The following is a 127,362-nucleotide window of genomic DNA, read 5'->3' on the forward strand; positions in this document are numbered from 1 at the left end:
CTCAAGGCTGGGCTGAAGCCGCGAGAGGTGAAGCTGTCTGAGAAGGACCTTGGAGGGGTGCTCAGTGGTCAGTGCTTGGGGAGATGAGGGAGAGCCTTGCCCTCTAACCCTCGCAGGACACATGGCCCTGCTTCTGCTGTGGGGACCCACTGGGATGACTGACAGCTCAGTGTTGGTGGCATCTGTCAGGGCTGCCTTCCCGGGCTTTGATGGTAGGACTGGACAGGAGCCAAACTTGAGGGGAGCAGTTGCCTGAGAGGCCCCGGCCCCCTCTTGGCAGCCTCACAGGTGCGCCCTGTCCTGTTCCTTCAGGGAGCTGGACGACGTGTTCTGAACCACTGCCCCTCCCCGCCCTTCCCTGTCAGCACTTCCCACGGAGACCGCTTTCTAGCAGGCAGGCAGACCCTCGAGGCTCAATCCCCCTGTAGAGGGTCTTCCGCTGCTCTCTCCTCCCCCACGAGCGGGTCTGGGAAAGGCAAGCGAGGCAGCAGCCGGAGTCGAGCCTCCTGTGACTGGGGGAGAACCTGGGCCCCTCCGGGGACCTGGAGGCCTGGCGTCCAGCTTGGCCGCCTCTCTTGACTACAAGTAGCCAGGGGCTCTGTGACCTCCAAGGTCTCTCAGAGCGATGTCCAACCTGGGTCCCAAACTGCGTGGGTCCTGCCTCTGTGCCGGAGGTCAGGGCTCAGGTTACAACCCCACACACAGGCTCTACCACCACGAGGAGCTGGAAGCCATGCCTCGTTCTTGCTAGAACGGCTGTTATGTCTCCTCCCCAGAGATTATCTTCTAAACCAGAGAACTATTTGAAGGAGCAAAGACCTTGCCAGAGTTGTGAAGCAAAACAAAAAAGCAACGGCATCTTTAGAGAAACTACAAATAAACGAGCGGTCATCCTTCTGATCTGGGTACAGGTCACCTCCTCAGCCCCCAGCCCCGTCCCCTCAGCGGAAGGCCCTTTACCCTTTATCCAAACTCCATGTGGCTGGGGCCCCCCAGGACACCTCCCTTCCCCTCACGTCACTGATACTTGGATCTCCTTCCATCTTCCTGGCCCAGATGTGGGCTCCAGGAGGGCAGGGAGGGGGTCCGGCTGTCTCCCTCTGCAGGCCCCGAGGCCTTGCCATACAGCACGGCTGCTCTGGGGTGGGAGGGCTCCTTGGGATTCTTTGCCCTGGTGAGGGGCTGCAGGCTGAGCCCAGAGGGTCCTGCCCATCCCACCCCGGCCTGCGGGCCATCCTGCCAAGCCCAGCAGAGATTCAGGTGAGGGAGAAAATTATCAGGTAAGAGGAGTGTTCTCGGTGTGAAAGGAATGAGAAGCAGGAGCCAGATGGAGCACACAGTGAGGGGAATCGGTGACGTTGAAGCTTCTCCAGCCCAAAGCTGTGCAGAGGATTGGAGTAAAATCGCCTCCCCCACAGGACGAGGTTGGGGGTGTTCACCCTTGCTGGGGCCTGTGAGCACCTGCCTCCCAGGGCCTGAGCCCACCTTGAGACCTGCCTTCTCCCGGAGCTCTGGCTCCCTCTCCCACCTGGGCCAGTCTATTCTCAGGGGGTTTTCTTCTGGCTCACAGAGCCCAGCCCTGCCAGGAGCCAGGCCTCTCTCGGTTCTTCTCTGTCCTCTGAGGGAGCCCATTTTTGCCTCCTGGCTTCTTCTTTCCTCTCCCCAGCCTGGTTTCCTCAGGTGTGGGTTCAGGGTTCAACGGCATACCCCAGGCCTCTCCTGGCATGCAGATTGTCACAGGTGCCCGGGGCCCTGACGCTGGTTCTCAGCCCTGCCGCTTACTCCTGTGTGACCCAGGAGAAGGACTCCCCTCTCTGAGCCTCCGTTTCAATTCATAAAATACGTGGTTGGAGGACATGAGGACTGTATCTTCCAGCTACATAATTCTGTCACTCTAGAAGTTATCGGTCAACACCAGGCTGAGTTAAAAATCTATTTAAATTAAAAAAAAAAATCTACTTAAATTCGATTCTAATTTCACCATTTTAAGCCTGCCTGCCCCATCAGGCATCACCCACGGTGGGAAGGAAGAGGCATTTCATTCCATCTGCTTTTCTCACTCAGGACTGGCCTTGGCGGGCCTGTCCTCTCCCCTGGCCCTCTGAGCCCCTCCCAGGGCTGTGGAACTTCCTCCCACCCGGTCCTTAGTCCTCAGTCAGGGGCTCGTTTCCTCCCCAGGGGCCTGAGCACTTTCCCAAGGAGCCAGTGCCTTCCTTGCTGCCGGGCCGCTTACTCAGAGGCGGGGCCTGGATCCTCTTGGCAGGTACCGACTTGCTGTAGATGAGACTTAATTAACACAGGATCCGATTTCCTCCGGTCCCGGGTGAGAGGCACCGCCTCAGGCGCTCAAGGACACGGCAGCGCGGTCCATTGTTGTCTGGAGAAGTCCAGCTGCTGCCCCTGCACTGCTGGCAGGGTCTGTCCTCTTGCTCCTCCTTGCTCCGGTGGGGGGGGGGGGGGCGGCTCTTTTCGCTTCCCTCCCTGAGGGGTTCATTCAAGTACACGCCCACCCACCCTCACGACTGAAGTCCTTCTCCAGGGCCACATCTTCCAGCCCTCTCGCTCAGGACGTTCATGATGCTAAGTCCAGAGTTGGCCCTCAGTGCTCACCAGAACTGACCTGTCCACACATCTGATGCAGCCCATCCCCCGTCCCCGAAGTAGCGCTCTGTCCCTCTGGGCTGCCTCCTACTGCTCTGGCTGCTCCTTCTCAGCCTCTTTGGCTTGTTGGCTGTCCTGGGGCTCAGGGCTCTGGTCCCTCATTCTCTCTCCTCCCTAACACTTTGCAGGTCAATGACTTCCAGATTCATAGCTGCGTTCCAGAGACGGCTACATCCCTCTCAGAGGAAAACCGGGCCCTACAGCCTCCTCCAAGGCCTGCACCCCCTGCCCTGCTTACCTCCCTGACCCCACCATCTACCCCTCCCCTCTCTGTGGTTCTTTGACACACCAGACTAGCCCGCCTCTGGGCCTTTGCATCTGCTGTTCCCCCACCTGGAATGCTCTACTCCACAATATCCCCATGACCTTTTCCCTCGCCTTCTTCCATTCTTTGATCAAATGCTGCCTACTCCGTGAGGCCTTCCCTGATTATTCTATTGTAAATTGCCTTCTCTGCCTACTCAGTAATTCCTTTCCTCCCCCTGGAAGGTAAACTCGCTGGGATCAGGGATTTTTGTGTGTTTTAGTCACTGCATTCCTGGTGTCTAGAACATTGCCTGGCACATAGTAGTTGATCAACAAATATTGGTTGAACCAGTGACTGGATGCTTCAGTGTTTGTCCCTGTACATATGTCTTCATGTTCTGGGGGTTTTACTTCTGCGAGTAAATCCCGGAAGTGAGACTGTTATGTCAACTGCACATAGTGTAGAGTACTTTTAATTTTAATAAACAACCTCAGATTATTTCCCCACGGGGTTGTAGCAGGTCATGCCCATTTCCCTGCCTGTGCTGGATGTTATCTCACTCTTGATTCTTGCCAACGCGCTAATGAGGGGAGAGGCATCTCATTGTTTTAATTTTCATTTTCCTGACTAACTAGAGAAGGATGTGTTTCTTATTTATTGACCTCTTGAATTTTTCTTACCTCTGTTGAATGTCTTGTTCACAGCCTTTGCTCATTTTTTGGTTTTGGGAGTGGTGGTGGGGGGAACACCTTACCTTTTCTAATGAGCGTTTAAAGGGAATCTTCATTTCTTAAAAAAAAAAAAAAAATTCAGGGACGCCTGGGTGGCTCAGTCGGTTGCGCATCTGACTCTTGATTTCAGCTCAGGTCATGATCCCAGGGTCATGGGATCAAGCCCCACATCAGGCTCTATGCTGAGTGTGGAGGCTGCTTAAGATTTTCCCTCTCCCTCTGCCCCTCTCCCCTGCTCTCTCTCTCTCTCTGAAATGAAATGAAATGAAATAGAATAGAATAAACCAAATAATTCTGATACTTATGAAGGTTCTGGAGCTGTTGTCCTAGAGTGAGTATCCTGGTTTGCCACTGGGATCCCCTATGAGTTTTGGAATTAAAGATGTTTTAAAGTTTTTTTCTTGCTGATTCTCCATATTTTCTACAATGCATGTTGTTACTTCAAAAAAGATGAAAAACAATCATAGGAAAGTCGTGCTGTGATTCCAATGATGATTAGGATGTACTTTTTTATGACAGTTACATAAAAAGCCTCTCTGTGTATAGAAACTCTAACAATGGATCAGCCAAAATGAAAAGGTGGGGAGAGATTATGGGTAAACTTTCCTTACAATGGGCGCCAGGTGAGTGAGGCAGGGAAGAGGTGATGGTGAATCCCTAGTGGAAAAGGATGAGCTGTAGGAATGATGGCACTTGGCCTACAACACTCTAGGCTGTGCCTTGGCAGACATCACTAATCAATCACTTCAGTGGTTTCTCTGAAGTCCAGACTCAGCCTTAGAATCTTTCTCAACCCAGTAGGCCAAGGGGCCACCAGTCACAGATCAGAGCTGGGGGGCAAGATGAAACCCATTCACGCACTCTCGCCCAAGCAAGGGGCAGTGCAATCAGTCAGCCCCACAGAGGCCTCTCTTGCTGGGGCAGGGGCATGCTCCCCAGTGACCTCATGGCTGCCCCGGAGCTGCAGTCCAGTTGGTTGCTCCTGCCCAGAAGGGGCACCTAGGGTGTTTTCGACCTGCGCTGGCTCCCATCATGATAGCTAGCATCGCTTTCTGGAATCCCTTTTCCTCTGGACTCTAGGTCTTGCCGGTAACTGGGAACACTGTCGTCAGCCTGGATGCTTGCTCTGGATTTTGCCCAGACCCTGGCACATCCCCTCGGGCGCCACACCTTGGTTGTTCCCGCCATTGGCCTGACTCTCCAGCCTCTGACTTCTGTTCTCATGATTCTTGGCCTGCCCTTGACCCGCCACCCCCTGGACTCAGCTGTGATGTCATGCTCTGTGTCCAGTGGCACATCCCGACTCTCTAACCAGGCTCTTGGCCCTGCCTGCCTCTCCTTCCTGCCCTGCACTTGGCTGGCCTCAGAGCTGACAGATTCACCAAGACTCACTGCAGTTTGCCTAGAATTCCTCACTGACCCTCCTCCTCTACATCAGGTAGGTTGATTAGAAAGGATAGGAGAAAATATTTTTTTAACAGCTTTTTCTGTTTGGGGAGAAACAGTAAATGATACAGAAAAATGACATAGAAATGTATGGAAAAAGTCGGCAGTAATTTAACCACCTGGAGATAACCATTGCTATTAAGTTGGCAAACACCTTTCCCAGTCACCTCTCCGCCTCCACACCCGTTGAGATGTGTGTATATAAATCGTCTTAAATGGGATCATGCTGTTAGTCAACCTGCGTTTTTCACTCATCCATATGCCATGAACATCAGAAAGGATGCCATTGATGAAAAACATATTTTCCTGCTCCTAGAATGTAAATTAGATTCCACCAGATTCTTATTGTTCACCTAGCATATCTGCAGTTTTGCTTCTTTTGAGTCAGAAACTTAATTCATGTCCCATTTCTTTCCTATAGTAATAGATCACCAATTCTTAGCTGGGTGTATAGCCACTGCAATAAAGGCAATATATCCCAGCTCCCCCTGGACTATGTGTGGTCACATGACTGAGTTCTAGTCAATGGGGTATGAGCGGAAGAAGTGTACATACAACTTCCCAGATGTGTCCTGTGGTGGTTTTATATATGTCCACAAATTCTTTGATAGTCCTTCTTGCCTTAAGGTGAAGCCTAATCCTCTTCCCTTTAAGTGTATGCTGTACATAGGGACTTGCATCTAATGAACATCATGTGGCAGAAGTCACTGTGTGTGACCTGCAAGATTTAGGACCGAAGAGGCAGTTGGCTTCCCTCCTTGCTCTATCTTGTAATAACCACTCTTGGGAAGCCAACTGCAAGGTCATGAGGACAATCAAGAAGCCCTGGGGAGAGGCCCATGTGGTGAGGAACTGAGGCTTCCTGCCAATAGCCACACGAGCCATCTTGGAAGCAAGTTCTGAAGCTTTCGGTCTAGCCCTCAGATGACTGCCGTCTTGGTGGACATCTTGACTGCAGCCTCTGAATTCCTGACTCAGGGAAGCTGAGATGATAAATGTTGATTGTTTTAAGCAACTCAGTTTTGGGGTAATCTGTTATGCAGCAGTAAACACCCAATACACGCCCTTAAGAGGATGGGTGGGTCTTCCCTTCCTCTTTCCCCTCTCTCTGGATGGAAGGTGGATATGTGAAGTGCCATCTTGGATCTTGCAACTGAGGGCAACATCCTGGGAATGGAGGAGCAACAACATGGATGGGGTCTGGGCCCTCGGCGGCTTTGTAGAGCAGAGTCAGAATAACAACACACTTGTCTGAGAGGGAACTCAACAGCCACAGTAATAAAGCCAGAGCTTCCCAATGTTGGGCCTCCCTGGTGTGTGTAAATGGGGTCCAGGTGTGTGAAGCTACTGTTGCCTTCATCCCTGGGCCAGCGGCTTCTGCACACAAGCAACCCTGTTCTTTTACGCCACTGAGCTATATGATTGTTATCGTTTTCTCTGGGTGCCAGCATGTAAATCAAACTTGGGAAGCTTTGGATCTCTGTCACAACAACCAAATTTTATCCTCACAAAGGCATCTTGAAAAGTGAGACATCACTTAATATGTTTAACATGCATTCTCCTAACTAAGGCGCCTGGGTAGTCGTGCCCTGAAGGGATCTGTCACATCTTGGCAGGTGAGGCTGGTGGGTGTTGCAGGTGGTCAGGCTTTCCCCAGGTCCAAGAGGCCCCACCGTGTTGGCGGTCACTCACCCTGTCTGGGCTGAGGGCCAACTGTGCAAACAAAGGAACAACCTTTCCTTGCCAGCCTCAGAGAACTGGCTGCCTTTGAGTCCGGCTCCCTTCCCCTGACCCCGTCCATTCCCTAAGATCCCTTTTCTTTTTGGACTCTGCCCACCTCAGGGACAGAGGCAGCGACAGATCCGAGGCAGACGCAGTTCCTCTTCTCATAAACTGTTTAATGTCACTTATCCCTGATGATGGTTGTGGGTCACACATCCAGACAGAATCAAGCCTCATTTGGGCAGAATGCTTTTAAGAGGGATGGGACTGGGGCTTTCCTGATTTCACCTACTCAGGACAGCAGAATCGCAATTTTAATAGCTAGGTAAGTTTCACCTGACCCAGATAACCAGCTGAAGGTATCCTTTTCTGTGTTTAAACTAAGGACTATATGAAGTCAACGAAAGGATTTGTTTTAGCATGAATGACTTCACATTGTGATGTGAAAATGACATACATGTTACAATATCGCTTAGGCCAACACAAACTCAAATCTGTATGACCCTGAATATTCTATAGCGGCATTCTGGGGTCACCGCCTGGCAGTTTCTATTAACTAGTGGGAACTCGGAGCAGTGTGGCCAGGAAATGGCACCGATGTGGACCTAGCGGGCTCCCTTAGGCCCTTCACACTCGCTCTCTCTACTGCTGCTCTTGGGATCCGGTGTTTTCTTGTTTCAGGGCCCTTATTTTAAAATTAGTTTCAGGATCTCATAAGGCAATCGCGTATAATTGGCGAGCAATAAAGGGTTTTTTCCCCCTTCTTTTTTGGGGCGACTTTTTATTCTGGTAAAATATATATAACATAAAAATTTAACATTTCAATCATTTTTATTTTTATTTATTTATTTATTTATTTATTTATTTTTAAAAAGCCTTTTTTTTTTTAATGTTTATTTTTAAGAGAGAGAGTAAGAGTGTAAGCGGGGGAGGGACAGAGAGAAAGGGAGACACAGAATCCGAAGCAGGCTCCAGGCTCCAAGCTGTCAGCACAGAGCCCAGTGCGGGGCTCGAAATCACAAACCACAAGATCATGACCTGAGCCAAAGGTGGACGCCACCCAGGCGCCCCTCAATCATTTTTAATTGTACAACTCAGTAGTATTAAGTACCCTCACAGTGTTGTATAGCCGTCACCACAATCCATCTCCAGAGTTGAAACTCAGAACTCATATAAGTTCCCATTTACCTGCCCCCAGCCCCTGGTAACTGTATTCTACTTTCTGCCGTTATGAATGGCCTATTCTAGCTACCTCATATAAGTGGAATCATACAGTATTTGTCCTTTTGTGTTTGGCTGATTTCACTCAGCATAATGACTTCCATGTTGCAGCACGTGTCAAAAGTTCCATTCCTTCTTATGACTGAGGGTTAAGTTTTTAATCAACAGATTTTCACCAAGGTTGGATGTTTCCAACGCATCCTGCAAAATTCCTGCATTTATTAAGTCTGGAATTGGCTTCTGTCTTTCCTGCATCTTTGTTCTCTTTATTCTCTACATGGTGTCTGACATCTGGTAGTACCTGGGCAAGGTGTTTCATTCAGTTCTCTTGGATGAGAAGAGGCACTCCCAGGTTGGAGGTCTGTGCTGCGAACAGATGCCTGTGGAGCAGAGGCCACTGTCTTTGGTGACAGCTCAGGAACACTCGCTGTCCCATGCCACCCACACGTTCTGTAACATCACGCTTTGGTGTGTTCAATGTGGCTTCATATTTCTTATTTGATTTCATCCAAACCCTATGATGTAGGCTGGGTGGCAGTAACCCCTTTTCACTCTCAGAAGACTAAGGCCCAGGAAGGCGATGGTTCTTTCCCCAGGAGATCGGTGGCTTCGTTGAGACTAGATGAGTGTACTCAAGTCCAGGAATTCTTCCGTTACCACACGGAGCGTCTGGAAGGCAGCAAAGATTTCAGGGTCCCTTTTTCTCATGTGGTCCTTCCTCCTTCTGTCTTGAGGGGGTTGGATGGAGTGATAGGTGTGGAAAACATGGGGGGAAAGGAAGAATGAACACTGGTACTTTCCATTCATTCCTCAGCTGGTGGCAAACCCAGCTTTCTTTTGAGCTACCATTAGGGCTGAGTCTGGTGCCCTCAAGAGGCAAGGGTGGGAAGGTGGCAAACTGGAATGTGTCACCTCCCCGGGACTCTGGGCTAAAACCCTGGAGCTGGGAGCCTTCTTAATTGCATAGACTTCCTACAGGAAGTGCCAGTAACTACAGCCCATTTGAGAATAAATGATTCGTGCACATGATTCAAATATGATGAGATACAAAGGGAATGCTGTGAAAAATCTCTTCTCTCTCCTGTCACCAGCACACAATTCCTTCCTTAGAGGCATCAATGTTTTCTACTTTTGTATATCTTTCCTGAGAAATGTTACATACACATGCAAGTACATAGACACACACACACACACACACACACACACACCAATGTATGCATGGATGTGGATGTATATGCCTATGTACATACACATATTTTTGCTTGCTTCCTTTTTTCCCCAGAAATAGTGGCATATTGTGCATAGAGCTCTGTGCATTGCTCTCCCCCATTTAATATATAATAGTAAGAGCAATAAACATTTATTAAGTGCTTACCAAGTACTGAGTACTGTTCTAAGAACTTGATGTGTATTCATTGTCTTAGTTCATTTAATCCTCACGGCAACCCCATGAGGTAACATTATTTTTTCAACACTACTCATAATAAAAACCATGCAAATTAAAACAACACTGAGATACTGCTTTTCATCCATCGTGCTGCTAAAGATCAAAAAGCTTGCTAACACATCCTGTGGGAAAGGGTGTGGGGAAACCGACAGTCCATAGATTGTTGGCAAGCAATTTAGCAATATCTATCAAAATTACAAAGGTACATAACTTTGAGCCAGCAACTCCACTTCTAGAAATTTTCCCTGCAGATATACTTCACAGACACTGAATGACTTGGGCACAAATTGCTCATGCAACATTGTTTGTGGTAGCAAAAGTTTGAGAAAAACTTAAATGTACATCAGTAGAGGCTGGCTAAGTAATTATGGTATATCCACATCCATTCCTTGGAATATTAGGGTGTTATTTTTAAAACAAGTCAACTTTTGGGGCACCTGGGTGGCTCAGTCGGTTAAGCAGCCGACTTCGGCTCAGGTCATGATCTCAGGATTTGTGGGCTGAAGCCCCATGTCAGGTTCTGTGCTGACAGGTTGGAGCCTGGAGCCTTTTTCAGACTGTGTCTCCCTCTCTCTCTGCCCCTCCCCTGCTCATGCACTCTCTCTCTCAATAAATAAATAAGTAAATGAAATAAACATTAAATTTTTTAAAAAAACAAGCCAACTTCTTAAGCACAGTGGGATACTCTCCAAGATGGAGAATGTCTTGGTCCATTTGGATTGCTATAACAAGATACCATACACTGGGTACTTATAAACAACAGATATTTCTTTTTTGCAGTTCTAGAGGCTGGGAAGTCCAAGATCAAGATGCTGGCAGATTTGTTCCCTGGTGAGAGACTGTTTACTGGTTCATAGGTGGTTGTCTTTTCCCTGTGTTCTCACATGGCAGAAAGGGCAAGAGAGCTCTCTGGAGTCTCTTTCAGAAGGTCACTAATTCCATTCATGAGGGCTCCACCCTCAAGATCTAATCACCTCCCAAAGGCCCCATGTCTGAATACCATCACATCACCAATTAAGTTTCAAGATACAAAGTTTGAGGGGACACAAACATGCAGTCTAGAGCAGCGAGGTAGTGCAAGATAATGGTTAGGACTCCAGCCTCAGGTCAGGTCCTCTTGCTTGTTATTCTGGCTCTGCTCCTTATCAACTATGCAAACTTGGATGATTACATTACCTCTCTATACCTCTGGTTTCCTCATCTGAAAAGTGGGGCTTGTAGTAACACCTTGTAATACTCCCCACCAACCCAAAGACTGGTGAGAAATAAATGCTCATGATTATACACCATTAGGATTTTGTGGATATTTGTTACACAGCATATAGCTAACTGATACAAGCACACAGTAGGTGCTTAATAAATATTGCTTAATAGGAAACTGAGCAAACCCTTTCCTTATAATGGGGAACTTCACAAGTTACCTGAAGAGTGGCTCCAAACAGAGCCCAGAGAGGAAGCTCAAGGTTAATGTCCAAAGTATAACCACAGCACTGGGGTTTTATTTCTTGATCCCCAGGATTTCTTTTGAGTACTAGCTATTCTGGAAGCTGAAGCACAAACAGAATAAGGACGGGCTCTTGTCCTCACAGCTCGCGATCTCTGGAAGGAAACATTTGCAAACAAGCAACTACAAGGCAGAGTGGCGCTCACTATAAAAAGGTGTGCAGAAAGAGTGCAAAGGAGGGAGCAAACGTATCAGCCCATGGTGGACATGGGGTGACAGAGGTGGGCCAGAAGATGGGGATGGCGCCTGGTGAAAAGGACAGGGATTTAAAGCTATGAAAGTAAGCTGAATCCAAGGTGGGAAGGGCCTTGAAGGCTTGGGAAAGGATCTGAATGCCATTCTTGGGGTCTGAGGGAAGTTAATAGGATTTGGGGCAGAAGAGTGCCATGTTCAGGTTTGTGTTTGGAGGAGATAACTCTGGAGTTGATGTGGAAGATGCAAAACGCTCCTGCTGCAGAGCTCAGGATACGAGGCTGCTTAAATCATACCTCCTGCTGCAGGTCAGAATTGATCTAGGGACGACTTCTGGGGGCAGGACTGATCTGGGGGCCACACAACCCCAGGTGAGGAAAGAGGAGAAGTACAGTGGCTGATAATCAGAAAAAGTCATTTTCCCCAACTCCTCTGCTGGAAATTCTACCACTTAGGAAGGTGTTTGGCTACAAGTAGCTGGAAACCTGGTTATAGAGGTTTAAATGCACCAGGGAGTCTTTTTCTCATAACAAGGAATCAGGTGGTGGTGGTTGTAATATTGCTATCTTAACTCAGCAACTCTGAGATTCTCTTGGCTTTTTCCTTGTGGTCTTAGGTGGCTGGTACAACTCTAGATATCATGCCCACATTCAAAAGAGAACAGACACAGAGAAATGGAAAGAGGGAACATATCAGCTGAATCTATTTTTTTAGGAAAGCAGAAGCTTTACTTGAGGTAGATACACACACACACACACACACCCACACACACACACACACACTTGCACCTGTATCTTATGGTCCAATCCTGGTTGCAAGGGGACTGGGAATAGAGGAACAGGCTTGTCATGCTTGCTTTAATCTGGCCACAGATTGCGCGCTTGAGGCTGGGTGCATTTCTATCTCAAAAAAATTGAATTTGTTAGCAAAGGGGAAAGAAAAATGGATATTGGTAAACAAAGGCAGGGTCTGCTACAGGGACTCAGGCACGTCCTCCAGACATAGCCTGAAATGATGTGTTTTCTTTGTTTTGTTTGTCTCTGAATGGAGCTTCTGGCAGGTGAAATGGTAAGGAATCAGAAACCCTGCCTTCTGGACTTGACACCGTGAAGTCTTCTGTGTCCCTCTTCCCATTTCAGGCCCTCTCCTCAGTGGGTCCCCGTTTGTCCTTATCCCCTTAGAAGTCAATCCAGCCCTCGTGTCGGGGGAGTGACTAGTGCTAGGCAGAGTGCAGAGGTCTCCAGGGTCACTGGGAGCAGCACTGTTGAATTCCCTGAGGGCCCTTCTCGAGCTGAGCTTGTGCAGGCGCTGGGGACAGCTGCTGTTTCAGTAGCAGAGAGGGTTCATATAGAGCCACAAACCCTCCTGCTGGGTTTCCCTCAGAGCAAGCAGGTGGAGCACTTACCCTGGAGTGAAGGGGAACCTGGATTCTTCTGAAGTCCAGCTTGGTGGCTGTATGGGGAAGGAGTGGCTGAGTCATGCTCTGGTAACCTACAGGCTTAGAAGTGTAATGGCTTAGACCCAAAGTTTATTTCTTATTCCTTCTAAATATCCGCACGAATCCACTGGGGGCTCTATTCCATTTCTCCCCGCTCTGGGATGCAGGCTGATGGAGTGGTCACCATTTTGAACTTAACGGTTTTTGGGACAGAGGGAAAGAAAAGATCTGGAGGGTCTCACAGAAGCATTTAAATGCTCCTGTTTGGGAGAGATTCATATAATTTCTACTCACAGGTCACTGGCAAGCACCAATGTGGCCCCACCCAACCACAGAGGGGCCCAGAGGTGTGATCCTATTATACGCCTGGAAGAGAGATAGCATGAAATGTTTAGTGAGCAGAATTTGTGATGACCACAGTAATTTTGGGAAAGTTGTCTAATTTCTCCAGTTCTCCTCTACTTCATCTAAAACTAGTGTTTCTAAAGCCAAAACTGGGTATGGTCAAAATAGCTCTTATAATCCCTTTAGCCACTGGATATCTATAGGCAAAAAAAGAAAAAAAAAAAAAAGAACTTTGACTTAACCCCACCCCTTATACAAAAATTCACTCAAAAATGGATCATAAACTTCACTGGGCTTAAACACAAACTATAAAACTTGATAAGCATAGGATCTAGGCCTGGGCATGATCCACAAAAAGAAACATTGATAAGCTGGACCTCATTAAAATGAAAAACTTTTGCTCTGCAGAAGACCCCGCTGAGGGTGTTGAAGACAATTTACACAAAGCTACACATATGATAAAATTGCAAAGAGCCACACGCACAAATAAACACATGCATATCTGGTAAAATCTGAGTTCATTGTAAAGACGGTACCACTGTAGGCTTCCTGGGTTTAATACTATACTATGGTAAAGTATGACCTTCACATTGGGGGAGGCTGGGTGGAGGGCGCATGGCACCTCCCTGCACATGTCTTTGCACCTTCCTGAGAATCTGTAATAATATCAAAATAAGATTTAAAAAAAATCTCTTCAGCCATCCATAAAGAAATCTGCTTTAGGAGCCATATTACCATGAGCGTCCATGTATTTAAAAATTTTTTTTAAATGTTTTTATTTATTTTTGAGACAGAGAGAGACAGAGCATGAACGGGGGAGGGTCACAGAGAGAGGGAGACACAGAATCTGAAACAAGCTCCAGGCTCTGAGCTGTCAGCGCAGAGCCCGACGCGGGGCTCGAACTCACGGACTGTGAGATCATGACCTGAGCCAAAGTCAGACACTCAACCAACCGAGCCACCCAGGCGCCCCGAGTGTCCATGTATTTAAACACCAAAGCCACTCTTTCATCAGAAGACACTCCCAATATGATGGCCTCTGGGATGGGGACTTCACTACGTGGAAGGCACAACAGAACCACCTGAATCATTGCCACTACCATTTCTTTCTCACTGTCTCTTTGTTTTATGGGCCACAGCTTTTTATGTGAAACCCTTGGGGCCAGGAAGTTTTTAAGGTTTTTTCTGAGGGGGGTTAGAAAAGTAATACAGTGCTATGGTGTTTATTATGTAACTTCCTCCCCACAGTGGGGGGTTGGGGGGAATGGGGGGGGGTCAGGCAGCCTCCCGATGTAAATCAAGCACATTACATTAATATTCATGAATGCATTGTATGAATATTCCCAGAAAGTGGGATAAACACATACTAGAATTGTGAAGTGTCAGTTCAAGTCACCAAATGAGTCTTTTGAGGTCAGATTTAGTTCCAAACGTTACACAGGCTACATAGGCCAGAGGGGCACACATGTTTGGCGGGAACTTCTGGATTTGGGACTTAGCAGCAATTGTGGAGTGCAGGCTGAATGTGGCTGCAGAAACTTCTTCGTGTGTGGAGCCCTTTGTGACCTGGGTTGTGTCCACAGAGGGCACTGTGCTCAGGGTGTGAGTGACCCCTGGAAGGCCCATGACCAGTCCCCCAGGGTCAGGGGTGCGGGGCCCCTCCCGGGGCGCTGGGCGTGGGGGGAGGGAGCCCTCCCGTGTCTCTTCCTGGCCCTGAGATATACCCCTGTCCTTACAGACTGGCTGTGCAGGTCACAGCCCCTGGAGGAGGGCACACCTTGTCTGCAGCCCAGGCTGCTCACAATCTCAGACTCCAAGATGCTGGAGTGGAAGCTGGAGCTGGCAGGGGTCCGAGATGGAGATGAGGGGATGGACGCTCAGAGAGGGTGGGTGAATTGTATAGACTCACACAGCTAGCCAGGAAACTGAAACTGGGAGGTGGGGCAGAGGTGCCCGGGGCAAGTTTAAAAGCTGGGACTTGACAAGCCTCCCACCTTGTCTAGACCTCGGAAAAGACACCTGGACCAGCCAACCCTCCCCCCCCCGCCCCCCCGCCCCCCCCCCCCGCGACGGGGAGCGCCCCCACCCCAATGACGTTTCAGTGGTTTCCCCACTCACCCTTTTTCCTTCCAGGCTCCGGGGGAAGAAAGGGTGGCGCAGACACGCCCTGGCGTCCCCCGTTAGTGCACTCAGTCCCCAGGGGTGCTGGTGGGCGCTGCCAGCCCAGGCGGGGCGGCCTGGCCGTAGGCGTGGGCGCCCCCTGCCCCCAGGCGCCCCCCGCGGGCGCCCGGTCCCTGTGTGGGCTGCTTTGACTCCGCGCCGCCGGAGCCGGAGCCGAGCTTAGGCAAACCACGCCGCACTGGACGCCATTCAAGCTTTTACAGGCCCTCAAATTGGGGCTGGAGCCGGAGAGGAAATACTAAAATCCTGTGTACACAACTTCTGTCTGTGCGCGCCGGGCTCCAGGAGAATCAGGCGCGCGGGGGGACACATTTGTACTGTTTAAGAGCTCCGCTCCTTTCCGCGCTGTTTTTAAGGGGATCCCTGATGTGTCGCCCCAACCCAGGGCTCCTGGGTGTGGGCCCGGGGAGGGGGCTGCGGGGCTGGGGACCGGGGCAGGCCTGAATTTTTCTCCTACCCCCACCTCCGCGGCACACCCAGCTGGGCTCAGAATCCCCGAGATCCATAAGCCGCATTTGCTGCGTGGCCCAGGCCCCTGGCCCCTCTTGCCCGGCAGAATGATGCAGCTCAGAAGTCCTTAGAGCCTGGCCTTTGGAATCGGGCTGGTCTGGGTGGGAAGCCGGCTGACCGCTTTGCAGCTCCCAGGCTATTGGCAAGGGCCTCCTTTTCTGCATCTGTAGAATGGGTGCGATAATGGTAAGCTACCTCAGGTGTCCTGTGAAGATGAAGGAGGTGAGTGATGGAGATAGGGAAGCAGCCCAGAGTCTGGCACATCACGGGTGCTCACTACATGGGAGCCATTGTTACTATTTATGTGAAGTAGGAGTAATAGCACCATTATGATCCAGGCACATGCTAAGTCTACGTACAGTTTACATTTTGTGGGGGAGAAACTAGAACACCGAGGAACTGAATGACTTATCCAAGGTCACACCGCTAGTGATTGGCCGGGTGAGGATTTGAACCCAAGAAGTCTGTTTTGGAGTTTTAGGTGCTTTGCTGCCCCTCTGTCAGCTGTACGTGGTGCCCATGGTATCCTCAGCCTGGCACGAAGCTGCCCACACTTGGGCCCCACCCCACCCTTCCAGTTTCATCCCTGCCAAGTGCTCTCAACCCCCTCTCGTGCAGCTGGCCAGTCATCTCCCTGGTTCTAAACCAGTGCTCCCCTTCCTAGCTCTCAGCCTTGGCTCAACGCTCTGCTACCTGTGCCTTAGGTCTTCCCTGGCCACCCCCTCCAGACAGATTCACTCCCTCCAGCTGCCGCAACACTACCCTCCACCCCCAGCCCCTGCACCTTCAGGTCTCCTATCCCCTTGACCTTGGGCTATTTTGATCTGTGGATGTGTTTGCCTCCCTCATTCTGATCCCTCATCAAGATCCCTGCAGGTCTGGCCCAGTCTCTTGTGCAGAGCGGGGCCTCCCATTTGGGGAAACTGAATTTTTACCAATGGCAAATCTGGGCTGAATGGTGACATCCCACTGGTGTCCTGTGTGAGCGAAGCAGAAGAGGACCCAGGCCCACTTGCTTTAAGGAGGTGGGGGACAGGGTGGACATCAGCCCCATGTTCCTGACATCTGCTACCAGACCAAGGAACAGCCAGAACACTGAGAGTATGGTCTGAGCTTCCCTGCCAACCCCCGCCTCTACCTCCCTCTTAAGTGTCCTGTCATCAGGGCCTCTCAGGAGCCCTGCTCAATCTCAGGTAAGGACAGATGCCTCACGGGGGTCTGCACTCCTTCTGGCTGGGCTACCCCGAACAAGCAGCCCACAGAAAGCATCTGTTCTCCAGGCCTGTCCGGGCTTCGTGTGACGCCAGCCTCAGCTTGAGCTGAGCTGGCCTGCACCTGCACGGCGGGTCTTCCAGACTTCTGCCGGACAGCTAGTGCCCCCCTCCTGCTTCCCCCAAAACAGTCAAACACCCGGTGCCCACAATCAGGAGGCTCGACGACGTTGTGGAACTCACATGGCCTTTGGAATCTGGAGTCTGTTTTTTAGTCCTAGCACTGTAGTTCCATGAAGTCTTGGGCAAGTCCTTTAATCTCTCCCGAGCCTCAGTTTCCCCACGGGAGTGATAGCCTCTGTCTCATTTCCTTGATATTAAGTGGCATGAGAGGTGTGAGAGGGCCTGGCACACTGCGGGAATGGAAGTATTGGTTGTTTAAGTAGAAGTCACACCACTGGGGTGACCTGGGCCCTCCAGGTGGTCTGGGAACTGGGCCCGAGGGGATGACCCAGTGACCTGGCCCCAGCTGTGAGAAGGCAAGAACTAGTCATGGGGAGACCGGTGGTCCCTGCAGGACTCATAGCTGAGTCCTCTTTCCTCTCACGGAGAGGGGCGGGGTCGTTCTGCCCTGACTGCTTCTCAGCTGGGACCCTTAGGGGTGGTGTCCATTGATGAGTGGAACCTGCTGTAAGTCTGGAGTGCCACGGGTGCCGTGTGGGACACCCCAGAGGCCTGGCAAAGCTGCAGTGCTGCCCGGTGGGTGCACACTGGTTTGTGACCACACATGAGCCACCCCAAGGGTGTCTAGACAGGGCAGAGTGCTGAGGGGCTAAGGATCTGTGGGTGGGAGAACCAGGTTACACGTCACCTTCTGCCCACGGGTTGGTGACACCTGAGGGTCCGGGCATCTGGACTGTTCCACTGAAAGGGGGATGGATGCTGGACGCCGCGTGTTGCTCCATAAAGCCCTGAGAGCTGGTGGCCTCCTTGAGCAGCCCATTCAGCGGGCTGGGACACAGTCTGCATGGCGTGGCAGTGCCCTCTGCTGGCCATGCTGGGCACTGGCTTCTCCTTGGCCAGGGCGAGGGTGACCCTAAAACCCACACGGGCCGCCCCTCCATAGCCTTGGACTTAGGCAGGTGGACCAGACCCTGGCCTGGGAGAAACCCTGTTGGGAGGGGGGGGGGCGGGGAAGCTCATCCCCATTTTACAAATGAGCAAACTGAGGCTTGGAGAAGTGACGCTGCTCAGGAGTCCACAGCTATTAAATGGCCGAACCAGATCCATCTCATGGTGCTGTTTCTCCCACTCCAGGCAGAGTTATCTTGTGTGAATATAGCAGAACTCAGGCATGCTGGAAAGACCACTCTTCTTTATTTAATTAAATTCAAATTAGATCTCACTCTACCTTTGCCAGCCAGGACTGCAGAAAAATGCATGCTTCCTTACTTTGGGAAAGACAAGCAGGGCTCCTCCTCCCTAGGCCTGTGTAAGAACCCAGAGCATAACACGATGCTAGAAAACGGGAGGAGGGTGGGGAAATATGTCAGGGCCACTGTGGAAGCTTCACGTCAAAGCCTCAGGGAGGCTGTTTTGCTTCCTTGCCAAGCAAGGTTGGCGACCCTGGGGCTCGGGCCCATGCTCACTCCCTCCCCTGATGGCCTCGAAGCCAGGCCTGCCACCTGAGGTCCTGTCCCCTCCATGGGGGCGCACTGATATCCCTGGCCACTGAGTTCTCTCAAACCACCTGTTTCTCCTCTCCCCAACTCCCACCCAATCCCCTTAAATTGCTCAAGAGCCTGAAAATAAAAGCAGGAAAGGCAGGTTGTATAGGGGGAGGAAAATATACCAAGAACAAATAGCAAATGATTATCTCAGGAAAAGTGCCTGCTTCTCTAAAATCAGCCGGGGAGCAACGTATGCCTGTGGGAAAATGCTATGTCCTTGGCATGACTTTAATGCTGCAGCTGAAGCCAACAGGACATGACTCAGACGGTAAGTAGGTTGGTTGAAGCCAATCGAAGAAACCTGGGGGAAGGGGTTGGTCATGGGGAATGGAGCGTGCCAACTCCTCAACTAAACCAATAAAAGTTAAAAAAGAGGTTATGGAAAAGTGGGTAAGGGCACAAATGCCCAGGGAGCCTTGGTGGCAAAGCCAATGCTATCTGAAAGGAATAAAGTTGGGGTACCTGTTGTCATCCCAAGTGTACGGTGGGCCTGGCAGGTAGAACTGTGGCCCTCTGGACTCTGCTGAGCCCGAATCCAATCCTCAGTTTTGACTCTGACCGAGAAACATCCAGATCTTGGCCATCGGCTGCCAGCCTGGCGTCACCATTTCCCTGAGGGTGGCGCCCTTGACCTTCTGGAGATGTGGCATCTGCTTCTTCACGGGCCCTTTTCTAACCTGGGAAAGTTCAGGTTTAAACATGAAGATGAGGAAACAAGCGTTTAGAAGCAAAATGTCATGTTAAGTTTAGGAGTAACCTGTGCATAGTTGTTTCTTTAAAATATTGTAATAGGTGAGAGAATCTAGCATATTAAAGACTGACAGATTAGCCTGATGCTTCCAGTTTTACATGTGTGACAAATTTAGACTTGTTATTTTCAGTTGAAAGGGGAAAGAAAATTTGGCTTTATTTTTTGTGAATATGGATAGGATTTTATTTTTTATTTTTTTTTAAAGCTTTATTTATTTTGAGAGAGAGAGAGAGAGCGGGGAAGGGGCAGAGAGAGAGAAAGAGACAGAATCCCAAGCAGGCTCTGCTCTGTCAGCACAGAGCCCAACCCAGGGCTCGATCCCACAAACCGTGAGATCATGGCCTGAGCCGAAATCGAGAGTCAGACGCTTAACCTACGGAGCCACTCAAGAGCTCCTGAATAGGATTTTAAAGAAAACTGGTGTTTCACTATGTTAATACATTTTAATTTTTCTTTCTTTTATTTCATCATGTGAATACATTTTATTTCTTAAGCATATAAGAATTTGTTACTTGCTTGTTAGAGTCATTAGTTTGCTTTGTTAGGCAACTGAAGTGCTTACCAAGGAAATGTAATATATTAAATTTATAAATGCAGTTCAGAGTGCTTAGAGGAGTTTAATTAAGTTTGCAGATGATTTCTAAAGGGAGCTTAGGGTCTTCAAGTTAATAGATCATTAATCAAAGAAAATTGAAGGTCACTGTTCTTGCCATTTTTATAAACAAAATAACAAGATCTGTAATCTGAACATAACAGCTTAAGGATAACTAAGTTATTTCTATTTTAATGAAAGGAACATTAATTTAAAACCTAAGTAACTGTAAGTAGTCCTCTCTGGACTGCCGTCCAACATAAAAAAAAACAATTCACAGTGACAGCTATTAATACTAATAGCTAACATTTATGGAGTGCTTTACACTGATTATTTCATTTAATCTTCTGTCCCAGATGAGAGACACTGGGGGGGGGGGCAGGAATTTGCTCAAGGCCACTTTATCTAGGAAGTAGTACAAGATGGACATGAGTTGGCTCTCGGACTCCAGCGACCACTATTAGCCACAGTGTTGTTGGATGGTCTTTGAAGCCTGGGTTCCTAGGATTTGCACTGAGCTCCCTAGAAAATGGACTCATGCTCCCTAACTTGTACCAGGGTATGCTGTCTCATCAGCACCCCCACCTCCCCAGCCATGTCAATGCCCCATGAAATCGGGAAGGGACTTCTGAATGCCTGGATTTGAACCGCCACATGTTTATGTCCTACAAACACAGAAATTCTGATACCAGCCAAGGCCCTGCGACCAGTTACAGGTGTGAAGTATGGGAGCTTGCATATTTTCTTCCCCGTTATACACACTCATCATTTTCCCTTGCTGTCTTTCCTCTAATGATTTATATAGTGCTGGTGGTGTTTCCCATTACAATATAGTTTCTAGGTAACAAAGTTCAGGTGGCATCGGTGACTGAATTAGGAGAGGAATTAACACTGCTCAGAGATGAAGACCGTGACTAGAGGGTATTGGTGTCTACTATTTTGTGGACAGAGTGAACACGGACCCCATTTGTATGAGTAATGGTTGCATCCTTTATAGGTTTATCTTAAGGATTATGGATAATGTTTGTGAAGTGCCTGGCATAGTACTTGGTAGAGATTCTTTTTTTTTTTTTTCAACGTTTTTTAAATTTATTTTTGGGACAGAGAGAGACAGAGCATGAACGGGGGAGGGGCAGAGAGAGAGGGAGACACAGAATCGGAAACAGGCTCCAGGCTCCGAGCCATCAGCCCAGAGCCTGACGCGGGGCTCGAACTCACGGACCGCGAGATCGTGACCTGGCTGAAGTCGGACGCTTAACCGACTGCGCCACCCAGGAGCCCCATCGGTAGAGATTCTTATGGCTGGTAGTCGCAGTTTCAATATTATTCTGTCTGCCAGATCCTATAAACCACCAAAATGCCCTAGGAATTCTGACTGGTTGGCATTTTTTTTAGGTTCCTGGACCCAGTTCCAACACTGGGGGGGGGGGGGGGGGAGGGGGCACATGACACCAAGCAATTCTCAGGCGCCAAAAATGCAACTCAATTCTGACATGATCTACCCAGAGATTCCATCTGATTCCACGGGTTAAGGGCTCAGTCCTACAAGACTGCCCTCCACCCCACAGTTCAGATCCCAGTCACGAGTCCCCAGCTGTTACCAGTGCTTCTGACCAACCTACTACAGACTGGAGGTTCCAAAAACCTCCTCCCCCTGTCCTGTTAATTTGCTACAGTGGCTCACAGAACTCAGGGAAACACTTACATTTACCAGTTATGGAAAGATATGACAGAGGGTATGAATCAACAGCCAGAGGAAGAGATGCTTAGGGTGAGGTACAGGGAGTGGGTACAGACCCTCCATGCCCTTCCAGGACAGCCAACATCCCCAATATCCACGTGTTCACCAACCCAGAAGCTCTTCGAACCCTGTTTCTGGCATCTGAATGACCAAATATATATTTTCTGCAAATCATTATATAGCAGCATCCACCCGGCACACTGAAAATAAGGCACCCAGAGCCCTCTCTTGCTTATGTCCCAGGGTCTCTCTGAGTTTGTACACCTTCTTTCACAATGCCACGTGTGAACACCAAGGCTGTCGTCTGTCCCTCGTACTAGGGCCACAGACTCAGGATCCCCTCAGAAATTTCTTCCCTTCTCTGCCCCTGTTTCTATCCCAGCTTTGTTTTCCACACTCCAAAGGCAACCTTTTTGCTCTCCATAATACATGGATGAAGACATTTCACCTACATACATTGCCAAGGGCAGCCAGGAAGGGGCTGTCTCCATTTCCCCCTCCTATTTAACTCCTTCTGGCTCAAAGAAGCCAATCAGGGGGGGCCCTGTTTCAGCTCCAACATGTAAAGAGCTTGGAAGTTGTCGTTCCCATCCTCACATGAAAAAAAAACTGAAAAAACTGACAGATCGAGGAGGCAGAAAATCAGTACATATATAGTTGAACAGCACTATCAACTGGATCTTTGACATTTACAGAACACTGCATCCAACATGAGCAGAATACACTTTCTACTCCTGCTCACACAGAATATTCACCAAGTGTTTGTGTCCCCTCCCAGAAATTCATATGTTGAAGCCCTAATCCCCAGGGTGGCGAAATTTGGAGCTAGGGTCTCCAAGGGAGTAATTAAGGTTAATGAGATAATAATGGTGAGACTCTGGTCTGATACAATTAATGTCCTTATAAGAAGAGACGTCATGTGAGCACACAGCAAGAAGACAGACAGGTGCCCAACGGGCCAATGGAAGAGCCCACACCAGACACCGGCCCTGCTGGCACTTTGATCTTGGACTTCGAGTCTCCAGAAATGTGAGAAAATAAATTTCTGTTGTTTAAGCCACTCAGTCTATGGTATTTTGTTATAGCAGCACAAGCAGACTAAGACACCAAGGTGGATCATGTTCTGGGCAATAAAACACACCTTAACAAATAGTAAAAAATAGAAACTGATAATCCAGTGAAGAAATGGGCAGGAGACATGAATAGACACTTCTCCAAAGAAGACATCCAGATGGCCAGCAGGCACATGAAAAGATGCTCAACATCACTCATCATCAGGGAAATACAAATCAAAACCACAATGAGATACCACCTCACACCTGTCAGAATGGCTAACATAACAACTCAGGCAACAACAGATGCTGGCGAGGTTGTGGAGAAAGAGGAACCCTTTTGCACTGCTGGTGGGAATGCAAACTGGTGCAGCCACTCTGGAAAACAGTATGGAGGTTCCTCAAAAAATTAAAGATAGAACTACCCCATGACCCAGCAATTGCACTACTAGGTATTTATCCAAAGGATTCATAAATACTGATTTGAAGGGGCACATGCACCCCAATGTTCATAGCAGCATTATCAACAATAGCCAAAATATAGAAAGATCCCAAATTTCCATTGACTGATGAATGGATAAAGAAGATGTGGTATGTATGTATACATATATACATGTATATATATATATATATATATATATATACACACATATATATATACATATATATACACACACACACACACACATACACATGATGGAATACACATACACACACACACACATATACATACACACGATGGAATACTACTCAGCCATGAAAAAGAATGAAATCTTGCCATTTGCAACATCATGGATGGAGCTAGAGCATATTATGCTAAGTGAAATAAGTCAGGTAGAGAAAGACAGATATCATATAATTTCACTCATATGTGGAATTTGAGAAACACAACAGATGAACTTAGAGGGAGGGAAGAAAAATAAGATAAAAACAGAGAGGGAGGCAAACCATAAGAAACTCTTAAATACAGAAAGCAAACTGAGGGTTCCTGGAGGGAAGATGGGTGGGGGGGATGGGTTAAAGGGTGATGGGCATTAAGGAGGGCACTGTTTGGGATGAGCACTGGGTAGCATACGTAAGAGATGAATCACTGGGTTCTACTCCTGAAGCCAAGACTACACTGTATGTTAACTAACTTGAACTTAAATAGAAAATTAAACAAACAAACAAATAAATAAATAAATAAAACCCATACAAGGTATGGTTTTAGACTACAGTGAAATTGGAAAAAGCTCATATAAGTGAGGGCCCTGGAGCTTAACTTCCGCTGACTTAAGGCAAATTTCCTGCTGGTGACCCCACTTCAGGCAGGCCAGGTCAGCCTCCCTGTGTGTGGCTATCCTTTGCAAACCTCTCTCTCTCTCTCTCTCTCTCTCTCTCTCTCTCTCTCTCTCTCTCTCTCTTTCTCTCAGTGTGTGTGTGTGCTGGGACATGTGAAGGGCATTCTGTGGCTTTGGGGATCTGATGAGACAGCTGACCCAGGCTTCAGGGTCCAGCCAAGTCTGCTGCTAGATTCAGTGTCCTAGTAACAGAGAAAATTTCTGTAACCGGGAAAAAGTAGAAGTGGAAATTGGCTCATGGGATAATCCTGGGGAACATTAAAATCTTTCCTCTGGCCTCAGGGGCCCCAGGAAGACAGGTGCATGGAGTCCTTCCTTGGGTAGAGGACATGATACAACCTCCACTGACCTTTTGCAGGTGAGTGCCCATTCAGCCTCAGAGTGAGCAAGAGAAGGTTCCCAACGTCTTCCCTTAGCAGCTGTGCTGTGGCAGCTGTGGGATTAGCTATATGCCATCTTTGAGGTGCCAGAATTCTTTTTAGAAGTGGAGTCTGGAGAGTTTTTGTCAGTGAGACAAGCCAGTTTGGACAACCCTCTTCGTCTATGGAGAGCAGACTCCATGTGGAGGGTTTGGGGACTACAGTTAAATAAAGACAGAGATGTTGGAAGGATCCATGGCTGTGGAGTTAACACCTTTGACATTGAACCTGTTGAAGCAAGACAGTAAATTTATTACACTTATACAACCTTTTTTTTTGTTTTCAGAGTGAGATGCAATAAAGTCTTGCTTTCAGATTACTTAAGTAAAGATTCATAAAAATTAGTAAGATTGAATTGTAGCATTTTAAATCTGGCATTACTAATTCAAATAAATATAGAACATCGAATCCTTTTTGAAAAGTGGAGTCTGGTCCAGGCAGCAGAAAGGACAGCTGGACCCATCCTTGGGGTGAGGTGGGGTGCAAGGTTGGGCGATTGGCTATGGCTGGACACAAAGGGGACCGAGTATCTCTGATGCTTCACCTGCAGCCCCTGAATGGCCACAGAAGGGTGTTCTGGGTTCTGAGGAGGCTACTGAGCCATCAGTCAGTGTCTTCAGGAAGATGAAGAAAATTTGAACAATATTGTTCAATGGCTTTGCTGAGGTATAATTCATAGGCCATATTATTTGTCTATTTAAAGCGTACAATTCAGTGGTGCTTTGTGTATTCACAGAGTTGTGTATTCAATCCTTGTTACTATTAATTTTCATTATTCAAAAAATAGAACCCCTTAGCTATCGCTTCCCAATTCCCCCATCACCCCAACTCTAGGCAACCATTAATCTTTTTTTGTCTCTATAGATTTGCCTCTTCCACACATTTCATATAAACTGAGTCACAAAATACGTGGTCCTTTTAGACTGGCTTCTCTTACTTAGCATAATGTTTTCAAGGTCCATTCATGTTGTATCCTTACCAGATACCTCTTTCCTTTTTGTGGCTAAATAATATTCTGATGTATGAATATACCCCATGGCATTTATCTATTCATCAGTTGGTAGAATTTGGGTTGTTTCCATGTTTTGGCTAATGAATCGTGCTGCTATGAACATCCACATACAAGTTTTTGTGTGGACATATATTTTCACTTCTCTTGGGTATGCACTTGGAATGAAATTGCTGGGCATATGATAGCTCCCTGTTTAGCCATCTGATGAACTGCCAGACTGTTTTCCAAAGGGGCTGCAACATTCTATATTTTCACCACCAGTGCATGAGGGCTCCAATTTACCTGCATCCTTGCCAATGCTTCCTATTACCTTTATTATTATTATTATTATTATTATTATTATTATTACAGACATTCTAGTGGGTGTGAAGTGGTATCTCATTATGGGTTTTGTTTGTTTGCTTGCTTTTGTTTTGAGAGAGATAACACATGAGCGGGGGCGGGGAGGGGCAGAGGGAGAGAGAGAGAATATTAAGCAGGCTCCACACTCAGCGCATAGCCCGATGCAGGGCTTGATCCCACAACCCTGGGATCATGACATGAGCCAAAATCAAGAGTCAGACATTCAATTGACTGAGCCATACAGAAGTCCCTTGTTGTGGTTTTGATTTGCATTTCTCTGAAGGCTAATGATATTGAGCATCTCTTCATATGCTTTTTGGCCATTTGTATATCTTCTTTGGAAAAATGTCTATTCAGATCCTTTGCCCATTTTAAAAATTGGGGTATTTGTCTTTTTATTATTGAATAATAGTCATTTTTTTTACATATTCCAGATATAAGACTGTTATTAAATATATGATTTGTAAAAATTTTTCTCCCACCGTGTGGATTGTCTTCTCACTTACTTTATAGTGTTCTTTAAAACACAAACTTTTAATTATGATGACATCCAGCTTATCCATTTTTTCTTCTGTTGCTTGTGCTTTTGATGTCTTATCTAAGAAGCCAATGCCAAATCTAAGATCATGAAGATATACCCTTATGTTTTCTTCTTAAAGTTTTATTGTTTTAGCTCTTATATTTAGGCCATTGATCCATTTTGAGCAAGTTTTGTGTATAGTGTGAGTTAGGGCTCCAACTTCATTCCTTAGCATTTGGAAATCTAATCGTCTATCTTCTGCCCAGTTGTACTACTCAGGATTGAAAGTGAGGTCTTGTAGTCTCTAACTCTTATTGTTGACTTGTCAATTTCTCCCCTCAGTTCTGTCAGCTTACCAGGAAATCTCAGCATAGGGTGAGTGAGCTGTGGTGAGGATGACTGGGGCCCCCGAACTCTGGGCCTGTCATGCCTAGGGTACAGCCTCCCTCATATGGTTAGGGGCTGGGCAGAGGAAAGGAATCTCCAGCCTCTGGGCCACACTCACCTCTTCAATTTAGAGTTGAAGGGGGCAAGAAAGGCTGGTAGCCTGTCCCTACTGATGAGATACAATAGCTCTTAATCAATTGCTGAGAGGGGAAGACGCCTATCTTGGCCACACGACTGGAAATGGAGTTTCCGTCAACCTGAGATGGTTGGGGGTGGGGTGGGTGGAGAGGCGTGGTGGCTCAAATACCACATACTCTTGATGTTCCTGCCATGTTTTAGCAGATTTTCTTGAAAAAGATCTTTCTTCATTTACTATATGCTCTTAAGATAATTTCCAGACAACACTTAAACTTTTTTTTTAGTAGTTTCATTAGCTTTGCTTGTTTCACTGGAGAGGAGCCCCGTGCGGCAACTCATGCTTTCAGCCTGGAAAGTGGAACCAAACTGTTTTTAAACATATAAAGAGTTCCTATGAAATTATTAGGAAAAAAATGAACATCCCCCCCCCCACACACACACAAAATGTGCGAAGAGCTATAGGCAATTTACTTTAGAAAAAATACAAATGACCAATTAACAGAAAAATATTGAGCCTCCCTAGTAGTCAAAGATATTCAACTAAGAAAAAAATACATTATACAGTGTGTACCTCTGGATGGGAACATGGGTGATTTTAATTTCTTAATTTTTGTGTTTCTGTGAGTATGTATGTTAAAATGTATCCCCAATGGACATGCATTATTTGTATCATAAAAAAAAAAACACCCAAGTTGGGTTTATACTGATGGCAGAGGGAGGAGTCAAGGGCCGTGGGTAGGCAGAGACAAGCAGGTCAGGAGAGTGTCAAGGTGGTGTGGGCTCTGCAGGGTCTGTAGGAGCTCTACTGCCTCGCTCTTCCAAACCATCCATTTAACAAGTGACAAAGTTGGGTGTATGAGACACTGCAGAGGGACAATCCACCTGACCCGCCAGCAGTTGGACAGGACTGAGTCACGGCACCTGTGATCACAGCTATCAGAAAGTAAATTGGTCAATGGAAAAGCTTCAGCGTGGGGTGCAGCATTTTCAGCCTTTGGAGTGTGAGGTCCAGGCTAGCTGGTAGCCAGGGAGGAGGTAATACCATGAAGAAAGTGGACACACTGGGCTGGGGCTCTGGAGGCTTGATACGGAGGAGACCTGGGAATGGAATAAAAAGAGGCTGCATCAAAGCAGGTGGTTCGACCAAGGGAGTGGATGATCTCACAGGAAGAGATCACAGTGAGAAAGGGAGAGAGGATGGCGGGCAGAATCCTGGGAGGACGAAGGGGAGCCGGAGACGTGGTCAGAGACAGCGCTGAAGAGGGGAAGTGCTCTGCAACTGATGGGGGCATTCTAGCCAGCAGGCCTGAACACCTCAGAGCAATAGGCTCCACCCGTGGCCCAGCGCTGGGAGCTGCACGCACACCTCATCGACACTAGGCGGCGCTGTGGCCCACTCTAATGGCCACTCTTTTCTGGGTTGGCAGTTTTCTTTTCATTAAAGAGAAATTAATGTGCTGGGGCCCCGCCGATGCCCTGTTTAACAGATGAGAAGCCCAGAGAGGGGCTGTGACTTGCCCCAAGGTATATATGGGTGTCGTAACAGAGGTAGGTTTACCTCCCTGCCTCCTGGTTCCTGTCTCAGGCTCTCTCCAGTCACACCCCAGAGAAGGATCTAGAAAAGTGGCTGGCAGAATCCTGGGTCAGAAGGCAACCCCGAGGGTCATGGGGTCTCCCAAGAGGCCCAGACCTCCAGCACCCCCCACTTTTCAGTCTTGCCAACAGTGAAGTCACCTCCCTTGGTTTTCCCAACCTTTCTGTTTCCAGTCCTCTGTCCCCCACAGCCCTCCACCCTCTTTCCACCTGTAGCCACAATGACGTCTTTCAGTATGAGTTGGATCAGGTCACCCCAGTTAACGCATCTGGTGGCTCCAAAATGCTCTTTACCCAGACGTTCATCTTAGCCTGGCCTCTACAAGCTGCACCCTGAGCCTATACTTGCCTTTTGGGTTCGTTCTGAACAAGTTTCGTGCTAGGCACCTCCACACCTTGGCCAATCTGTTCCTCACTTCCCTGACATCCTCTCATCTGCTCCGTGGTGAACTTGCCCTTTGCTTTAATACGTGCCTCTGTCATATTTACTTCTTTCACATCTTTTCTTCTCTAGACTGAACTCCCGAGCTGTAGGACAGGGTCCATTTTGTTTGCAGCCTGTCCCATCAGGGTCCAGCTGTGGTTCTTAGAAGGCTACTGACACTAAGGGGGCCATGCTGGCAGAGTAGGCGAGGAGCTGGTGCCAGGTGCCACGGGGCAGTATCCCTGCCCCACGGGGCAAATACCCCTGCTGGGTACTCACATACAGCCCGGAGTGTGTGTCTGGCATCGTGGGCAGAGCGGCAACTGTTTCGGTGTTTGAACAAATGTTTTGCCAGAATGGTTAACCGGAGCTGCTGAATTTAAGCATCCTGCACAAAGGCCATTCGGAGGTAGTTTCACTTCCATGTTCCAAGACCTGGTATATTTTAGTACGTGTGAAAAGAAAGTAAAGCGATCATTGGATTCTATTTCAGTTGCGAGTTTTGGAAAATGTGGGGGTGTATCTGGAGCAGGTAGGTCTCAGCATGGCCTTTGTCCTGACCTGGTCAGAGCTCTCCCAGAGCTGGGGCCCATAGACCCTTGAGCCAGACAGTGACAGCAACATGGCAGGCCCCACAAAGCTGATGGCGGACATGTACCCCACCATGCCTCACCTGTGGATACACCAACTTTGGCTGCTTGTTCATAGGATGAACACGTCAAAATATTTCCCTCTCCTTTCTCTCTTGTAACAAATTTGCATCCGTGGGTGTTAACACAAGTTTTGTATTTCTCCAATGCATAGGCAGGATGGCTGCAGGGCTACTTAAATACAACTTTGTTACATAAAGGAGGTCAAGCATCTATTACATAAAGACTTCAAAAAGGCTAAAGAATGAAAAATGATCTAAATAAGCTTGTCTTCTAATGCACATTTCAATTTTAAATAATACTTAAAATCTTATTCTGGGAGTATTCGAAATTAGACAATAAAAACTGGACGGTCCTTTGTTTCTGCAGAGTTATGGCATCTGACAAATAGAAACAAGGCGGTCGTCTTTGCCCCCTGCCCCTGGTCAGAATCTCTTTGACGATCAGCTCAATTTTCACTGTCTTCCTGAAAAGGGAAGATTCTTTCTAGTTGGAGGAAATTTAAATACGTTTTTCAACTCAGGACATAAGTAGCGGGGAGGGATGGGCAGAGAGAAGGGAGAGAGGAAGAAAATCAAGGCTAGCTCTTTATGGAGAGCAGTCTGGGGAAGATTCTGGAGAGACTTTGATGTAGCTGCAGGCTGAGATGGAAGTGGTCAGAAGCCACCCTTTCTAAAAGTGACTCCAAACATCTTGGGATAAATACTTGAAGAAACACAAAACAGGTCTCTAGGAATAAGTATATAAAACAGTAAATGTGGTGATTATATTGTCCAAAGTAAAAATCAGGGCATGTGACCTGCTAACTAGATGGGAGAGTTGGAACTGAGACTTCCTACCAGACGAGGGGTGCCTGGTCACTATGCATGAACCCTAAAGAAAATGCTTGTCTGTGAAGCCAGAGGTTGGGCTAGATATTTCTTCTTCCCCTGTCAGTCTTCTGCGTGACTAGTGGTGGCCATGTGGGGAGAGTAGGTGAGGTTAGCAGTTAGATGGGGATCTGTCCCTTATGACCTCTCCTCCACTTACCCCCCCCCCCCCCCATACCAGGGTTTGCAGTGCACTCATGTTCTTAAAGTTAGGTCAAGTTTTCAGAGAAAAGTGACATAGGTGAACCACAGGCAAAAGATGGGGAGGGAAAGGCCACTGCTGTGACCAATTCCACTTAAACAAGACTCTTAGTTTAGACTAGAATCTAATTTTGCTTGTTTGGTGTGTGTGTGTGTGTGTGTGTGTGTGTGTGTGTGTGTTTTGAATCTCATTCTTCATACTGAACATCACACTGGAAGACAAGCCACTCCAGAACAAAGCCTCAGTCAGAAGGCCTTTGGTCCACCATTATTTTAGATAGGGCTGAATAACTCAAAATGATCAGATCTTTAGTAATTATGTCTTTTAAAAGTCATCTTAATAGAGTAAATGACATATAGCAAAAAAAAAGGGGGGGCAGACAAATATGTACCTGCACACATACATAGAGGTACGTTATTTTGTTTTCAAAATTCCATATAATAAACTCACTATGACTCCCTTGATTACAAAACATAGAACCTTTGACCCCGGAGCTTCCCTGTTACAGTCTGAAACAGCAACCTGTACAAACACACTTTGATACACTTCGGTAGGTCTTTTGTGTTCTGAGCACCCAATTTCAGTGTGTGCGTGTGTGTGTGTGTGTGTGTGGCAGGGCATTCCCCACACCTCTAACAAGCAATGCCTGGACACGGGCAGGGTGTGTGAGAATTTAACTCAATTCTGACACTATCCACCTGACGCTAAAGATAGCATCTGATTCCACAGGTTGAAGGTTCAGTCCTATCAGCACCCTCCCCACTTCTGACGCCAATCCCAAGCTCAGATTGTCACCTGGCCTTCTGACTCACTGGCTACAACTTGGAGGTTCCAGTGAACCTCTCCAACTCCGGATGCAAGTCACCAGACCCTGGTTGTTATCCGTACTTCTGATGGACCAGCCAATTAATCAGAGGTTCCCAAGGGCCTCTCCTGAGGTTGACTGATTTGCTTAGAGTGCCTCAGAGAACTCAGAGAAACATTTTACTTACTAGCAGACCAGTTTATTATAAAAGGATATAACTCAGGAAGAGCCAGACGGAATAGATGCATAGGGCAGGGGATGGGGATGGGGCTTGGAGCTTCCATGCCCTCTCTCTCTGGGTGCACCACTCTCCCCAATCTCCATGTGTTTGCCAGCTCAGAAGCTCTCTGAACCCCATCCTTTTGGGGTTTTGTGGAGGCTTCATTACACAGGCATGATCAATTAAACCATTGGCCATTGGTGAATGACTCAATCTTCAGCCCCTCTACCCTCCCCAGAGGTCAGCGGGTGGGACTGAAATCACTTGGTTGGTTCCTCTGGTGACCTCATCCTCAGGTGCTTTCCAAAAGTCAAGTCGTTAACATAACACAAAATATCTTCATTATTCTCAACACTTAGGAAATTCCAAGGGTCTGGGGAACTCTGTGCCAGAAACAGAGGTGAAAATCAAATATATACTTCTTATCGTAAGTCACAATAACATAGTAGGTCTTTGAAACTTGGCTTTCCACAATGTATGGATATGGATATAGCCACTAACCAGTCCTATTCAGCTTCTGGAACATTCAGATTCGTTTAAATCGCTAAGACAATTACATATAGAAAAAGTGATTGTGTCCATTTACTGTATTCTATAACAGGCAAGGCCTTGTTATAGGTGCTACAGATGGAATAAAGTACAAAATTCTGTCACTAGAGAGTTTATCACTTAATTACAGATGTCCTCTCGAATTCTCATTGCTTTAGGGCTGATGGTTCGTTTCTTTCCACCCCAAATGAGCCAGCCTGATAGGATATCTTGATATGTTATAGAGAACAGTCCATTCAAAACCACTTTTCCATCTGACTACTGTCCTTAATCACCCTCAGTGGGCCCTCACTGTGCCTGCTCTGTCCCCAGTCATCTGTACATTCATGTTACTGCCTGGTAATTTAGCGTGGTCTTTCATATCAAGGACCCAACCAACATTTTAAATGAACTCATTTCAAATATCAGTTTTTTTTGGAGTCAATTTTCTTCGATTAAGTCAAAAAACATTAAGTCAGGTAACAGGAGAGTGAAAATATATCGCTTTTAGAATACAAATTTCTGGTGATAATCTGTCATTAGCATTGCTGCTATGAGCTGAATAGTAAATATTCGGTTTCTTTAATGTTTGCATTTTTTAAATAATTTTTTACATTTTTATTTATTTATTTTTAGAGAGACAGAGCGTGAGGGGCAGAGAGAGAGAGAGAATATCCCAATCAGGCTCTATAGGGTCAGCACAGAACCTGACGTGGGGGCTCATACTCACGAACCGTGAGATCATGAGCTGAGCTGAAATCAAGAGTCAGATGCTTAACCGACTGAGCCACCCAGGTGCCCCAATGTTCACATTTTCTGAAAATTCACTTCAATACGTCTCCAGCTACACAAAGGCAGTAGCGGCTACACCTGCCACATCTTGGGTGGCAGCTGGACACCAGCTCAGAACCTGACACATCACTTCTTCCCGAAGAAGGCAATTTGTAAACTTGTCTCCCCTCCCATGTGTTTTATTGACACAGTTCGCTGGAGGAATCTGCTTTTAAAAAGTTCGAGCTAAATTTCATAGCATGTTATTTACTTGTGTTCTACCATAGCCCAAAGATGGATGTTTTCTTTCCCTGATAAATGGGTTGAAATTTAATACTGAGAATTGGTCAAATCTACTCATTTCAATAATGAAAGAAACTACCAAGACTGCAGTTTCCTTTGTTGGGGGTGGGGAGGAGCATTAATTTCTACTCGATAAAATGTGAGTGTGTATATTTAATGAATAGTTCCCCTTGCCAATTTACTTCAGTCTTATATTGAGTGTTGGATGTAGGTAAATACAGACAAATGCCATGTTTTGAGAATACAAGTCCATGCTGTCTAAAGTGACTTGGGAAGTGGACAAAGACAGAATGAAGGCTGAGGTTGGGCCAGGGTGTCTTGACCCTCAGGGAAAAGGGCAGAGACAGATGGGTGTTCGGGTGTGCTCTGTGTACTGAGATCTGCTTCCTTTTGTTCTTTGTGCTACAGTCTGAGAGCTGAGTGTGTGGTCATCTGGGCACGCCCTCGTGGAGGGTAAAGGTCTGGGGAGAGGGCACTGGTCCCATGGCAGCAAACACAGGGTCCTTTGTTCAAGAGAAGCATTTTGTTACCATGTGTGTGAATGGAAGGAAGGCCAGGTGTCATACAGTTCTTGCTGGCTATCCAAGCTTACTTAAAGCTCACTGCGTTCTGTTTTTTTTTTTTAATTTTTTAATGTTTATTTATATTTGACAGAGAGACAGAGACAGAGCTTGAGTCGGGTAGAGGGGGTGGACAGAGAGAGAGGAAGACACAGAATCCAAAGCAGGCTCCAAGCTCTGAGCTGTCAACACAGAGCCCGACCCGGGGCTCGAACCCACGAGCAGTGAGATCCTGTCCTGAGCCGAAGTCAGATGCCCAATGGACTGAGCCACCCAGGCACCCGCCCTCACTGCATTCCAAAGGGACTTGTGCTAATTCACAGGAACTAGTCCTTTCCTTCCTGAAGTGTCCCCAAGAAAAGGTACCCCACACTTGGATACTGTAAACCTGCCAAGGAGGAGAATAAGTCACCATTTCTTAATCTTCTTACAATGTTGGACTGTAGCAAGGCCAAGTCAACAATTCCTTTGTTATCAAGTCCCAAAGCGCTGGGGTTGGAATACACCTAAAACAAAGTGGTCCTTGGTTTTAGAAATCTTTAATAACCTGAGGATATTAGGGTGTGGCCACTTTTTTTTTTTTTTTTTTTTTTTTTTTTTTTTTACAACTAAGCCTCTGTCTGCCACACAAACCAGACTGACCATTGATGGCCAAGAAGTCATCACCGTTCAACGCAGTCAAGTAAAAAAAGCTGGTTTAACAACTTAACTAATGGGCCCAACAAAAAGTGACACACCCCAAATTTGTGAAAACAGACATTGCCAATGCCTTATTAATACATTCTTGGGAAATGAGAAAACCAGCGTGACACAAAAGGAGCAATGAAGGGAAAGGGACACCTAGAATACATGAAGTGGTCTAAAAGATCCCAATTGAGCTTTGCCTAAAAACATGAGACACGTCATTGGGAGATACTCATCCAGTCCCCAAGCATTTTCCTAAGGCCAGCTTAGGTTTCTGGAGACAATCTGCTCTTTGTAGGAGATGAAACACACACACACACACACACACACACACACACACACACACACACACACCATACAACTCACTGAAATTTTCTGTGGCCCAAAGTTCCAGTAAGATGTATGTTAAAATACAGAACATGTAGAAGTCATTATCAGTTGCCTCAAAAGCCAGGACTACAGCCACGTAAGAGGGATGTGGGTGCACATACATGGTGAAGCCCGTTATTAGAGATCCACCTTCCAACATCTTGAAGTGCCCAGAAGTGTAAAGAGCGAGTGTGCATGGGGTTGCGTAAGGGAGGAGTAACTCCAAAGCCAAGAAGCAACTTCTAGCAAATAACGAAATGCCAAAGTGCTAGAAGTTCTTGAAGACGGTCTCTGATCAACTCCAATTGGCCGATGGACTCCATAAAAGGTCTTTGAAAAAATTATGCCTTTTTATTCACTCAGGGCACTTACTCTCTGCCAGTAATTAAAATGCAGGAGGCACAGGTAAAGCAATGTAAGGATACAAAAAAGGACATCCAGGGGCGCCTGGGTGGCGCAGTCGGTTAAGCGTCCAACTTCAGCCAGGTCACGATCTCGCGGTCCATGAGTTCGAGCCCCACGTCAGGCTCTGGGCTGATGGCTCAGAGCCTGGAGCCTGTTTCCGATTCTGTGTCTCCCTCTCTCTCTGCCCCTCTCCCGTTCATGCTCTGTCTCTCTCTGTCCCAAAAATAAATAAACGTTGGGAAAAAAAAAAAAAAAAAGGACATCCAGGGGAGGGTTGGGGAGGGGGCCAGGCCTGACAGTGGTCGAACGCTGGCCAAGTGCTGGGCGTGGAACTACACACCTCCCAGCAGCCTTGCAGGGCAGTGGGACACGAATCCACAGGGGCCCGTGCGCAAGTGCTCACAACGCTGGGAAAGGTGTCTAAGGAGGTTCCAAACTCTGGCTTTTGTTAAATTGTTAAAAAAAAAAAAAAAACATTCAGGCTTCAAGTAGCCCCTGGAGGATGAGGGGCTGGAGATGGGTGGTATAGGCCTGGCCTTACCTGGGTCACACAGGACAGCCGTGGACCATCTTCCCGAGTCTCAATTTTCAAAGCTAAGTCATTTAGCTGGTGAAAATTTCAAAGCAGTTCCTCTTAAACAGTATTTGATAAAATAGAAAGCAAAACCCATAGAAAATTTTCAGTCTCCCACCCAGAGAGTTACTATTTTGCTATGCTGGCGGCTCCAAGCTTGACCCCAGGGCCCTGGAAATCCAAGGGTGCCTGTCTGTTAGGACTGGCCCCTCCCCCTGCACGCGGTCGCGGCAGATGCAAAGATACAGAGGGGCTGGGCGTCACAACTGCGGCCGGGCTGCGGAAGCAAGAGGAGAAATGAGAACCCAGATGTGGCAGGGAGGGAGCACACTAGATGCAGATCTTCTGATGACAAGGACAGGACCAATTAACAGACAGAAGCTGGAATGAGCCTGTTCTCTGGGAGGAAGCCACGGCCCCTCGCCACTCAACATCTCTCCAGCAGTCCCTGTGCTGTCTGGGATGCAGTCCCTCTGTCACTCACTGCCAGCATCCCACACTGAGGTCCCCACCTGGCAGCCACCAAGGACATTTCAGGCAGATTACAGACATTTTTTTTTTTTTTTGAGACTCAAATTAAGTAGACTGTGGGAGCTCCTCAAAAGCTTCTTTTTTAATTCTTTTTAAAAATTTTTAGCACACTATCTGGAACACACTGCCAGGTAGGCATGACAAAAAATTTTTTTAAGTTGATGTTTTCTTTGAGACAGAGAGTGGGAGTGTGAGCAGGGGAGGGGCAGAGAGGGGGGGAGAGAGAATCCCAAGTGGGGCTTGATCTCACGTACCTATGGGCATCAAGAGTCAGACACTTAACTGAGCCGTGCAGGCGTCCCCCCGAAAATTTTTTTAAATAGGCAATTTATTTTAGTGTTTCAGAAGACATGATTATTCTTGGAAAGGGTTTATTCTTCTATAACTCTGGATAACAAAGATTATACCCTAATTTTGATAAGCCACCTCAGGCAGACAGTGGAACACCTCAGGTTAACGCTGAAGTGCTTGGGAAGGGCAGTAAAAAAAAAAGCCTCAAGAAATTCAAGATTTGTCATCATTTCAGGGAAGGCGGTGGCTTCTGTAGCCTAAGGTGGCTTCAGAGAATGCAGGAGACCTAGAAAATGTCTTCTGTGTCCCTCCCCGACCACGGACGTTGTTTCCCCTGGTTGTTTCCTGCAAGTCTTCTGACAGAAGGCAGACCCGACAACAGAAAGGGACCGTGAACTTCTCCAACTGACCCAGGCCTCACGCAGCAGCATGGCCAAACCAGGACTAGTGGTTTAGCTACTGAGCACATCATCCTGGAAGTGCCCCCGACATCTGTCCTACCAAACAGTAACAAGGAACCAGAATCAGGCATTCAGGACTCTCATCAAAGGAGTGACCTCCATTCTCCTTCCACTTAATTACCCGGTATTCTGTGTGCAGTAGACATGGACAGAGTTTTTACAAATTAAATAACGTTCTTAAAATTCAATAAAACATCATTACATACAAGTCTCTTTGAAAAGTCTTTCCCATTCAATTCTCAAAATTAACTTACAAAAGTTTGTGCAAAAACACTGACCTCAAATAAATAGGTGGGGGGGGGGGGCAAAGTGGGAAGAGCTAAACTTTTTTTTTCTTAAATTAAAAGTTAAAAACACCAGCTGCACTTCAAAGTATTTGCAGGATGAAATGGATCAAGAAGGCTAGGAAAAACAGCCTTCAGAGTCAGAGCTGCATTTTCAAGTGAGGTTTCTCTGTGTTCAGAATTCACAATGGATGCCTCCGCTGAGGTCCTTCACCACGCCCTCTTTGACCAGCTTTAGGAGGAACCTGGTCTCTGTTGTCACATTATGCATGGTCTGAAAGTTCATGGCAGCCATGCAGAGATTGTCAAAGTAGTGCAAAGGTGTTTTGGGTTGATTGAGGTCATATCCGAAGCCTGCCAAACTGACTTCATCACACAGATGTGTGGCTAAGACAACAGCAATTACACCAATGGTGGGGACGTTCTGAAAAAAAAGGAAAAGACAAAACAAGGCTTAGGAGCACAATTCATTGATTTCCAAGGGCTATCCATGCTCTGCAGAGTAACACAGGCTGCTCTGGGGGCCGCAAGTTTAGACATGACATGGTTTTACAGATCCCAGAATCCTGAAGTCGGACTTCCTGCCCAAGTCAGGGATTTACACTCTAAAACATGGTCTGTGATGTGGACACTTTTCACACACCACCAAGAGGTAGCTTGGCAGTTACTGTACCAAGCTAAACAGTGTTCCTTCTAAGCCTTCTACCTACTGGTCCTACAGGTACTGACCGGAACTGCAAAAACAAGTTCATTTCTTTTCTTACACGATACGTATCTAGAAGGTCTAGGTATCTAGAAGGTCTGTCCGCTCTGGAATCAGTGGTCACAGGACCTTCCACAATCTTTCTTGGGACCTGTTTCTGGAGTTGGGCCCTTCCCTGCGGGCTCCTGTGGACAGTCTCTGCCAGAGAACACAGCAGCCTCAGTTCTTGCCAGTGAAGACTGAGTTCACTGCTTATCTGAAGCTGCCTCCCACCCAAGACCAACACTCCTGGCAAATAAAACACTTCCAGGTCATTTTTCACATGTATAGCTGCTAAGCCAGGTTCTGCCCACCCTCGATTTGGGCAATTTTTAGGCCCCAGTTAAGGGTCTCCACATTTGTTCCTCCCAAAACGTTATCCTATGGACTTTGGCCTAGTGTGCCAAATGTCTGAACCATTCTGGATTCCGACTGAATCGCCACTCTGCCACCCTCCTGTCCACCATCTTTCCACTTGCAAATCGGGAATCGTGCTTTCTGTATCTCTGTCCCAGTTTTGGGTGAAGACAGTACACAGGGCAGAGAGAAATACAGAAAGCCTTAAGCTGTCTAAGCACTAGCCGAAGGCCACTGCTGACCTGCAAATGACATTCTGTTGCATGGGTTTTCATGTAAATAAATATACCTACTTTGTTCATCCTACTTGCGTCTGTGGCTTCCAGAAACAACTCTCCTTTTCCGTAAACTGGAACAACAGCGAACCCTTCAGAGTTCATAGTTTAATCAGGATTAAGGAGCGTCTACTAAGCTCATCATTTGTCAAAAGCCACCTCTTGCTCCTTGGTGTGTTGCATCTACGTCACTCATTAAAAAGAAACTCAACAGTCACTGAATTCAAGAGAAATTAACCCAAAGGAAGACTTTCTGCTGTTTAGCCATAAGACCCTAAGGCAGTGTCCTGTCTTACCCTGTGGCCAGCGTGGCACCTAGCAGGTCGGGAAAACTCAATCAGGGTTTACAGAAGGAGTGTATGAAGTCAACTGCTCATAGGGGCAAGTATATGGAGAGAAACTCAGAAACTATCAAAAAACACTCAGAGGGGTAGAGCATTTGACTGCAAAAACCACTCAGAGCATGTTACCTACAGAACATATCCCCTAAGATCATACCTCTTAATCCAGCAGACTTCCCTGTCTGCTGGAAGGGCCTATGTATGAGGAAGTTCCTGACAATGCAAACAGTTTGTTGTCTATTTTCAAGGTTTTCCCTATGTATCTCTGTACACACATTATTATTTTTATTTTTTAAAGTTTTTATTTATTTATTTCGAGAGAGAGAGTGCATGCATGATCAAGCAGAGGGACAGAGAGAGAGAGGGAGAGAGAGAATCCCAAGCAAGCTCCATGCTGCCAGTGCAGAACCCCATGCAGGGCTCAATCCCACAAACCATGAGATCATGACCTGAGCCAAAATCAAGAGTCAGATGCTCAACTGACAGAGCCAGCCACGTAACCCTCTAATTTTCTTATAATAAAATTTTTTAGAGTAAAATTGCTGGGTCAAGACTATTCACATTTAAAGCTGATATCTACTGCCAAAATACCATCCAGAAAAAGTACCAACTTATAATTCTATCTGTATTCCTGCCAAACAAGGACATTATCAAGCTTTTAAATCTTTGCTAAGAAAATAGGAAAAAAATGTCATTGTGGCTCTAATGTACTTTTATTTGATTACTGGTGAAATTGAACATTTTATCATGTACTCCTTGGCAGTATAAATTTCTTCCTTTGTGAAATGTCTGTTCATATCTTTCCCTCATTTTTTAAATTGGCCCATCTTTTCTTTTTGCTGTAATAAGATCATTCTGTACTTTGAGAGTATTTACTATCATACATATGATAAAATTTCCCCCACTTATTCTATGTTCTAACTTTGTTTCTGATACCATTTGCTGTTCAGTAATTTCATATTTTATTGGAAGTAAATCTGCTCATTTTTGAAAGGTTACTTCTTCAATAAAAATCTACACAAACCACAAATGAGCATTTGCCTATGTCTAAAAAATATGATGGAATTTAATAAAGAAACAGGGCAGTTGAGAAGATAGAGAAATCGAAAGGTATTGAAAGATACTTGAATATATTTATAGTAAAACCTCTTCATAACTTAAGAATCTCGCCAAAGTCTATGTAAGTCTTTTTTTTTTTTTTTTTTTTAACTGCTTTGTTAAAATTGATGCTAACAGGAGCACCTGGGTGGCTCAGTCGGTTGAGCATCCGACTTCGGCTCAGGTCATGATCTCTCGGTCTGTGAGTTTGAGCCCTGAGTCAGGCTCTGTGCTGACAGCTCAGAGCCTGGAGCCTGCTTCGGATTCTGTGTCTCCCTCTCTCTCTGCCCCTCCCCCACTCATGTTCTGTCTCTGTCAAAAAATAAGTAAACGTTAAAAAAATTAAAAAAAAAATTGATGCTAACAGGCTAAAAGTTTTAAGTACACGTTATGGGGGAACCAATGTGCTCCCATGTGGGCAAGAGCAGCTAAAGCAACCTATTCTATAGTGAACCGGATCATGGACCCTGACAGCTGCTGCCAAGGGGCAGGGCCACTATCCTCTGCGAGGGAAAAAGGAACCATTTTCTGACCAGAAAGACTGGTCCTGGCCATGCTCCTGCAGTGGGCAGAAACTACGTGGTCCTCCCCAGGGATGGGAGGGCAGGAAAGCACCCGAGAGGGCAGACGCCTGAGAAAAATGGCAGCCTGCCAAGGGAAGAGCTTCAGCTGTGTTCATGGCTCAAGCCTGGGGCTGGAGCCAGAGTTGGGGTTAGCTGTTACCAATCACAGTAAAGAACTGGGTTTTTGTTTGAAGGAGCCTATTTAGGTATTTGTTTTTCCTATGAAACACAGAATTCTTCTTTTAGAGTTTACATAGGTGTTTTAAAGAACATTTTTAATTACAATTTGATTCATAGGGCAAACAGAAGAGTCTGCTCATCTGCCTATTGGTTGACCACATCTAAGAGCCTAGCTCAATGTTTGCAAACTGTGACCCTGACCAACCCCAGGTATCTCCTGGGCAGTATCTCAGGCTCTCAGTGTGAGCAGCGGCACTGGCCCCCATTTCTAAATTTCTTGCTTTCCTTCATATAGGGAGATTTTGCTCGGAAGTTTGTTTAAGGAAGGGGTGCCTGGGTGGCTCAGTCGGTTGAGTGTCTGACTCTTGATTTTTGGCTCAGGTCTTGGTCCCAGGGTCGTGGGATCAAGCCCTGATTCAGGCTCTGCACTGAATGTGGAGCCTGCTTGAGATTCTCTCTCTCTCTCCCTCTCTCTGCCCCTCTCCCCTACTTGCACTCTTTCTCACTCTCAAAAAAAAGACAAAACGATTTTTAAAGCTGTGATTTCCAGCTTTTAAAAAAGTGTTTCAAAGACACAGGCTTAGCTATTCGGATCATAAAGAAATAGGTGATAAAGCCATTGCCACCTCCCTGGTGGCAGCACAGGCTAAATGCGGGTAAAGAATCCCTACTGCAGTGAACAGCCAATATAGTGCAAAGGATCTCAAATTAGGCTGCAAAATAATATCACCCAGGGAGCTTTGAAAGTCCCAATGTACAGACCACCACACAGAATAATTAAGCAGAAAGTGTGGGATGAGACCCAAGCATCAACTGAAAAGCACTGCTCTGGGGGGCAAACTTTATTTACCATCACATGTAAAGTGAAGATACATGTCAATTTTCGCTTAAGCAGCGCACAGAGTTAAAAATGTAAAGAACTTTTCAGACCACCAAAGTGTCTTTCAGTGTCCTCCAGCAGTTAGTTATATGGAGTCACCGACTAGGAATACCTTAAATAATATCCCAGGGGCCTAAGTGTTAACGTGTTGACTGTACTGAAGACAGGAGTCACCAGGGGAAAGGCCAGGTAAACAATGAGGAGCCCTGAAGTCAAGATGCAGAATAGTAAACACACACGGAGCATCGATCTGCTCAGTGACTACATTTCTACACTGGATGACTCTTCTGGGTATACAGCTGAGCCCAAGTGAAAGTTGTACAGCTGTCTCCCTTCCAACACAGAGAAGAACAGTTAACTTTCAGTTGCAACAATACCTTATCTCGGCCCCAGAACCTTGACTGGGGCTCTGAGTACTGAAGGATGTCAAAGGCAGTCTCTTTGATAATAACTGGATTCAAAATCCTGAAATGTTTTGGCTGTAGTGGGATTTTTTCCGCCACCTGCTTCCAAAAGAAGAGTCGCACCCAAAATGGCTAAGGAAAGAAGGCAGGCAATCATTAGGGGTATTTAATAAGGTTATCCCACCAGCAGCAGGTGAGAACACACCCCTGCTAATCAGCCCAGAGTTATGGCGTGACCCCATGTGGGCTTGTCTGCTGCATTCGACAGCAAAGTCACCGAGATCTATGCGAATCCAAGAACCCAACTCAAAGTAGCCACCCCAAAGGACCTGATTTACGAATGTGGTGTTGGACAAGAGGACGAAGGGCAGCGTCGGCTCTGGTTTCCATGGGGAGGAAATTCCACAGGGAATGACCTGAGATGGTAAGCCTTTTTAGGATTGAAAGGCATCGTTTGTCCCTGGGAAGACCAGGTGAACAGATCCTATTTAAGGGTATTAAGTGTCCGAGTGACCCACTCTGACCAGGCCCTCACCCTGCGTCCTCTCCATGGCTTTGCTCTATCTGTCTAGTCCTGTGAAGTCTTCTGGTAACTGAAAGTTATTTCATAGGTGCTTCATCTTCCAACTAGGTCGACTTCTACACAACAGAAAGTCCAGATCATAACCTATGCAAAATCAGGCTTTGCAGATACAAATTCTCCATCACATGGAGCTTATGTGAAAAGTGTAATATATCCTATTAATTTTGCAGATGGCTAATTGTGTGTGTATATAGATAGTGGGCTCCTGGAATCTATTTCAGCATCATGGGTAGGACCATAAAGTAATGTGATCAATTATTACAACAAACAAAAGGGAATATGACCAAGTGAGGGCCATTTCCTCAACATCTGCCCCTTTAGAATTCTGTGAATTTCCTCCAACAAGGGGACCACCTATCAGAGCATTTTTAGAGAATCTCTTTGGGAATATTCCTCAAAGGTTTTGTATATATTCTTTTGAAAATCCTCCACAGTGGTTTATACTCATCCAAGTAAGTCTAATTTCTCGATTAGCCAAAAGGCATGTAAACTCAAGTCTGGTGAGTAAGGTAGGTGATCACTAGTAACAATTTTGGTTCAAAACTTGATTTTCCCATTTAAGTAATGATCACAGTTTCTACATGTGACTTAACCTTAAATTATGAAAGTAATTCTCAACAAGGAGTACTGATGCGTTTCTACAAAGGGAGTAGTTATTTTAGAGACACCACAAAAGTACAGTTGATCCTTGAATGATGTGGGGGTTAGGGCACCACCACCCTATCCCTGCATAGTTGCAATCCACATATAACTTTTTTTTTTTTTAAGTAGGCTCCATGCCCAGCGTGGAGCCCAATGGGGGCCTTGAACTCACAACCCTGAGATCAACACCTGAGCTGAGATCAAGAGTCGGACGCTTAACCGACTGAGCCACCCAGGTGCCCCCACAGATAACTTTGGACTCTCTGAAAGCTTCACTACTGAGAGCTTACTGTCGACCAGAAGCTTTACTGATAATATAAACAGTCGATTAACACATCTTTTGTATGTTATATGTATTATGTATTATATTACTACAGTAAAGTAAGCTAGAGAAAAGGAAATGTTATTAAGAAAATCTTAAGGAAGACAAAGTATATTTACAATACTATACTGCATTTACTGAAAACAATCTGTGCATAAGTGCACCCACGCAGTTCGAACCCACACTGTTCAGGGGTCAACTGTATGTATGCCACTGTGTTTGTTTAAAAAACAAAAGTCTGTAATTACACTTAGAGACCCCTCCACTTCTTATGAAAGAATACTAGATGGCTGAGTTTCTAGTGCTTACCAGGGTTTCATTTTTCACCATTGCTTGAAGCCAGTTGAAGTCAACACTCTTAAATAAAACAGCAACAAACAAGTCATGGGAATAATAGTCAAGGTCAGACAGTGGCGCACCCTCTGGGTAAGTCATCCTTATGGTAGTTTTATTACCAACATGCTCTGAATATCCCTCAACTGGTGCACTGTTTAACCTATTTAAATAAAAAGGAAAAGATAAATTGACAAAGCAAGCCATCAACCCTCTTATCATATCATACAAAGTCCCTGCACTGCATCCCCCGCATTTTTAGGACTGGGAGTGAGCTGTGGGTCTGGAGGAAGGCATCCCTCCCAGCAGCCTTGCGTCCCTAAGGGACACCCATACCTCAACTCTGAATGTCAAGCAATCCCATGTAGTCCTGCCATTTCAAGCTAACCCAACATATTATATTTTAGGCTTTCTCTGGGCACCAGTGATGCTGCCTTGAAGGCTTCCCACTGTGTTCAGATATGAGGGGTTCTTGCTAGGAATTCAAAAAGATAAGCAGAAAGGAAACCTAGAAACCAGGGCAAGGCAGACACAAACCACACTTAGACTGACAGGGTCAGGACCAAGGAGGGCAATAGGCCCAGGTGCATCCTTAAAGCAAGGATTTGGGACACTTACAACTGTCAGATCAACAAAGGCTCTTACCAGGCTCATTGTTTGGGGGCAAATTGTAAGAATTCTTTTGAAAGCAAACTGACCCAGTTAAAGAGTTTTGTAATCTCAAAAAATGTCTGTCTGGTTCTTCCCCTGTATTATCACACCTGTATCCCAACTTCCTTCTCTATTCCGCTGCCACTTCTTCTAGATCTGATACCTACCTCTGGATTATCATAAGATATTATTAGACACGATGACTAAATGCAAGGCATGCTCCTGAAGTGGTTATTTTGTCCCATTTCTTATTTTAAAATAAAGGACATTATCAGTGTGGCTGGTGAAATCTGGATAAGGATGTAGACAGGGTCCAAATTTTATCAATGTTAATTTCCTGATTCTCAACATTGTTCCGTGGTTCTGCAGTTCTATAATAGAATGAATGCCCTTGTTCTTGGGAAATGCACACTGACTTGTTTAGGGGTAAAGGGGCTTGATATTTGCAACTATCAAAGGGTTCGGAAGAGTAACGGGGGAGAGAGAGAGAGAGAGAGAGAGAGAGAGAGAGAGAGAGAGAGAGAGAGAGAATTATAAAGCAATGTGATAAAGCATTACAGGTTGGAGAATCTGGGGGGAAGGGTGAATGTGAGTTCTCTGTACTATTCCTGCAACTTTTCTGTTAAATTTGAAATTGTTTCAAACCAAAAAGTTAACCTCCAAAGGCTTCTTCACTGATATTCTCCCTCATCATCAGGCTAAGCAACCCTTTCTCTATCCCCAGCACTCAGTGGCCTCCCAATGCCCATACATGAAGTCCCTGTTCCCCAGTCTGGTGATGTGTGGGCCACCACTGGGCATCGGGCCACCTTCCAACCCCTTTCCCACTCTCCCAGCCTCTCCCTCCTCCTGCCAGGGTGGGGGGCTCCACACCTAAGATCTCCCCACCTACCTCCTCCCTGAAGAGCCAAATCCCACTGCTCTGCAAGGCCAGCCCAGGGCTACCCTTCACTCCCGCCACACCTCTACTCTGGCCCAGAGTGTGCACTGCCTGCAACTCCTGGCTTCTCTCTTCTTCTCTTCCTGTATCCCAGTTACGGACCAGTAGATGGGCATGGGGTCCCGTCTGCCTCCCCAGTGCTGCCTGTGCACGCATCTTTAAGCTGATCACGCAGGACCGGGGATTAGGTTCTGGAAGCCTCATACCCTGCATGTGGACTGTTCGTGTCTGGCCCGGACCCTGGGCCCTGCAGTGCCTCAAGGTGCTCATCTATGATGCCAACAGTGATGGCTCCACTGAGGAACAAGAACATCTAAAGCAGACAAGGTAGTGTCTGGCACACAGAAGCATCCAATGAAAGGCAGGGGCTATATCCTTCTTCACCCCAACATTTATAACCCTCGAGGCCCCACTCCTGCCCCTCCCCCCCCACCTCACACCATTCCTGCTCTCTGGCCGCTGGGGCCCATGGCACCTCTTCTGCCTTAAAACTACGTTCTTGGGGCTCCTGGGTGGCTCAGTTGGTTAAGTGTCCAACTTCAGCTCAGGTCATAATCTCACGGCTCATGAGTTCAAGTCCGTGTCCAGCTCTGTGCTGACAGCTCAGAGCCTGGAGCCTGTTTCGGATTCTGTGTCTTCCTCTCTCTATGCCCCTCCCCTGCTTGTGCTCAGTCTCTCAAAAATAAATAAAACATTAAGAAAAAACAAATCTAGATTCTTAACTATTTCTTCTATCTTGGCTCTTACAAAAGTCTGATTCATTCCCACAAACACTTTACACCCCCTGTCCTCTCCTCCAGAGCCCCTGTCTATCCTACAAATTCTCCAAACAGAGCTGCTAATAACATCCATTGAGCCTTTACCCCAAGCCCGACACTAAATGCTTTACCCTAAGTTCTAAGTGCTTTACACCTGTGAACTCATTTTGTCTTTATGTAAGCCTATAAGGTACATACTATTATTTCCTCCATCTATAGATGAGGAAACAGAGGCACAGGACAGTTAGGAAACTTGCCTGAGATCACAGCTACTGGGGACAAAGGCATTATGTGAACATATCACTTTTAGACTCAAAATATCTGAAATGGATCTTGTTATACTCCCTCACTAACCAGAGATTTTTTTTCTCCAACTACTCCGCTTCTGACAGCAGTTCTGCTAACACCTGAGACCCCAGACTAGAAATCCTGGCATCCCTTACCATTAACTGTCAAGCTGTCAGGAAGTCCCCCAATTTACTTTCTCAATATATCTCCCGGATTTGATTCTTCAGTCTCCATTTCCACTTTTTCTGCCTCACACCAGGCCCGCACACTGCGTGCACGGACTACAAACTCGACACCCAGTCCCCAGCCCTCGCCTGCCCTGCCTTTGGTCAAATCCACACGCTCCTGCTGAACAAATCTGATGAAGGCCCAGCATGCATCGTGCTCCTGGTTCTACACATCCTTCAGATGGGGAGAATTTATCAAAATGTATCAAGAGCCTTAAAAATATTCGAGTATCTTTAAGCCAACAATTCTGAGAATTCTTGGAAAGGAAATAATCAGAGATAAAGACATAAGTATGAGAATGTGCAAGGCATTTTCACAATAACAAAGAAACTGAAAAATTCTAAATGTCCACAATAGAACAGCTAAATAACTTCTGATACTCTCATTTAGAGGAACAGTAAGTACTTGGAAGAGTTAATTTTCTAAGAAATATTTAATGACCTCAGAAACTGTTCATAATATTAGATTAAAAAAGCAAAATACTTTATAAGGATATAAATGCACTCATTAGTACGTGTATAGAACAAAAGTGGAAAAAACACAGCAAATTAATAGTGGTTGGTTATTTGTGCTATGAGTGGTTATTTTCTTTCTTACATTTTCCTGTATTTTTTTTTTTTTTTTTAATCTTCAAGAATGAGCACATTTTACTTTTACGATCAGGAAAACAATTTTCAGCCGGCTAAACCAGAGAGAATCTAGGATGAGCGGAGTTCAGACTGTGTGCTCCCACGATCCCTCCAGCACTGCTCGTGGGGTGCACCTACACCGAGCCCTGCTCCCCGAAGCCAGGCATCTCACTAGCTCACCCCCCAACACCACGTCCACTTCCTGGCTCTGCCTCACCCAGGCTTCCTCCTGAATCTACGCAGTCTTCCAAACCTCACCTCCTCTGTAAAGGTTCTGCCATATTAGGGTCGATACGGCGCAGTTTGGGGGCATCCAATCATTTCAGGTTTGTGTTTCAACTCCTCAAGCAGTAAATCCCCTGCAGGCAGGGGCCTGCAGCACTTCCTGCACCCCTCACTGTCGCTGGCACTACACCAACAGCAGTGAACTGAACTTTAGAGGTGAACCCATGTACCTTATCACAACATCAAACTGGTTCAGGGCATGGCCCAGTGCTAGTCCGTGCAGTATCCCGCCGCTTCCGATAACCACACAACGCCTACAGCTCTTTGCTTTTAAGTGTTCAGGCATGTCGTGCTCAGGCAATATCTCCAAGAGGCTCTGGACTTGGCTGGAGAACCTCCGGAATCCAAAAGGAGGATCGTACTTGTACTCGGCTTCATTCACTTTGGGGGCCTCCTTCACGAAAGGCGGTAAGTCCATGCTGTACCTGTGCTCAAACAACTGCGCCATGGACTTCTTTGCAAACTTCGGTCGGCATTCCTTCTGCAAGACTTGCTGAGCATATTTCTGAGCTCTCTGGAATGAAATCACACCAGGCTGAGTTTAAAAAAAAAAACCTCTCAGGCATCAGAAATACCCTCTTACAGATGACACTGTGTCCTGGGATGTCTGATAAAGCTCCCCGTAGATTACTGTCTTTCAGCACAAAACATCTCCCTTTTAGAGTTAATTTGTGGTCAGAAACTTAAAGAAAAAAACCTGAGAGAATCACATAACAAGGAGATAAACTCAACAATATCTACTTCATTATACAAGGAAAGCATGTCCTCATACCCCCACCTCCTACCCCTAGCCTGCCCTTGTTCCTAAAATAAATGTGGGGTGAAATACATACTCTGAAGTATTTCATGTTTTATAAAAGCCCGACACAGGCTACAACATGGATGAACCTTGAGAACACTATACAAAGTGAAATAAGCCAGTCACAAAAGGATAAATACTGTTCGATTCCACTTCCATAAGATCTCTATAGTACTAAAATTCATAGAAACAGGAAGTAGAACGCTGGTTATTGGAGGCTGAGAGAGGGGCGGGTGGGAAGCTACTGTTTAATGGGCACAGAGTTTAGGTTTTGCAAGATGTAAAAGTTCTAGAAATCTGTTTCATAGCAGTGTGAATATACTTAACAGCACCATATTGCACATTTAAAAATGGCTGAGATGGTAAATTTTATGTGATTTTTACCACATTTTAAAAAAATCTCATATTTTAGGTTCCTGTCTAGTGAGATGAGAAACAGGCTTATTTACCTACCAGTTGGGGCAATGAGCTTCATACAGTCTGAAATGCAAGTTATTCTACATGTAAGCAGGGAATAATGTCACGTCAACATAGACGTAGCTGGCCTTGGTTTTGTATACAATTTTCCTTGCACATTAATGCTTTGCCTCAATAAGGAACGACTGTTGGGGCACCTGGGTGGCTCAGTTGGTTGAGCGTCTGACTTCGGCTCAGGTCATGATCTCGCGGTTTGTGAGTTAGAGCCTGGCGTCGGGCTCTGTGCTGACAGGTCAGAGCCTGGAGCCTGCTTCGGATTCTGTGTCCCCCTCTCTGTCTGCCCCTCCCCTACTCATGCTCTGTCTCTGTCTCAGAAATAAACATTAAATTTTTTTTTTTAAATAATGAACGACTGTTGAATGCCAAATACTCTAGCCCAGATGAATGCAGCAACCCACGGAAGGACATGGGACAAAGGGCCATTCGTCCCAGTCTTTCCTCTTGGCTCAGTCTGGCCAAATTCTGCCTCCAAACTGTTTGGCAGGAAGTTCTCCCTCATTGCTGTACTTTTTGTCCTTATCTCCACATTCAGCAGCCTTGGCTCTGCCTTACCCCTCCTCCCACCAAGCTATCTTCTCACTCACACGCACATACAAACACATATGTGCATGCATGTATGGTGTCCTAGATTTGCTGGGATATTTATTTTTAGGACTGAACATGTCTTTTGAACTGCGTCCATACTATTATGAGGATCATTATTGTTGTATATAATTTTATTTTATTTTTTAAACTTTTTAATGTTTATTTATTTTTGAGAGAGCGAGCGAGTGAGAGAGAGCATGAAAGGAGGAGGGGCAGAATCTGAAGCAGGCTCCAGGCTCTGAGCTGTCAGCACAGAGCCCAACGTGGGGCTCGAACTCAGAGAGTACAAGATCATGACCTGAGCCGAAGTCAGAGACCCAACTGACTGAGCCACCCAGGCGCCCCTGTTGTATATAATTTTAAATGTTTGCCTCAACTATGTTCTTCCTCAGAGGCTTGTTATTTTTATTGTCTAATTTTTGTATAATAATTTTTTGTAGAAAAACTTCTATCTTACTATAGCAAAAGCCCCCCCCCCTTTAAATTACAGCTTCAAAAAGTTATTAGCATCTGGGAAGAGTACACTGTCTACATCTTGAGATGCGGCCCTGTTTCTAAAAAGGTGAAGTGACATTCTCTGAGCACAGATGTTGCTGCATACATTATGCCAGCCACTGCCTCGGCCTGTCGCTAGATCTCTGACACCTCACACAATGGCCGTCAGTACCTTCACTGTGTGGGCTCAAGGAGGCATGGCCAGTAAGAGGGCTGGGCTGGTGTGCTAACCTGGTCCGATTACTTCCCCAATTCCTAAAACCACAGCCTCTGTCCGCAAAGAGCAGCACATAAACACCACCACTGAGAACAAGGGTTTAAAGACGAATTGGCATCTTCGTGAGGAATCGGCAGGAAAGCCAGGCAAGGACCAGTCGTGACCCCGAGTAGCACCGGAAGGAAGGCCTGCCAAGCCCACGTCACTCTGCACCCAGCAGGGACTTAACACCCCACCAGCGGGGGCAGGGCAAACAGACAAGCCACACAGACCACACACATCTGACTCTAGACCCCAGGCCTGAGGGTTGTGAACAGCAAGTTTTAGAGGACAAAAGGCCAAACTGACATGTCAAGCATCTGGTTTTGCAGATCTCCTAGGATAGAAATGGACCTCTGAGAAGTGCCCGAAAAAACCCCGAGCAGACTAGTGATGGGCTCATGACTGGAAAGAGAAGTAGGTGATCAAGCCAGAAACCTGGGCTCGGCTCTCCTGAGCTGCCAAATTTTCTCTTTAAAAGTTTCATTTGGAAGGAGTGAAACTTCGTTCCATTTCCGTTCTGGCAAAGAGCTCCACTTGAGGCTTCAGACTTAATTGTCTAGACCGGGGGCAGAGGACAAGGCCTAGTCATCACCTTGTGACGGGGACTGCGCCTGCCCTCACTCACGGCGGGTGCGATTACATCCGCCCCGGGCGCGCACATGCTCTGAACGCCACCGGCAATGTCTGCGGCGATAGCAGTTCCTCTGTTCCTTTCGTTTCACCTCATTTAGAGGTGTGGACAGGCCCCGAGAAAGCCCCTGGGACCATTTCTTCTAACCAGAAGCTGTTCCAGCCTCTCCCCCACCTCCTCCACAGCTCGAATGAGAAAAGCCCGGGGAGGAGAACCTCGCCTCCCAGAGCCGTGATGAAAGAAGGGGCTGTGACCCTCCCCTGCCCTGCTGCAGAAAGCTCCAGAGCTGGAAGCCAGAGCAGGCAAGGACAGACGGACGCAGAGGGGTCTGGCTGGCATTCACCCACTGGGAAGGACACTGGGAGGACCACTGGGAAGCAGAGAACTGGCGACTGTCGAAAAGATACAGAAACTCCCGCTTCTCTCAAATCAAGGCGTGGAAATGAGGGCTTCGGTGTTTTAACCGTCTTCCAGGCTGAGCTTGCCGGCTGCCCACAGCTAAGAATAAACAGACATCTGGTAGTTCCGACTGTCAGGGAGGTGGCGACTTGCCATGGAAAACCACAATGTGAAAATTCACTGAAGGGTATTTAAAAAATCAAAGTGATTTTCCTCGGCAGTCTCTGCTTTCATTTCTACTGCAGACTTTTTAGGATAATGGTCCTCCAAATAGAAGTAAATGGCATAATTCTTAGTAAAAGGCAATGTTCTCTTTTAGTCCTTTACGTCGAGGACAGGGCACGGCACTGAGGTTGGAGGAGGGTTTTGGGGCTAGAGCTCACCAAACCTGGGTAGGAGCCCAATGCAGCCACAGACCACGTGAGCTGAGGGCATGGGCTACCTTATGACGCTTTCAATGCCAGATGTGTACCAGGCTGGTGCTGGCCTCTTCCTCCCAGGGGCTGCTCTGACGCCCACAGCATTACGCACTCTGCCCGAAACATGTGACAACAGCCGCAGGAGAACCGTGAGCAAAGCTACTGCCGCATGTAACTCACATTGAAGTCAACCATCTGTAACTCCCACCCAGCTAAAAAAGTAGGGCAAAATCTGAATAACCGAGTCACAGAAAGAGTACCACAGTAAAAACTCAGACAGTCAGTGGCAGCCTGGGACTGGTGGCTGAGGGTGGGGACAGACTACAACAGGTGAGGTAACTTACCCGTTGGGTGATGGACGGAATGTTCTAAAATTGGACTGGAGTGATGGTGGTGCAACTGTGTAAGTGCACAGACACTACAAAACTGCATGCTTGAAAGGAGTAAATTTTATGGTGTGTGTATTTTGGCACAGTAAACCATTAAGAAAAACCAATCAGAAGATCTGGATGCTGGACCCGGTTCTAGATCTGTCAACCAGCAGTGTAACCTTGACTAAAGATCTAACCCTCGGTCAAGGCTTCAGTTTCCTCATCTCTGATATCCGAGGATGATCTGGGGCGAGGAGGCAGAGCTAAGAGGGGAAAAGAATCAGTCTAGAGGTGCAGACACCTGGACGAATACCTCGGCCCAGGTTATACTGCTTACCTTAGCTATGTGAGCGCAGGTCTGCAGAGTCAGAGAGAAGCATATTTGGCCATAATTAACTACACAGCACAAAATGCAGTCCTCAGGGTGATATGTGGTTTTTAGCTGAGAAGAGAGAGGGCCAAGTTCAAACTGCTGCTACCATGCAGCCCAAACCTGATTGTGACCTGACATGAATGTGCCCTTGTCTCTCAAACATTTTTAAGTGCGATTTCACATCTGAAATGCACTTTCAAAGTGTCCGGGTCCCCACAGAGAACACTGTGAGTCTTTTTAAAGAAACAGTATGTTAAGGGGCGTCCTTAAATAGAAAGGACAAAAGCCACGGGCACACTTCTGCAGCTGTGTTAACACAGGCCAGCCCAGCACAACTAGGCAATGCTCAGAGTCCAACAGGGTCAGCAGGGTCCCACTAACGTTGCTAGCTGCTGAATATCATCAACAGAGCTAACAGGGCCTCACGGCTTTGAGACCACCTTCTGCTAACATACATCTACAACAATTCAAATTTGCCCCAGTGCTCTTGGTGGTAAGGACCAATGTCCAGCAACAGTCTGGAGACAGGGTTCTCTTTGCAGAGAGCTCATACTGCACACCGCCTCACAGCCATTGAGAACACCAGGACCACACCGGCCAGCTTCCCTGGCCATTTCCTGCATCCCGGGGACTTGAGAAAGGATTTCTGGTTTTGCCTTAATGAAATGTGACCAGATATCAAATTGGGGACCTGCTCAGTGTAGCATTCATTCAAGGGCTTCCCCTCTTTGGTCCCGGCTCATTTTCAGTCTTCTCTCCTGCTATTCCCCACCCAAATCCTCACTGATCGCCAACTCTTGCTGTCTGTCTAATGTGGCAAGTTTTCAGAGGCACATGCAGAGGACAAGCTGTCAGGACCACTGTGAAAAGTGGGGCATTCTGACAGCGTCGACAATGTTAAAAAGCTATTAAAAAGTCTCAAGTAATGAAATAAAAAATATCTCTAATTCCACCATGGTTGTAGCAAGCTTTCACTTTCTACTTTATTAATTTCTGAATTGACCGAGATTTTCACAAACATGTTTGACTTATAAAACCATCAGCTGATTCCCCCCTCTTTCTCCACAAACTGCAAGGGACTTTCTACTTTATTCATCTCTGTATTATTTGAATTTTTGGTGTTATTTTTATCATTGGAAAAAATAATGATCTTTTAGAATCTTTTAGAACTGGTTCGATGTGGTGGTCACTGTGGACTGCTACTGGGTCTCCATTTCCTGTTCCTTCTTCTTAGGGAGCCGTAATTCTGTTCAGGCAGTTATCACCCCTTCTCTAGGCAGGCAGTGGGGCTTGGGAAGCTGACCTTGCCCATTAGATACTCCCATCCCCTTTGCCAGGGATTGGTCGGGAATCCTCATTGGAGCCAATCAGGGCAGGGCACTGGCAGCCCTGAGAGGCTGTTATTGGTCCTGCAGTGAACTTAGATTTTAAAACTTGGCCCCATCAGCCTAAATGGAGAACTCATATTCCATGGTTTAGAGGGAAGGGGATGGCAAGATGGTTTTTGTTTGTTTGTTTGTTTTCTGTCTACTGTCTACTGGTGGATATGAGGAGGTATCTCACCTATTCCTTAAAGGGACATTAAACTTAATGGACGTTACTGAAAAATACTCGAAGAGTTGCCTGTTACTTAACTGTGGATGTTCTATACAATCTGGAGTTTAGAGATGAGACACCACACCATGGTTCAGTAATATCTCCCCTCTCCCTGGACTTTAATATACCTAAGTATATATTCATTAATAGAAAATGTTAGCACACAATCCCCATTTCCCAAGGGCTTGCTTAAAGGACAAGTGGAAAGACAGTTAAAATACTACAGCGTAAATGTTAGGATTAAGGTATGAAGAGGCTTCTAGAAGACAGAGAGAAGGAAGATCAGAGAAGGCATCTGAGAAACCTAACTCCTGAGCTGAGATTTGATGTAAAAGATGAGTAGCAGAGGGGCAAAGGGAGGGAGGGGCTCCAGCCAGAGAAGTTAGAAAGATTGTAGCAAACACAGGGAAAAATCGTTTCAACAAATGGTGCCGGGGAAAACTGGATATCCGCATGCAAAAGAAAAAGGTTGGCCCCCAGCCTCACATCATATACAAAAACTAACTCAAAACAGATTAAAGACCTACATTTAAGAGCTAAAACTATAAAACTCTTAGAAGAAAACACAGGATTAGGCAGTGATTTCAGAGGTCTGGCATCAAAAGCACAAAGAACAAAAGAAAAAATAGATTAACTGGACGTAATCAAAATTAGAAACTTTTCGTGCTGAAAATGACACCGTGAAGAAAGTGGGAAGACAATCCACAAGACGGGAGAAAATACTTGTAAACCATGTATCTGATAAGGGACTGGTCTCCAGAATATATAGAAAACTCTTACAACTCAATAATAGAAAGACAAATAACCCAATGAAAAATTGGGCAAAGGATTTGAACAGATATTTCTCCTTAGAAGATATATAAATGGCCAATGAACATGCAAGGAGATGTTCGTCATTAGTTACCAGGGAAGTGCACAACAAAACCAAAATGAGGAAGAAAGCAAGCAGCTCAGCCAAGGAGTAGTGAAAACATTTAAGATTTAGGCCCCGGTTCAGGCAGTGCTGGAACATGGGGTGGCTGAAGGAGGCTGAAGGGATTGGCAGGAACCAAGCCACCAAGAGCCCTAAAGGCCAGACTAAGGAGTCTGGACATTCTAAAGGTAATGGGAACAAATCACAGTTTGCAACAGGGAAGCAATATATCAGATTCAATTTTCAGAAATACTACTCCAGCCACAGTGGGGCATGCCTGACTATAGAGAGGCAGGTAAAGAGGGGCACCTGGAAGGCCCTGGCTGTGCTTAAAGCGTTTTAGAGATTTGCCACAAAGGCACCCATTTATCCCAACTGTAGATGCCTCCGACCATCAAACGCTTCTCCTCTCAGCCTGGCCGCCATCCCCTGATCTGCACCCCTGCCATTAAGGCCACCTGGGCAGAGCAGACCCTTCCATAGGCCAGGCCTCTGGCTTGCTGACAGTAGCTGCCACATGCCCTCCACCAGTCCTTCTCTCCTTCGGGCCGCACAAATGTTCCCATTGCTTCAAAGGTTCCTCAGGGACATGGTCTCGAGTCTCTTCTCCGGTCATCCTCCGGAGTCACTAGGACTCCTTGGGGAACTTTACAGAGTAATAGCCGTAATGATCAGAGCACTTGTCTGAGCTCTGCAGGGACAAGCAGAGCATCCCTGGTCTATTAATGGAGCTAAGGACAAGCTGTACGCAGCCACGGCACAGGCCAACACAGATGGCGCTGGCCAGGCACGAAAACTGCCAAGTTAATTTTACCCCAGGTATACTAAAGCACATCTTTCCCACCCTGTACTTGTGAAATGGTGTGCTGGACCCTTGTATGCGAGAGCTCCCATCTCTCCTCAATTAAACGAGACTCGAGAGTGATTATCTTCGCGGTTGGTCAGACGGCTAACGGCATGATTGATGAAACGGACAGGAGAAAGAGAATGTGGATAAGCATGGCAAAGAAGCAAAGGGAAGGGCGCACAGATACCGGGGCGACCGCAAGGCCAGCCGGACGGGGAGGCGGAAAGCCTGAGCAGAGGCGCTAGACACATCCTGCTCCACCACGGCAGACGTGCTGATGCTGGAAAAATCAGCAGAGTCAGCGAACCTCTGGGGACAGATACAGCACAAAAAGGCAGGCTCTGTGAGACACAGTGGTTCTGCATCGGCCAAGCTGTGCCGTTTATTTTTTTATTTAATTATTTTAGAGTATTTCATAAAAATAATATTTTATAATGAAGTGTAACTATTAAGTATTAATTTTCATTTCCTTGTTTATACCCACCTGTCCCACATAGTGTGTGAGGCACTTCGAAGGACATACAGATTGAGGTAAAAACATGTGAACAAATACCCTGACCAGAAAAGGAGTTCTGCGTATATTATCTTATTCAACCTCGAGGACTACCCTATTATACAGATATTGTTGTCTACACTTCACAGCTGAGAAAACTGGGACTCAAAACAATTAAGTAACTTGCCCAAGGTCTCATTTTTGACTAAGTGGCATTTAGACTTGAATCTAGGTCAGAAATGTAAGCTCCCTCCTACTCTCTGCATCACCCTCCCTATAACTTCTGGCTCCTTTCTGGGGACATCCCCTACCCAGGTAGACAGCAGTCACGTGGAGCCAGGACCACACGGCCGAGTCCAAGCCCCAACTCCACCACTTACTAGGGAAGGTAACCTTAAACTGGTTACTTACTCTCCGCGCCCCTCCTCTCAGCTGTGAGACGGAGGTAATGACAGTTCCTACTATGAGGGTAAAATGCGTTTATATTGCTGAAGCACTTGGAGAATAGTTACACAGCATACACTAAACCAGACTAACTAAACTGGTTAACTAAACTACGTGTAAACTTGGGCAAGCAGCTTCACCTCCCAGCCATCATCTGTAAGAGGGAGAGAACACTGGGGTAGCTCCCAGACGTGATGGAAATTAACTAATATATGTAAAGCACCTACACATGTTGGTTATCATTACTGCCATGCTACCTTACTTAAAATCATCTCTTCTTTCGTCCAGGACGTGACATTACTGGATCATTTAACTACTCAACTAAGCAGTGAAATTAGCATTTAATAGGTCAATTGATTTAGAAAAATGAATATAAATTGAAGGGAACAATCTTGAAATACAGTGTGAAATCATTAAAATGAAAAATACAACACAGCAATGACAGGTGACACCCAAAGAACTTCCCCCTGTTCTAAGAACATGTACACTGGCAACATCACAGCAAAGTAACTCCACGACAGGTGCCCTGGGGTGTGTCAAATGCAACCCACCTCCTGCCACGACTTCAGTAAACGGAGGAACAATACTGTGGGGTAGGTGTGGGGGTAGGTGGGGGAGTAGGTGGGTGGGTTGGGTTTTTTTTTTTTTTTTTTGGTGGTGGTGGGGTGGGGGAGAGGGTCATCCCTGATTTTGGAGTGCTAAGATGAAGTATTTTCCCTCCATTTATAACTTTCATGACCACTTATTTATAACCCTTTAGAGATGACATTTCTGTTTAAGTACAAGCCTGGAACTTTTTTAATTTAAATCACACCAATGGAATATCTAACCTTTACACGGTCCGGGTCTACGTAATGCCTTCTTTTCATGTCACATTCTTCGGTAGTATAATTTAACTTGAGGATATAAAGGATCCACACGCCAAACACAAGCAATATACACCTGGAAAAAAATCAATTAGGCATCATGACATGGTTATGTGATAATCAAGAGAAATCATGAGAAGTAAGTGAAAACCTACCCCACATTGAGTCTGTCTGCCATGCAGCATGAAAGTAGTCTTTAAGGTGACCTTAGTGGTCAACTTAGGGCACCATTTCTTATTTTCCCAACAAGATAGTCATTTATGACTCTCTGTTATAAGTGAAAGTAGAGAAAACTTGTTTCTGCAAAGATGTCATAATAAAATATGAATCACGATGCAGACCACTGGTCTTAAAAAAACAAGTAACATCTTCTGAGCTATAGAATCTCAGCTTCAATTTTTTGCCATTTTAAAATACTGTCAGTCTTCCAAATGCTGTATGATTCCACTTATATAAAGTACATAGAGTAGTCAAAAATCACAGAGAATGAAAGAGTGGTGGCTGCCGGGTCAGGGGGAAGGGAGGAAGGGGGGGGCAGTTAGTGTTTAATGGGTAGAGAGTGTCAGTTTTACAAGATGCAAAGGGTTCTGCAGGTGGATGGTGTGATGGCTGCACAACAGTGTGAAGGTATTTACCATCACTGAACTGTATACTTAGAAATGGTTATGACAGTAAATTCTATGTTATGTGTATTTTACCACAATAAAAAATGGGCAGAAAATATTGGGAGCCCTTAAAAGAATAAGAAAGCAAAATGAACAATCTCATCATTATTGCTCCAAAGATTCTACCCCCAGAGATAAGCTGACTGAGGGGAGACAGAACCACCAGCTACCCTTAAGACCATCTACAAAAAACTGCTTTTAAAGATCTGATAAACTCACATTATTGTATAGTTTAAAATACACACATGCACATACGTACACACACAGGATTAGGATAAAAGATTTAAGGCTAGTCCTGGTTCTAGAGACCTCTTTTTTTTTTAAGTTTATTTTCTGAGAGAGAGAGAGAGAGAGAGAGAGAGAGAGAGAGAGAGAGGCTGAGAGAGAGAGGGAAGGGCTGAGGGGAGGAGGGGCTGAAACAGAGGAGGGGTGGGAGAGAAGGAGAGAGAGAGAATGAATCTCAAGCAGGCTCTGCACTAACAGTGGGGCTGGATCTCACAAACTGTGAGATCATGACCTGAGCTGAAATCAAGAGTCAGACGGTTAACTAAGCCACACAGGCACCCCCAAAACCTCATTTTTAATAAGCTCCCCAAGTGATACTGATAAACAGTAAAAAAAAAAAAGTTTAAACCAAAGTTTAAGAACCACTGTTTTACATAATTTATGTTACTGAAAAAAACAAAGTTAAAGAATAACCTTAAGGGGAAAATGATCTCTTGTCTAAAGAAAAGGGCAGTTTTAAAAATACAGCATCTAGCAAAGTATACTATATACACCAGATGCTAAATATTTCTTAATATTTGAGGAGGATAATGCAGGACAGTATTGCTAGAAAGTATGTTCAAGACTTCTTAATTCTTATTTCAACAGGATCCCCCAAGAAAACCTGGACAAGCATCCTAATTTCTCCCTGGAATCGAGGACAATGTTACATGAATAGGATGTTACCATCCGTGTAAAAATGGGGGGTGGGTCACACACACACACACACACACACACACACACACACAATATTTCTTATATATACAAGATAATATTGGTTATCTTTAAGTGGGGAGCAGGAATGAGAAGATATTTTACTGAGTACTTTTAATACCTTTTGAATTTTAAATCTTGTGAATGCAGTATTACCTACCTATTCCTCTCCCCAGCTCCCCAAAGAAGGAATTACATTCAGTGCATGTAGTAATCCCTTTTCTTGATTACCAAAAAAAAAAAAAAAAAAGGGAAGGGAAAAGAAGAGTGTTAAAAGCAGGCCCATGGGCACCTGGGTGGCTCCAGTTGGTTAAGCGTCCAACTTGGGCTCAGGTCATGATCTCACAGTTCGTGAGTTTGAGCCCCGCGTTGGACCCTGTGCTGACAGCTTGGAACCTGGAGCCTGCTTCGGATTCTGTGTCTCCCTCTTTCTCTGCCCCTCCCCTGCTTGCACACTCTCTCAATAAATAAACAAATATTAAAAACAAAAAAGCAGGCCCAATGCCTACAGCCCTGAGGACACTGCACGGTACTTCCCCATCGTGACTCTCTCGCCCACACTGTGAACAGCCATTGGCCCAGGTGTACCTCATTCGCAGCCACAGGCCGGGACCCAACACAGTGCCAGGCATGTCAGACCTCAGTAAATATCGGTTGGTGTCAAAAGTAGCTGGAAGATATTAATGTACATTTCCCTTTCCTACCTTCCTCCTTCTACACCTCCTAAATTAGTGGTATTTTCAAAAGGGTGATTTTCAACTTGGTTTGGCTGCTACGAAATGCAACTGCCAGGTCCCTCCTTTAACAATTATACCACATATTAGGATATAAGGGTGACCTGGCTGAAACACCAGTCATTTTTAGTATTCAATAACTTTAGTTATTGAATTAGTTTAGTAAAAAACACCAGTCTTTTTTAGTATTCAATATTTAAGGCTCTTCAGAAGCTTGTAAAGGACTTTAATTAGCCATATTTTTAGATGAACTTAAAATAGCTAAGAGGAAAAGCCCTGTTTGGTCACGTAATGGCAGGGAGAGCTGTGCACTTAAGAGCTGCTCTCTCGGGATGGTGCCTCCCTGGCTGGCACTGTCCTATCATTAAGTAAAGCCTGATGCATAAATCCAGACATCTGTGCACTGAATCCTTACTCAAATGTGCCTTTGTATGATCTTCTGACCAAGTACGAGAGCCATCCTTCAGGGCCTTTTGCATTTTTCTCCCAGCTCCCCACAGCTGACCTGGTCAGGGCAATCATAAGGTCCGAGGGCTCATACTTACTTGAGGATGTCTTTTAACAACAAGTTGGGTCTTCTCATCTTGTTTTGAGCTCGGGTGTACCATTGCAGAGAGGGTCTTGAGCAATCGCTTCTCAGTTTCACACAGTTATACTCACTGGGCATTGCTGTGAAGAGAGAAGCAGCCAGGAGGAGGGAAAAGAGGGAGAGTCAGGCAAACTGTGGTTACAAAGACCTTTAGGGGGTACATCTATAGCATGGAATACTACTCAGCAATAAAAAAGAATGAATTAATGATACACCCAACAACTTGAATGAATCTAGAGGTAACTATGCTGAGCTAATACTAAAAGTTCACATATTGTATGATTCCAGGTATACAACATTCTTGAAAGGTCACAATACAGAAATGAAGAACAGATTGGTAGTTGTCAGGAGTTATGGAAAGGGGTAGTGGGTGTGGTTGGATCCTTGTGTTGATGTAAATATTCTGTGTCTTGACTATACCCCTATCAATATCATAGCTGTGATATTATACTATGGTTTTGCAAGAGGCTACTGGTGGGGGAAACCGGGTAAGCGGTACATGGGATCTCTCTGTATTATTTTTTTTACAACTGCACACGAATCTACAATTATCCCCAAATAAAAAGTCTAATTAGTTTTTAAAGAGCCTTTACCTCTTAAAGGTGCATACAGAACTATTTACAGATGAAACAGGAAAAATGAGATCTGCTTCAAAAAAATCAGGAAGGGGATAGGCGGGGAGGTGGGGGATAGATAAGGCAACTCTAGCTTTAAACTGATTAAATATTGGGGCATGTGGATGGCTCAATCAGTTGAGAACCGACTCTTGATTTTGGCTCAAGTCACAATTCCAGGGTCATGAGATTGAGCCCTGCTTTGGGGTTAAGAAGGTGTGGAGCCTGCTTAAGATTCTCTCTCCCTCCCTCCCTATCTCTCGCTCTCGCTCTCCCTCTCCCTCTCTCTCCCTCTCCCGCTCACTTGTCACACTCTCTTTCTCCCTCAAACAAAAATTTTTTTAGTTAATTAATTAAACGGATTAAGTGTCAAAGCTGGGTACTAGACACATGGGGCTCATTAAACCTTTCTCAATACTCTAATGCTTTTGTACATCTGAAGTTTTCTATAATAAAAGTTCAAAGAGAAAGTGTTTTATATATATATGTATATATATATATATTAAGAGAAAATGTTATATTTAAAACAACAAAAGTGTTACACTAACAAAAAAGAGAAAATATGGCAATTTTAAAAGACATTTTTCTTAAAAAGTTACATGTTCTTGGGTATGCTTGCCTACTTATTCTTTTGAATTAATTTTATTCTCAAATTTTCAATTTCTAAATAATATTCCAAGGGGTACTATAGTAGAAATCAATACATTCTCCCCCCCCCCCCACCCCCATATCAGTTTCCCCCTTCCTGACAACTTGGTAGAATTCTGGATTTTTAGCTAGGGTGCATGGCCTCTCAACAGGAAGACTACATTTCCCAGCCTCCCTTGGAATTAGGTATGGCCTTGTGACTAAGTTCTAGCCAATGAGATATGAGCAAAAGTGACTTGTATAACTTCCAGGGTGTATTCCTTGGCATACACCTTTATCTCTTTTCCTGCTGACTGAAATACTGACACATGATGAGCCACTCTGGACCACACAGAGAGCACGTCACCAAGGGATGGTGAAGCAACAACAGAGAAGGGGCCTGGGTTCCTGGACAACCCCATGGGCATTCTACCTGGGACTGCCTGCCTCTGGGCTGTTATAAGGTGGAGAACTAAACTTCTGTCTTGCTTAAGATATTGTTAATTAAAAGTGAAGTCATATCTCAACTAATATAGGCACCTATTATATTACGCTATTATGATAAATTTATATATTAATTTAAGAAATAATATCTTTATTATAGTCATTTGGCCAAGAGACAGTTATATCTCATTATACACTTCATTTCCATTCAAGTTGTGTCATTTCCTCTGAACAAAATCTTTTATCAAACTGACATTCAAGTATTTAATCTTTCTGCTCCTAGAAACAATCTCTCCATCAGTTCTAATTTTAACTGTGTAGCACTACAGTGCAGGATTTTTGTAGACAAGTATCCTTCTGAAGAGTTTCAAAAAACAGTGCCAAGGACCTCACTAGTAAACCCTTCCTGAAGAACAACTGAGACCCTGGAATGTTTTTAAACACAACTTGAGGTTACTCAAATGCATGGCCAGCCAAGTGGTGGGAATCAGCAGGCTACCTGGAACCTATATGTATATAAAACAGACATTCTAAGATGTCTCTGTTTTTACAACCAGAATGACACATGATTTGCACCAAGGTGGACCTCCAGCAAACCCAGAGACCGCAGTGTCAGAGAGAAGAGGGTCTCCACCTCTGCCTGTCACTGGTGTGCTGGACAGCACTGCCCCGCAGGCTGTAAGCCTGTGAATTTCCTTCCTCAGACTGTGGCCAGCCGGCTTCCTGCTGAGCTGTGACTGCGGGATGTCCTGGTAGAAGACTGGAAGACAAGAGGAGGAAGCAACCTTTCTGGTCCCCTGACGCAGTGCAGGTTCTGACAGGGGTGGTGACAGTCACAGGCAAGGGAGGGCGACTACATGTGACTCCACAGCATCAGTGGGCATCCAGTGTCTGCAGTTTCTACTTGAGAGAAGTGATGGCATCTCCAGAAGCTTTGTGACAAGTACAAGCCTCAGCCCCGGGTGACAGAAGCTTCCTGATCTCTGGCTGACACTTCTCTCTCACTTTGCTATCTCCAGGCCTGCCGATGTCTTTGTGATCAATCCCCTGCATGAAAACCCTCCCTGCCAGAAGCATCAACATCGTTTCTGGTTTCCTGCTGGACAGTGACTAGTATATCAGATGATGCTCTCGTGCCACTTTCAGGAAAGTGGGATTGTTCAAGGAAAGGAGGGACTCTGGGGGTGACAGCAGGTCTAGTCCTGCTCATATGCTCAAAAAAAAAAAAAGCTGTTTTGTTTTTTTCTAATCATACTGGAGAGGACCTCATGAGAAGGAGTATGAGAACATAGTATCTACAGCCCGTCACCTGGGCTCAGCTCCTCCACCTACCAGTGGGGAAACTTTGGGCAAATCACTGTAACTCCTGCAGCTCCGTTTCCTCATCTGTAAAATGGGTGTAGCAATATTACCAACTTCATAGAATTCACATGGAGAAAGTGACTGCACATCATAAGCACCATGTACTTGCTGGCTGTTGCTACTATTATCCCACAGAAAGGGAACTTACAGGCACCCAGTCTCATTTGATATGGTTCATCTGTTGGGGCTTTAAGGCTCTTGTGCCTTTTGGTCACCCTCACTTCCAGCCACAGTTTTGGCTCCAGCCCTATCATGGAGTCGATTCCATTCCCCTTCCTGGTATCTCTGGAGAAACAACATCCTCTTGAAGCCCCTCACATACTCCTCCAAACCCTTTCTCAACCTGCAGAACCTCTCAATGCTCAGTGCTCACTGGTCACTGGCCCCTCGCTGTCACTGCTCCCTGCGATGGCCAAGCTGTTTCCAGCCTGTCTACCTCCCTTCAACCAGTCTACACACCATGCCTCGGATACCTTGGAAACACACTTCCTTTAAACTTCTTAAATCTTCCCTTGAACTCCCACATGCACATCTTATGGCTCCAGGGTCCTGGTCTCCATCCCCAGCACAATCTCCTCCCTGAATACCACCAGATTCCACCACCAGCCTTTAACCCATGTCCTCAAGTGAGTAACCCCTAGACCCAACTCCCTGTGCAGACCTGTCACCCAAGCTCAGACTATGTGTCCAACAACCTGCCTATGGTCTTCATCTCAGACAACAGTACAGAGCAGAACCTGGCATTGCCTCTATTCTTCACATTATTTTGAAGGTGCACCATCCACTCAGCCACCCAAGCTGCAAACCTTCCCCTTAGGCTTCTTTCATTCCCAGCCCCGATCGATCTCCAGGGCTTCTCGATCATAATCAACAATTGTGGGTAAGTTTATTTTTCATTTTGCATTCTGTGCATTACCGTTTTAATCTCTGCAAACTTAAAGACATTTTCATGGCGGGAGGAAGGGTCCTTCCCCTAGGATGAAAAGAAATTTGAAAACCACTCAAATGAAAAATATTTTTAGGAACCCTGAAGCATCTCTTAGTGTGTTGGGAACACTATATCATAAATGAAGCACTTAAAGGCAAAAAAAAAAAAAAGTAGTAGGAACTGTAAGTTTCTAAGTTACTATATTTTGTAGGGGGTTCTGCTGAGTTGGGAAAAAAATATATTTATGCAGAAGCAAAATGAAGAACATTGACACTCAGCAAGTCCTGGTGGCCTGAGCTCCCCCTGCCACTGTGTGGAAGCCGCATGCCTGCTCTACCTGAGCATCAGGGGTCTTCAAAAAACTGGTGAGTGAAATCAACAGATGAATGAAGGATGACCGCAGTATTCCTAGAGCTTCCGAGGGCTCGCACTCGCCAGCATCAGCTGGAGAAGCAGAGTGTCACGAACACTGCTCCACACGAAAGCCACCCCTGCCAACCTGTGCACGTGCACACACAGACTGAACTCACTTTGGTGATCGGAACCCTCCGCTCGAGTCAATTCATTTACGTAACATGAAGATTTCTTAGTCTAGAATAATGGAACTACTACAGATATGCCCTACTTACCAAAACTGCCTATGTTGATTCCTATGTGCATGCTTTATTTGGTCTTTGGAACACTTACTATCAGGAGACATGTTATTTATACATTTTTTTCCCTTTTAATATACATTTGTCTCTTGTCTCCCCCACCAGAGTACAGACTGCAAGGAAGCAGGGGTCTTCATTTTGCTCACCACTGAATTAACAGTGCCTAGAATGGTAAGAGGCACATAATAGGCACCTAATACGTACTTATTGAACAAATACTTGGTTTCTTATGAGAGTTTCAGAGGTGATGGTGGTTTCAGGCACTCGCCCAAGGACTTCTGTTGGCAGGCCATCACCAACGGATTGCCTGTCTTCTGTCCCTCCTGTTCTCCTTCCCCACCCCCTTCAGGGCAGCTCTTCCCCTACTGCCTCCTCCTAAGTGCTAGGGTCCAGGGCTCATAAGTCTGGCCCTTTTCCCGCCCAAACTGCTGGGATAATAGCCTCCATATCATGGCTTTGCTAAGCATCTTTATGCAGAAAAGTCTTGGCTTTCCAAATTATGTATTTCTACTCACACATAAAAACATAAAATATCCTTCTCAAATGCTTACATGCCTGGTGAAGAAATAATTCTTATGAAGGCCCTGATGGATAAAAGGCCAGGCTCAGGTTTTCGGTCTATTTGTAGAAATGGCACTAACATTTTCAGAATGAAAAATTAACCACTCACGACAAGATTAGAACAGACACCACAAAGCAGGACACGAGGAACTGCCAAATTACCAATATAGACAACTACTGGTACAAGAGTGGACAGGGCATTCATATTTATTGGGAGGTAAAGCCTACACACAATATCACTGAATCCTAAAAACACCCCCTTCATTGGACTGTGATACATTTAACTTGCCAAAGGTCATACATGGATAAGGGGCCAAGAATTCCAACCTACATCTATTCACCTCCAAGTCCATGCCTTTCCACCTGGGGTGCTTTAGGAAGGGAACGTACGCGAATATGTGAAGTGTTTTTCGTTTTAATAATGAAGGCATGCCAAGGCACAGACTGTTATAAACAAAAATGTGAACTTGAGGTGAGTAAGCCAACATGGCTGGAGTGTACTGCCTGGAAAGGAGAACAGGTACAGCTCAGATGTTAATATGGCAGCAGCTGAAAGAACATGCCTTTTAAGGTGGGAGGATTCTGGGAGCAGAGGACTTCACAGCTGCATGCTAGGTTGCCCACCAAGGGACAGCGAGGCAGGATACTGAGTGCTCGCTGCTGTCCAGATGAAAGGGGAGCCCGAGGCCTGCCCTGGTAAGGAGCAGGAAGAAGGGACAGGACAGAGATCTACTGAGAAATGATAAAAGGAAGGCAATCAGCCGCGATAAGTGAGCAAGCGTAAAGCTGCATCCTAGTTATGGAAAGACAGGGATGGGAGTCAATTTTTGCAGTTTTGTGATGATGTGGTGAATTTGAGATGATAAACAACTAGACAAAGATGACCTGGAGACAGGTGGAAATTTGGCTGGAGGCTCAACACAACATCCACCCCGGCAGCCAGCCCTGCCCACCGGGTCTGAGACAGTTAAACCCTCAGGCATCCACAGTATGGAATAAATTAACTCCTCTCCTTTAACAAGACTGGTATAAGGTATGTACCACCCAGGGAAAGTTGAGAAAATAGTCACTTAGATCATGTTTGGGTTTTGTGTTTGAGATGAAGGCTTCTACTTGATAAAGGAGAACAGAAGACGAGGCAGGAAGCCTGTCCTTGGGGAAAAGACAGCTTTGGGGTGCCCAGGAGAATGCACACCACGAGCAGGGGGCGCAGCAGAGGGGCTGGGCAGGGAGGGAAGAGGCACTCTATGGGCAGAAGGAATGGAATGAGCAAAGGGCAGAGGCCTGGTTAGTTTGGGGAACAGCAAATGACTGGCATGGGGTGGGGGTGGGGTGCAGGCAGGAGTTAAGGCAATATTGTGGTCCTATTGGACACCCAAGGGCTGGGGCCACAGATCAGCTGTGAATGCCCGCTGCCAACAGCACGCATCTGCCCCCACTCAGCAGATGCGTCCTACAGCCCCACCCAATTGATTGAGGAGGTACAAAAGACTAGCCCTCGTGCCTCCGGGAGAACGCCTGGAATCAGCTGGGACCACAGCTGTGCTCAGCTCCTTTCCCTGTCTCTCCCCCCACCCCAACCTCACCCCTTTCCCCTGGCAGCCCCGTCAATGAACCAGGGGCCCCTGAGTCCTGTTTCAGGCTCTGCTTCTATGGAACCCAACCTAAGGCACGCCATGAGGTCATATGGAAGACTGCAGAAGGTCATGGACAATCACAAGAAGCCCTTGAGGACTTTATTCAAGAAGCGTCATGAAATGTGGAGGAAAATCAATGGGGAAGCAGCAAGGATAGCAGGGGCAGGGGTGGAGAGCCTGAGACCAGAGGCTGGTGGGGAGCCAGCCCAGCATTCCCAGCCGCAGATCCTGGGTGCCTCAGCAAAGATGGCAGCAGCAGTGGGGAGAGGAAGGGCTTCGGCTGCAGCACCGACAAGGCTTGGGATAGACCAGATGTGCTTAGCAGGCAGGAGGGAAGACAGCTCAAGTGATGGGGAGGATGGTGGAGCTGTCTGTAGAGAAAGGTCACAAGGATGGAAGCTATGGGGGCACAAAGGTCAGTTTGGCCCTGCTGAGTCTCAGACGCCTGTGGGCCACCAGGCTGATATGTCTTGTTACAACTGAGAACCCAGGCTTGGGGCCCTGGAATATCAGTCAGAGGGTACCCTTGGCTGCATGTAACAGAAACCTGGGTATCATGGCTTTTAGCCAAGTCAGGTTTCCTTCTCTCACAGAACCAGAAATCTAGGCGCAAGCAGGCCAGGCTGATGCAATGCCACCCACCCACCCACCCCCCAAGCTTCTGTTCCTCCAGCATTCATACATGGCCAACCTCCATTCCACAGTCCAGGCAGGAAGGAGAAGAGGGACGAGATGCAAAGGAAGGGGAAGCACCTATATCAGGAGAGGGAAACCTTCCCCGGAAACTAGAAACCGACAGGCTTCCATTTACATCTGTTTGTCTCTCATTCATATCTCTTTGGCCAGAAGGGAACGGCATCACGTGGCTACCCCCGGCTGCGAAGTTAGCCAGGAACTTTTACAAGCTGGGCCACAGGCTTCCCCAAACAAAACTAGGGTTCTGTCAGTAAGGAAGGAAACAGGGGATCTGTAACCGTCAATAGTAGGATGTGCCACAACAGATAAGGTCCGGGGACATTTCGATAAAGGTAGCAGTTAAGACTGCTCTAAAGAGATAAGATCCCGGAGGGGAAGAACACAGTGCAGAGCCTTCTTAACCTTGGTAATCCCACCTTCAAGGGGTCAGGGAGGAAGGGAAGGAACACAGGAAGTACTGATGGAAATCACAAAAGGAAATATTGAGCAAAATCAGTAACCCTGACATGACAATTCCAAGCCTGGGTTCAAAGCACTCTGAAGTCCAATTATTTAAGAAAGCAGCCTGAGAGGTCCTGAACAAAATGCACTTTATATTGCTTTATCCTAAACAAGTAATAATGGGTGCCCACACACAAAATAATGGGTGAAACGTTCATTTCATCGATTCTGTGGGCATGCAGAGACGACATGACAGATGGGAGTCTGGAATGAGTCCCCACTTTCTAGAAACCCAAGGTGGAGGGAAGTGATGACAAGAATGTATCCACAGTGGTGTGGGGAGGGCCATGGGAGCAAGGAGGCTGTTTAGAAGCACGGCACCTGCCACTCAGCACACACACAGACAGGGTCGAGTCACAGAGCTGACTCCTGCGCTGTCTCGCCAAAGCCCAAATGTGGGCACAGGGCAAAAGCGGCAGGGCTGGGGGGCCCAGGGCAGCAGCAGGGACCAGTGAAGTTCTACACTAAACTCGCTCCTACCCCCACCCCACAGGGAGAGGCAGCTGCAGGTAGGGGAATGGCGGTTTTGTCAGAAAAGCTCAAGAGTACTCTAGTCCAGGGCCTTACCTATGGCTTCCAGAGCTCTGCGTGACATGTTACTTTTCTCCTACTGATTCCAGAAGTCAACCTGTCCTCCTGTCCACTCAGGCAGACAATCTGGGTAATTCCAAACCAGTTTTAGCTGTGGAACTTTGTTTGTATGAAAGCTTACTTGGAATCCTAAGACATAGGGGTGCATGGGTGGCACAGTCGGTTAAGCATCTGTCTCTTGGTCTTGGCTCGGGTCATGAGCTCACGGTTACTGAGTTCAAGCCCCACATCAGGCTCTGTGCTGATGTCCCAGAGCTTACTTGGGATTCTGTCTCTCCCTCTCTCTGCCCGCCCCCTCCCACCCCACTTGTTGAGTGTTCTCTCTCTCTCTCTCTCTCTCTCTCTCTCTCTCTCTCACACACACACACACACACACACACACACACACACACACACACACAATAAATAAACTTAAAAAAAAGAGAATCCTAAGACACAACACAGATAAGAGGCATGCAACTGATCTTTTGCGGGGTTTCTTCAGCTCAGCACTACTGACATTTGGGGCTGGGTGATTCTTTGTTGTGGGAGGCTGTCTTGTGTACAATGTGTAGCAGCATCCCTGGCCTCTGCTCCCCAGATGCCACTAGCATCTCTGGTCCTGCTCATCTCTCCCAGCTGTGACAATCAAAACTGTCTCCAGACATTGCCAAATGTCCCCTGGGGGGCAAAACTCTATCCATTGGGATAAAATCACCGTCTGTATGAACATTCCAACACTGCCATATTCCTAAAGTATTGAGGGTAACTAAACTCACCGCAAAAACGGAAAACCAAAGACTGTGAACTAAAAGTCGAAGATACTTGAGTTTCAGGATCTAATATTTTTAATATTTGGTTCGGATTGAATGGTCTCAAGAAACTGGATTCATCAAGGTAAGTGATCGTGTTCTCACCTGTGCAATGTGTAAGCCAACAGACAGGCACAGGCCTGCATTCACGCAGCAGTCAGGGCAGAGCACCAGCCTGCAGGGTATGCGAGTTCCAGGTGTACACGGGGATGGAAGGACCACACTCATTCCTGGATCCATACGATCAAAGCAAAGCACCTTTATCCCATTCCACTCCCTCCACCCAAGGGGGAAAACTCCCTCTACACCATCCTGCCCTGTTTCTACTGGGTAAGCAGTGTCTTACTTGTCTTTTAGGAATGTGAAATTTCACCCACGATATCAAGACCACAAAGGAAGTGCTGGAAGAGCTCTGGTGCTGAGACCACACCCAATCATCTCCTGTCTTCTACGATTCATTCAACTGAAATGACCAGTGCCTTCCACCAGGTGAGGATATGTAAAGATGGTTATCTGTGAACCAGGAAAGGGCTCTTACCAGACACAGGATCTGTCAGTGTTTTGATCTTGGGTTTCCAGCCTCCAGCACTGTGAGTAATGAACATCTATTGTGTAAGTAAATAATAAGAAGAAGAAATAAATAGTCAATGCCTCCACCACTGTCTTGGCCAATGGTTCTCCAACCTGAGCATGCACAAGAACCACTGGAAGAGGCTGTAAAGTATGGAGATTCCCAGACCTCATCTCCAGAATTTTCCACCTGCTAGGAACAGGCAAGGACACCAAATGTGCATTTTAAGCAAGTTCCCCTGAATTATGTGGGTGTGGTACTTTGAGAAACTCTGCTCTCTGGTAAGCTGTAATTAACAGATTTCAGCCTAAAGATTTTCAGGTCCTCCTACAAACTGTGCAGTTACAAGGACCTGTCTACTGAAATGAAAAATAAAAGCGTTGCTCCATGAATGCATCCGCACTCTACTAGTTTTGCCCACCAACCAAAATGCAAGCACTTCAGGGGTGCCTGGGTGGCTCAGTCAGTTAACCATCTGACTTCATCTCAGGTCATGATCTCGCAGTCCGTGAGTTCGAGCCCTGCATCGGGTTCTGTGATGACAGCTCAGAGCCTGGAGCCTGTTTCAGATTCTGTGTCTCCTTCTCTCTCTGACACTCCCCCATTCATGCTCTCTCTCTGTCTCAAAAATAAACGTTAAAAAAAAATTTTTTTTTAAATGCAAGCACTTCAATGATTCCGAGGTGTGCGTTTTAATCTACTGCTAATCAACCAGCATTCCTCTAAGGCTGAGAATACACCATTACTTTCACTCAGTTGCTGGCTTTTTACATGTTTAAAGGTGCTAAGGCAATTAATTCTGAGTCCTTGGAATACATAAACATTCTCCAAAACTCGAACATGCCCAGAAACTACACATGGTGTTTCTCCAAGATTTTACTAACATGACAAAGATGTCAAGAGAGCAGCACCTCTTGCGGGGTCAAATCCAGAACCTTCTTCCCCTCCCTACCTCTCTCTTATACTCCCCTCCCTCCTCACTCCCCTTCAGCCTAGAGGTCTCTTGTTTCCACCCCCACACCACCTCAGGGTCTTCATTTGTCTCTGCCAGGCCTCCAGGTGGCTCTCTCCCTTATCATCTTTATTCTGGTCTTTATTCAAAAGTCACCTTCCTTGTAAAAGAGCATCCCCACCCCTAAGCCCTGTTATTCACCCCTGCTTTACTTTACAGTACTCTTTAGGACTCAGACATATTTGCCTGTTGTCTGCTCTCCCCACTAAAACATAAGCTTCCTAGAAAAGAGGTTCTGGTAATTGTGTTCTCTGCTATAACCTCAGAACCCAAAACAGTGCCTAGCATGTAAGAAGTACTTAACTACTTGCTGAAGGAATGAACCAATGAATGAACGCACTCATCAGAGGCCCGTACCCAGATTCCCGCAGAATAGCTAACCCAGAGTTAGCATGGTCCTAACGTGCAGACGTGAGGACCAGATCCTTCCCTGTGTCCAGATGTCACAACCACTGGGCATTTGTGAACTGTCCAGAGCATGCCTATATCATGGAGAACAGGGATGGGATTTTTCAAATGAGAATCAGTGTGTGTGTGTGTGTGTGTGTGTGCACGCGCGCGCACGTGCAGGGCCCTGGGGAAAGGAGACAAACAAAGTCAAATGATTGGCCCCCCCACCACCATGGGAAATAGAAGAGAAGCTGGGTCTGTTTTGTTTTGTTTCTTAAGAGGAAAAGAGATTAAAACAGTCTCACTGTTTGGCTGTTTGATAATGGCCAAGTCATTCTTTAGGATGTTTGCTAAGATGTAAAAAGCAGGATTGGATGAGAACATTTCCACTGCCTCTTCTTCCACTAAAATTTATGAGTCTCACCTACTTTTCAAAGTAAGAACAGGAAACATAAATCTTAGCTGATTCAATGGACGCTCATACATTATGGCCATTTAGGAGAGAGAAATAGGAAGCTGGAATAAGTGGAGGGAGATGGGTTTAAAAAAATTAAAGGGGAAATAGAGGAGTGGGGGACACAGAGTGGAGAAAATGGAGTGGAGGCTGAGGGTTAGGAAATTCTGTGAAAGGAGAGCTGGAAGGGAAAGAAAGACAGGAAGGAGGTATAGAGGCTTCACTGTTCTTATCATATTCTGTTCCCTAGGGCTGGACAGTTTCAGAGGAACTCCTCTCTGCAAATTCTGATAAGCAGATCCACCCACACACCCACCTCAAGCCCTAGCGTAGAGCTCCCCTTCTGAATCCAAGAACAGCCCCTGTCACCCCACCCCACAGGAGAGGCTCCAGCCAAAACATAGAACGTTGTCCTAAACTGTATGAAATGCAGTGGGGGCTGGACAAGAACCCGCCCCTGCTTATGCAGAACGCAAAAGATGCGGGATTTTTGCCAAAACATACAATCTGAGGTTCCATCAAGCAGGAGGGTGGACCATCTTTAACTGACTGATGCCAAAGCTTTAAGCAAAGCATACCCTCTGCGGGCCCTGTGCCTTACTTATTGGCAAGCGCTCAACCAAAGCATCTTGGTGAAGTGCACTGATCTCATGCATCAACACTCTCAACTGTGTTTAAATATATTTCCGAAGTTACATTCTGCCTGGGAAGCCTCTGTTACAGGACAGTGGTAGGTCTAGTCTAAACCAGGTAAATGTGTGGATCAGAGCTGGCTGACCAGGCTACCTGAAGACAGCCAGCAGGAGTCAAGTCTCTGGGAAGGGAGCAGCGGACAGCGGAAGAAAGAAACCTTCCTGTCAGGTGAAGCTGCACTTTTGGTGATCTTGCACCCTGTCTTCTGCTGACGCCCGGGGGAGCAGAGCCAATGCTGAAGAGAGCTCAGCGTTGTGGGTAATGACTTCATTAATGACCACGGAAAGGGGAGACCCTGAAAAGCTCCATGTGGCTTCTGATGCTACACTTGCCACAGCACCATGACCTGCAGACTTCCGAGTTTTTAAACTCTATTAACTCTGTTTTTTGACATAATCCCAAACTTACAGAAAGATTGCATGAACAGTACAAAAAAATTCCTGGATACCTTTCACCCAGACTCCCCAACTGGTAACATTCTACCACATTTGCTCTGTCTTGCTACATAATACAATATAATATGCATATTACTTTTTTACCCATTTGAAAGTAGTTGAAAACATGATGATATTCCCCCTGTAAATATTTTAACATTTTAGTATTTCCTAAAGACAAAGATATTCCCTTACACAACCACAACATAATGATAAAAATCAAGCAGCTTTTGTTGTTTCAATACCATCTAATCTAAAGAACTTATACAAATTTCTCTAGTAGTCCCAATAATGGCCCTAGAGCAAAAAGGAGCACATGTGGCATTCAGCTGTCATATCTTTTCAACCTCCTTCAAGCTGAAACAGTTCCTTTATCTTTTATGACCTTGGCATTTTTTGACAAGCACAGGCCAGTTATTTTATAGAATGTCCCTCATTTGAGGTTTGTCAATTTCTTCACGATTATATTCAAGTTATACATTTTTGGCAGAAACATCACAGACTGATGCTGTGTTCTTCTCGATGCATTTTGTCAGGAGCCACACGATGCTGACTGTCCCACTCCTGGTGATGTTCAATTTGATCAACTGGTTAAAGTAGCGTGAGGCAGGTTTCCCTGCTGTCAAGTTACCATTTTTCCTTTGTAATTAATAAGTAACTTGATGGAAGATACTTAGGCACTAAATAAATACCCTGTTCTCATTAAATACTTATTTCAGCAGCCACTGGTGGATTCTTGCCGGAATAAGAATGAAATCCTGTATGAGGACAAACAAGGTCAAACTTCAGGGGAAAAAATAGGGCTGGTTGAAGCAGTAAGTCATGAGCAAGAATTAGCATGTGAGACTTAATTCAAATAACACTGGGTTACATTCATTCTGAGCAATCAAGGGGGAAAACACCTCTGTATTTACCTTTTTTTAAAATGTTTATTTTTGAGAGAGAGAAAGAGACAGAGAGTTAGTAGGGGAGGGGCAGAGAGAGAGGGAGACACAGAATCCAAAGCAGGCTCCAGGCTCTGAGCTGTCAGCCCAGAGCCCGATGTGGGGCTCAAACTCACAAACTGTGGGATCAGGACCTGAGCCGAAGTGGGATGCTTAACCGACTGAGCCTCTCAGGCGCCCCTAGATTTACTTTTGAGAGTATATGTGAGTATCCATGTGCATGCTAGTTCCTCTCATGGTGAGCATGCCTGCTAGAAACTCAGCCCTTTAATTCGAAGGTGTCCAGTGCCATCAAAAAGAGACACCCACGTTCAGAGAGCTGACAGCCAGAGTCATCCTCACACCTGAGGCCCGATTCTCCAGCGGCAACGTCGAGGGGCTCAGCTCCACGATTCCTGGTCTTGGTGCGGCATGTTGTTACGTTTAAAAACAAAAACCCCAACTCACTACTGCCTTAGAGGAGGCGGTCAGCTTTAAGAACTCTGGCTTGGCTTATTCAAAAAGTAGTTTTTACAAGTCTATTATCAAAAAGTTAGAAACTTCAGAAATTATACAAGAGTGGAAAGAACATTTTGAAATCACATACTGCTTGTCATACTACGACCCAGTAATAGCCACTGTTAACATTCTGGTCTACAATTCCATCAGTCTTTACTCTTTGTATACATATATTTTATCAGGATTGGGATCAAAGTGTCTATACCAGGCCTCTTCAAGCTGGGTTTGGCTAGAGAATTGAGCCCAAAAGGATCTGAATATCTATTTTCCCAATTCTCCCAAGGATGGTCTATAACTAGAATCATTCCGGAAGCATGGGAGAGAAATTTATTCATAACTTACAATGGTTGCCCTAGAGTAGCAGGGCTTAATTCTCTTGTAAACCCCCGGTTGCAGAGGGCTGGTCCATATTGTTATATAATTTCCTTTGTTCCCCCTAACAATCCTCTAAATAAACATTTTTTTCTTCCAAATTTTCATTTAAGTTCTAGTTAGTTAGCATATAGTGTAATATTGGTTTCAGTAGAATTTAGTGATCATAACTTACATATAACACCCAATGCTCATCATAATAAGTGCCCTCCTTAACACCCATCACCCATTCAACCCATCCCCCACCCACCTCCCTCCATCAACCCTCAGTTTGTTCTGTATCGTTAAGAGTTTCTTATAGTTTGCTTCCCTCTCTTTTTCTGCCCCCCTTCCCAAATGTTTGTTGGTTTTGTTTCCTGAACTCCACATATGAATGAAATCATATGGTACTTGTCTTTCTCTGGCTGACTTATTTTGCTTAGCATAATACACTCTAGCTCTATCCACGTTGCTGCAAATGGCAAGGTTTCATGGTTTCTGATGGCTGAGTAATATTCCATTGCATACAGATACCACATCTTTATGCATTCATAGTTGATGGATATTTGGGCTCTTTCCATAGTTTGGCTATTGTTGATAATGCTGCTATAAACATCAAAGGAAACAATCAACAAAATTAAAAGGCAGCCTATGGAATGGGAGAAGATATTTGCAAATGACATATCTGATAAAGGGTTAGTATCTAAAATCTACAAAGAACTTATCAAACTCATAAATAATCCAGTGAAGAAATGGGAGGAAGACATGAATAGACATTTTTAAAAGGAAGACATCCAGATGGCTAACAGACACATGAAAAGATGCTCAACATCACTCATCATCAGGGAAATACAAATCAAAAAAACCATGATGGGGGCGCCTGGGTGGCTCAGTCAGTTAAGCGTCCAACTTTGGCTCAGGTCCTGATCTCACGGTTTGTGAGTTTGAGACCCACATTGGGCTCTGTGCTGACAGCTCGGAGCCTGGAGCCTGCTTCGGATTCTGTGTTCCCCACCCCACCTCTGCCCCTCCCCTGTTCGTGCTCTGTCTCTCTGTCTCAAAAATAAATAAACATTAAAAAAAATTTTTTTTGTAATAAAAAAATAATAAAAAAAGCAAAACCATGATGAGATACCATCTCATACCTGTCAGAATGGCTAACATTAACAACTCAGGGAACAACAGAAGTTGGCAAGGATGCACAGAAAGGGACTCTCCTGCACTGTTGGTGGGAATGCAAACTGGTGCAGCCACTCTGGAAAACAGTACGGAGATTCCTCAAAAAGTTAAAAATAGAACAACCCTGCGACCCAGCAACTGCACTACTAGGTCTTTATCCAAAGGACACACAAATACAGACTCAAAGGGGTACATGCACCCTGATGTTTACAGCAGCACTATCAACAACAACCAAACTAAGGAAAGAGCCTAAATAAACATTTAATAAGCACTTTCCATATACCAGGCGCTGGGAATATAAAGATAAAAAGACACAGCCCCGTTCTTCTTTAAATGAATAATCCAGCCAGGGAAGGCCAAAATACCTTCATACCCAAAATACCAAATAACGCCACAGTAGAGGGGAAGCAATACACCTGGAGCACCCCGAGCAAGGAACCGTCATCTCCGTCACAGGACATCAGGGAGGCTTCCCTGAGGAGATAATGTGTAAACGAGTCCCTAAAGGATGGGCAAGACTTCAGAGACAGAAGACAGGAACAGGCATCCAGATAGAAGAAATACCATGTGAAAATACCCACAGAGGCATGCTCTGGCCCGATCACAGGGGACCTGGAGAGAGCGGCAGATGTGCCTAAGACGGAACCACAACCTCCACACTGGCCTCAAAGGAGGGGGTGCCAGGCAGCCCTACGTGGCTCTGGAGCAGGCTGGCCAGCTCACGATGGGAAGTGGGCTGAAGGCAGCTAAGGAGAGGTCACGGAGGTCACTGCAACCGAGCCAGAGCAGAACCCGTGAGGAGGGGGCCGATCAAGAGACGTGAAGAAAGATGCCACACAGAATGTGGTGACTGAGCTGGCAGGGGCTGTTATTCTAGCACCCTGCCAGCTGAGGTCTGGCCTGCATAACAAATCCAGGCCAGTAATAGGAAGGAAAAAGAGCAAAGAGCACGCAAGAGGGCTCCACGCAGTGCCACCACTCCACCATTCTCTGAGGGGACTTAATGGCAGAGGTGGGGGTACCCCTCAGAGAAGGAGACCAGAGGGAATAAGACAGACACTGGAATAAATGGGGGAAGACTGCTTAGAGAACTGCCCCTCCTCTTTGGGTCCGTCTAAGCTCTAAGAAAACACCTTACATAAGAGCTCTCCAGTGGGGGGCTCCTGTGATTACAAATTATATGTGCAGAATATGTAAAGGAGAACAAGTCGGTGGCAATCCCATGAATACTACAAATAGCGCAAAATCTAGAAGGTACCTTTAAAAATTTTTTTTAATTTTTATTTATTTTTAAGAGAGAGAGACAGAGCATGAGCAGGGGATGGGCAGAGAGAGAGGGAAACATAGAATCTGAAGCAGGCTCCAGGCTCTGAGCTGTCAGCAAAGAGCTCATAGAAGGTACCTTTTTAATGGAAGATTTCCCTCTTGATCTAAAGGATATAAGTAGTAGGCATGAAGAAATAATACTTAACAGAACGGGAAAGTCAGTAGAAATAATAGTTAACAAAATCAACTCTGGGACCCAATGTAAATAGGCTCCAACACGAGGACCTTCCTAATGGGAAACATAGGGGATGAGACGATGTGAAAGTGTGTGTGCAAATTCTGAAATTACCAAGATCCCACCCCCAAAAAGAAAGGGTTGGGATATGGGTCCCTAAGTCTTGAAATTATGAAGTGACATCGTCAAACAAGACCTCAGCAATATTTCTCAGGGAGCAGCTGTCCAGGTGGATAGGGAAACAGAGGTCAAGGATTTGCTAGGTAGTTTATGTCATGATCCAGTATTCAGTAAGCCACGTCGTCCTAGAAGCAGCAAGCTAGTCACATAAAACTCAAATCAGAAAGTGACCCCAGGGGCACCTGTGTGACTCAGTAGGTTAAGCATCTGACACTTGATTTCAGCTCAGGTCATGATCTCACGGTTCATAAAATCAAGCCCGGCTTCAGGGCTGTCAGCGCAGAGCCTGCTTGGGATTCTCTTTCTCCCTCTCTCTCTGCCCCTCCCTCACGAGCATGCAAGTTCTGTCTCTGTTTCTCTCTCCGCCTCTCAAAATAAATAAATAAACATATGAAAGAAAAGAAAAGAAAAGAAAAGAAAAGAAAAGAAAAGAAAAGAAAAGAAAAGAAAAGAAAAGCCTAAAATGGCCCTAGAAAAGGAACTGGAGGGACCACAATTGGGACCTGAAGTTTGACAGGCCCTGGCTGTTTTGAGACTGAAGGAGTGGGAACAGTCTTAGAGAAGAAAAAAGGAAAGTTTTGTTTGGGGCACTTTAAGCTCAGAGAAAGTTAAATATGTTTGAACTCTTAAAACCAACAACAGGTATTTAGGTCTATAAGAGGCATGGCTAAAACACAGAATTTCCTTTTATAACCCAATCACATATCCCTTTTCCTCTTTGCTCCAAATATTTGGGAAATCATTATTTGGGCAGGCCCCAAAGAAGCATGCTGCCAATCATATAAGCAGGGTTTTTTTTTTTAATGTTTATTCATTTTTTTGAGAGAGGGAGAGAGACAGGGCATGAATGGGGAAGGGGCAGAGAGATAGGGAGACACAGAATCCAAAGCAGGCTCCAGGCTCTGAGCTGTCAGCACAGCGCCTGACATGGGGCTCAAACCATGAGATCATGACCTGAGCCGAAGTTGGATACTTAACTGACTGAGCCACCCAGGCAATCCTCATATAAGCAGGTTTTTAGGTTTTTTTAAATGTTTTATTTATTTTTCAGAGAGAGAAAGCATGAGCGGGGGAGGAGCAGAAAGAGAAGGGGACAGAGGATCCTAAGCAGGCTCCGTGCTGACAGCAGCAGCAGGCCGATATGGGGCTCGAACTCACATTTGATCATGTGAGATCATGACTTGAGCCGAAGTCAGAGGCTCAACCGACTGAGCCACCAGGCGCCCCTCATATAAGCAGTTTTAATCAAGCATGGAATACGCGCCTGGGGCTACAGCAATGGCCAGACGGACACAGTCTCTTTTTCAAAAGGCTCTCATGATCTTATTTTAAAAATTAGACAAGTAGATCTATCACAAATGTAACTATTTTCATAGTATTTCTTTCAAATTTATTCTACATTGGACATGAGGGCTGTGTTACAAGATGTTTTAGATTTGAGGGTGTGTGTGTGTGTGTGTGTGTGTGTGGGAAGGGGTTAGGAAAGGTCCTCCCAGGAAGGAATGCGTAGAACTCGGTGGGCAGGCAGGTGTCACCTGAGCAGGGACAGCAGGCACGGAGGGGAAAATTTTGCATGGAGTGCCTGAAGGTCCAGCCCAGGAGGGAATAAGGTACCAAAAGAAGCTAGAGAAAAGAAGCAGACCATGCCATGGCCTGCTGGAAATGGGAAATTTTTTATCCTGGGATAAAAGGAGCAACTGGGTGGGAAGTTAATTGGAACTGGATTTTGGAAAGACCTCTCTTGAGCCACACTGGAGATGGGGAAGTCCTCTTGTGCCCTGAGACCAGTTAGGAGCCTGCTGTGGAGACCCAGGGGAGTGACGATGGCCTGCAGGGGAACACGCCAACCTGGACAGGGAACACGGCCATCTCAGCCACCTTGGATGACCTTTCCAAGAATTTCCACAGGAGTTGTTCTCAAGCATGCGGCAGGAACACACTATGTGCTGCAAAGGGAGGGATGCATTTGCCTCCTTGCCACCTCCAGGTCAGACTGCCTGAGTCAGAATGTCCCCTAGACACTTTCCCCAGACTCTGTCCCCTACACTTTATTAGTTTCTTAACCCCTCTGAGCCTCAACATCCTCATTTGTAAAATGGGGATAATAACGATACCAAACTCACATGGCTTTTGTGAAAATTAAATGAGCTGTACGTATAATGACATATACATAAAAAATGACTATATATATATATATATATGCATGCTATACTGACTCACTTTATTGTCACCTGCTCTAGTCTAATCTAGTCATCTAGTCTAGAGCAGGTGACAATAAAGTGAGTCAGTATAGCATTTATCTTTTCTTCTGACCTATCTATGTGTTGTAGCATGTGGGTTTGTTAGGAGGGGAGTGGGTTTACCAAGCTTTTCACAAAAAGCCCACTCCTCTTTTGCCAGCCACTGAACACTGCCAGATTCCTACGATCCTAGATTTCCTTGGCAGAAAACTGAACCCCACTACCACAGTTAGCCCTGACTGTCCCCTTTATCAAGACAAATCAGCTCAATGTTTAAAACAGGCTAAGATCCAGAGCTGTGCTGTCCAGTACAGTTGCCACTAGCCACATGTGGCTGTTAAGTACTTCAAATGTGGCCAAACCAAATTGAGATGTGCTCTATATAAGTAAGATACACACCAGACTTTAAAGACCGAGTATGAACACGAAAATTTAAATTGCTCATTAACAATTTTTAGATTAATTTCAGAATATACTGGACATACTGGGTTAACTAAAATATATTATTAAAATTAATTTCACCTTTTTTTTTAAAGTTCCCTTCCTTCTAATTTGTTGGATTCATTTTAATTGCTATGTTCCTAATGTCTTAATTTAGCTAATTAAATCATTAATTTTTGCTATTTTTCTTGTTAATATGAGCAATTAAGACTGTACCTAATAGTTTAAGTATATAAGTCATCCTACAACTTTTGACATATATGTTTATTATTATCACTTATCTCTCAAGCCTAAATATTTTTAAATTCAAATTTTCACTTTTTTTCCAAAATAGCATTTAAAACTGATATAATTTAGTTGCACTGTGGCCAGAGAACTTGTTCTGTATGATACTGGTTATTTTAAACATGTTAGAACTTATTTCATGACCAGGTGTATACTCAATTTTTGTAAAAGTACAATCTTCATTTGTGGGACCATGTTTTCTATATAAACAGTTGGATCAAGCTTATTGTTTGCTGGAATAACCCTTTAGTGGTTTTCAGTCAGCTTGTTCTATCAGCTACTGAAAGATGTATGCTAAAATCTCTCTCACTTTGGTGGCAGATTTGTCAACTTTTTTTTTTTTATTCTTCTGTCACTTTTTACTTTACATTGTTTGAAGCTGTGTTAGTATGTGCATAACAGTTTAGAAGTTCTTATATTCCTCAGAAATTGCAACTTCGATACAACTGTTTCTTTTCAACTTTTTCAATGTAGCTACTAGAAAAGTTTAAGTTATGTGTGGCTTGAGTTACAGTTCCACTCGACTAGAGAAAGGATAAGCAAGAAGCCTACACCAACCACCAAGTCCTGGAAAACTAAGGATGTGACTGCAGAAAATAACAAGCAAAGGGAGGAGAGTATTGGGAGCCCTGTTAAAGCACCATACTCTCTTCCTCTCTTGCCACTAGAGTCTAAATAGGAAATGAGACCAAGATGTTTGTCAGAAGCAGAAAGGAGGTGAAGAACAAGATAGAAGAGGGTAAAAAAGCAGAAGCTGAGGGGCACCTGGGTGGCTCAGTCGGTTTAATGTCCAACTCTTGATTTCTTCAGCTCAGGTCATGATCTCACGATTCGTGAGACTGAGCCCTGTCGCAGGCCCTGTGTTGCCACGACGAATGGAGCCTGCTTGAGATTCTCTTCCCCTCCCCAGCTTATGCTCTCTTTTTCACTCTCAAAAACAAATAAATACACATAAAAAAAAAAAAAAAAGGCAGAAGCTGAGAAAAGGTGGCCAGGGAAGAAGGAACTCTATACATATCATAGAACAACGACTTCCACTGTGAACTCAATATATTTAAGCCTTTAATCATGAAAATGACACTTGGTATTAAAAATAGCCTTAATGTCCAAAAGATAGAACCACTATTCCATTAAAGCAGACCTTTTTTATTTATTTTTATCAATTTTCCCTCTTTGAATTAATCAAATCATACCATATGATACTTAACTATTATGATTTTAGATACTTAACTTAATCCTGGATGTTTTTTCCATGCCAGAGGAAGAGAACAAAAATATCTTGTACGGCCTTAAAGGACTAACCTAGACTTGTGCTTTTCCTCAATGACATGAGAGAATTCTTAACAGAAATGCGGAAGCACAGAGAAGGCAGATCAGAGAAGTAGAAACAAGTATAGAAAGTACCAGGCACCTGGGTGGCTCAGTCAGTTAAGCATATGACCTCAGCTCAGGTCATGATCTCACGGTTGGTGGGTTTAAGCCCCTCTGACAGCTCAGAGCCTGAAGCTGGCTTCAGATTCTGTCTCCCTCCCTCTCTCTGCCCCTCCCATGCTCACTCTCTTTCTCTCTCTCTCTCAAAAACAAATAAACATTAAAAAAAAAAAAAAGGAGCTAAACAATATATACAAAGTACAATGTTTAGAAAGCAAAAGGGAGGAGAGGTTCCCAGAAGTGCTTGCAGGCAACTGGGAGCTGAGATAAGTTAAAGCAGTTTGGCCAGAGAAACTTTTCCCTGACAACAGAACTCTTGGGTTGCCCACAGCTCGGCCTGTGCTGCTGCGTGACTCGGGAGACCGGGGCATGGAGCTGACTGCACTTGCCAAGAGAATATGGGGCATGGGGCACAGCCAGATAGAAACTGATCATGACTCCCGGTAAGACTCCTGCCTGTCTCCTTGGTGAAAACTTGGTGTTGCCCTCATCAGCTAGTAGTAAGGAGGTACTATTATAAAACTAACACTACACTAATAAAAATTAACTACTAATTACCATATAATAACCATATGATGACCACACTAATAACAACGTAGTTATTAAAAAATTGGAATAACATGGCTTTGCCTGCAGCTCCCAAAGCTGAGTATACACACGCCCATTACCCAGCAATCACATACCTACCATACCACCATCAGAAATGCATACGTATGTATACCAAAGATGGGTACGAGAACAGTCACAGCAACGTTATGTGCAATAGTCAAATGCTGGAAACTGCCCAAATGTCCATCAACAGTGCACAAATATGTGATATATTAATCACCCAAAGGCCAAATCAGCACTGAGAGGAAGCACACTACAGCAAGAGGCAGCGTCACGAGTGAATCTCAGAAACCTAACTCATTAGGAAAGATGTCGGATACTGCAGGATCCATTTATACACGCATGGAACTGTCAGGTGTGGTGGGTTGCCCCCAGGGAGGTAGGGACTGGAAGGGAGCACACACGGGGAGCTCCTGCTTCTTGATCTGAGTGCGTGGGTGTGTTCAGTTTGGAAAACTTGTGAACAGTACACTTACAGCGTGTCTACTTTTCTAGTATGTGTGCTATACTTTAGAAAGAAAGAAGGAAAGAAAAAGCTGTCCAGGTAAGACAAGCCTGGAAGTGTCTTTGTACCCTCTAACCTCATTGTTCCCCCACTCCCTTACACTTCTTCCTTGCTCCCCCTCTGCAGGTGTGCTTAAGCTGGTTCTCTCTCCTTGAGGAGCCCTACACGTCGTTATCCATATTTACGGCTTCTTCCCACACCAGGCTGGTGATCTGCAACCCCTCCCCATTTTGGATGCCTTTGCTAATTTAGGCCTTTCACACTGATTCAGCCCTTGCTTCTCCTTTCTCTGCAGTTAGGAAGTTTGTACCATCACTGTATATCTTCCCAACTGTTTTATTTCTGCCAAGGCTGCCCAGCTAGACTTAAAATCATGGAGCATGCCCTCTGGGAATGATCTCAACCCTCCACAGGCAGTTCAGATTAATTTGTTCCTCATGAACTAGAAGGGTGTGGAAGGTGAGTTTTAATCCTCCCAGGAACTCCTGGCTCCCAGACATCCCCCTTCGGCCCCCAGCACCTGGATGGACTCCCACAGAGAGCTCTAAACCTTTTTTATTACAGTCTGTTCACCTCCCAAGAGCCAACTTGCTAGATAAACTCCCCTCACTGCTGCCAAACAGCATGGGACTAACTTGGCCATCTGGGCCAAAATTATAAGCATTTTCAAAATAGGTAACCTTTATAAAATGACTTTTTAGAATATATGCCTGTTGGCCCTCTCACACTTCCATTAACTCCCTCATACCTTCCCATCTCACTCATTTCTTTTCTGGCTTAGAGGAAGAAATGGCTGCTAATCACAAATAAGGTCCATTTCATCTTACAGAAACAGCAGCACTCACATAATGGACAGACATGGAAAAAGAACCATGACATCTTGGTTATAGTGCTCTGGCAGTTCACAGCACTCTCTCCTGTCTAAGCATGTGTTGGAATTTAGGTGATCCTGGCTCTAAGACTAGAAATGTAAGACATTCTTCTAAACTGTCCGTCCGGCTTTCCGGATTACACAAGTGAAACCACAACCCATCATGTTTTTGAGTCTGTGCCCCTTCACTCAACAGACATGAATTCCTCTTCCTCACAGTTTCAGGACACGCATCCCTCTGTGGAAGAGGATTAGCAGTTATAAAACAAGAGGAGAGTGAGGCTAAACACCAGAGGGCAGGAGATGAGTCTTCTTCCTCTTTGTAACCCCAGTACTGAGCTGGGTGCTTGGCACCACAAGCAGGCAAGTCAAGGATGCGAAACGCAGCACATAAAACTATTTTCTCTTTTAAAAGAGCGATCCATAATTAAGCAAAGGCCACCTACACGAATTAAGACATGAGAACATAAAATTCATCTTTCAAGTCAGCTGATTTGTAGGACCCCTTTAACGGGTAAACACATTATTCGGTCAGAACCACTGAACCAGAGGCCTGAAAGGGACCACAGCCATCAGCAGCAGCTCAAGCTTCCCAGTAGCGACCAGGAAACAGAGCCCCTCAAGGGGATATGTATTGGCCAAGGTCACCCAGCTGGTGTGGGGTAGAGACAAGCCCCCGCCTCTCCCTATTAGCCCGGCATCTCTGAGAGATGCTCTCCAAAATCCTTGAGTTATTTACACACTAAAGGCGTATAATGAATGCATGCCTATGTCAAGTCACTGCTTACAATTCAGAGGAAAGCAAACGGTCACCAAAACGTGTCTCTTTCGTAGGGCTGGCTGCAGAGGGGGGCAAGGAAGGTCACTGGCGAATTTCTACGTACAGACGCCACACATCCCGCCTTATGGAAGGATGCAAAGGGCAGTTTTGGGAGCTGCTAGTTACACTGCAGAGGGTCCCCCAATCCTGTCCCAGGGAAATGAGTTAACTCGGCTCTGCTGGCTCGGAAGCTTCCAGCAATGAATTAAACCCCGAGCCGCTGCGGAACACCGGGGGAGAAAGGGCCACTGCGGTTGGACTCGACAACCTGGCGGTTCACCCCTGAGCCTCCACCGCGTCCACACTTGCGTGGGCCGCGGCGCCCCCTGCCCCGTCCACGCGGCCCGGAGCCACGACCCCCAGCCCGCGCCCCCGCGAGGCGCGTCCAGGGGCGCCGTGCCCTAGGAGCCGCCCGCGGGGCCGGGGAGGAGGCGCCAAGCCCCAGCCAGGCAGGGTTAAGGACTGATGGCCACCGCCGCCCCCAGCCCGCGGGCCCCGCTACGCCGAGAAGGGGGCTGCGCCACTTACCTCGGCCGGCAGGTGCCGCCGCCGCCGCCGCCTCCGTTCGCAGCTGCAGGGGACGCCGCTCCGCGCCGCCGGCCGCCTTCGTCCGCATGCTAGGGAGGGGGCGCCGGCCCGCCTCCAGTCCAGGGCCCCGCGCCCCCGCCCGCCCCCGGCGCAGCGCTCGCGCCCATTCAGCACCAGACTGTCCGCTCCCCCGCGCGGATGCGGAGGAGGGCCGCGGGCGGGGCCGAGCATCACGAGGACAAGAGAGACCAATCGGAGCTCGCGGGGGGGGGGGGGTCCCGCGGCGGCCCCGCCCCCGGGACGCGCAACGCCTCCACCCACTGTGGTTCGGGGAGCCGGGCGCCTTCGGCAGGACGTACCGAGGACAGTGGGCCCCCACAGCCCTCTTGAACTCTACGTGCAGTTAGGCGGTGGAGGGAACAAAAGGTGCATTTGGACTTGTTACAGGCTTTTACTGCGCAGAGGACTGGTAGATGCGGAGTCGGTGAATGAAGGGGCTTTTCGTAGTCACGTGCTTTACTTGCCTGCACAACCCCCCCAGGGCGACCACTGTTCAGAGTTCCTTGGGTCGTGAGACCTTGAGAGCTGCAGGAGGGCAGCCTGGGCGTGGGGGAGCGGGGAGGACTTGCAGAACATCTTTATTTTTGTTACACGTGTCCGAGAAAAGGTTAGTAGTGCTGATTACCTATTGGTATCAGATGGGTAATTGAGGCCCGGAAAGCATTAAGTGAGGTACCTAATTCATTGGGACATCTGGTGGCAGAGCAGGGATCAGAACCTGCGCTTGGAGTCCCCCTTTCCATATCTCAGGAGTCTCCCTTGAATCTGGAAAAGAAATGTCATACAGACTTTTAAAGCATAAATATTCGTGAATCCCCAAATTCAAGAATTAAAAGGAGTTTAAAGCGCTGACATGTTATTTCTTTAGAACACCCAAGGGTGTATAATGCGTCTGCAACATTTCTGTGCCTTGGGACTTGTTGACTCCTCAGTGAACTCATTGGTCTGCTTTCAGAATTTCCTTTTAGGTTACAGATACAGTGCATTGCAGTCATGTGCCTGTGATACCGGTTCTGGTTTAAAACGGAAGATCCTAGAAACTAAGCCAAATATATTTGTGAAAACTTAGAATTTTGTCGATCTTTTTTGCAACAGTTTCTTCAGGGGTTGCAAAGCACCAGAGTTTGGCAGTGTCTGTGTTCTTTCCCCAGTGGGGGCAGGGGGTGCTGGAAAAAAATGTTATATCTGGGTAACAAAGGTCAGGAGGGAAATCTTGGAAAGGAAGGGGGGAGGAGGGGACTCTGTTGTCATACTTTCCAAAGGGATTTTGCCATAAAAATGTTTCCAAGTTATTCTAAGGTGAGAATACTGGAGCATTTTGAAAATCTTAGAGGAAAAGCTGTCACTGGGAGATCTAAATCCAGTGGAGTGGCCAAGGCTGGCCAGGCAGAGCAGCTGCTGGGGTCAGGGACAGCTGCAGGGAGAATGCTGAGCACCTCACCACTTCTCTCTTGGAGACCTGCCCAAGGCCAGCCTGCTTGGTCAGACACTTTACCTCTCTTTGCCTTAGCTGCTCTTTCCCTTTCTCCCAGATACTTCTTGTCTGAAAAATGCTGTGAGAGCATTAAGGTTGGACATAAGGATCAGCCTTCCGGCTTGGAGGACTGGGTGCAAGGTGGGTGTGACAAAGAAAAGGAGCTCAAAACTGCCTCCTGTTCCAGCCTAACCGGACCACTGGTAAGCTTACCCTGCACCCGCTGCCTCATTCACCCCATTCACATTTGGTGAGAAGAGAAGCTGACTTGTGGGACAAGACAAGCCCTGACCTAAAACACCCTTTTTACTAGCTGCAGAGCCTCTGCTACTGTTCTGGATAGAGACAGAGATCCTCAAACCGTAAATTAGGATCAGCCCCTCGACCTCAAAGCCTTACCTGGAATCTCTTCAAGTCAGTGGCTGGTCTCAGAAAAGCTCAGGACCCTGACTAGCACAGTGGCCAAACTGTTGGTAAATCTGGGACAGCTACCACGATTTTATAATTCTTTAATTCCTTATGTTCATTACTTAGGCATTGTGTTACCCCAGCATTCATTCCACCCTTCCCTTCTGTGGTGCAACATGTGGTTTAGGTAAGATTGCCCTACTCTTAGCTCTGTGAGCGGGCTCTGACTGGTCTAGGTCAGCAGTTCTCAAACTATGGTCCATGGACCCCTAGGGGTCCCTGAGGACCTTTCAGGGAATCTCTGAAGTCAAAGTTATTTCATAATTATCTAATACATAGTTTGCCTTTCGCATTGATGGTGCAAAACTACTGGTGCCTTCACAAATCAGGGTAGTGGCACCGAACTGTACTAATAGCCTTCATTACCGCACTAATGGTAAAAAATAAAAACAAAAACACAAACACAAAAACTTTTAATTAAAAAAATGCAGTGTCATTTAAGAATGGTCTTGATGGAGCAATACATATTACTAAATTTACTAAAATCTCAACCCTTGAGCACATATCTTTTTAATATTTTATATAACAAAATGGGAAAGGCACATAAAACCCTTCCACTGCAAACCAGAGCCTGGTGGTTGTCTAAGGGAGAGCACGTGTGCAGCCGCAAGCTGAACTGGCTGGTTTGGGTTTTTTGGGGTTTTTTTTGTTTTTTGTTTTTTTCATGCAACACCATTTTCACTTGAGAAAGCAACTGACAAATTATGGTTATTTCAACTTGATTATTTGGTAGACATTTCCTTGACAATCAGTTAAGTGAGCCTGTCTCTTCAAGGAAAACAATGGACTATTTGTTGGGCCAATGATGAAAAAATTCCAGCTTTCAAAAGAAATTTAGAATTTTGGAAAACTTATTATCACCCTGAGACAGCGTCTCAATATTTAAGGACTTTTCTGATGTGACGAATGGTGATGTTAACAAATGTGACTTGGGGATATTGGGTCATGTATAATGTGCCAACATTTACAAGACCTGCATTTACTCAGTGAATCAGTGTTTTCCAAATCGCTAATGCATGATGTTACAAAATCACACATGGGTAAAAGATGAATTCTAAATGCAAGGCAGACAATGGATTTTAATTTGACAGTATGAAAAGTTTATAGATAAGGTTTTCAATTTCACAATGCAACAAACCTTTAAAGAGGAATTACCTCTTGTAGAATTTTGGTATAGTACCAAAAAAGATACCCTTTAAAAGCTATCGGGGCACCTGGGTGGCTCAGTTAAGTGTCCAACCTCAGCTAAGTGTGAAACCTCTTGGTTTCGGCTCAGGTCATGATCTCACAGTTGGTGAGACTGAGCCCTGTGTGGGGCTCTGCACTGACAGCATGGAACCTGCTTGGGATTCTCACTCTTCTTCTCTCTCTGCCCCTCCCCCACGCGTGCTCTCTCTCTCGCTCTCAAAATAAATAAAATAAACTTCAAAAAAGATCTATCAAAATACTCCTCCCTTTTCTAATTACATATTGATGTGAAGCAGATTTTCTTCATGTACTTTAACCAGAACAATTTGCAACAGATTGAATACAGAAGCAGATATGAAAATCCAGCTGTCTTCTATTAAGCCAGACTTAAAGGGACTTGCAAATTAAAAATAAAGGGGGGAAAAAGCCATTTTTCTCACCATCTTTTTGTCTTGGAAAACATAGTTGTGTTTTTGTGTTTTTTTGGGGGCTATTAGTACTTTTTAAAACATAATTATTTTTTAACTTGTTAAAACATGTAATTTTATTTTTATGATTTATTAATTTAAATTAAATTACATTTAATTTCGAATTTGTCAAATATCAATAGATTAAACCTCCATTAAAAAGATTCTTTAGGATCCTCAGTAATTTTTAGAAGTGTAAAGGGTCCTAAGACCAGAGTTTGAGACCTGCTGGTCCAAACCACCCAGAGAGATCCCATCCTCCTTGCCCCTAAGATTGATTCATGGGCGGCCATCAGAACCAGACTGATCCAGTCAGAGAAAACCTTAGGTATTTATTGGATGGTGGGAGAGAGATGCTCTCATCTCCTGCTAGACAGGAGTCAGGCAATAAGTAGCCTTAGTAGCCGCTGATAAGGCAGCCATTTTAGGCAACAAGAAGAATTGACCTTAGAAGAGAATCATGCTGAGGGAAGCAAAGACAGAGGTTAGAAAGAAACCATTGCCTTTATGACATTTTTGAGCTACTAGATCAAACCAGCCCTGCAGCCCATCCTACCTGTATATGCTCCAGTTTAATGAGCCAGTGAAGTCTCCAGTGGGTTAAACTAGCCAGACTCAGGTGCCCCCTTGATGCATTGTATACCTGTTTATGAATATTTTTACCTAAGTAGATGCCCAGGGCCTCAAGGTAGCATACTTTCTAGGGTTTATTCATTCATGAATAAACTTTTCATCATGTCATCAGTACAGGTTAGTGAAGGCAGAGCAGGGTCTGGGGGAAAAGGGACCTGACACAGACAAGTGGGGTCAAAAGTGCCAACAATACTTTGGAGAGCGATGAGGAACAGAGGCATCTGATCTTGAACAGCAAAGTGGTAGCAGGTTTTAACTTTCTTTTGCTTTTATGCATTTCTCAAATTGGACAACACAAGCATGTATTGCTCTTCTTCGAAGGAAAAAATAGAACGATATTATTTTTAATAGCCCTTGAATAGGGGCACAGGCTCAGAGAGCAGGTTGGCACCAGGAGATGGCAAGAGAAGTCTTGGGCTAAAATTGGGCTAGCAGGGAAGGAAGATCAGGGAGGCAGATGGGCCCGGAAAACAAACTTCCTTTCATTTACAGTTTTGCCAACAGCCAACCTCAAAGATTCAAGGGGATGAGCAAGAATCTCCAAGGGTTAAGGAATCATTAATTATGCCTCCGTCAAAGCCGTTGGAATATATGCAGCTCAGAGAGAGAGATTGAGAGAGACCAACACTAGATTTAGGTCAATACTAGAAAAGGCTTGAGAGATATCACATTAAGTGAAAACAAAAAAGGGGACACAGATTGCAAGCAAACTTCTATTATGTGGCCAAAAAAAAAAAAAAAAAAAGGCGAGAAGAGCGCTTGGAAAAAGAAAACAGTTGTGGCATTAGGGTAGCAGGATCATGAGTAATCTTTTTTTCCTTTGTAAGAGATGTCCTTTCATGTTGTTATAATGTTGTTTTTTACAATAAATAAAACTGAAGGGAGTCATTGGTTCAAATTACTGAGGTCTCAGAGGCTTTTCCAGATGGCCTGTTTCTTTTCGCCTGCCAAATGGCTCTCATCTGACACCAAGACAGGAGCTGTGCCTTCCCTAGGGCCTGGCATCTTCGAAGCTGTTAGGGGTGATGCCGATGTGACTATTTTGTAGGTGGCCAGAAGGAAAGGAGAGAGGGCAGTTGTAGCAGCCAAGACTGAGGCTGTGTGTGAGGCAGGGGCCGGGGGGGTGGGGGTCAGGGATCCCTACTCCTCTACCATCGGCTGGTTTGGGGGGGTTCCCTCCCAAGTATTGTCTTTGTATTTTTCTCTTGGTGAACTTCACCTGCTGTTTGGCTCCCATCCTCATCCTTCTGAGACGTTGTCCCTCCCTCAGTCCCCAGGGGCTGGGGCGCAGCTGCGGCCAACAGAATACAGACCGGCTGCTGCCCTAAAGCACAAAGGAAGTCAATCCCTTGAGGTTTTTCTAGGGATGTTTCCTGTGAGCAATCACGGGAAAAGCAGGAGTAAAACAAACAAGGGAAACATCAGGGGAAGGCTGTCTGTTGACAGGGTGGCTTAGGTTGAGGAAACAGTTCTGCACAGACGCATATTCAGGCACATGTGCAGGCTCTCATTCCATCCTCCCTTCACCCATATATTCATTGCACAAACATGTGCCAAGGGCCTATTATGTGCCAGGTATTGTGTGAAGTGCTGTACAAAAATGATTTCATTTTATCTTCATAACAGCCCTTTGAGGTAGGGTCTTCTTACCCCCATATCTTACATAAGGAAGTTGAGGCTTGTAGAAACTTCGGGAAATGAAAAAGTCAAAGTTCACATGGCTAAGAAGTAGCAAAGCTGGGATTGAACCCTGGCCATCAGACGCTGGAGTTGACCTAAGAAACGGTCCTTTCTCTGAAGGTCAAATGGTCTAACTGGAGAGAAAGACACTTTAAAACAGATGAACAAGCAAAACCAGTAACACAAGGAGATATAACAGAAGGACTATTAAGAGTCATGAGAGCATGGCGGGCGGGGGTGAGGAGGAGGGCCACCGGCTGGACCAGCCTCAGAGCTCAAGGACACATCTTGGAGGGGTGAAAATTGAATTTGGCTTTGAAGTATAAGGTGGGTATATTAGTTTAGGGCTGTGTTCATTTTCTACTGCTGTGTAAAAACTTACCACAAATTTAGCAGATTAAAACAACTCCAATTGTCTCACAGTTTAAGTCCAGTTACTGTGTAACTGAATTCTCTGCTCAGGGTCTCACGTGACGGAAATCAAGTTGTGGGCCAGGGCTGTGGTTCTCAAGTGGGCTCAGAGTGTTCACTCAAGCTCACCGGTTTGTGGCGGAATTTATTTCCTTGCAGTTACAGGATTGAGGTCCTTGGGGTTTTTTTACAAGCTGTTGGCCCCAAATCACCACCCTCAGCTCCTAGGGGCTGCCCATGGTTTCTTGCCATGTGGCCCCATAGAAAGTTCTTAACACAGATATTTGCTTTCTTCTAGGCCAGCCAGAGCACGGCTGTATGACTTTCTCTTCTACTACCGATAGACAAAACTTTCTGCTTTCCAAGACCTCATGTGATTAAGTCAGACCCACTCACCCAGATAATTTCCTTATTTTAAGATCAACTGGCTTAGGACATTAATTACATCTGAAAAATGTCTTCACAGCAACATTAGCTTAGTGTTCAATTGAATATAGTGTTCAAGTAGCATCCATCAGAGGCTAGTGATTTGGGGAACCATCTTGGAATTCTGCTTACCATAATAAGATTTAGCCAATGGGGAAGGTGAGGAAGATCAGTCTAGAAAGAGGTAACAGGATGAGCGAGGATTCTGGGAGACTGTTGGAAAATGATAGGAAAGTGAGCGCCATGTTTGCAACAACATGGAAGGGTGGATTCTGGCAAAATCTGCCAAGTCAAAAATCCCTGAGACGCTGGGGAAACTATTAAAAGCATGTTTTACATCAAGGCTGAGATGGCAGGAATGGGAGGACATCCCTCAGAGGCAGAAGCAATGAGAGAGTGGGAATCGAGAGAAGTGAGTCAGAGCCAGACTTTACCTTGGAGTCCCCATTAATTCTGGCCAAATGGGCCACAGAGATAGCAGACAAAGTTAGACTGAAGCAAGACGTCAGAGTACATTGGAAATCCTTATGAATACCCAGAACCTTCAAGTGATGGAAATTTTAGTGGATGTTGTCAGATCTTGCTCCCCAAGGGAAAGAGTGGCATATGTGCCATAGACTTGTTACTTGCCTGAAGATATCTGATTTTAGTTCAGGGTGAAGCCGAAAGAAAAACAAAAGTTCCCCCTGAGAATTTCTGACCAAAAGCCTGTCCTTATGCCAATTTGGGGCTAGAATTCATACCACCTTTGTGACCAAAATCCTTTTAAAAGGGTCTTGGGTTGGTAGTTCTCTTAGGCATCTATAAGCAGCAGATCACTTCCAGCTTAGACCTGAATCTAAGCCTAAGACAGTTACCGCAAAGTTCCAAGGAATTTGAGTTTGTATTTTTTTTTTTTTTTGAGAGAGAGCGAGCAGGCAAGTGCCTGAGTGGGGGAGAGGGGCACAAAGAGAGAGAGAATCTTAAGCAGGCTCCATGCTCAGCACAGAGCCCAACATAAGGCTCGATCCCACAACACTGGGGTCCTCGTGACTTGAGCTGAAATCAAGAGTCAGATGCTCAACTGACTGAGCCGCCCAGGCACCCCTGAGTTTGCAATTTACATCTGCTTTCTAAGGCCTTCTTCATCTCTTTTGTTGAGTTCTTCAGCCCTAGAACTTCTGCGTAGTTCTTTTTTTTATATATATAATCTCAAACTATTTGGTAAAGAACTCCTTCTGTTTATTCATTGTATCTCTGAGTTCCCTGAAATACCTTTCTGAGTTTTCTTGTATTCATCGATTTTCTTCATAATAGATGTTTTGAGTTCTTTCTCAGTTTGCAATATCCCATGCTGTTGAGTTCAGTTGCTGGAGAATTATCATTTTCTTTGCATGATGCCATATTATTGTGATTTTTCAGCATTTGATGAAATGAGTTTGCAACTTAAAATACCACATGTGGAAACAAGCCACTATTCATAAGTCAGCAGAAAAAATGAAATAAGGACTCAGACCCATCACACCGGCAAAGTAGAATTTGAAGATTCAAAATACCAAGTAAGTTTGTCCAATGTTTACAGAAATAAAAGGAGGTATTGAAAGTGAAAGTACTAAGAGCTAAAAGAAGTAGATTATTGATAATAATAACTCAGAAACAGGTAACACAATAAGAGAGAAGTAAAGATATAATGAGCATCAATTGAAAGATCGATACAAAGAAATTAGTCAAAATACAGCACCAAGATAAAAAAGTTCTATCTAGAAAAACTAAATAAGATTAAGAGACTGGTGGACAGAATGGTAAATCAAAGGTCTAGCACATGCCTAGTCAGATTTCCAGAAAGAAAGAAAAAATCGGGGAGATGATATAGGGGCAATCACTGAAGAGATAATGGCTAAAAAAAAATGTTCAGAATTGATGAAAAACATAGTCCCACAATTCAGGAACCCCAACATATGATAAGCAGGAACATTAAGAGAAATCCGAGATGCATTACAGTGAAGCTGCAGAATGCTAGAGACAAAAAGAAAATCTCCTAAGCAGTCAGAGAGAAAAGACAGATTCTTTATAGAGAGACAGCAATGACGCTGAAAGTCGCCAGAAGACAGAGGAAGCATATCTGCAACGTTCTGGGGGAAAGTAACTGTTCACCTAGAAGCGTATAATCTTGCAAGAACAGAGGCACAATAAAAGCATTTTCTGACAACAGAAATTGATGGACATCCCCCTACATAATGGAATTCCTGAGGGATGTACATTGAAGAGAAGGCAAATGATCTTGGAAGACCTCAGATGCCGGAAGGAGAGTAGGAATCAAAGACACGAGTGAAAGAGTTAAAAGTGAAACCTGATTCTGAGAAAACAACCACCTGAATGCATAAAACCATGAGAATCATTCATGTGTACCCTATGATTGGGAGAAAAATGTGTGTAGAGGAGCAATGGGAGATTAGATTGGGACCAGAGTTTGTAAGATTTGCCAGCCAAAAGTGTTTGGACTTTATTCTTCTAGCAGGAGGAAGATATGAAGGGTTTTTTTTTTTTTTTTTTAATTAAAGGATAAGATGGGATGCCTGGGGGCAGGACCAAGCAGGTGAGACAGATGTGTGAGGGAGGCTGGGTGTGAGACATAAGAAGTCTATGGGGACTATGCACCTGGAAAGTCCTATCTAAAGGGGACAGTCACTGCTCAGCTCTTTCCCACTACTGCCATGTGGGAATCGAGCAGCCTGTGTTGCTAGATCGTTAGAGTCTTCCAGAGCAGCTAGAAATCTGGGGGTTGGGTTAGTTTTGTATTTCTAAGTTTTTAAAATTTAGCTACAAATTCGTTTTTTTTTTTTTTTCTTTAGAAAATTGCATCACAAAATGTATGGTGACACAAAACTTCCACATGGAGGGCCTGAGGGTTTGTGACATCTGGACTGATAAAAGTGATGATGTGGAAACACTAATACCGAAGCATGTGCAAGGTCAACTTGAGAAGTTGGTCCCAGCTCTGCTGCCTCTTCAGAAGTTATCCTGTCCTGTCAGGTTTGGTTTTGTTTCTTTACTCAGGGATGCTCTCATATTACCAATGAGGCTGTGAAGTTTTTACAGGTGGGGACCTTATCTTCTCTGAACATACCACAAGATAGAGCACATGGCCTGGCTTTCAGAGGGTAGGGTAAACAACGTGGTAAGAAATTAGCGTCCTTCTTCCCGCTCCCCCAAATCTCATTCTCAAAAGAATCAGAAGTATCGTTCCTCCCTGCACCCCCTCAGGATTGCTGTACCCTAGGGATTTGTGTTTCCCTTGCCCAACCTGGAGTGGATGGCCTCCTAGAGAAGCTGAGACCTTTACCCAGTTCTCCTAAAATGCCCTAGGAGGTAAAGAACCTTCTAAAGAAATGCCTGAAGATGGTCTTGTATTGACCACTAAATGCCACAGCTGGGCAGGAAACTAGAGGTCCTGTGGTCAAGCCCATGGCTGGCCTGTATGTGATGAGGGCATCTCTGTGAGCCCTGGAGCCTTGGAGTCTAGAACCAGACATAAAGCTAAATGGTAACAACAGCACCAACATGGGCAGAGGAGGAGGCCCTTGACCTATTTTCCTATACCATATAAGGTCTAGAGTTCTTCTACTCTCACCTGGAAGGAGGAGAGAAATTCCAACAGTGGCTAATGTCAATCATCTGGTCAACCAGACAAATCAGATTTAGAAAATAGGGCTCTATTATTGCCAGTCCAATGGGCATCTGTGAAATGTTTATCGATGGCAGGAGCTCTACCAAGAATGGAAGGAAGTTGAGGGAGGTAGGAGAAGGGAGTTGGTGGAAATGGGAGAAGTGACCAAGCCTTTGATCATTAGAAACTCGTCACCTCTGCTTATCCTAAAGTGACATGCATCCTTTATGACCATTTCCCTAGAGTCAACAAGGAAAAATCATAGCTTTTCCCTTTTATATACACTTAAAATAATATTTTTTTTTACTAAAGTATAAGAGACCTAGCAAAAGTTCCAAAATCATAAATGCAAAACTCAATGAATTATCTCTAAATGAACATACCATGTCAAAAACGGGTCAAGAAATGGAACATTGCTGACCTTCCCGAAGCCTGCCTTGTGGTTCCTTCTGGTCACTACCCTCACCTTCCTTCTGTGATGGTAGCCACTCATCTGACCTCCACCCCTTAGATTTGTTTAGCTAGTCTTGGAACTTTACATAAAAGAAATCTATAGTACGGATTCTTTGTATCTGGTTTCCTTCACTCACGTTGGGTTTGGGAACTTCATCTATCTTGCTGCATGAGGCTTAGATGTGTTCATTTTCATTGCTGCATAGTATGGAAGTATCACAGTTTTTAAAATCCCCTTGATGGAGGGGTGCCTGGGTGGCTCTGTCGGTTAAGCATCTGACCCATGATTTCAGCTCAGGTCATGATCCCAGAGTGGTGAGAATCAGAATTTCCTGAAGTTCAGTTTCATGAATGCCATCTTTGTGATTTTTGCCATATTCCTGTACCACCCGTACTACCACTTAATATTTTTCTTTCAACTGTCTAACTTGTAACTTTTAAAGGTCCGCTTTAGCCTTACCCTAAAAAAATGACAGCTGTGAACTCATAGCTTTGATGTGTGGCTACCTTGCTTTTGTTACGCATTAAAATATTCATATAACTCTTCAAATAAATTGGTCAGTTGGCTACCCATGTGAGATATTCTCTATTGCCTCCTCCTGCTCCTTTCCCAGCCCTGCTCTGTGTGGGAAGCTGACCTCCACACACGGCCTCAGCCGGCTCTCTTGCCCTCTGCCTTTGCGTGTGTCTGGCTGAGAGGCACTGGAGGGTGGCTAGAGGACCCTAGTATTTCTCCCTATCCCAGCTGGCAGTTGGCTCCATTCTCTATCGAAGGCTACAGGTCTGGTCAGGCAGCCCTCTCTCACAGCCAATAGTCTTATCTCCTTGCCTCTCCAGATGTTTCAAATCCCTGGCATTTTACCAATCCTTGGTTCCTTTCCTTGTGCCTATCCCTTTATAAACGATCCCTTACTAAGCCTCCTTCAATTCCCCCCCCCCCCCCACCACCATCATGGGGCCATGATGTTTCCTGCTAGGAGGGATGTGGTGTCAAATACCACCAATGGCAAGCATCCACTCCTGTTCTATAGGTATTAGCTGAGACCCAGGAAGGGACTCACTTATCCAAGGTCCCCCCTACTGTGAGTGCCAGAGCTAGGAATGGTCTCCCTGGTTCAATGCATTTCTCACCGTGGATGCTACTCCTAGGGAAGAAACTAGTCAGGTCTAACAGTGTCCAAGTGTTCAATATTGTAAGTCCTCTTTCTAAGCCTCTCTCTCTTCCCTTCCCTGTCCTAATCCTTTTTTTTTTTTTTTTTTTTTTTAATGGGCCCCGGATCTAACTGGATCACAGCTGGCTTATTTCCTGACATATGCCATGTATCAGCCCTCCCAGAGCCCGCATCTTTATTCAAACACACCTGCATTTCACTTCTCTCCTTCAGTCATGAATCCTTCCCAGGAGAGGCCCAAAGGCCTGACCCACACATCTCTTCCTCTGTGAGCCTGCTGTGTAAACTTTTCCCCTCTGTCCAGAAATGATCATGCTTCCCCTACTCTCCCCTAGCTCTACCTTAGCACTGGCCCAAGTGGTAACAAGTTGTGTGTGTGTTTCTTTGACCACACTGTGACCACTTCTCTGAATGATCATGTGGAACCCCTTTGTATCATCAGCACCCACCCCTTAGCCTGACTCGGATCAGCCCCTCACAGTGCTGTGTTGAATTAAATTGCATTCACTAGGCCATCAAGAACATTAAAGCATGAAAGATGTTCCAGTGGGTCACAGATGAATTCCTGTCTCACTAATTTTTAATGGTTATTTATTTTCAAATGATATGCTGGAGATGTGGTCTGAGTTGAGGGTGGGGTCAGGGGTGGCTCTTCGCAGTCTCTTATTCTTCCCCTCTGAGGCATGCTGGAAAGGGATGAAGAAGTGGCCATCCAGTTTCATTACGGGTCATGGTTCTCCAGCGAAGGTCCTTAGGTAAGAGGCATTGGGCCTATATCCTGCTGAGTGGGTATGCATACGCTGTGTGCACGAGAGAGAAGGGGGCCCTCAGAGTGCTCTTTGAATCCCCAAAGGGGCCCAGCTCCAAAGAGCACTTTGGCCTTGAATGTAAAGGAGGTCTTGCTGATGTCCACGCCCGAGGTCAGGTTAACGCCCCTATTAATTATAAATTGTCCCTTCTCCTGGGTCTTTCCTCTCTGCGTGGATCTCCCATGGAGGCTTTAGGGAGGATAGCTATGGCTTCAAGAGGCAGCTTATCTTGGATCTAGGAGTTCAAATCCAGAGTTATGGCCACGTCCTTGTTTCTTTCAGACATAGTTCCTATGAGCATCTGCCCAGGGCCTGAGCTTGCAAGGCAGGTCTATTGTGGAGAGCATCCAGCTCCTATACCAAGAAGGGCCTCCATGTTTACCACTGACCATGGGCTCACCAATAAGTGAGTCAACTCCCAGCTTTGAGCACCTCAGCGACCTTGAACCATGAGCTAGGGTTGGCACATGTTGTCAGGACAGACTTCCTCAAAGGGGCCAAGCTCTTACACAGCGATCTTCCCTCTTGCAGGGAAATCTGGAGGTTGTACTGATCATAGAGCTGGTTCTCCAGGGGAGCAAAGAATCAGGATGGAGGGCTGGGTTTGGGATTGATGGGTACTACCCATCAGCCTGGTGTTTGCTGCACACTATTCTCTTCTCCTCTTTATTCTGTCTCACACAGAGCTGAGGGAAGAGGCCTTGACAATGGGTAGAAGTTAGGGGATCCTGATTATGGCTTCAACCCTAGCCAGTGGTTGTATACCCAAAGGAGCTTCCTGGTTCTTGTTCTCTCAGGCCATCTGGATACCCTCCCCTCTGCACATTACCCTGGCATACTGCCCACACCTGGGCTGTCACAGCCCCCACCCCACCATGCACACCCAGGAAGGGGCCCCAAACTGGACATTGGGAGCCCTGAGTGCAACTTTCACTTCTGCCAACAACAAGCACCCATGTATTCTTGGGCAAGTCCCTTCACCTCTCTGTAAGAGAGATACAATAATCCTGTAAGGCCCTCAAGTGTTTGTTACTTGGAGGATTAAGATAATGGGTAAGAAGGTCTTCAACGGATTCTAAAGTGCGATTAGCATTTATTATTATTTATTATTATTAACCTGTTCCTTCCTTGGGGCCCTGCTAAGTGAACCAAAGTATGAATGGTTAGTAATGAACTTTTAGCTTCTCTTTCCAGACAACTATTTGCACTTGTAACCAAGATGCTGCATGCCTACATTCGGAGAAAAGAGTAGGGAATAAATCCCAAGTTCGCAGGCATGCAAGAGAAGAGCATCCTCTGAGCAGGATGTCCTGCTTCCTTTACCAGATACTTTACTGGCATCACCAACTCCCCTCATGAGAGGTTGGACATTGTCATCTACATCAGGGAAGTCTTTGTGCAGAAGGCTGAAGGGAGAAGAATTTCCAAAGACAAACACTTGCTGGGAAAACCAACTTCCCAAACTTCCTTCGTTTGTCACTCGCTTGGTACCCAGTTGATGCGTCCATGAGACTGTTTTCAGCTGAAAACACCACAGCATTGGGAAAGGGAAAGAAATCTTTGCCAAATTCCCATGTTATGCTGGTTAAGGAGGAGAAACCTGCCAAAAAGTTTCCTAACGTTTGAAGGCCCTTGTCCTGTTTAAGGTGTTTGTTTTCATCCGGATAGGTTGGTGGCTGCTTTCTTTCTCTCTTGCTCAACTCTTCCTCCTGCGTTACATCAGAGTTCTTGTTTCCCATCCAAAGGGCTCCACCCCTTTTCTAGCAATTTCCGTTTTCTAACCCTCCATCCCCTCCTCCTCCAGTGCATACGGACACCGGTTCATCTGAGAGTTTCCCAATTGGTCTTGGTGCGACCTTCCATCACCTCTCACAGTGTCTGGCTCCTGAATGAATTCTTCCTTCAGTCTAACTCAGTTCTAGACGTCACTCTCCTGTTTCCAGACTCTCCTCAGACTCCTCATTATCTACCAAATTAACTTCCATCCCCTACAGCTGACCTTGGTTAGCTCCGTCGTTCCCATTCTCCTCAGTGCCTTTCTCGAACACTTGTTGGGCCCAGACAGCCTTTTTGAGCCTCCTCTATTTTTCCCTTACCTCTTCCTGCCCTACTCCCTGGCCCCGTGCCCTACTCACACCACTCTTCAAAACCTCTCCATAGCCTGTCTCTGCACATTTGTTATACCATTCCTTCCACCCAGAGTTCTTTAATTTACTCTTCACAGGCACTGCCCCTAACAGCCCATCTCAGTGGCACTTCCTCATTAGCCAAGCAAGCATGTGCTCATATGGTAGGGGTTCTGGGCAGGCTGTTTACCAAGGGACCCTCAAGCTGCTGGCCATGTCTTTAGATTTTTCCTCTTGGGCTACTCAGACTCCCCAGAGAGGAATCTTCCAGGCTCTTGCCTGGAGGGTGGGGTCAGGCTGCTAGTGTGTTTAAGCCCCAAGTGGCAAAAGGTGCTAGGAGTCCTTAAGTTTAAAAAATTAATGGCATCTGGGCGCCTGGGTGGTTCAGTCAGTTAAGCATCCACATCCACGTGGAGCCTGCTTGGGATTCTCTCTCTCCCTCCTGCCCCACCTCTTTCCTGCTAGTGTGCGTACTGTCTCTCAAAAATAAATAAACTTTAAAAGTTTTAAAGAAGCCTTTAAAAAATTTTAAAAAATAAAAATCAATGGCATCAGTCCTTGGTCCTTCTGTTTTCCATTCTGCATCCCACACTCCACTGTTATGGAGCCCCCCAGTCCAGAAACCCACTCTGTGACCCTTTCATGAGACTAAAGCTGCAGACTTCTGCTGGGGCAAGAGGGGCAGGTGCCCAGCAGAATGGAGTCAGAGCAGGCCTCAAGGGACCCAGAAAGTGCCAATAACTGCAGACACTCATAGATTGCTTACCAAGCACAAGCACTGCTTGCTGTGTGTTCAAAGTAGTTTACATATGTTTATGTATTCACATATTTACATTTACCCCTCAAACCCTGCTTCTCCTAGTTCTCTGCACTTAACCCCAGCCCCTGACTGCTGGTCCTAAGCTCCTGGGGCTCCAGCTTCCTCCCTTTGAGGAACCTGTGGTATGAAACATTCATTCTAGCTTTCTCCAAGTCAGGCTTAGGGTTGGGCTCAAAAGTCTGCCTGGTCAGTTATTCCTCATCTGCTTGCCTTCCTGCTTCCAAAATGTTAATGCTATTATTTCCTCATAACATCCTTTCTTAGGAAACATCACTGCAACTGTGTTAGTGGGCTAACGGATGTTGGTGCATATGGAGATAGTTGTCCACCCACCTGGCCCGGTACAGCCACCTCCCCGTCCTGAGTCCGGGACCCTCCCAGGGTCCCAGGCCCTATGGGCCTCTTCACTCGGCTAGTCCTGATCTGGAACCTTTATAAGAAAACCGAAATTCTAACTATAGCACTTCTCTGAATTCTGTACATCATGCTAGTAAACATGCTAAGGGGGTAGTGGGAACTCCCAAGTCTGTAGCCAGTTGGTCAGAAGCCTAGGTGGCCCGGAGACCCCCGAACTTGTGTCTGGCATGCGAAGTGAGGACAGTCTTGTCGGAGACTGTGTCCTTAAGCTGAGGAGTCTGCGCTAACCCAGGGTAGTTAGTATCAGAACTGCGTTGCTGTATTGCAGATACAAAAGGCGCGAGGAAGCCCCACTCCCCTGGGACTGCCATGGTAGCAGGAGTGCTGGAGATGAAGAGATCACAGAGAGGGCAAAGTGAAGCTTTCTGGACCTCACCTGCCCTTGTAACCAGGGCCTTCTCCCTCCACTGCCAACCCCAGAGTGATGAAGTCTGCAAGTTTCCCCAGGCCTCATAGGTACAAATGAGGTTGTATTCGTGACCTTACTTCTCAGTTTCTTCCCCACATCCACCCCTGCAAAGTGCCTGTGTCCATGAGAATTTCTAGGAGTTCCCCGGGTGGCTAAGGTTTGCTCATGAACAAAGACAGTCATCTCTTTCTGAGGTCTCCTGGACACTGCTGCTTCCATGGGATAATACCATTTGAGATATATTCTGCTTGCCTGTCCCGATTCTCTCCCCACCCTCCTCAGCCACGCTCGGTGTCCTGCAGCACTGACCTTTATGAATTGTATCATCCGGCCTATTTTGTCCTGACTTCTGGTCGGGTTCAGCCAGTGGAAGGCACTGGAGGCAGGGGTGGGAGGAGAGGGAGGTCAGTATTTATTCCCTGCTCCCTCCCTGTCCTGAGTTGGCTGATTGCCCTAAGAAAGGCTACAGCTCTTACCAGGTGACCCATATTGTGACCACTCCCACAAGAGTCCCCTGAGGGGGAGGAGGGTGGGCTTCCTGCAGCTGCTAGCCCTGTGATGCTTCACCACCCCTCGTGGCCTTCCCCTGGCACTGCCCACAGCGTCGTTCTTCGAACTCTCCTCAGATGGCCACGTTGAGATGGCCCTTGAGACCCCGACCACACAGACATTACTACTGTTTCCACTGGATGCACATCCTCAGGCCACCCTACCTCCCCCTGGACATCACCAATAATTCTACTGTGTCCTATTGAAGCGCAGCTGCCATAGCGCCAGTGCTACGCGGGCGGGAACATCTCTCCCTGCTCGGTTTCACTCTGCGAGAGGGGCTCAGAGATGTATCCGCTTGTGCCCACAGTGTCTTCTGGAATTTTGAGTGAAATAGTGCCTCTGTTTTACCATGCCTGAGGCTGAAGGAGGAGTCCCAAGTGTATGAGGTGTTGAGCTGGAAAGAGCCAAGGAGCCACGCTCTCGCTTTAGGGCTGGGGGCTGGAGCTGGGAGTTGGCTCTGCCACTAAAAGGCTGTGTGACCTTGGACAAGTCGCTTTCAGGGCTACTTCCCCTCCTGCATCACCGGAGTTGGACTTGGTGATTCTCGAACTGCTCTGGGGCCCCAGCTTCACTTTGGCCAGAACAGTTCCTGTTTGATCTATTTTTAGAAATTGGGCTTTTGTGAAGACTTCCTTTAAAGTATGATTCCACCACTTTAAAAGTGTTTGCAAACAGCCGGGCTAGGCAATTCTAAGATCCCTTCCAGTCTCAACATTTTTGAACATAAATCACCCTTGTCTTCCTCAGCGTTGTGCCAGGGAGGGTCTCGTTCCAAGAATTAATGGAAAACTAATGATGAAAGACCCATCTTCTGGAGCGCCTGGGTGGCTCAGTTGGTTAAGTGTCTGACTCTTGACTTAGCTCAGGTCATGCTCTTACAGTTTGTGGGTTCCAGCCCTGTGTCAGGCTTCATGCTGACAGAGCAGAGCCTGCTTGGGATTCTCTCTTTCTCCTCCTCCCCCCGCCCCCTCCAGAATAGATAAACTTAAAAGGAAGAAAGAAAGAAAGTCCCATCTCCTGCCAGGTCTCTGCCACAGCAAATCTACCACGACTGGGTGAATGGTTTTGCTCCCCCCGCCCCCCCCTCCCCGCCCATCCTCTCTTCTCATTTACTTCTGCCCCGATTCCCAGGCGAGGATAACAAAGGCACATTTTAAATCAGTTGCATCAAATGCAAACCAGCCCAGCGAACAAAAATGTGAAAAACATGGGAATTTTTAACAAACTGAATTTAGGAGCTTTTGCAAAGGCTTGGCCGGTGGCCGTGGAAACTGGCAGCCCCTCAGTAGTTTGTCCCAGACATTTGGTGCTGGAGAGGATTGTGGAGCAGCGATTGATAGTTTGGGCTCCGGGGTCAAAAGGATATGATCAAATCCCAGTGCCGCCATTAACTAACTGATCGATCTTGGCCAAGTTACTTAACCATGCTGAACCTTTTTTCATAATCTGTAAAATCAGAATAATAATAATGCCTCCTTTATAGAGTTGTTGGGAGGATTAAGTGTGAGATACTACATGTGGGATGTTTAGCACCGTTCCTGGTACATGGAAACTATCCAGTAAATCAGCTCTTTATGGTTATTGTTATTAGAACTATTCCTCTTGGCTTTCAGGAAGCTCAGAGATCAGAGCTCAGTTAAGAGCTTAGCTGAGAAACCCTCCCAAGTAATACCCCCTCCCCCTCTGCTCCGTTTCATAGCTTCTTAACATAGTTATCACTTATCGAATTCTTAGTATGTGCCAGGACTTAGAGACACTACCCAACACCTACCACAGTGCTGGGAATATTACAGATAACTCAATATATGATGGCAGAATAATCGAATGATCTTATTCAATGCTCCGAGCAACCCTGAGAAGCAGGTATCATTGTCTCAATTATAGTAGACATATTTTTGTCATAATTGTATAGCATCTGAGCCTGCTTCCTGATCTTGAGGAGTCTGCTTTTGCAAGAGGGTCCCACTCTGGATGCTGAGAAGGTGAAAAGCTCCCCTTGACCTCTGGCAGCAGGAGCAGGGACATGTGAACTGAAGACAGCCAATCGGATCCTCACCTGAGACTTTTCAATCCAGACTGAACAATGTAGTTGGAATTCCTTCTGGTGGGGCTGACAGGGCATCCAGTGCCTGTGGCCCTGGTGGCACTGGGGCCAGCAGTGACCACGGTGCCGGCAGAGGGCCCAGTACCCAGCCGCCTACCATCCATTTTAAAAGGGGGAAAAGTATTGTACATGACATTATGTGATGTTAGTTTTGCAAGGAAGTTTCTACATCTTGCCAGCCTTTCCAGAATTCTCTTTCCTTCTGGAGTCTGGGAGTTTCCTTAACACTCAATCTACTTCAGGCACCCCCAAGGGATTCCTCTCTCAGGATGCCTGCCCTCCATCTCCTCAGCAGATGTTTAGGCAGCTCTTGTTGCCTCCAAGAAGATGAAGCCACACCCCTTCAGATTTTCTACCCCCCACCCCCGCATGCCCTGTCTGCCCATTTTATGCCCAAACTATGCCAATTCAGGGCCATTGGTACTCTTTTCCTCTTGCAAATGAAAACCCCAGAATGGGTCTTTCTGTCGCACACAGATATGCTGGGGGTGAGGGCTGATTCATACATTTTTCTTAAGGAAAAAAGGCCTTTGGGCCAGCTGGCAAAGGTTGGTTTTCATTGATTTCTTTTTCATTCCCTTCTTGGACTCCTCCTTTGCTCCAGGCCTGTGGTAGATCCCATGGGGAATACTGGGGGACAAATACATGTACATAAATGTAAAAAAAGAGCACTGGACTTGGAGTAGGAGAGCTGGGATGGAACCCTGGCATGGTCACTCACTGTCTGCCAGAAGTCGGGTGGGTTCCCTAAACTCTCCAAGCTTCAGTCTCATGATCTGTAAAATGACCTCATCAGTGCAGATATTCTGTGGGTTGCTGGAAGATTGAGAATGCATTTAAGAACTCATCAAAATCGCTGGTTCATGGGAGACATCCCATAGATGTGTGTGCCTGTCAGTTGAAAGTCCCCCTGATGATGGAGCCCAAAAGGAAGATGCCCACACCTCCAGCCACTTAAAGTCAGTGGGGGGAGGGCAGGAGCATTTGAGAGTTAGGGTACCTAGAAACGTGGTAAAACCTACTTGCAACTGTGTTAAATCCCTGAACCACCAGCATCGTGGGCAGATGAGGGAGGGTGAGTGGAAGGAGAAGGGTGCCAGAAGAGAAGATGCTAGAAAGAAGAGCTGAAAACAAGCATGACCCTTAACTGAGTGTTGTCTAAATAGTCCTCGAGCCCAGTTTCCCCGTGGCCCTAAGGTGGGGCGGCAAACACACTGGAAGGACCACGTGGACCCAGTGGGTGCTGGTGTTGGGACCTGGGTCCCAGTCTTGTCTCGAACATTTATGTGGTGAATGAACTGGGAGGGCCACCGAAGCTCTCTGAGCCTTATTTTCATGCCTGCAATGTAGGGGGAAATACTAGTACTTGCCTCACTATTGTAGAAACAATTAACAGGCAAATGATTTTCTAAACAATTTATTAAGATATACTTCACGTACCACAGAATTCACATCAACCTGGCTCCATATTTTCTTTGGACCAGTAGTACTAGGGCATGTTCTTTTCACATCAAATGGCTAGAGCTTAGGAAGTTGAACAGAGATACCACATGATGCCTCTTGAGCCTCTTAAGTCACTCCTGCCACACTCCACTGACCAAAGCAAGTCATGTGGCCATGTCAACATCAGTGGTGAGACGTATGATGCTCAGGCTAATGGGCAAGGCTACAAAGTCACATGGCAAAGGGTGTGAGTGTAGAATTCTATGGGAAGAATCTGAAGACTGGTGAACAGTGACACATCCTAGGACAGGGGATGACAAATGTGCCTAGGCATGCAGGATGGGTGGTTTTGGTCTCCCAGGAGCCTACCAATGCTGCTTTGCTTGTAAGTGGCCAGCTTCTGCTCTAGCTTCCTGCTTCTGAGGGTCCCATGTTCCAGGTGGGGGACTGTGCTAGTCCAGCCTGTCACATAAGCTTTCTAGGCCACAATTCCTAGTTCCTGGCTTCCTAGCTATCCTGCCACTGTTTCCTCTGAGGTCCTGCCAAGAGAAGCAAGCCTTCCAAGGGGTTCAGATCTCCTTCATGTGCAACAGGCTGGGGTCAGACCCCTTTGCTCCTGTTCCCAGGGGCCCAGCCAAGTTCAGACCCCTTTCCCCTGTTCAGTCTCCCAAGCACAGCTTTCTCACACTGCTTTCCTGTCCAATATGGCCTGATGATACTATCTAGCAGACAGCAAAGACTCATATAGCCAGGCCCTCAATTCACAGAAAGGCCTGTTTATCTTTCCTGGGGTAAGACAGAGTCTCCAACAGTGAATGTTCAGAACTCAGATTAGCTTTTCAAAGGTGACCTTTCCATAGTTTACATTCTCAATAAATTACTCTGCTAAATTATAATGGATGGAGCTTAAAGCAAATTTCTGAAAGGTTTGGTCAACATTCTGGTGTAAATAACCTTCTGGGTATTTCAGTATTGCCAGTCTGCTTAGTCTGCTTCCATTAGCAATGTGAATAAGCATTTCCTTGGGTACAGCCCAAAGTTAGCAGCAATTATGAAAACTATGCAGAAGCTGGTTAATTCAGGAGCTGGTTAGCATGGCTTTCTTCAATGAGACCTGCCGCCTCTCTGTCACCACCTTCTCCCTATGGAGGTTGTTTTAGTGTAGTCTTTGCAGGCTGATTTCTAAACATCCTTTCAAGAAGGTGACATAGAAAACAAGCCACAAGTTCCTCATAAAGTTAAACATACACCTATCTTATAACCCAGGAATTCCAGTCCTGGGTATTTTTACTCCCGACAAATGAAACTTCTACCTGCCCTACACAAAGACTTGTACATCAATATTCATAGCAGCTTTATTCTTAACAGGAAAAAACTGGGAGAACCCAAATGTCCATCAACAGATGAATGGACAAACACACTGTGGAATATACATACAATGGAAAACTCTGTTACAATAAAAAGGCAGGACAGCCAAAATATGTGACGACAGATGAATCTCAGAGATATTATGCCGCATGAAGGAAACCAGGCACAAAAGACTATCTACCGTGTGATTCCTTTATTATGATACTGTTTCGGTTCGGGCTACTATAGCAGAATACTACAGACTGGGTGACTTACAGACAACAGAAATTTCTTTCTCCCAGCTCTGGAGGCTGGGAAGTCTAAGACCAAAGCGCCAGCAGGTTTGGTGACTGGTGAGAGCCTTTATCTGATTCAGAGACGGTCATCTTCTCGCTGCATCCTTACATAGTGGAAGGAGTGTGGATTCCTCTAGGATTCATTTTATAGGGACACTGATCCCACTCATGAAGCCTATGCCCTCCTGACCCGATCATTTCCCAAAGGCCCCGTCTCCTAATACCCTGACATTTGGGTTAAAATTTTGGAGGGACACAAACGTTGAGTCTTCAAAGACACTCCAGAAAAGAGAAAAACAGTCAATGATAGAAGTCAGAACAGTTGGAATTTATTGGGAAAGGGCAAAAAGGAACTTTCTAAGTGATAGAAATGTTTTATATCTTCATCGGTGTGGTAGTTCTGTGTATATATTTGTTAAAACCCATCAAATTCTATAGGTTAGACCTGAGCATTTTGCTGTATGTAAATTATACCTCAATATAAGATATTTCTTAAAAAATCAGGCTATTTCCTCAAGTGTTCCCAGAGAAAATTTAGGAGATCCATGTCCTAAATGTTATCTTTTTATTTTTTAGTGTTTATTTATTTTTGAGAGAGAGAGAGAGAGACAGAGTGCAAACTGGGGAGGGGCAGAGAGAGAGGGAGACACAGAATCCGAAGCAGGCTCCAGGCTCTGAGCTGTCAGCACAGAGCCCAATATAGGGTTTGAACTCACAAACTGCGAGATCATGACCTGAGCCAAAGTCGGATGCTTAACCGTCTGAGCCACCCAGGCGCTCTGTGTCCTAAATGTTAACGGGGACACTGGTGACCTTAGAGCTGAAAAGGTAGTTGGTAACATGTAGTCAGCAGCCAAGTGGCAACGTTTTCGTTTTGTATCATCATTTAATCATTTATGAAAAATAATTTCTGAAAATGGATTATGAGGCCCATCGAATTAAGTTCTTAAAATGATTTTGAGAGTGGATCCCAGGTTCTGCTTAGTGAACTCCAAACGTCATGATGGGCAGCTTTTATGTCAATGTCCTATGATGCTCTCTTGCTGAGGAGCAGGGCTTGTTCAGACCTTGGGTCTGAAGAGCCTGTGACATAAGGGTCAGACAGAGCACCTCTCCGGCCCAAGGTGAAACATGATTTTCTGAAGATGCATCAGAGTTGGAGGATCCTATTAGCTGGGGTGGTAGGAGCTCTGGATTGGGGGCCAGCAGGCCTGGAGTGAGACTTTGCCCTTCCAGTAACCTGCCCTGAGCAGTAAATCCATGTGGGAACCTGCTGACATTCAACCAGAGAGAGAGTGCTATGACCTTGGGCGAGGCATTTGTTGCTTCTCCTCTAATCTATCCAGGGCCTCGGGACTCCTAGAACAGGATGTTCATTATGATTCTCCCTTGACCAAAATCCTTTATAATCCCCATGCTGCCGTCCCTGCCAGGAAAGGCAAAAACCTCCCTTGTGCTGAAGCTCTTGCTTTGTTTGATGTGGCCTGGGACTGAATCAGGCCATGAGTTTCCCCCCACTTGCTCAATTAGACAAGCTTTTTAAACACAGAGCTGTAACACACACCCAAACAGAAAACAATGCAAAGGAAAGAGCCCCTTCTCTCCTATTTGTCAAATTGTCTTTGGAATGTGCTTCTCTCCCACTCTTCAGAGGCAGGGAGCCCTCCCACACAGGGGCATCCAGGATGCTGCCGGCTTCTCCGGGTGGTCCCAGCCAGTCTCCTGTTCACTCCCCCCCACCCCGGGAAAATCATGTACAGTGCATTTCAGGGGATTGGCTGAGGGAGGGTCGCCTTCATTCTTTTCTCCTGGTCACTGTCTTCTCGATCTCATCCAGCATGCTTGCCTCAGCGCCTTCATAACACGTGCACTCAGACAGGTATGTATGTACACACAGCCACACAGCATTGAGCAGTCATTCATTCATTTCTTCTCCAACAAGGACATATGGAGCCCCACGTGCCTGACACTGTGCCAACCATCAGGATGCAGCAGGGTGCAAGATTAACACCTGGGGAAAATGTACACAGCGCTCACTGCTAACACAGTGTTCATGGGCAGACACAGATGTCAAAAGGCAATTCCAGTACAGAGGAGGAAGTGCTGAAAGAGGACAGAGTGGGGACGCTAATTCAGACTCAAAGGACTCAGGAAGTGCTTTCCCAGGGGGCATGTGCTCTAAGCTGAGACTAACAATAAGTTAGTTGTTTGAGTGATGAAGGATGGGAGGAAAGTATTTTAGAAAAAGGAATAGCATGTGAAGACCCAGGGGCGAGAGAGAAATCGGTTCAAAGAGTGAAAAGGAATTTCTCATATCTGGATGCTTAGAGCAGAAGAGGGAAGGGTGAACCATGAGAGTGGCATGGATCAGGGAGGGAAGTACCTCAGCAGGCAGGTTTCCAAAAGCAGCACAGTGGGTAAGTCGAGAGCAAGGGCTGTGGGATAAGGTTGCCTGGGGTGAATCTTGGCTCCACCATTCCTAGCTATGTGACCTTGGGAAAGTCATTTAGCCTCTCTGCCTTGGTAGAATCACTGTAGTGCTCATGTCTGAAGGAGGTTGGAGACAGATATTGCATGTACCCGAGAACTGGCTGCCATGTGATGTGTTCATTCACATTAGCCATTATCGAGCTCCTAAACCCCTCCAGCAAGTCAGGAGCCATTCCAGAAGAGGGGGCAGGCTGTAACTACAGTGGGTCAACCAGCTGTTACCCTTAAAAGAAATGCCCAGTATCAAATAAACACTACATCCAGCATTCTAATCATCAGGATAACCGCAGTTCTCTTTCAAATAGCATTTTATTTATTTATTTTTTATTTTATTTTTTTTCAACGTTTTTTATTTATTTTTGGGACAGAGAGAGACAGAGCATGAACGGGGGAGGGGCAGAGAGAGAGGGAGACACAGGATCGGAAACAGGCTCCAGGCTCTGAGCCATCAGCCCAGAGCCCGACGCGGGGCTCGAACTCACAGACCGCGAGATCGTGACCTGGCTGAAGTCGGACGCTTAACCGACTGTGCCACCCAGGCGCCCCAGATAAATGTTTCAATGTAAATTCCATACATTTGCTTTGTTGAACTCTTAAAACTTATCCTGTGGGGGCGCCTGGGTGGTTCAGTCGGTTAAGCGTCTGACTTTCTGTTTCAGCTTAGGTCACGATCTCATGGTTTCGTGGGTTTGAACCCTGCACTGGGCTGTGCACTGACAGTGTGGAGTCTTCTTGAGATTCTCTCTCTCTACCCCTCCTCTATTCACTCTCTCTCTCAAAATAAATAAACTTAAAAAAACAAAAACAAAAAACAAAACTTACCCTGTGAAGGAAACAGAATGCCCTCCTTTTTACAGAAAATGAAACAGGTTTTTTTGCCTGGAGAGTCTGGGGCCCGGAGTGGACCAGCTCCTCTCCGTCTCCATCCTACACAGCCTGGGAACCCCACTCCTTCCACCTGCCCCCATCCCCCTGTGGCAAGCTTAGTAGGATGGCACCTCCCCGCTTCCAGAGGACAGCTTCCCAGGCATGCTCACATCACCATGCACACACACACACTGGCCCTCAGGGCTCATCAGCCACCTGGGAGGTACCCAAGTTGCTGTGTGGGGTGGATGTGTGACAGCTACAACCAATGTCTTCTCTGACTTAAGGGTGTCCCTGACACAACAGCTGCCCCTGGTGCTTTCCAGCACTCCCCCCACCTATATCTGTGGCATGTCACTCTCTGATCTCAGCAGCCTTCTCAAGGAACAATATTCTTGGCTCAGCTCTTATCATGCTGGCCTGATAAATGGGTGTGTAATTCTTTCGTATATTAGTTTTATCTCCCACCTTAGGCTCCTGGGGGTGAGGAGTTATATCTATTTTTCTGTCAGTTACAAGGGCTCCCTCATAGCCTCAGATGCATAATGGTTACTCAATAACTACCTGCTAATCACACATTTATAATAGGTAAATACACACTTACGGGTAGGGTATGTGTCCCTATAATATGATGTCAAGGGAATTTGGTTAATCATCAGAAGGTTGTTTGGGAACTGTGAAAAATTAACAAAAAGAGGTGGGCTTGAGCAAGTATTTCATAGTCTTGGTCAAGGATGAGTTAGTAAAAGGAGAATTTATCCTAAGGATATAAAGCAACCTCTAGGGACACACCCACCAGAGCCAGGACTCACAGGACCTGGTGGAAGAATCAGGCTTTTCCCCACTCATTTCTTTCAATCCCTCCCTCCCGTGTTTCTTCACCTTTGCTTCTCTTAGCTCTTCCTGCAGGCTTTTGACATCTCCTGCTTCGAAATAACTCATTGTTTCAGGTTACCATGCTACCAAAAAAAGCTCCAATTCTCCAAGATCTTACAACTCCAGTGGCCAGCAATACCACAGTGGTTTCTGTGTCTCTTACTTTGAATGCCTGAGAGAGAATCTAATTGGCTCAGCTTGGATCAGTTCTTCCTTCTGCTCCAATCAGTTGTGTCCAAGGGGCGGGTCCTCCTCAGAAACACGGCCACTCAGTCTGCCCCTTCTTCTGGAGGCGTTCAGAGCACTTCCCAAGTAAAGGGTCTGAGTTATGCCTTCCAAAGCTGCTGAACACACTCCATTTCCAACTATACAGGGACTATCAATCCACTCTTCTTTCACGGAGACATTGACCAAGGGCCATTTATTTCAGTAAGCACTCTTGGGCTGTCCTGTACTATTTCAGAATACTTTAGGCCCTGGAAAGGGAAAGGAAAATTTGAAATATAAGGATACTGACCTCCATGATGTGTTTCTCATGGTAGGGGCTTAACCATTGGGACCAAGGACTAGGCAGAAATTAGAATATGGAATAGGTACAATAATTTTGTGGGCAGTAATGTGGGAACATAAGCTTCAAAGATGGGCCAACAAGAGAGGATCCATATCAGCCATTATCTTCAACTATCAGATTGACAAATATTAAAAAGAATGACAACACCCAGACTGGACATGAGGAAACAGGCACTGTTATCGACTGCTGACGGTAGCAAAGAAATAGAACAGTACTGCTATAGAGTATCTGACGATCTCTGCCAAGATGATAAATGTGTATCTCTTGTAACCACCAATTCTAGGCTCAGGAATTTACCTTATGTCAATAATTGGACAAGAGTTCAAGCATGTTTGCATGTGGTGTTGCTGTTAGGTGCTCTGAGGAGGAAACAAAGGGGAAAAAAACAAATTTAAATGGTACACATTGCTTAGGTAACTTATAGCATAATAGGATACCATTAAAACAATTAAAACAATGGTATATAGCTCTGTGTTAGCATGGAATGATATCCCGGATGTACTGTTGTAGGGGGAGAAAGGCACATGGTAAAAATAGCCATTCACATAGGAGCTGGTTTATGTAAAATATATAAAACTCTCTGGACATTAAGCACAGTCCGAAAGGAATTACCAATGTATTAAGGGAAGGCTGAGAGTTAAGGTGATTGTTACTTTTGTCTTTTGTATATGTATCATATATCATGTATCATATATATTATATATCAAGCATTGATTGAATCTACATTATCTGTTTTCATAATGAGAAATTCAATAAAGCTAGGCTCTTTGTCTTTTTTTAAGACAAACTTTTAATTTTAGAATAGTTTTACAGAAACCTGAAAAGTTAGTACAGTGTTCCCATACACCCCGCACCCAGTATCCCCTATTATGGACATTTTACATTAGCATGGTACATTTGTCAGCATCCCTGAACCAATACTGACACGTTACGTTACATAAAATCCATGCTTTAAGCAGATTCCCTTAGTTTTTACCAATGCTCCACCTCCTTGAGGGTAAACTGTCTGCATAAACGTAGGACTCTTCTGCGTTTGAGATTTGTCTCTTGTCCTCCATTTGTTTATTTATTCAATCATTTGGTTTCATCAGTATGGACTCATAAATAGTCCTTGCATACTTTGAGTTAGAATCCCATATTACTTTAATTATTTGTTATTCAAAATAATTTGTTCCAGTTTTGACCATTGGGAGTCTTTGAGTTGGCTCCAGAGCCTCTTTGACATATTCCTATCAATGTGGGTTTGTATTATGCATGTGTGGCTTTCTTTTTAAAGCACTTGCTTACTTTCTGGCACTACAAGATGTTCCAGGTTCATCTTGTGTATTGCCTGCTCCAATCCTGCAGTCAGTCTTTCCTCCAAGGAGCCAGCCATATTGCTTTCATTGGAGAACAGTATCAGAAACCAAGATCTATGCACTAAGTGCACAGGTGAAGTGTACACATGGTAAGGCGAAGTAAAGGTGAGGTCTGCAGCTAAGTAGGCAGACAATGAAGCCCAGTGGCTGAATGCGGGTCCCTATGAGAAGGGTGGGCGGGGCTAGGGACTGTCCCTCCGAGAAGGGCCCACTGGGGCTCAGTCACAGGCAACTTATAGAACAAGGACAGTCAGCCTGGCCCTGCTCTGACCCCATCTCAAGGTTCCTTCTGAGTGGCCAGTGAGCTAGGGGAGGAGGAAGGATCAATCTCTCTCCTTCCCTCTAGACTCCAGTGCTACTGTGAGTGATCATGTTCAGGCCCTGACAGCCCCCATGGTCCTGCTCATTCTGATGTCCCAGGTCAGATCTTGTTTGGCAACACCTTTGGGGTGATGTCCAGGCCTGTGTACATGGTGGCTACTGGTGACCCTCTGGCTGCCAGGCAGCACTTTCAGACCTGTCCAGACTTGGGGAAATTCTGCCCCAGGAGCCTTGGAGAAGCTTCCAGCACAGAGACCTGGGAGGCTTGCTTGCATGCACATCCTGGCCAGGTGGGGATCGGGTCTGGGGGCTGTGCAGAGGAGGGGTGCAAGCTGATGCCTGCTGAGCTCTGCCTACCTGCGTGTCGTTCGCAGATCTGGCTTGGGGACTCAGAAATAGGATACTTATGTGGGACATGATTGTACTTGAAAAAAATTATTCCTAGTTTATCTGAAATTAAACCTTAACTAGGTATCTTGTATTTTATCTGACAGCCTTAGGGAAGAAACCTGCCTAAGGAGTGTCTCAAGCCAGAGCAAGGTTAGTGGGGGATTGTGCCCCCAAGTATCCTTTCCTAAGTCACCGATCGTGTCATCTCTTAACTAGATTTTTTGCCCGAAGTCTTAAAAATAAACAACATAAACTTCTCCAGCTGACAAAAGGCAGTCAGAAGTGCCAGCATTTGATTTGCTCCGTGGCAGGATTAGGGACACTGACTGTGTCACGTACCCTCAGTCCCAAGCACAGGACCGGAAGCTCACTGCCAGGGAGGACATCCAAAGGGCTATGTCCAAGTTGCTGAGGCATGCACACCAAAGAGTTTGGAAAAGCCAAAGAGGGCACTAGAAGAGAGAATCAGGAGCTGATCTACCACACTGACCAGAATGGCAGAACCAGGGAAGATGAGAAAATTGCAAATGGTCATGGGACAATGGGGAAGTATGGGTGACTTCGATGACACGGGCCAACACTCAGCTGGATTTGTACCCTTCCTACAGTATGTGCTGCTCAGTGGTAGGATGACCCCTCTCCTAGCCCCCTATAAATGACATTATTGATAAGTTTTCCTGATTAATCCTACCTTTCTCAAGAAAGTCAAGTGGACTGGATGCTGCCAAGCAAGTTTTCAAGTTGTGTGATGCTATTCCCTCTTCACTGAAAGGGAAGCCCTGCAGAGAAGACATCACAGGCTGAGACAGGAAATGGAAACCCAAGGAGTGATCCTAGGAGTATTTCTCACCTGCAGCCTGAGTCACAATGCTGGAGGGTGAATGACAGGCTTGTGTCTGCATGTCCAGCTTTTTGGAAAGTCAGAGGAAATGCTACTGTGGTCCCATTAATCACACTGTGATATGTTGATCTGACTAAAATCCAACTTTGAAATGTTACGTATTGTCATGCCTAGAAACTCAATCTAAATTGTTTCTGCTTTGGGACGCCCAGGTGGCTCAGTTGGTTAAGCGTCTGACTTCGGCTCAGGTCGTGATCTCACAGTTCATGAGTTCGAGCCCCGTGTTGGGCTCTGTGCTGACAGCTCGGAGCCTGGAGCCTGCTTTGGATTCTGTGTCTCCCTCTCTCTCTGTCCCTCCCCCACTCATGCTCTCTCTTTCTCAAAAATAAATAAACGTTAAAAAAATTAAAAATAAATAGTTTCTGCTTTATATTAGATAATTTATTTGCAGCATACCCATCATTTGCTCTGAAAGCTTTATGTCAACCTTTGACCCAAAGCACTATAGTTCTGGAGAAAATGATAAAATGAATGTTACTGTCTTCATTAACACATTTAGCGCTGTGCCTGGAGCAGAAAAAGTATTCAATAGATTGTAGCAATGTTCACTCTCCTTCACTAATTTTTGACAAATAAACATTTTCAAATTTTGCAGCTAAACCAAAAGCATTAGAAAAAAAACGAGTAGTGGTCATACCTGCTACACACACTCGAGACTCCTAAAGGAAGATTTTTAAAATAAATAATAATTATTGTCCAGGGATTCTCTACCTTGGCACTTTTGACATTTTAGACTGGATAATTCTGTGGCATGGGGGTGGGGGTGCTGTCCTTTGCATTGTAGGATATTTGACAGCATCCCTGGCCTCCACCCACCAGATGCGTATTAGCACCCCTTTCTCAATTATGACAACCAAAAATGTCCTCGGATATTGCCAAATGTCCCCTGGGGGGAAAGAAGGTGCAAAACTTCCTACAGCTGAGACCAAGTGATCATTTTCAAATCCTCTGTATGAACTGTAACAGAGAATAAATTTAGTGGTTAACCACAACTGTCTTATAAGGGAGGAAATCTGTTATGAAATAGGCCTGTTTGTTCAGCTCTGGTCACCTGATAGGTTTGGGTATTTCGGGTCAGCCTGGAGCTGAATTTGTCAGCAGGCAGTCATCCAGAAGTGATCATTCCCAACAGAGATGCCAGAGAAGCCCTGCCAATGCAGAATACTCAGAAATGCTTGATGTAATATTTTTAAAAACATCTTTTTAAATGTAGGGTTAAAGTAGTGGAAAAGTAAGAGAAATCTTCAGAGGCCCAAGATGAAAAAAGCCCAAATACAGAGAAGCAAATGCTGAAATCAGGATTTACCCTGAAGATATCTGCCAATCCCTGGGGGCCTGGGGCTGGGTTTTGATAGGTTTTGTGTACTGGGAACATGAGCCAAACTCTGGGACTAATGTCTCAGTCTGGGACTGGGAGGTAGGATTAGAGACAACTTCATCAAGCTCCGAAAGTAACTCTTTTTACTAAGAAAAGTAACACTCTTGGTGGGTGAACTAGAAAAAAAGCCCCAACCCTCAAAGTTCTAAGACTTGACTCTAAATGGAATGGAAAAAAAGATCTCCTTTGCTAATTCTTAATCATAAATAAGCCTGCTTACACTTATTTTAGGGGCTGAAATTTATACTTCTTATGTAACTCCAAACCCAAAGCTAAAGATTTAGTGTAAATTTTGTACCAATTTGGTAGTACCCCATAGGCACCTGGCAGAAGAAATGCAAATTCTCCTAAGAACAAAAACTAACCCCACATCTCAAAACATCCCCAAAGATAAAGCATCAAGAAATATGAGATAATAATAAGTAAATCATAGCATACTTTAGGGATATGCTCACCATCAGTTAGAGTCAGAAGAAACAACAAACTGCAGAATTAGACCCCCAAAGACAACAAATACAGAATGACTGGATGTATAACATAAAATAAATGTTTGCTATGTTTAAAGAAGTAAAAAGAGAAACGAGGAAATGTCGCAAAGAAGAATCTATCAAAATTGACCAAGCAGAAAGAAAGAAAGTGCTATTATTTGTAGGTAACATATTTATGTACATAGAAAATCCAAAAGAATTTTCAATCAGAATTAAATAAATTTATCAAACATGAGTGATACAAAGGTAATATACCAAAATCAATTGTACCCAGAATAGCCAAAATAATCTTGAAAAAGAACAAAGTTGGAAGGCTCACACTTCTCAATTTAAAAACTTACTACAGGGGCGCCTGGGTGGCTCAGTCTGTTGAGCATCCAACTTCAGCTCAGGTCACGATCTCACAGTTTGTGAGTTCGAGCCCCAAATCAGGCTCTGTGCTGACAGCTCAGAGCCTGGAGCCTGCTTCAGATCTGTGTCCCTCTCTCTCTCTGCTCCTCCCCTGCTCACGTTCTGTCTCTCTTTCTCTCAAAAATAAATGTTTAAAAAAATAATAAAAAAATAAAAATAAAAACTTACTACAGGGGCGCCTGGGTGGCTCAGTCGGTTGAGCGTCTGACTTTGGCTCAGGTCATGCTCTCACGGTTCGTGAGTTTGAGCCCGTCAGTCTCTGTGCTGACAGCTCTGAGCCTGGAGCCTGCTTCAGATTCTGTGTCTCATTCTCTCTCTGCTCCTCCCCCACTTGTGCTCTGTCTCTCTCTGTCTCTCAAAAATAAATAAATGTAAAAAAAATTTTTTTTTGTAATAAATAAATAAAAACTTACCACAAAGCTACAGTAGTCAAGTCAGTTGTGCTATTGACACAAGGACGGACATATAGATCAATGGAATAGAATGAAGAGTCCCGAAATACATTCTCACATTTAGTGTCAATTGATTTTCAACAAGGGTACCAAAACAATTCAGTGGGGGAAACAATAATCCTTTCAGATAATTGCATTGGGACACCTGGATAAGAATGGAAAAGAATCAAGTTGGACCATATACACCATATACAAAAGATAACTCAAAATGGAGCAAATACCTAAATATTGGAGCTAAAACTAGAAGCTTCTTAGAAGAAAACATAGGTGTAAATCTTTCTGACCTTGAATTAGGTATGACATTAAAAACAAGTGAAAAAGAAAAAATATACAAATTATACTTCATCAAAATTTCAAATTTTTGTGCCTCAAAGAACATAATCAAGAAAGTAAAAAGACAATGATAGGAGAAAATTTTTGCGAATAATATGTTTGATAAAGGACTTGTATCTAGGATATATAAAGAGTTTCTACAACTCAATAATATGACATGTGACCCAAGTTTTTTAAATGAGCAAATAATCTGAATACACATTTCTCCAGAGAAGATATACAAATGGCCAATAAGTGCATAAAAGATACTCTACGCCCATCTGGGAAATGTAAATCAAAGCAGGTATGTTCACCTAACTGATGATAAAGGTGACACCTGCAATACAGTGGGGGAAGGAAAAGATATTCCTTTCTAGGGCAATTGAATAGCCAAAGGGACAAAATAAATCTTGACCCCCACCTCACATCATTCACAAATCAATTCCATGTGGACTGTAGGTGTTAATGGAAAAGATTTTTAAAAATCTTTTAGAATTAGAACTTGGGGTAGACAAATGTTTCTTACCATGACATCAAAGTAGCTATTCACAAAGGGGAAAATTATAAGCTGGACTACATGAACATCAAAAACTTCTGTCCATAAAAAGGCACCATTAAAAGTGTGAAAGGCAAGCGCAAACTAGAAGGTATTTAAAATATAGGACTCACATGGCATATATATACCATTCAGAGCCCCCTTCAAGAAAGGACCCAAGTACAGCTGTGAGAAGTGTCCCAATGCTTATAACCTCCTGCTCTTAACCCCTGTAGGGCCACACCAACTTTCTGTTTCTTTTAATGTTTATTTGAGAGACAGAGAGCATGTGCATATGAACAGGGGAGGGGCAAAGTGAGAGGGGGACAGAGGATCCCAAGCAGGCTACATGCTGACATCAGAGAGACCGATGTGGAGCTTGAACTCCTGAACTGTGAGATCATGACCTGAGCCAAAGGCAGACACTTAACCAACTGAGCCACCCAGGCACTGCTAGGTCCACACCAACTTTCAAGAAAAGGTCATGCTCTTCTTGGAGTGGTTCTTGATCAATAATTAAGAAAGGCAATAATGACCAAGCATGTTCTTTGTGGTGTTCCCCAGCCAATGATAAGCAAGGTATTGGTACAAGTGCCTAGCTATTTCCACCGCTACTCCCTGTGGGACTCCTATAATGGGTAACTTTTGTTTCAGACTCCCTGTTGGGTTGTCAGAGACCTTCAGGTCTGCACTGTAGTCTAATGTTTTCCCTACCCAGTCCTGCTTTCTTTCCTTTTCTTTCATGGGTGTTGTTCCACAACAAGCCTTTCACACTTCTAATTCTGCCTCAGTCTCTACTTATCAGAGAACTCAAATCAGTTCACCTTATATCTGGAAAGAACCACTATAATTAATAAACAAAATGGCAGACAACCCAGTGGAAAAACAGGCAATATACTTAAATAGGCATTTCACAAAAGAGAATATCCAAATGGCCAATAAATGAAAATGTTCTTTATTAGTTTCCTGGGACTGCTATAACCAATTCCCACAACCCCTGTGGCTTAAAACAACACAAATTTATTTTCTTACAGTTCTGGAGGCTAGAAGTCTGAAATTAAGGTACTGGTGAGGTCACCCCCCTTCTTGAGGTTCTGGGGAAATATCTATTCCTTGCCTTTTCTGGTTTCTGGTGGCTGCTGGAATTCCTTGGCTGGTGGCTACATCATTCCAATCTCTGCTTCCATTTTCCCCTTACCTTCTCCTCTGTTGTGTCTAATCTTTCTCTGCCTCTTTCTTATAAGGACACTTGTTATGGCATTTAGGGCCCACCAGATAATACAAAATAATCCCCTTATCCCAAAATCCTTAATCACAACTGTAAAAGTTTACTACGTGAGGAAATATTCACAGCTTCCAGGAATTAGGACCTGATATCTTTGGGGGGCTCACTGAAAGACTTAGACCTAATCTTAGGACTATAGAAGGCTTCCCCTCCCCCTATTCTCATCAACACATCACTAAAGGCCTATTTGCAACAGATCCTTTTATGCAGTACATCATATCCAGCTATCAAGAAGAAATTACAAGGCACACTAAAAGGAAAAAAAAACCAGCTTAAAGAGAGAAAGCAAGCATTAGAACCAGACATTGGATATTGGAATTATCAGACAGGGAACTTGAAATATCTGTGATTAATATGCTAAGGTCTCTAATGGATAAAAGAGACAGCAGGCAAGAACAGATGAGCAGTATAAGAAGAAAGATGGAAATCCAAGAAAGAACCAAAAAGAGACACTAGAGATTAAAAACACTGTAACATAAATAAAGAATGCCTTTGATGAGCTTATTAATAGATTAGATATATAGCTGAGGAAAGAATCTCTGAGCTTGAGGATATATCAATAGATATCACCAAAAATGAAAATCAAAGAGAATAACAACAACAGCAACAAACCAGAACAGTATATCCAAGAATTGTGGGATGCCTACAAAGAGTGTAACACATACAAGGGAATACCCAAAGGAGAATAAAGAGAGAAAGGAATAGAAGAAATATTTGAAACATTAATGACCAAGAGTTTCTCCCAAATTGATGTCAGACACCAACCACAGACCCAGGAAGTTCAGAGAACACTAAGCAAGAAAATGTGCCCCCCACCCCCAAAACCACATACAGGCATTTCATTTTTCAAACTATAGAGGATCAAAGATAAAATGTTCTTAAAGAAGCCAGAAGAAAAAAAAGAACACCTTAATTATAGAGAAGCAAAGATAAGAATTACACCTGACTTCTCCTCAGAAACAATGCAAGTAAGAAGAGAGTGGAGTGAAGTATAGTTGGCCCTTGAACAACAAAGGGGTGAGGGGCATGGACATTCTGTACAGTCAAAAATCTGAGTATCTGGGGCACCTGGGTGGGTCAGTCGGTTAAGCCTCTGACTCTTGATTTTGGCTCAGGTCATGATCTCATGGTTCGTGGTTTCAAGCCCCACATCAGGCTCCATGCTGACAGTGTGGAACCTGCTTGGGATTCTCTCCTGCCCTCTCCCTCTGTCTCTCCCCTGCTTGCTTTCTCTGTCTCTCAGAATAAACAAACTTTAAAAAGAATCTGTGTATCAATTTTGACTACCCCAAAACTAAACTGCTAATAGCCAATTGTTGACAAGAAGACTTACCAATAACTTAAATAGTTAACATATATTTTGTATGTTATATGTATTACATACTATATTTTTACAATAAAGTAACTAGAAAAAAATGTTATTAAGAAAATTATAAGGAAGAAAAATACATTTACAGTACTGTGCTGCATTTATATATATATAAAAGCCACGTATAAGTAGACTCACATAGTTCAAATCTGGGGTGTTCAAGGGTCAACTGTATTTAAAGTGTTGAGAGGAAAGAAAACCACCAACCTAGAATTCTGTACCCTGCAAAATTATCCTTCAAAAGTGAAGGAAAAATAGACTTTCTCAGGCAAATAAAATTGAGAGAATTTATAACCAGTAGATTTATCTTGCAAGAAATGTTAAAAGAATTTCTTTAGAGAGAACAAAAATAATATAAGTCAGAAACTTGGATCTACAAAAATGATATTGAAGAAGGAATAAATGAAGGTAAAATAAAAACTTTTATTTTTATTTTTAATTGATCTTACAGATCGCTGTTCAAAATAATAGCAACAATGTACTTGATTATATATATATATATTTATATTTATATATATGAAATAAATAACAGCAATGATACAGAGATGGAAAGGAAGAGCTAGTGTTATTTTATTATTATAAGGTACTTACATTGTATGTGAAGTATAGTGTTATTTTAAAGTGGGCTTGGGTTAGTTGTAAACGTATATTGCAATCTCTAAGGCAACCACTAAAAAAAGTTTAGGGGTGCCTGTGTGACTCAGTTGGTTGGATGTCCGACTTCCACTCAGGTCATGATCTCTCAGTCCATGAGTTCAAGCCCCACATCCGGCTCTGTGCCGACAGCTCAGAGCCTGGAGTCTGCTTCAGATTCTGTCTCCCCCCTCTCTCTGCCCCTCCCCCACTCATGCTCTGTCTCTGAAAAATGAATAAACCTTAAAAAAAATTTTAAATAAATAAAATATATGGTTTAAAAATATATAACTGATATTTTAAGAAATGAGAGAAAATGGAGTCATATAAAATGTATAATTAAAACCACGAAAGACAGGAAAAAACTGAAAGACAAAAAGGAACAAAGAACAAGGACAGCAAACAGAAAACAATAGCAAATATGGCAAATATAGATCTGACTATATCAATAATCACTTTGGATGTCAAGGGTCTAAATGCACCAATTAAAAGACAGAGAACAATTCATAGGGGCATGTGCACTCCAATGTTTATAGCAGCACTTTCAACAATAGTCAAATTATGGAAAGAGCCTAAATGTCCATCGACGGATGAATGGATAAAGAAGATGTGGTTTATACATACAATGGAATACTACTTGGCAATTAGAAAGAATGAAATCCTACTATTTGTAGCAACATGGATGGAACTGGAGGGTATCATGCTAAGTGAAGTCAGCCAGAGGAAGACAGATATATGTTTTCACTCATATGTGGAACTTGAGAAGCTTAACAGAAGACCATGGGGTAAGGAGGGGAGAAAACTGTTACAAACAGAGAGGGAGGGAGGCAAACCATAAGAGACTCTTAAATACAGAGAACAAACTGAGGGTTGATGGGGGGTGGGAGAGAGGGGAAAATGGGTGATGGGCACTGAGGAGGGCACTTGTTGGGATGCGCACTGGGTGTTGTATGTAAGTGATGAATCACAGGAATCTACCCCCAAAACCAAAAGCACACTGTATGCACTGTATGTTAGCCAAATTGACAACAAATTATATTAAAAATATAAATAAATAAAATAAAGTTTAAGACCCAGAAAACAAACAAACAAAAACAGGCAATTTGAAAATGTTTTTTTCTTTTACATGGTAATTCAGACACATTTACAGTAACTGATATGATCAATGTGTTTGATCATTCGTGTTCAACTCTGTCACACTGTTTATAAACTTATGAAATGATATATTCTTACACTAAAAAAATTAAAAATTAAAAAATTAAAGACAGAGAACATATGACTGTATCAAAAAAGACCCAACAAATGTTATCTACAAAAAATCCACTTTAACTATAAAGATATATAAATTACAAGTGAATGCATGGAGAAAAATATACCATGCTAACACTAATCAAAAGCAAGATAGAGTAGCTATATTAATTTCAGTGCATACTTCAGGGCAAGCAAAGTTTTTGAGATATATGGCCATTACGTAATGACGAAACAGTCAATTCCCCCAAGATATAACAATCGTTAATGGTCATACACCTAACAACAGAGTGTCAAAATATGTGAGGCAACAAATGCTAGAACTGCAAGGAGAAATAGATGAATCCACTATAGTTGGAGACTTCAACATCCATCTATCAGAAGTGGACCAGTAGGCAGAAAATCAATAAGGACATAGTTGAATTCAACAACACTATCAATCAACTGGATAGAATTGACATCTATAGACTACTTCACCCAATAACAGCTGAATGCACGTTCTTTTAAAGCCCACATGGAACATTCACTGAGATAGACCACATTCTGGGCCACAAAACACACCTTAACGAATTTAAAAGAATAGAAATTATATAAAGTCTGCTCTTGGACCATCATGGAATTAAACTAGAAATCAAGAGCAAAAAGATAATTGGAGAATCCCCAAAGACATGAAGACTAAACAACACACTTCTAAATAACAATGGGTCAAAAAAGAAATCTTAAGAGAAATTAAAATTATTTTGAACTAAGCAAAAATGAAGACACAGCTTATCAAAACTTGTGGGATGCAGCAAAAGCTGAGGGAAATTTATAATGTTGAATACATACATGAGAAAAGAAGAAAGATCTAAAATCAATAATCTAAGCTTCCACCTTAGGACCCTAGAAGAAAAAGCAAATTGCATCCAAATAAGCAGAAGAAAAGAAATAAACAATAGAGAAAAAAATCAATAAAACTGAAAACAGGAGATCAGTAGAGAAAAATCAATGAAACCAAAAGCTGGTTTTTTGAAAAGATCAATACAGTTGATAAGCCTTTAACCAGACTAACAAAGGTAAAAAGAGAAAAGATGCAAATTACTAACATTATAAATGAAAGAGTTGAGGGTTGCCTTGGTGGCTCAGTCAGTTAAACGTCCAACTTCAGCTCAGATCATGATCTCATGGTTCTTGGGTTTGAGCCCCATGTCTGGCTCTGTGCTGACAGCTTGGAGCCTGGAGCCTGCTTCAGATTCTGCGTCTCCCTCTCTCTCTGCCCCTCCCCTGCTCTCTCGCTGTCTCAAAAGTACATTTAAAAATTAAAAAAAAAAAAGAAATGAAAAAGTTGACATTACCACAGATCATTCAGACATTAAAAGGATGATAAAGGAATACTGTGAACAACTCTATGCTTACAAATTTGGAAACCTAAATGAAATATCTTTCCTTGAAAGATACAATATGTCAATATCCATATTGGTGTTGTAGTATACTGTGGTATAAAAATAGTCTGAATAGGTCTATATACAGTAAATAAATTAAATCAATAATTAATAGAATAATTAACAGAAGGTACCAGGTTCGGATGGATTCACTGGTGAATTCTACCAAACATTTAAGGAAAAACTTGTATCAATTCTATACAGTCTCTTTCAGATTGTAGAAGCAGAGGGAATACTTCCTTAACTCATTCTGTGAGACCAGGATCACCCCAATACCAAAACCAGACAAAGACATTATAAGAAGAGAAGACTACAGGCCTATATCTCTCATGAATACAAATGTAAAAATCCTCAACAAAATATTAGCAAATTGACCTTAACAATGTGTAAAAAGAATTATAGAACACAACGAAGTGGGATTTATCTCAGGTATGAAAGAAAGGCTGGTTCAACATTTGAAAATCAGTCAATGTAATCCACCACATCAACAGACTGAAGAAGAAAAATTATATGAGTATATCAATAGATGTAGAAAAAGCATCTGACAAAATCCAACATCCTCTCATGATAAAAACTCTCAGTAAACTAGGAATAGAGGCAAATTTCCTCAACCTAATTTAAAAATATCTACAAGGAACCTACAGTAATGTCATACTTAATGGTGAGAAACTAGAAGGTTTCCCACTAGAATCAGAAGCAAGGGAGGGTGTCCCTCTCCACTACCCTTTTTCAACATTGTACAGGAAATCCTAACTAGTACAATAAGACAAGAAAAGGAAATAAAGGTTGAGAAGGAAGAAATAAAACTGTCTTTGTTCACTGATGAGATAATTCTCTATGTAGAAAATCTAAAAGAATAATATTTAGCTGTGAACTTAAAACTCCTCTAAAGCAACTGTTGTTTTCTTTAAAAAAAAAAACACAGTAGTTTTAAAAAAAAAAAAATAGAGAGCAAAAATTAGAATGACAATGAGAAATTGACTTATCCACCATCATAATAGGAAATTTTAATACATCTTCTGTAATTTACAGACCAAGTAGATTAAAAACAAACAAACAAAATAAAAGTCAGTAAGGATATTGATGACTTGATCAACACAAATAATGTTTGACTTACACAGAACTCTGCAGTAATCAATTTAGGAAAACATTCTTTTCAAGAATCCATGATATGTTTGACAAAAATTGGCCACATACTGGTACATAAAGCAAGTCTAAATTAAGTTCAAAGAATTAGACATACAGATCACATACAGATTCATAGAGATCACATTCTCTAACAAACAATTAGTAACAATAAAAATATATAGATATGGAAATTAAAACATAAAATCTAAATAACTCATGTCATGGGTCAAAGGAAAACTGATGGTCTGAGGCTCCAAACTTCCATAAGGTGAAATGGCTAATTAAAAATATGATGATAGAATGCTTGAAGAACCTTTAAGAAAAGAGAGTCCAATGATGAATTTAAAGC

The 127,362-nt window shown here is 45.1% G+C and overlaps 1 protein-coding gene and 1 long non-coding RNA gene across 9 annotated transcripts; one reads left to right on the plus strand and one right to left on the minus strand.

Moving 5' to 3' along the window:
* Positions 1 to 36,432: 36,432 nt before the first annotated feature.
* ST3GAL5 (ST3 beta-galactoside alpha-2,3-sialyltransferase 5) lies at positions 36,433 to 86,362 on the minus strand. 6 transcript variants are annotated; one of them, XM_045054517.1, is made up of 9 exons: positions 86,179 to 86,359; positions 60,793 to 60,916; positions 57,835 to 57,946; positions 52,676 to 52,780; positions 48,074 to 48,417; positions 44,101 to 44,287; positions 42,218 to 42,376; positions 38,797 to 38,870; positions 37,740 to 37,828 (listed from the first exon to the last, which is right to left on the minus strand). In XM_045054517.1, the coding sequence occupies exons 1-8, from the start codon at positions 86,264 to 86,266 to the stop codon at positions 38,802 to 38,804; spliced, it is 1,188 nt and encodes a 395-aa protein (XP_044910452.1). In that variant the 5' UTR covers positions 86,267 to 86,359; the 3' UTR covers positions 37,740 to 37,828; positions 38,797 to 38,801. The 6 variants fall into 6 exon arrangements, with proteins under 6 accessions (XP_023107604.2, XP_019683090.3, XP_023107607.2 ...); XM_023251836.2 differs by lacking the exon at positions 38,797 to 38,870 and having other exon boundaries at positions 36,433 to 37,828; positions 86,179 to 86,355; XM_019827531.3 differs by lacking the exons at positions 38,797 to 38,870; positions 86,179 to 86,359 and adding an exon at positions 70,780 to 70,904 and having other exon boundaries at positions 36,433 to 37,828.
* Positions 86,363 to 86,448: 86 nt separating this feature from the next.
* Positions 86,449 to 116,623, plus strand: LOC102901534. 3 transcript variants are annotated; one of them, XR_006595716.1, is made up of 6 exons: positions 86,449 to 86,604; positions 87,771 to 87,915; positions 94,387 to 94,523; positions 95,817 to 95,997; positions 102,697 to 102,884; positions 115,557 to 116,623. It is a non-coding gene; the product is annotated as an uncharacterized LOC102901534 (long non-coding RNA). The 3 variants fall into 3 exon arrangements; XR_439967.5 differs by lacking the exon at positions 102,697 to 102,884 and having other exon boundaries at positions 86,450 to 86,604; XR_002154958.3 differs by lacking the exons at positions 86,449 to 86,604; positions 102,697 to 102,884 and adding an exon at positions 86,626 to 86,845.
* Positions 116,624 to 127,362: the final 10,739 nt, after the last annotated feature.

The sequence above is a fragment of the Felis catus genome, chromosome A3 (genome assembly GCF_018350175.1).
Source record: "Felis catus isolate Fca126 chromosome A3, F.catus_Fca126_mat1.0, whole genome shotgun sequence".
Taxonomy (NCBI): domain Eukaryota; kingdom Metazoa; phylum Chordata; class Mammalia; order Carnivora; family Felidae; genus Felis; species Felis catus.

Excerpts from the sequence above, each read along its gene's own strand:
- ST3GAL5 (XM_023251836.2), bottom strand. The coding sequence starts at position 86,266 with ATGCGGACGAAGGCGGCCGGCGGCGCGGAGCGGCGTCCCCTGCAGCTG. Across the intron at positions 57,947-60,792 it reads TTGTTAAAAGACATCCTCAA|GTGTATATTGCTTGTGTTTG; the intron begins GTAAGTATGAGC and ends ATTTTTTTCCAG. Across the intron at positions 37,829-42,217 it reads GGTTCTGGGGCCGAGATAAG|AACGTCCCCACCATTGGTGT; the intron begins GTATTGTTGCAA and ends CTTTTTTTTCAG.